Source organism: Opisthocomus hoazin, chromosome 22 (genome assembly GCF_030867145.1).
Source record: "Opisthocomus hoazin isolate bOpiHoa1 chromosome 22, bOpiHoa1.hap1, whole genome shotgun sequence".
Classification (NCBI taxonomy): domain Eukaryota; kingdom Metazoa; phylum Chordata; class Aves; order Opisthocomiformes; family Opisthocomidae; genus Opisthocomus; species Opisthocomus hoazin.
This window is the reverse complement of record NC_134435.1, coordinates 4,351,198-4,495,376: the sequence shown is the minus strand read 5'-3', so window position 1 is coordinate 4,495,376 and position 144,179 is coordinate 4,351,198. Positions and strand designations below refer to the sequence as shown.

The 144,179-nt window shown below is 41.6% G+C and overlaps 1 protein-coding gene across 1 annotated transcript; it reads left to right on the top strand.

Moving 5' to 3' along the window:
• The first annotated feature begins 26,841 nt into the window (after positions 1-26,841).
• Positions 26,842-107,255, top strand: TRPC7 (transient receptor potential cation channel subfamily C member 7). Its single transcript, XM_075441545.1, has 13 exons — positions 26,842-26,911; positions 34,280-35,057; positions 56,875-57,057; positions 74,018-74,182; positions 80,227-80,443; positions 85,888-86,121; positions 88,035-88,299; positions 94,488-94,683; positions 97,486-97,707; positions 100,515-100,595; positions 103,628-103,681; positions 104,919-104,994; positions 105,730-107,255. Coding segments are annotated over exons 1-13 (2,616 nt in total). The 5' UTR covers positions 26,842-26,909; the 3' UTR covers positions 105,873-107,255.
• The last annotated feature ends 36,924 nt before the right edge of the window (positions 107,256-144,179 follow it).

Here is a 144,179-nt window from a genome sequence, read left to right as displayed (position 1 = left end):
CAGGAGCATACTGCTAGCTGTCAAGGCAGGCCCATTGCAGTGGATCTCTCCTCTCTAGAGTGTGCAGGCAAAGATGTGCGACAGAGCAGTTGCAAGAAAAAATGGTCTCAAGCACTTTTTTCCTCCACACACTTTGCAGGGGTTCAGTTTTACAACAGTGTTCAGGACCTCTCTGGTTTTGAGTCAAGAGTTCGATCTGCTCTGAATAGAACATCCGTGATGATAATAAAAAAAAAAAAATCCCTGAGCTTTGGAGCTAAATATTCTACTGTGTGCCATCAAAATCATACATGAGTACTGAGGCATAATGTGATCTTTTTTATTACACTTGCTAGCTCATTCTGGAAAAGTCTGCATGGCAGATGCGACGTAGAAGTGGGAGACAGATAGAAGACCACTGATAGGAGAAATCGAGCATGATGCTACAAAGACCTTCAATTGATAAGCATGCAGAAAATCTTCAATATTCATTGAAACAGTCTAGGGGTAAAATGGTTGGAGAAGTCATACGGAACACCTGTTTTTACTAAATGCAGTATAAGACTTCATAAAATTATAGGCAAGTCTTGAGCAAGTCAGGATTTGTGGACAGCATTTGTTGCTAGCCACTGTCCTCTTCCCCCCACTTCTCGTTACTACAATCTTTTTGATGATATGTGTGAAAAATCAGGCCTCAAGCTGTATTTTTCCCAAGAGTGGCTGCCTTTCTCCTCTTTCCATCCCTTAAAAATCCAAACAAGCATATGTAAAACCTGAACATTACTTTTTTGTAATCTATTCAATATTTTCTCAAAAGAAAAATACAAAAAATACCTCTCTGTATGTAGAGAGGTTGAGAGGACTTCAGTGTATGAAGAACATCTATATTGTTGACAGTAATTATAATGTTCCTTTTTTCCGCCTAATGATTCTATTACTTGTATTATTACTTCTTTTCTTATGAAATGAATTACGTCCCTGGAGTATGTGAAGAGATTCAGATCTACTAACTAGACCTGGGGAGGTGAAGAAAAAAATCTTCTCACTTGAAACGGCTCATAGTAAAGTAAGGAAATAATAACTAGTTGGAAAATTAAAGTGATTTCCATGGTTATTATTTTGTGTGTACTTTTGACTGTAACTACTAAGGGCTTATCTTGGAGACTAATGAGAAATTTATAGTTGTATGTCTGAATCCAAAAGATTAAATATAGGCATTAGAGCTTGCCTGGATGATAGTTCTTGAGTCTCGTCTACTGAGAAAGCCATATTATCAGCACTCAGTTTCAGTAATTCAGTATTGAAGCAGTCTTTCTCTGCTGGACCTTCATGTGAAGAGCATTCTAAACTTTTTAAGGTGCTGGGTTTCTCAGTCTCACAGCTGGAGGTATTGAAGTATTGGATTTGGAAAGAACTGACATCTTTGTGCGTTTGTGTGCTACCTACAACTGCAATGCACCAGCTTAACTCCACGGCCTGTACCTGATGGTGACAAGAAAGCTCTATGCATCTGCAGAGACGGAAAATCCTAGGGGGTTTTAGGAAGGGACTCCTAGGATGTTGTTTCTGCAGGAAGTTCAGCTTTTTATTACACTTTTGGGAATACATATTTGCCTATCTCTTTTAAATTAGGGTTCTTCTTTGTTTTTTCTCACTGTGAATCTTAAATGTAGCATAGCACAGCATATGATACAGCAATCAGAAATAATTAAAAAATACAAGTCATGAATAAAAACATACCTTCAACAAAACCTAGAATTAAAATATGTTTTATCCATTTTATCTAGCCTTCTTATCAAAATGACTATGCTTTGTCTAATTTAAAATGTTAATTCTCTACTATATGTAAGGGATCAAGGGAAACTCTCCATGTGCATGCCAGTATAGCTTCGCAGATGATGCATGACCTGCACTTGCCAGCTGAGCATAACGCCAGGCTGACAAAGCAGCCCACGGGACTGAGATGAGAGTTCCTTGCACAGGAGCAATTCTTGCCCCTCAGCTCGAAACTGGACAAAGTGCTCCCACCCTCTATCTCTTTTGTTTTCTATCTGAGCAAATGTGTTTTGCTTTCTGATGAAAAAATCCAGCTATATTTCATACAAATTATTTTGTGATTTCTCTTGCATTTGATTTACCCTGCTTCTGTAGCCTTCAATTAAGAAAATCCTGCATTAAATCTTTTGGTCTTTTTCCTAGTGAGAGCAGCTAAAGTCAATTTACTTGGGCTACTATGAACTAAAGTTCATAGTAAAGTAAAGGGGAAGAACTAAAGTTTACAGCTCCACTGATCTCTTGAACAGAAAAAGGCAACACCTGCTGAAAAATGTTATAGTCTAAGCACATGAGAGCTGGATAGGATGGATGCTGAAAGACAGGTGAGAGCAAACAAGATAATAAGAAGATGTTTGTCAGCATGATAGGAGATGATTACATGCTGGTAGGCTGACTCCTATAAACACCTTTTAAAAGCCTGGTGAGGAAAAAAAAAGGGGGTTTAGAGAATAAACAATGAGGTTGCCTAGCAAATTTTGGGGGAGTTATGTAAGGAAGAAGAATAGCAAGAAAGATGGTCATGTGTCTTTATATATTTGACTCACTGATGGTGGAGGGAGATTTCATGGATGGTTTAGAGCTGTGTTAACTTCTCAGTGTCAGATGGGTGAGTTTGCCCATGGAGGAGCATGAGAGGGTGGACAATCAGCTAGTGCTAGCAGAGCTTGAAGTGAGGAAAGCAGTATAATATGTGAAAATATAGATGTCACAGCCACCAGGCTGCGAGAGGGAAATGGTCTGTGCAGCAGAGTTCAGAACGGACAAAGAAAAATTTTTGTACTTGAAAAAGAACTTTTAGCCTCAGCAAATCTAGGAAAACCTTTGTTTTTAAGGAAAACCTTTGTTTTTGGAGCTGACATGAATAAAAATCTCTGTGACCTAGAAGGAGAATTGAAGGTATTACCTGGGAAGTAGGGCTGGATGACCGTTATCCACAGTGATGGAAAAACTGAAGATTTTAGGAAGATTATGGAAACTTCTGGTTTTAGGTATAGTGGGCTTGAAACAGTGGATAAAAAACATCAGGGGGAGAATCCATAAAGGACATGATGAGGTTTCAGGTGCATGTGAAAAATGACATTCTTGGAGTGGAGAGATGGTGTCTGGATATGTTGGGGTCAGAGATTAGAAAAGGGACCAGGGTGGAGCTATGTTTGCTTTCCCAGAATAAGCCACAGAAGGTTCCCCAGAAGGTAGTCAGACACGAGTAAACCCCTCTGAAAGGCACTGATTTTCAGACTGCTACTAACTGATTGGGGTACTTCTGTGGAGTTTTCCTATGCTATGTTATGAAAAAAAAATAGCAATTGACTAGCTTAATGTTCCTTTTCTTGGGTACTGAATCAATATTGTGCCTACCAGTGTGTTAGGTCAAAGGCACAGTGTCCTGTCTTGTTTGAAGATCAGGAAAAAATATTTCTAGTCACTGTTTTAGGAATATAACTTAAAAGTTATTTTCAACTTCTGTTATTTTTGATTTACAGAAGCTGACTTTAGTTTGTATAGGTTAACAGAAGTTAACTGTATGTTTGCTTTTTTCTTCTTTCATTCTCCCATTCTCCTGTTCTCTCTTCTTTAATTCCATGGTCATCTCTAGCCCTACTTATGCAGGAGATTTTGCAAAACTGTTCAAATTCTCTAGGACATATAACACTATCGCCTACAAGGCATTCCAATGATGTCTCTCTCTTCTAATGTAAAACAACATGTGTGTGTGGCCATCCCAAAAAAGCCCCACCAAGCTTTGCAGCAGTGATCTCACGGTGTGAAAGAAGTGATGAGAAATGGATAGTAATTTCTTCACAGCTTTTTTTGCACAATGGACTCTTTGCCTCTGGGTTAGGAAGAGTTTCTGTGTCTGCCTTAGAGTGCAGCAAGGTCTACAAGGGCAGATCTGTATAGTGAAACAGTTCTTGCTGAGGACTCGTGCCATATATTTCAGTATGTTGGGTAGCTGAAAGCTTTGGTGTCCTTGAGAAGGACCAGCTCAGTTGGCTATGGAAAACTCTGTTAATGTGAAGGTTATGTGTAAAGTTTGACTTTTATTTCTACCTTTGCCAGAGTCGGGCTGTGAATTGGAGAGTGTCTCTTTGTCCTGTTAGTCTAGCATCAGAAATACTTCAAATAATATATTTTACTAATACAATAATTATTTCTTAAAGAAAGTGGTGTGTGTGTGTGACATCTTCAGTGTTCAGAAATGCATTTAATTGTTGGGGCTACCTAATGTTTTTGGTGTTCTCACATTTGTCATATAGAGCTGTGCTTCTAACATGTACGTTTATGGAATAGTTTGGAAGTCAGTCTTACATTTATCTCACAGGCACTTTTGACCTTTCCTTTTGGATCTGGACTCTGTCATTCAGCAATACATTTTTATAGTGAGGGCTTTGATTTCTATTTTAAGCCAGTATTGATTTCCTTCTTGGCTATATTTAAAGGGAATCTATTACTACAGTCCATTTCCCCAGAGTAACTTGATGGAAATAGCTATTGTAACATTGCATAAATTAGAAATATTTTCTCTTTATTACTTCTGGTAGCTGTTTCATTTATTGACTTGTGTTGGGGAGAAAAAAAAAAACTTTGGATTTTATTCTTTCACTTGCAAGTAATTTACCGTGAGATGCTTTTCTTTATTGGATTCAGAGTTAGCTTCCAATATGGCAAGGGAGAGAATTAACAATTTAGGGAGAAACATGTATTTTGGCATTGCAGAAATGTATTTATGTCTTTACTTGGCTCCTAATTTCAGCTTCAGCTCTTGCTGTTGTTTTTGTATGACAACTAGAACAGTCTTGTTAGAATTTCTTCTGCATTAGAGATCTTGAAAGGGGTAAGGGAATGCTGGTGTATTTCTAAAACTTTAAAGTTCCCTAAAAAGGGTAATCAGGCTAGCCTTGTTTAATCAGAATACAAGCTGTATCCTTGTAGCAGATCTTGAAGGTCATTTGAGAGAATATGAGAGATCTCTTGTGCCTTTACTGCTTCTGATTCCCAGCACTATAGCAGAACAGAAAGCAACACACAGCCCCGCGCTTTACATTAGGTCAACTAATTTTGCACAGCGGCCAATTCCTTCTGAAAATAAGAGAAATAATACTGATACTGGGATATAATAAACAGTATCTTAAAATATCTGAATGTCTAAGTGATCCTGTTTATCTCTTCCTGCCTGGAGTCCCAGCAGTGGGCTGGCAGAGGTAGCCAGCAGCAGCTCTCATCTTTCATCCCTCTACCAGGGTTTCTGTCAGGGCTTGGCTCTTCCACAGACAACTGTTCCTCCTGAGCTCTTTGCAGGACATTTTACTGAGCCAATTTTTGAGGACAGATACTTGGAACAGGATCTCCTGGATTACTGAGGCCTAGAGTCACAAATCCCTAATTTTCTAAAAGCTTAACCAAGTCCTCTGCTTTGGCCAAAGTCCTCAGGCTCCTGCTCCCGGACAGGTGCCCCTCTTCCCATTTTACGAGGACTTGGGCAGGTTTGCGGTGCCAGCTCTGCAGGCCACCATCACTGCCCTCGTCCCAAAGAGGAACGGGGCTCCAGACTCCTGTGCTCTCTGGTCAAGAGCTCTAGGAGCTGCTGGTTGCCAGCGTGCTGCTGGTCCCCTGGGCAGCAAATAGTGGTTGTGGGAGGCACAAATCCTTGCTGCCACCTGCTTCCTCAACTTTCTTGCAGTGATGGATCTTGAACTGAAGTCCAAAGTGAAGTCTGACTTCATTAAGTCAAGAGAAGTCTGTTGCTGGCTTGACTAGAATTTGGACTTAATTTCTCTTTCTGGAGTCAATGGATGGCTGACTGGGCCACACATGCTACCAAGTTTACGTCTTTCTCCTTGGAAAAACTGGCGCAAGAATGGTTAACTTCCGGTTTGAGAGCACTGGCTTGCAAAGGCAAGCAACGTGTTTATTAAAGACCTTAAGGCAGTGCCATATTCTGCGCAATCCCTGTAATCCAGCCTTTGAACAAGATCCCTGCCTCCTTTCATATACAACCTGAACAGCTACTAAGGCAGAAAATTAGGTGTGTTTGGTTTTTTTTTTTTTTTTTTAAAAAAAAAAGGCTTCTCTGAAGGTTCAGTGATTGGGAGTGCTGGGAGTGGAGCCCCAGAAGGGTGTTTCTGTTGCTGGCTGTGTCAGTGCGTCTCTGTGATGCTGAGAGGAGGGAGGAAACCTCTGTGCCTGGAGAGGCTGGAATGAGATTGCAGGAACAGCTTCATTAAACTCTTTTATATGTCTGTCTTTAAATATAGATTTTCTGTATGCAATTTCCTGTATTGGTTTATAATAAAGAACAGTTTTCATGTCTGCTGCACTACAAGCTCCTTCATCTATCAGTGACTCATCTGGCAGCGCAGCACAAAAAACTAGCCTGGATGAAAAATGCTTTTGTATATGGAGCTGACAGAGATTTGTCAATGTTTGAAACTTTCCCATCACGAGAGACTTTTTTTCTCTGGCTGCCACAGGCTTGCATTATCATTCCTAATCTTTTAAGACTCAGAAAAAACTAAAGAACAAAATTAAAGCTTTTTTTGGCATAAGAGGAACGAAGCAAAGTTAAATGTTTTTTCAATTACTGATGCATAGTCGGTTCCCATGTGGCTGCTGGGTTTTCCTGATCTCTGTAAACACCATGAACTGCGCTCATAGTTAGTTTGATTCATTTCCACAACCTTGTTTGTGGCTGTTATCTGTCTCAGAAGGAAAAGCCATCAATCTGGCACCGTTTAATTTACATTTATTGGACTACAATAGTAGAAATGGGTGCTTGTGTGAGGATTTGATTATACAGAAAATTAATCTTTTTTTACACTTTCAATAAATATGAACGGTTGCCTAATACTTCACACTTTATTTTCAGGCTCAGTCAGGCTCCCTTTGAAACTAGTTGAATTTTGCTCTTTATCTCAATGTGACAGATAAGCATGAAAGCCCTTTGTTTTGGTGGGTTTTTTTTGCAGAGGACTATCAGGTGTGTATCTAGCACTAAAATCATGATCCTAAAGATAATTTTTACACAGGTAAAATCCTATTGTGTACACCCAATTACCATGAATATTGAAACCCTGATGCTAGAATCTTCACAGTTCATTTTTCCACTTAACACAATACACCTGAAATGTATGAAACCTTGCTGCGTAAGTATTATTACATGGTCTCTTTAATAATATTATTACTGATCATGTGCTATTATTTATGTGGGTCTTAACCTGGCCATCAGTGAAAATAAGTTTTAAAGTATAAAGTAACTGCTCGCTCGGGAAACAAACATTTTAAACTTCCTACTAAGTGACAGTAATTATAGAGCATGTCTTACAGAATCTCACCCACTGCATACAGGGTATTAAAATGTGTCCTGTTGTATCAGATGTGGACACTTCTATTTGCAAGGGGACGGTTGTCACTCAGCTCTATTCTAATGAAAGGGTGGCAATAAAATCTAAATTGCAAGGTGGTTAATGCATTTAAAAGGAAAAAAATAATATGCTTAGAGGCCATAAACATTTGTTCTCGTTATACTGTGGTTGCTCTGTAAAGAATAGCCAAGGTTACACAATGACTTTCTAGAAACTTTGTTCTAGCGCAGGAAATACCTCTGGTTTTTGCATTGTAACTGGTTTCAGCTGTTGTGACAGCATGAGGATCCTGTAGTTCCACTGCATGGCAGTGTACCTCTGGCAAGCATTAAATGCCTCTATTAGAGACTTTAAATCTACAGGCTGCTTTTCTTGGTATATTTATTTCCACGACTAGACTGACACACACCAGACACCGTGGCTGGGGCATTCTTTTGCTGTCACTGAACAGCAAAATGAATATTCCTTATGTTTTGCATAAAACATGTGGGAGGCAAGAATAGCATAAATGACACATCAGGTGTATTAAAGCAGAGGCTGACGTCAGTGGCAAACTGTAGTTAAATCCTGTCAGGGACAAGATTTGTAAATTGCTATATCAGGTGCTGGTGTCTCTTGCCAGGTTGAGAAGTCCCGTGAATCATGAATTTTGGGCTAGGATTCATCAGGAATCAGGTTGCTTGATTTTTAATATCTTCAGAGACCCCCCCACTAATCAAGAAAGCTCCATAATGATGATGTAGCCTTGTGACATGTAGGTGTCATCTTCTGCCTGCTATCCAGGCAGAGCCTGGAGGATCTCAGCTCACAGAGGTGGAGTCAATGGGGAAGCTGGGATAAAACATCTTACTAAACCCTAAATAACTTATGGACATGATCAATTTTGACATTACTTCACTTGGATAGTTTCTCAAAGCAAGGAGAAGTGGCTAACAATTGCCTGCCATAGTCCACTTAAAGTGTGAGAGATTCAGACATTTGGGGTTGGATTTGTGACCTGATGGACTGCAGGCCCTTGTCCCTTTCCTCAGTAGCCCACTCAAACACCAATGCAGCCCGGCACGAGTCTAACGGGAGATTTCCTCTCCCCTTTTGCACTCCTCAAAAGCTCACTGGAACTGTGTTTGGGGCTGCTGTATGTATGCAGCAAGGAGCCAGGAACAGTGGGAAACCATCCCCAGTTGTTTATGCAAAAGCCAGGGAGATTCCTGGTCTCCTTTCTATCATGTTATTCACTAAAAACTACCCTTCTGCAAGAAAAGTTTTAATAAGGCAATATTTTAAGTCCATGACAGAAATCAAAAAGATTTAGAATTAAACCTTAAGCTAGAAAAGATATAGAATTAAACCTTTCCTAAAGTGTTGGATATGCTACGTAGTATTAACTTGGTAAAACACCACTGTACAAAAAAAACAAAAGAAGCCCAACACCATAAACCTTACCTCAGAAATTGCTATGGTCTTTTTTTTTAAAATAGCAGAACACTGCAGTGGAGTGTTCTTTTGAGCATTCCCGTTGCCCTGGTGGTGCTCAAAATGATGGGGAAATTGCTTGAACAGAAATGAACTAGTAATTATACCTAAAAATGGCAGCATCTGTTCCATCTGCATAACCTAACTTGTATGGCTGTCAATAAAATGTCAAACCTCAAAACAGGCAAGTCTAGTATTTATGAAAAGAAACTTGCCCTAAAATCGTAAACAGAGCAAAACTCTTCTAGCTCTGAATAGTGATTTCATCTTTGAGAAGCTGATCCCTTTGCTGGGAACCAGAAGAGCAGTGGAGCAGGCACTGCTTAAATGAGACTGGGAAAGAAAAAACTTTGGTAGTCACTAAGGAGCTGGTATTGCATTGGAAACTGTTATGGACTTGTCTAACTTCATTTTACGTGATTGGTATTGTCAATTATAGGTAATACTTGGTAATGAAGTATTGATCTCCTTTGCTTCTTATGTATGGCAGCAGGAAAACAAACCTGCAAGGGTGACTGAGCACTGGCATAGGTAGCTCAGGGAAGCTGTGGAGTCTCCATCCTTGGAGATATTGAAGAGCCGACTGGACATGCTCCTGGGCAACCGGCTCTAGGTGGTCCTGCTTGAGTAGGAGATTGGACCATATGACCTGCAGAGGTCCCTTCCAACCTTGACCAGTCTTTTATTCCATGAATTCAGAATGTGTGACCCAAAATGAACATAGAAATCTTTCTAAAAATTTCTTTTTTTAGTTGCATAGTGGTTGTGACTAGTCTTTCTTGTCTTCATCTCTTGCCTCATTTTTTCGTTCAGCCAAGAAATTCCTTTGCTTTTCATCCAGGCTGGTGCTGATTTGTTAGAGTGTTTTGCCCTGAGCTGCCTCAGGGTTTTCCTACCTGGAGCCTGCTTATTTCTGTCCTCACTGTAACTTGCTGGACTCGTATGCTTCTGACTGCCTCCAGATCAGACTGTGGGGTAGTCTGTCCTATAAAAAAATCCTCTTGTCACTGTAATCAAAGTTTAAGAGGAATCTGAATTTCATATTCTTTCCAATCTCTGCATGTTTTCAAAGTGATATTTTAAAAAGTATGTTTTGTTGTTATTTTTTTTTCTTTTAGTTTCAAGTGCCATTAAGAAGCTTCCTGCTGTTTTGCCTCATCTCCCCATGTAGATACTGCGGTTAGTTTATAGGAACCACTGTGTCCTCCTATGAGCGTTGTATTTATCTTTTGAAACGTGATTGGGAAGCTCTAGGCTGCATTTTTTTCCTTAAAAGCACTTAATTTTTTCCCTTAAGGAGGAGAAAACCATCGAATTGCATGTATCCATCTTTTGATAAGCATGCTGCCTTCTCTTTTACTAGAGAACTACTTCACCTTCTCCAAAATATCCATGTTTCAACAGGCAAAGCTACATTCATTTGCAGCATTTGCTTACTCCTGTATGCAGATGTCTTGTGTAGCTTCTCCTGACCGTTTTCCTTTGTTCCACTCATTTTGCACTGATAAAAATTCACGAGCAGCACTTAAGTTAAAAAAAAAATAGCTCTAGGAGGGAACAGTGTTCTTTCTCTTAGGCAACACATAATTATCCACTTCTCATTTCATATGAAACTTATTTTCCCATTAGGCTTACAAGGGGCTGCAGCTGTATCTTTCCCTTCAATCTTTCAAAAAATACTCCAGTGTTGGATTTGCTCTCTGGTCATTTTAGCAAACCAATTTAAAGCAAAAAATCACCAAATTCCCATATTTGGAAACTGGATCCCTCTGTTTATCTGCACACACAGGGATGCTCACTCTACTGGCGCTGGGTTTTCTTTTTACTTACTATAGTCGAAGAGCTGGTTCTATGCCCAACACAGCAGGTACTGAAGCACATTGATGTGGGCTTCAGGAAGTAGCAAGGCTGTAGTAGTAATGTTTTGGATTCCTCTTGCTGCGTAACAAGGTGAAGTACGCAGACAAGCTCCTATGAAGGTTTCATGTTTACTCAGAATTTCTGCTTACAGACAGGAACTGGCATGGCAGCTACCTTTACACTAGCAGACTCAAATCTGATGAAACAAGGATTTTTCCAATGCTGCAAAAACATTTTTCTTTGCATCCCATTTATTTTCGGTTTGGACGTGCTGGAACAATCTTGTAATCTCAGCATCTTTATGGAGAAAAATTACTCTTTTTGTTGTTTCTTTCTGCAGCCTAAACAGAACAGTTTAAAAGACTTACTTTGATCAAAACCATGAAATCTTCCTTGTTTAATTCAGTATTCAAAGTGAGTAGGGACAAAAGATTCTCACCCTTCTCAGAGTTAAAGCAGCAGGCTGGAGAAGTAGAAGCATATAACAAGCTCACTTTCCAAATACTGAAAGAAATGTTAGTGTCAAGTTACCACAGTGACCTCTGTCTATACAAATTACTTGGGTTTGGTTTAGGTAGAATCACTCTCTCTTTCTGAAAGAAAAATATTCTAAAGGCTTGAGGTGGCTTATTTCCTTGATGTGAGCCCGAGCAAGGCCCTCAGTGCTACCTTCTAAAGCTTTGCATGGAAGCCTTTTAGCAGAGGAAGCATTAGACTCTTTGACTATGCTTAGCCTCTTCCAAAATCAGTGGGAAAAAAACATAAAAAATTTTGCACTGGTCAGAAATGGGAATCAAAATACATAAATCTGTCTCCAGTTTTCAACTCAGCATCTATCTTTGTGAGAAAAAGATGGACAGGAAAGTTCCAGGAGGGTCATCATTCACAGTCTTGAGATGCCATGGATAATCAGCCTCAAGGGAAGCCCTGTAAACTCAGTGGTCTTTCTACCCACTGGGTTTAGATTTATTTTAGACCTTTGGTCATATCCAGGTGCCGTACTGCTAAGTATGTCAGTCACCTGGGCTTCCTATGTACTGTATGTACTGCAACAGATAGACAAACCCACACATTATCCCTTGAGTATTCTCCTAAAATTCTGAATTGGTGGAGGAAATAATGTTAGATTTCCATTGGAACTTTGAAAAAGAAAGATTTCTCTCCAGTCCCATTATCACCTTGATAAATCTCTTTAAGATGCACCTTCTCGCCCTTCCAAGTTTCTCAGAAGTACAGTATAAGATAAATGACTTTCATGAATCATCTCTTCTTGACAGTACTGTCTATCTGTGTTTTGGGGAGATAAGATCTTTTTATCTGGCTTTCAATATTGGCTGTGGACTGAATGCATATAGCAGAAATTTACAGAATGTAATTTTTCTGCTGCTTTAAGGTATACATATACAAATAAATAAAACTAACCATAGAAAGATGATTTATTGAGTGCTATAATTTACAGATCTCAGCCACAGACTTTGTCTTAATAGCACGAATCCTGGGATGAGTCCCAGTTGCCTCATCCAAATGGTACCACTGATAAAATCAGCCTTTTTACAGCAATGCTGCTAATGTGGTTGATATTGTTTTCAAAGTGAGGGTTCAGTCCAGGCCTATGAGCAAGACTCCAAGAGCAGGACAGACAGGTCTGTTTTGTTTCCTCTGGAAAACGTTGGCACCTGTTTGCACACGGGCCATGCTAGAGTTTGCTGAGCTGACAGCTGTGTTATACTGTCAGGTTAATCTGTGCCACTCACACAATGCTCGGTTGTTTCGTATATATGAGAAGATACAAAAAAACTAATCTGGTTTAATTTGAAAGTTTACTGATTCTTGGAGACTTTGTCATAGAATTTATCTTTATCCCAGTCACCACTGTGAAGCCATAATAACAGATAAAACAGCAACAAGCATGTGCTACTTATTAAGCAATGCAAACCCACAGTCCACTGCTAACCGCAAGTGCAGAATCTATAGTAATATAGATTTGGGTGATTTTTTCCAGGAAATACTTCTGCACTGCAGAGGTCTACCCAGGCAGTAGTTTTTCAAAATACTAACTTGACACTCCTTGGGATAAAAGCAGAGTTAGAATAACAAGGTTTTCTGCTCATACAATTAGTCGGGTATCACTTTTCTAGAACTGAGACAGCAGTTTTTCTGGCTCACATTGAAATGGGAACTTAAAAGTGATGGGTCATTGACTGTTGAATTTAACAGGAAGGACTGAAAGCAGTTTGAGATTTAAAGTTCAGTATCAGGACAGATAAAGATTTAGGATGAGATTATGATTACTGTATTTCAGGGAAAGGCTTCTAAACTCATCTGAAGCTCTGGAACAAAAATCAAGACAAAAATGAGCTGTCAGCCTTAATTTGGGGCAAGAAGACAATAGGATGGGTAGACTATGAATTATCGTGTGCTTATTGTGAAAGAAATTTGGGAATTATCCATACCTTCTAAATATTGGGTTCTGGAGTTACAGAAGATGAAGGGTATATCTACGTCTGGTGAATAAATTTGTTTCTGATTAATATTAGGCAATTATTAGATCTCCAAATTCAGGAACATTTTGCTGGATGGATGTATGCAGGACAACCATCTTGTGACAAATGTTCAGGCTGAGCATCATCTATCAGGGGTTTAGATAATTTGTAAATAATAGCTTGAGTCCCCGCAAGTGAGATTGGTCCTTTCAGACTCAGATGTCTATAACTATACCTGAAATCAATGTCTACATCACTTTCTTGTCAGGAGAAGAGGTATGCAGAGAACAGATTGGAGTCATTTAAGCAAAGCATATCCAACCTGAGGAGTGATTGTTTCTGTCCTTTGACTTCAAAGAGAGACTGCCCATCCCACTGAAAGTGTAACTACATCCTCTGCTCTGTAAAACCCTAAAGTTAGGCAAGATGAATCCCATCCCTAAAAGACACAGAAAGCAGGTAGATACTTGCTCTAGCAGCAAGCTTTTCATGCAAAGCTCAAACTGAGTTGTGAGGGATCAATGGAAGCTCCTTTCTCTAGGTGGGAAAGACAGAAGGAAGGATGACTGCTGTGGGTGAATGATGGCTGGGTAATTCCTGGAAGATCTCAGTTAATGGAGTTGCAGCTCAATTAAATCTCTTAATTCATAGCTTGTCTTGCTTGTTTGTCTTGAACAGTAAATAGAGGAGAAAGGCAAACAGTACAAACTCTAAAAGGCAAGTGGTCTGTTCACATTAATGAGCGTGAACTGTGCAGTAAGACGGTCAGCAGTGGGGTCAGGCTGATGAGGAAAGGAGGATTCTTATCAAGGCTGTTGTCCCCAAGGAATAGGAATGGGCTGGTCAGGAAAACATTTGTTTATAAGTACAAAGAAAAGAGCCAAAATGTGCTTAAAATGCAATCTGAAGGTTTTTGAAAAGGATAGGTATTGTGGGAATGCTCCCAGATGAGCATACTGAGGCAGGTTTGGGTGAAGCCCTGTGAGTATAGAGTACGTGTGACACCACAAATTTTACTCTCTGGGCTCATTTCCTTGATTTGGGAAGAAACTAAAACCTGGGGTCTAACGAGAATGCTCATATATAGTCAAAACAATGCAGATTAGAGGACTACCACCAAACTGGGTAAAAGCAATGACCAATATTTTTAAAACTGCCATTTTAAAAGTTTGCACGAGAAAACCAATGCGTACTTTGTCAGACTATCGTCTATCTGGCCTGTGTTTGAGTAAAAGGAAGCTTCTTTTGCTTTTTCCTGCTCTTGCCACATATGCATCAGTCCGCTAACCCACTTGTATAGTTCTGGCACTATTTGAAGAATAAATAGTGTATCTGATCTGTGAGTCCAAGCTGAACGGCGTGAGAAAGGAAAGTAAGTAGGGACACAGAGAACCTGCTTTTCACCACTGTTTCAGTGATAACATTTTTTTCCCCCAAATAAAAGCCTAGTTAGAAGAAAATATTCTCCTATCTGTGTCATCTAGCTGGTACCATGCCTTTCTGAAGGGCAGGGAAGGCTATAAGTAACAGAGATATTAAATAAGGACAGATGTGTTCTGGAACTGATTACTGTTCCAGGTTCAGTGTGTAATATTTTATATTGCCTCATACTCAGCATGCAATACACTTTGGTAATGATGTTTGAAAACATTCTTAGTGTGATAGTCAACCCTCTTTTGCTCAAAATATTTACATATTTTTTCACGTATCAACAATGGAGACAAAGTTACTCAAAGCTCAGTCATCTTATGCAGGATTCTCAAATGTCACAGTTGATTATTACATAGATTAGACAAGAGTATAAGCATGAAGTACTTTTCATACCAGCTAGGTTCACAAAAGATATGGTATGAAATAGATCCAGAATGTGAAAGGCCAGAGAGATTTCCAAACCTTTCAGCATTGTTTGAAATGTGTGTAATGTTTTTTACCATTTCCTTGTGATAATGTAACATGAATGGTCTGTCTCTAGTGTTTATAAATCTGATTTTCTTGCATCCTTACTTGCAAGACAGGATCATGCCAAGTATAACTTCAAGTGAATTACAGTTGTACTTGACATAGTCGAATGAAAGACTTATTTTCTCTGACTCTCAAAGGTGACAGTATTGACATTTTGTTTTTATCATGAAAAAAATCCTGCAGTTTCAAGGATGCTCAAATGCTGCTGCCTTTAAAATAAAGTGCATTTCAAATGCTCTGAGGGTGTCATTCACAAAGCTCATTTTCCAGAATAGTAAACAGCAAGAAATATGTGCTCTAGGCACATGAAGAAGACAAAGTACATCAGGGGTAGTAAATGAAATGGAATAGAAACTTATTTGAAGTCAATTGACATACACAGTGATTTACTGCAATGCATGCCCTGGCCCAGCGATATCAGTTGGATTACATTGGTCCCCTGTTCAACTGATGTTGGAGGAATTTGCACAGTATTTAACCCCTTCATCCCCAGGTTGCTAAATAGATGCTAAGAGGCTGTTTTGTCTCTGATTTGCTTCGGTACAAAGTAAGAACCCCAGTGATACCAATGCGTGGCTGATTACTAACCATCATGACTTTTTAGAAGTATAAAATTTCATACCTACTACTCCTGAGTGGAGGTATGCAACGTAGTTTCTGAACTGTTATGTTATGGTAGAGATAAATATCTCCCTGTGCCGAATCTGATGCGTCTCATCTCTGACAGTATCCTGCGGCATATTGGGATATGTTCTTCAAGTTCATTCTGCACATTGCCTTTACTGAACCTGTGATGAAGCCACGAATGATCAGAAATAGAGATGGTAATATCAGTACTGTAGGGCATGGCATTGGTGGGTTCAGTCCTGGTTTGCAATAGGTAGGGGAAAGGTTCTCTGATTAAGACTGCAACTTCTTAATCCAAATATTGAAACTCATTGAGAGCTTAAAACTCCTACGTCTGAGTTCTGTTCGGTTAGCAGGGATGCACTGAGGTTGATAAGAGACATCTTATATAATTTAAGTATTGGTGTACAGCACAAAAGATGAGTGAGGTAAAGGAAGAAAAACTCTATTCCTCTCTTGAGTTTCTCTTATTCAAGACTAAGGAAGCAGAGGCAGTAGCCGAACTATAAATAGGTGCTTAAGAAGAGCAAGTAATTGACTGATAGCCTTCAAAAAGAGATCTGAGGTGAATTTATTATCTGTAATATTTCACTCACAGCATATAATACAATTTAATGTTGGAAGTCAGGTGTTGTGTATCTGATACTGACAACTATTTAAATTAGTCTCTAGATTAATGTTTATTTAATACCTTTGTTGTGTGGATGTTTTTCAGGCAGATGTGAGGTTATCTTACCAGACAAACAAGCTTGTCATTGGAAGAAAAATACACTTTGCTGAATTAGGAAATACACCTAGAAATGTATCGGTTGATGCAGTGTCTCTAGGGTTGATTCCCCCCCCCCCCCCCCCCCCGAAATTAAGGACTTTACAGGCACAACTGAAGCTCACAGTCTACCTGTCATGACGTGGATATTCTTTATTAAAGTATTTCAGAAGGCCTAGCAATTGTCTATGTTCTGCAGTTTCTGACCATTGCCCAATGAAGATACCCAAACACTTGCCCTTTAGAGGATAAATGTTGCATGAATTAAATCCTCAGCCTATGAGTCATGCCAAATACATTTCGACATATCTCATTCATTCTCACACTGCCATATTTTACTGAAGTATTTCAGGCATTTTGAAATTATTGTTTCAATGAAAGAGTGAGGTCCTCGGCTCCCCTCTCACAACCACCTTGATACACTCATGAATGAAGGTTTTCAGAAGCAAACACTCTTTGTAACACGGATCTGTCTGAATTTTCTCAAGTTTTAGAAAATGTTTTATTCACTCAGTTTGTCCTGGGTTTTGTTTCAGGTTCTGCCCTCAATATCACATACAGTCTATTAATTCCTTTCTAGCACTGAGGGGTAGGCAAGCTAATAGTGTGGAGGACAAAGTGATCTACCCTCTTTGTAGAGAGGATACTTGGAGGAAATGGGGCCCTCCCACAAATTTCACTGTTGTATTTACCAGGAGCAGGATATTTCCCAGCTTTGCTGTCGTTCAACTACTGTCAGGCTTCACTCTGGCACAGATGTTTACTCCTATCATGTTCATTTTATTCAAGTATTAAATTGGGGGACACTTTCCAATACTGTTCGGAGCTATGGGTTTTTCTGAGGTTCTGGTACACAAATCACATTTCATAGTACAAAAATTATGACATTAACACAGAACTTGCGAAAAGGAGCCAAGTTGCATTATTTGTGTGTGTGTTTCTGAGTAACAAAAGCTGAGTAGGATGCCTGTGAGAAACTTCATTATAACCCCTGGAGGAAGCTGATGAAGCTACTGCAGGGTGGTGATGCTTTTCTTGTCTACTGTTCTCACAGCATTCACGTGTGAACTTGACAAAGAAGAAGGACATTGGCAGAGTCTCACCAGAAGGGCTGTGTTGTTTCATATTTTCTTTCTTCATCTTTTCTTCTGCTCTGAAAATGCAGAATACGATGATGGATCCACCCACTTAAGCTGCATGCTGAACATGACAGTTTTATATGGAATAGCCCTCCTTTTGTGGATTTTTGTTGTAAGGGAAGAAAAATTATTAGACAGGAAAGCATTTGGGATGGAACATCAAAGATGGAAGGAACGAATTAAATAAATACAGTGCCTGGAGCCTGTTGACTTCATTCAACATACTGTGGTTAAGGAATTTACTAATGTTTTTGTGAACAGAGCTGGCATCTTTGCTAATTTTCTCTTTTGTTCAATCAATGAGTAGATATACTATGTCAACCACTTCAGAAAATGCATGGGACTTCTCCAGGCTATATTTGATGCATTTAATAAAATTTTCTGTCATCAGCTTTCAGTGGTGTATTTGCCTACCCAAGGTCTGAACCTCTTTACCTCATCCTGTTGACTCTAGGTGCTGTTGGGGAGGACTTCAGTCTTCTGTATGTAATTGTTAGTTATTCTGGGACTTGTTACCTTCGGATAGAGAGATTGATGTGTGTACATATGGATCTTTCATCATTGTCACTGTTTTAAAGCCAAAAAAGGCCATTGCATGGCCTTGCTCTCAGACACTACTGATCACATTGTGCCATTTCCAAGACTGCTTTTGACCGGTTACTGACAGTCCTGAAAAAGTTTCTGACAACTTTCTTTTTTTCCAGAAGATCTTAAATGTCTATTTCTGATTTTTATTTTCTTTGAGATTAGAAGTTCACCTTCAGCTAGCTAGCTTTAGCTGATAAATCCAAGAGCACTGGCATCACATCAGCATCCATAAGCGGATGTGCTTTAGACAAGCTTGGTCTGGTGATAACACTGTTTACAATAATGCTCCCAAGAGGAAGAAAGGCCCAAACCAAGACAGACTCAGAACCATATTTTCAGATGTTGTTTTTTAGGCCCAGGACACAGAGTAGAGTGCTTTAGGACAGACAGGCTGCTAACCATAAAAGTTCACAGCATTGGTGCTAAATAGTACTAACTCAGCTGTCACCAGTGCAGTCTGACCCCTCTGTGTTTGCAAGTCCTGAAGTTAAAATTTAACAGAAAACTGACTTCAAGGGCTAAGCTTTTTCATTTTTTAGCTTGGGGTATTACCTAAGGCTCTTCTGAATTAGAGTAAGATTGAATGAAGTAGATCATCATCTGTCCTACATTGTGTATGGTTTCCAGCGCACAAATATTTAGATGGAAAAACTTCTTTTAGACAAACACAGTTAATCTTGGTTCTGTTTCTTGGCTTCTTCAAATGCTTGAAGAAATTGAAAAGCTATCCCAAAGTGTTATTTAATTTCCCCTGTGAAAGAAAGGAATTGTGAAGTGTATCTGTCTCTGGGCACTCAGGACTGTCTCTGCACAAGAGGCTCAGCAGGACCACATTGGCCATAAGGACTTGTGTCCTCTTGCTTTTGGGCCTTGGTCATAGTCCCTGTGGGAGCTCAGAGCTACTCTTAATTACTCTACAGCATTCAGCTACTCCAGATTACCCCTGATGAAAGGCAGAGGAGGACAAAACCAGCTTTGATATCATGCCTGTTTAACCTCTGGTTGTTTCAGATACCTAGAGAATAAGCATGGCATAGCTGAGGGTTTGAACTGTCATTGGTAGAGTTTGGGTTCATCTCTGAAGGGGCATCAAAAATACAGTGTTTTAAAAGGGCTAGGAACAGTGCTAATTTCAGGGGGTCGGGAGGGGGGAATGGGGGGATAGGGATGAAAAATCATTGAACATTTTTGTGCTAAAAATTTGAACCAGAACTGAAAACTAAAAACTGACACAACTTTTTTCCGTGGAGTGGCCTTTTCTTTAAAATGTGTTTAAACATTAGTTTAAAATACTTATTATAACATCATTATTTTGCATTTTTCCTCTTTAAAATCATGTCATATTTACAGATCACTCTCTAGAATGAGATAGTGAAAGTAGGTATAAAGTATCTTGCTATCACAGAAGTGAAAATGTCTGTTTTGACTGATAATTAATGCCATGCAAAGAAAGAGTTGTGATTTTGAATTATCTATTTTTGTTTTTTAAGAAAACAATTTCTGAAAAGAGAATTTCCTATTAAGTTCTGATTCTTACATGAAATATCTAGTTTTATGTATTTTTTTCACTCTTCAATATTCAGTATATAGAGATATTTTACTCCAAACAAAAAACGTCTTCTTTTTTAAGGCTCTGATTTCAGCTGTTCATTTTGAGCATTGGTTCTCATGAAAATGAAGTAGCAATAAGTCTTATGTTGATTTTTCCTGTATGTACAATGTTTTAGGGAAGAGTCTCATCAATAATCTTGTCCATTGAAATACTTATAAGGAATTAAAAATAGGGGAAAATCCTATGATTACTGTGAATTCTCTCTGCAGTAATCACAGCAATTTTGTACATTGTGAAGTTCTTTTCCTGTAGGTAGTTATTTCATTTCACAGAGTAGAGAAAGATTTGGCACTAACAGATGTGAAAGCTCTTGACTATGCAATTAGAATAGAACCCCTTTTCCTTGAAATTATGCCAATATACAATGCTATGAACAGAGGAACACTAAATTCTGTTTATAGCAGAGAATGCTATAAAAAAAACTGAGAAGGTCTGAGCTGGAAATAAAGTGTAATCCAGAAAAAGAAGGAAGGTATCATGGGGAAAATACGGCCATGGGGTTTGTACCCAAATATATTTGGGAAGTATGCAGGAAGTGTTGCATAAAATCTGATTAAAAAAGACAACAGAGGAAAAGGATTCAGAAGGGAAATATGAAGAGTTCAAGGCTGAATTAATATATGTCCAAGTGTAAGAGTGGCCATCTGGCAGCTCATCCCTAACCCGTACCCTCAGGAGAAAGGAAGCAATGGTTTAGATGCAGAAGAGATGAACAAAAATAATAAAAAACTTAACAAACAGAAATAGAATAAAGAAAATTAGAAAGGTTCTAGAAAGCTTTGGTAAAGTTTGGGAAGAAGCAATGAAACTGGAGGAGAACAGAAAGGCTATTGTAGAGGGTAAGGGTTATCATAGAATAGTTGGAGAAGGAAGGGGCTTTTAAAGGTCACCTAGTCCAACCCCTCTACAGTGAGCAGGGACATCAACCACTAGATCAGGTTACTCAGTGTCCCATCCAGCGCGACCTTGAATGTTTTCAGGGAAGGCATCTATCACCTCTCTGGGCAACCTGTGCCAGTGTTTCACCACCTTCATTGTAAAAAAAAAAGTTCTTCTTTCTATTCAGTCTAAACTCTTTTAGCTTAAAACCATTACCCCTTGTCCTATCACTACAAGATTTACTAAAAAGCCTGTCCCCACATTTCTTATAATGTGTTTGTAAGCATGTAGCCTTTCACAGACTTCTGTCCAGAAACCTTTAACAAAGCTGCAGGGCAATCTCTCCACCTGATGTAGCATGAAAAGAAAATGAAGGAAAGGTGTTGTACAGTGGAGATCCCAGACCACGATAGGATCCTGACCTGCAGAATCACCAGGCATTCAGGGTGTAAAAAATTGGTGTCAGTACAGAGGACGGCTCTGTTCTTCAGGTTTGTGTTAGTCATATGCATGTGTCTGTGAAGCTTTGAACAGGAGCTCAAGGTGGCATAGGGGATGAGTTACCGGTTCAGGCAGGCACTTAAAATTAAGCATGCATTCAGTGATGCTGAATGAGAGTCTAAGCAAACATGGAGAAATTTAAACTTTTTTTTCTGGTAAAGAGACGTCCAAGGTTTGCAGAGGTTCAGCGTCACACTGTTTGGTGGCAAACAGCAGCAACAGATCTAATATGTGCATATGCACTCCTTTAAGCAGTGAAGAATATACAGGAGGCAATGCTTCTCACAGAAAATAAAGAACAGTCACTACTGTTAAAAGTAACATCAAAAAAATAAAAGCACAATGCTCTCTGCAGCCATATCTACCAAGATATGTATAGAAATATCACTGTCTATGATATGACCTTGACAAAACCTAGTAATAACTTTTAGGAGAAAATGAGTCTGTAATATAAGGAAGGACATAGGCTATGTTTATTAAAAGAAAGGAATAGAATTTCTATCTTTCCAGCTTAAATTTCCCTAGCTTTTGAACTTGTAAATAAATATTTTTTCAATATTTATAACTTTAATCTTTAATGGGAATGAGGTTCTATAAGAAATTAAATACATTTATTTGTATTCCAGAGTTTCTTCTGATTCAAATGTTAACTGTCTAACTTCTTAATAGAAGATTTCTTTTTTGACATATTAAGGATCATTTAATTTTAATGGGAAAAAATTGCATGAGATCTGATTATCATACAAATTGCTCTTGAAATAAAATGGGTTAAAAGAAATAGGCACTTGTCAGACCAATCCTATTGCTGTTAATATCTTAAATCAACCCATCACTTTACTTCCCCTGCTGCTTCTCTTACCTGAGGGATATCATTTACTTATGATCAAATTTATCTTTGTTGGGGGTAGATTGCTGCTAGTCTTAGTGAAGTTATCCTGAAGTAGTTAGATCAGTAAGACAAGTAGTTAGAAGAGCAAAAAATGTCACTGAAGTGAATAAAACCATCTTAAATATAATGGTGCACAGCTAGACAGTGAGCTGTACATCAAAATATATCGTGTATTCCGCTTATTATGTTTTCTAATGTGAGGACACTTTGACATTTATTTCACTTTTTTAATATGGAAGGATATTAGATGAGTTTGTACAGCCAATGGGGTTACTATTCATAGATAAGCTTGTAAGCTGCCAGTCATCACCACCAATAGCTCTGGAGAATGGAAAATTCATAAAATGGTGAAAGTGATATAAATCAGAGAAGCAGAGAAATATTTTACCTGGGCTCAGGTGGGTACCATTCCAGAAATAATTGCAAAGACACACTATATATGTTGTAATTATTTTCTTGAATTTTTAAAGTTTATGCAAGACAGACCTACATGCTGAAACCTAGTTATGAGTAGTGGGATGTTGGAACAACCGGTTCTCTGTGGGCTTGGTAAGAAATGATAGATGCTTTTGGTTGCCCAAGTCTCTCACAAGTTCTAAGTGCTGGCTGGTTTCAGCCCTTCCTCCTTCCCCACCTTTCTGGCATTGCCTTCTTCAAAAGCATGGGAAACTCTGCTTGTTTTCTCCTGATCCTTTGGTTGTTATTTCAGGTCTGGGGAACAGAAGGAGGGAGCAGTGCAAAGAAGTGAAAAAAGTGGAACCCTACCAAGCTTGCTCGTACTGCTGATGCTTTTGCTTTATTGTTTATATTTTAGCTGAAATGGTTAGTTTGAGAAGCTGGCGGTTAACACATGCGTGTGTTTGAAGCAAGGATCAAGTCAAGCTTATCAGTGACTAAATGAAACAGTAGTCTCTGGAGAAAAAGGTTTTCTAATGAAAAAACTCTTTATCAATGGAAGCAAAAATTCTTCTCACAAATCATTGCTGAACTTCCACTTGTATTCTGGTCTGTTCTGATTGTGACAGCAGTAAAGGGGTTGAACAGTGGAAATGATTAAGAGGGAGCAGAGAGGACTCTGCTGAATAACTGGAGCATTAACTACTCTGAAGATGAATTAGAAGTTTAATACTATGATTTCTGAGTCTTTTTGCTCTATTTCATTTAAGCTTTTCCCCCAAGAAAATATTTCTTTGGTATTTTCTGGAAGCATGTGGATAACTGTCTGAAACGTCAGACCTGAGCAAATAAAAGGAGAACTTTACATTAATTTTAAGACCTTCTCATGCATTTCTATTTCTGTAATATGCCTGGGAATACAACAATATTTGAAGATAAACAATAATGAACTCAATAAGAACTCAAAAGCTTTCAAAACTGCAGACCTTGAGAGGAGTTTGAAGTCTCCATATTTCATTCATTCAATGTCGTAACTATACGATTCCAAGTCTCCTAAAATTTCTTAAATGTTTCCACATTTTTGTTCCTGCAGAGAAGTATGTGCTTGCTTGGTTTTGGTAGGATGCAGCATTCATTATGTGTTTTATTTAATTGTAAAAATACAAGTGAGAAGAAGCAAATAAGAACTTGATTCTGTCATATAAGAGTTGTTCTTGCCCCTAATGAGGTAAGGACATTTTTTGGTGCAGTGTACAACAATGCAAATATTGACGATGTGCAGGAAAAAAAACATTTTTTCTTTAATTCTTTCGCTAGTAAGACTTCAGTCAGAAGGATTTTGTATAATGTGAGAAACAGATTTCTCAGCACACTTTTTGTGTGAAACTGTTGCAATAGCAAAATTCTAAGCTAATCAAGATGAAAGGCAACTTGTAGAAGTTCAGAAACTCACAATAAATGCCTTTTAAGAGAGCCAGGTGTAAGATTTCTTGGTTCTGTAGCAGGGGGTTTCAGCTAATTCTGAGATGTGCCTTATAAGAAACCTACAACAGTAGTTTGAATATTTTTAATGTGCCTTGATAATAACAGCCTATACACTTCCTGTCCCCTTTTTCCCCTCCCACTTTTTCACTTCATATATGCTAATCTGACTTAATTAATTGCAGTTGGGAGTACTATCAGTATTTTATCAGCTGTAGATATATGGAGTGGGTAAGATGTTGATTATTATGCAGGTCCTCCTAATAACTCTGAGTGCTAGACATTGCTGGGGCTTGAGTATTTATTTTAGAAAAAAAGATGTGCATGAAAATGTAAGTGGTGAACATTTTCCAGTGGAGTTAAAACTGAGAAGTTGCAGGAGACATAACTGCAGATGTACAGACACATTGAGCAGTAACTCAGTACACTGATTCTGTACCTGGGTTTTTTGGGGATATATATGGTAGAAAGATTACCTATGTTTAGTCAAATCAATAGCATGTTCACCCTAGAATGAATGTTTTTCAGATAACATGGCACTACTGTCTATGAATAAAATAAATGAAAAAAAAGCTGGTTTTGTCTAATCTCCACTTCCCATCTACTCTATTTAAAATAAAAATGTTAATAAATTGACCTTTTGCAAGTAATCCCAAGCCTTAGAAAGGAAATGTAAATAAATACTTCTAATGTGAGAGCCTGTCAAAATATTTGATTTTTAATCGGTTTGTTCTGGTGGTAGACAAGTATTGAATCGCAGAAAGTAAAACCCTGAAGGAGGAAGGGCCGGACAAATACCAAGATACTTGGGGAGCTATTTTTTTTGCTTAGAGAAAAAGTTATCCAAAAGCAAAAGAGAGAGGTTGCTCTTACCCCTAAGCTGTGTTAGCTACCTAAAGCAGCGATTTGTGTCTGTGCAGCAATGTATCATTTCAAGATTATTTCAACAGCATAATGAGTGTATAGCATAATGAGTGTATAGCTGTGGAGTGTCTGTTTGTTGTTGGTTTGTTGGTGTTTTTTTTCTTTTCACAGGATGTCTTTCCACACAGAATGCTTGTGTCCCCTGAGCCTGGTAACATCCACGTCCTTCTCACTCGTTTACCCATTTGGGCCCTTCTGTCTTTCTCAGTGAACTCCAAGGATCCATAAATGGGGGTGAGAACAAAGCATTCGGTGCATTTTAGAGGGCAGGAGGGATCAGCAGAGGAAGATGGTGTCAAAACAGAGTGGAGTGAATCTTGCAGGTATGGGTGCCTCCTACAATAGTTAAAGGTTAATACATTTTGCCTTTTATTCATGCCATAAAACCCCTTAGGAAAAGGCTCACACCCCCCTCACGATTGTGAGTACAGCTCAGGCTGGTGAAGGTAACTTAGCTGCCTGGGAATGTGGGGTGAAATTCCTGCACGAGCTGTCTTTAAGGATTTCTGAAAGGCGTGGTCTGGGATGCTCTTATGGTGCCACTATGGAAGCCACAACAAGCTTTCAGTGGTCCCTGATAAAATGGCCAGCGCCTGCACCCATCACTTCCTTCAGATGTTTGCATCAAAGAAGGTCTTCAGCTGAGTTGATTACACAGATTTGAGACAGAAGGTTGGTGAAAAGTCTCCTCTTCATCAGTGCCCTCACTTCACCCAGTGTTGTGAGGGGGTGAGAGAAGGAGAACTTGGGGGCAAAGCAACATCCTGCTATGCCCTCATGTGTGCTGCTCAGAGACTTGAACAGCCTCCCACGAACATCTCTCCAAGCAGAGGGTTTCCTCCAGGCTTAAGCTTCCAGAGACACCAGGTGAGGCTGGCTGGCATTATCTGGTAATTGCAATGGGCTGAGGAATGAGGTGGGGATCCCTGAGCCCAGGTAAGGAGGAGTGGGTGGACAGAGGAATTACACAGATGGGGAAGGACAGGGAAGGTCATGGGCTTGGAGAGGCCTGTGTGACTGGAGCTGTGAGGGAGGTGGTAGGAGAATCCTGGGGGGATTATTCTAGGAAGAACACCTGCGCTTACAGCTTGGAATAGAGTGCAGAAGGGTCCACCAGTGCTCCCAGGTGCAGTTTGAAGTTGGTGTTCTGGCAGCTCTCCTCTGCCAAGCAAGAGAGGGGATGGATTGCATTGACTGATTATTTCCCATGTTGGTTTCATTCCTCTCCCCCACACCCTACACACACATATGACCCTCTCCTCGGCCACCCCCAAAGAGACAAGCTCTCCTAGGGAAGGCAGAAACCGATCTCAACCTGGGTACAGCAGAAGGGGAGAAGCGGCACTAACCCCTCCCAGAGGAGGGGCGGCACAGGCGGATGAGGCAGACGTGCGGCGTGTGAGGGGGAGAGCCCTCGACGGAGCCCCCCGCCCCGCTGGGCAGCCTGCAGGCAGCCCTGCCCTCCCTAGCAAGGCGCTCTCGCCTCGTCTGCTCTGGGGCAGCCCTTGGGAAGGCGCAGGGGCACTCTCCCAGCTCCGACAGAGGAGGGGGCTTGCTGGAAAAAAAACCAGCAAATCCACACCTGCAGGAAAAGAACGGCGTGGGAAAAGGGGGAGGGAAGACCGGGAGGACAGCATAACTCACTTGCCAACCTCGTCGCAGGCTCTTCCTCCAGGAAGCGAATCCCCGGCTCTCCCGGGGAGCTCTGCCCCAGCGGCGCCGAGGGGAGAAGGATGCGACGCCGCCTCGACCGCGCCGCTGGCGGCTGCAGCACCGAGGACAGCGCCCGCCCCGTCCGGCCGCGCTGACCGGCGTTTCAGCACCGGGGACAGCGGCACTTCAGCACAGCGGGCAGCGGCAGCGCCATGGGGGGCCGCGCCGCGCCGCGCCCCGCGCCTCTGGAGTGAAGCGGACCCTACCCCGACGCGCACATGTAAGCTTCTGTCCCTCCCTGCAGCCGCGGGGCTCTGCCTCTTCCACAGCCAGCTCGCCTTCCAGCTCCTCTGAGAAGTGCCCTGGCTCTAATGCCTGTTCCCAGTCACGCACTGGGAAGTTTTGTTGGGGTTGGAGGTGTCTCGGTGCGACCGGTCTCCTGCAAGCTTGAGTATGGGCTGGCGTGAGTGAGATGGGTGGCTGCATGTGGAATTGGTTTGGATTTCTAGCCTTGGAATTTGTGCAAACCTGCTTGGCTCGGTGTACCTCGCAGGGCTCGTTGTTTGTTGCCAGCCACATGGTTTGGAGCCACGCTGTTGTATTCTCTTGTAGCTGGGTGAATTTTTAAAGGGTTTGTTTTTCTTGGTAAAAGAGTAGCCTAGGCAAAAAGAGGAAAAAATGAGAGGTGTAAATATGAGACACTGTATCATGCCTGTTGCAGCTTGCTGGGTCTAATGGTTGTCAGGAGTCCTCTCCACGTTTTTTCTTGTCTTGAAAGGACTATGAAGTGAGCAATGAAAAGGGTGCAGCAATAGGGGAAAATGAAATACAGCCAGAACAGAGATTACCAGTTCTTTTCAGAGCTTTTTCTCTCTTTTTAGTAAAACTCTTTGTTGAAAATCAGCATTACACTGCCCCCTGCTTGCACAGTTAGAAATACTTTTTGTTGCTCTCGTCAGTAGTAAAAATTTATGAATGAACAGGTATTCATCTGTTGTGTTCTCAATATGATCTGAGCTTGAGTTTTGAAGTGCTTTAGCAGTGAAGGTAAATTATTCTTAGATCCCAAAGCCAGACTAAAATAAAAAAAGTAGGACTGATTCTTGTCATGGCATTTCATATGCTGGCCAGACACATTCATGAATGGACAATAGGAGAGTGTGTAAAAATAGTCTTGATTTTGTTATATCTATCTCAAATGTGTTCCATGATACCTTTGTAATAATGTCATCTTCACAACCATACATTATGGGAAAGCAAGGAAGGAAGGAAAAAAGAAAAAAAAAAAAAAAGGAAAAAGGGAAGGAAGGAAAAAAAACCCCAGTACATGTATTCAATTTCTTTTTGCTTTTTAATACAAGAACCAAGGTGATTGTTTTACTGTCTCTTCTGCTGTAAAAGTCTTTTATTGGTGCATGACATTGCTTTGGAATGGGAAGAAAACACTGATGCTTAGTTTAGAAGAAGGGGGAGGGTGAGACAACAGAGAAGCAGTGGATGGGTTTTTGTGAAAGATAGCTGGTAGAATGCCAAATTTCATTTCCTTTTTTCAAACCACAGGGCAGTGCTGCCTCCTTTCTAATAGAGATCAGGGATGATATGAAAATTTAGATGCTAGTAAAGATTTGGCGGTCTGTCCTCAATCTTTCTCAGTTATTGGCTTCAGACCTTATGCTTCATGACAAGCAGACAATGGGAGTGTTAGTGTGTATCATTCATCTGCATCCTTTAATGAAAAGCCTGAGATACGTTCCTGAATCTATATCTCACCCTGCCATTTCTTAAAGGTATTTGAGAAGGTGTGGTTTTGCCGTCTACTCCTGTAGTTCCACAAGGAGAGAGGACTCTTTTTGAAGCTTGACCTTGAAATATAATTTTCTCTTATCTATATGAGCAGAGGGAATGGTGGGGAGAGGATATTACTTCCTGCAACTGCTTTATAGGACTACTCTTCAAGGAAAGAATATCTGTCTGAATAGAGCTAAAAAATACTATTAATTGTCCTTAGATACGTAAGCAACTTGTTATATGGCAGATGGACAGTGTTTCTTATGATATTGAGTTTGTGTTTTGGACATCTCAAGATTAAAGAAAATCACACTTCAGCATTTCAAATCATATCAAGCTTTGGAATAAGCTGGTGTTAATCAAAAGCAACCATTCCAGAAGATACTGAGTCTGTATAAGTAGTAAGTCAGCAGTATGTGAAAAATTATACTTAAAACTTATGTGTTAAAGGAAAACATCTTGACTTATGGTAAGATTCCGCACATTGTTTAAGATATTGGAGCAAAAAAGAGTATCAGAGACCTCTGGTAATATAAACCTTTACAGTATTTGGAATGCTGGAGTAGCTTATTGCATACAGGACAATAAATATGTGGTGTTGTGTTTAGTCTGTGCTCCTGACCTAAAGCCTGGAGTGTCCTACAAGAGAAATTGCAAATTTTTTAACAAAAAGATGCAACTTCTTACTATTTTCACTCTGAACAATGTCACTTACTCTTTCAAATTAATTCAGTTCTGTATCAATTTTTTGTCTGCTTGTAGAAATTAATTTCCATAATTTTTGTTCATGTTCATAGCATACCTTGGATGATCAGGTTTTATGTGTAGAAGCAAGGGTTAACAGAGGAAAATGGTCCATTTGATAAAAGCTGTGGCTATTCCAAAGAGGCCATGGGCAGTCTGCAGCCTTTGTGTGCCCTGATTCTTTTTAGAAATATTGGTGTAAGTAGAAAGAAAAATCATAAGTTAAGTGTCAATCTGACAGTTTCTGAGGCTCTGCAGGGACCAAGAGTAATGCTTTCAAAATGACTTTCAGAAATTTAAATTTTCTTTTCAATAACACAGAGTCAATGCCTCATCAAAGCCTACTCTGACGGTTGCTTTATCCAACATGGGGCACAGTAATGGTTACTTATTCAAAGTTTCTTCTGTAGTTTCTAAACAAAGGGGGCTGTTGAAAGGGCACAGGGAGACTCCTGCCAACCTCTCTCCTCTGAGTGGAAGCAAACCCAAAGCACGGTCAGAGACCATAAGTTCTTAAAACTGTCTTTGTAAATGACTTGCTCAATTCTTAGTCTTTAAGACAAGTAAAGGCTGACATCACCTGAGAATTCAAGAATCGCTGCAGTACTTAATACCCATTGATTTCGATACTTATTCAGATTTCAGAGGTTTTAGAAACTCAAGCAGATACTATTCAGCCTGTCCTAGACACTTTTAAAGTTCTGGTTCAAAGCCAAGTGTAAAAATTCCAATTTAGCTTCCTAAGGCATTTAGGCCTTTGAACATATTCTCCAAGCCTTAGTTCTGGGTGGTAGCCCTGCCCCTCCATAGGTTCTTGTGTGGGATTAGAGAGGCAATAGAAGGTCCTGCGTGGCATGTCTGGAGCAATGTGGAAAGGAAGATCAGGGAGAAAGGACATTTGCTGTGGCAGGCTCAATATAAAGCAGCCCAGTTTCCTTCCTATGTCTCCCTTGTCCTACATGTCAGGCACTCAGAGCAGCTAAGAGAGTGTGGCTGCAAAACAGAGAGCTCCAGCTTCAACAGTATTTTCAGTGACACCACAGTAAGAACAAATCGCATTTTACGCCATGTTCCCTTTTCAGATGCTGAGTGTCTCATCACCTCGTACCGCCAGTGCATGGCAAGGATCTACTCTTAGCCACTTTGATTAGAAGCTGAGATGCTCCCAGAGGATGGTTTGTTAAGAGCTATTTCACCTTTCAGAAATTGCTGCTATTCTCCACTCACTACAGGAGTCCAGGCACCTTGTGGCTCCCTCAGCTGTGTAAAGCTGGATGCGCTTTGCTGCAAGCAGCACTTAGGCCCTGAAATTTTTGGTTTTCTTTTCCCAGAACATTTTCTTTCCAACAACACTGCATACATTGGCATTCTTTCCTAGAAAAACATAATACTTAATTGCAGTGCCTGATGAGTTTGATCACTAGCTGTCTCAATAAAATATGCAAATTGAGTCATTTCAATGCAAAGCACCTTTAAACAAAAATGGTAAGTTAAATGCAATCAAGTTACAATTACATTTTTTAAGGTGGCATATCACACACGCTCAGTAAATATGATTAGTTCTAAAACTGCCTGCACGTAAATGAAAAGCAGAATAGAAAAAGGTGCTGAATACAGTCATGACATTACAGTAGGGTCCAGTCTCCAAGAACTTCAGCTACTGCATACATTGTTCTTTGCACTACCACTTTTCTATCACGATTCAATGCTCAGGTTAAACATAATTATAACTTTCTTTTCAGAACAGGAGTTCATAGCTGAGTGTTTCTCATGAAATTATTCAAAGTTAAAAGTATAATTTTTTATTCATCTCCTGTTCTCTATGAAGATGATGAAGTGCAATAGCTGAGATATGGATCTTCTCTACTCATCAGCAAGACTCGGGGTCATAATTCACCCGAGGTGAAGCCCTCTGAATTATGGTGCTCTTGTCCTTACCTGCAGGGAGTGGAGATTGACTCTGTGCTGTAGGGACATCCCTGCAGAACATTTATTGTAAGATGAATGTTGTATAGTAATTATCTCTTCAGAGGGCAGGTGTGCTTTTCTGTTTCCTCTTTTTCTGATGCAATTTTAATTGCTAGAAACAGTGTATGAAATCAGTGCTCTCACTGAATTGAAGAAGGGGAAATCAAGGTCCTTTTTTTGGCATGTTACTGCATATACAACAAAACAGTGTGAATTAGCTCTAGGCCAAACTCTAACCTCCTTTCTCAGGTGAAAATCTTAGAACTGGAGCAATGGTAATATTTTATGTAGTTTTATGTTTACTTTGGGTGTGACTATAAGATTATCTGTCCCACCTATCTGGGTTGTCCTTTAAACATAATAACATACCAGGAGAGAAAAGCTTTCCAAGAAAAGAAAACTGAAGTATCAAGATTTATACTTGGACATGAGGCAAAATATTTAATAGATTCCTCACTGCTGGAAATGATCCATATTTCTGAGTTGCTTCCAGTACTGACCACTAAATATAACAACAGATACAATGTTGCCAAATATCTTACCATATGTGGTTCTTGAACATCAGAAGAGCCCAGTGGAATTCCTCCAGCTTGAGGTAGTTACTGCAATTAAGTTCCCTAAAATATTTAAGCATGTGCTATCCTGCCGTGCTCATGGTTCACCACGGAGCAGCTACAGGAGCTGGATTGGTTTCCACTTGATCCCAGCGACAGTTGCTTAAGCCAACACCAGCTCATCCTTTTGAGTTGTTTATCATTATAAGAGGCTTAATTTAACAACCAGGAATTCCCAAGACTACAAATGTGTAAAGTGCTTTCTGGTACTATAAGTCCCCATTTAAGAAAGTCACAGTTCAGAAGTGTTTATTTGTACGTATAGTCCTTGCTTGAACTCAATAAGACTTCAGTGCAGTTTTAAAACTTAAATACTGTCCTGAATAGCTAAGTACATGAGCTCTAGTGTAGATAAGCACTTTGGCATGTGGTTAAATTCTTCATTTTAAGCACATGTTAGTCCTCTTGGCCTCACTGGGATTGCTGCTGAGATGAAAGCTAATTGCTGAGGGCATTGTGTGTGTGTGCACATGCATACCTGTTTGCAAAATTTGGGCTCCACTGAAATCAATGGAACTTGCATTGTTGATTTCAAAGAGTCCCCAATTTTAGCCCAGGCATTTTGCTGTTCCATAATTCTTATGTCACTCATCTCTCTGTACTTCTCCAACTTTCAACCACGCTGGAAGGGATTAGCTTTAAGATTCATATAGCACTTTATCTCTCAGGGGAGCAAGGGCTGATATGTTCAGTTTCTTGCAGTTTTTATTAAGTTGTTATACTGATGCATCAAATCTTAGGGGGGAGAGGTTCTTGATTATGAACCTTGCTTTCAACTTTGCACGGTCACAAAATTTATTTCTTAGGATTGGTTTAAGTTTTGCTGTAGCTGCTAAAAATTTGCTATAAAATTTGTTTGAAACTCTTCAGTAATAGCGTTCTGTTCTGTGTCAGTAAACAAGTGGTGAACGGAAATTATAGATGCATATATATTGATGTCAGCTCTGTAAGATCAGCTACCTTGAGAATTTCCATGTCCTGGCACTTCAGGTATTTTGGGTTTCCAACACGCCTTGTTTTCCTGTTATTTTTCTGAGTTCCTTTACTCTCTTCTTACATATTATGGAATGCAATGTAACTATTTCACCTTGTCTTCTGGTAGCTTTCTCTCTCATCATTCCAGACAACACTTTCAAACTCCAGTAGTATTTTTTCCAAGCAACACATGAACTTTTCATTGACTGAAGGTCAAAACTGACTTGGAGAACAGATGGCACGTAGAAAGATGAACCTTTGCCACCCGCTGAGCATTAGCACCTGCTTATTTGTTACATCTGCCCACCACAGCTTTGAGGGTCCTATAAATTTTACCCAAGTGATCTGGGACTTGATATTGGACTGAGTGCAAGTGCTTTTGTAAAAGAGGTGTTGGTTTTACCTTTTTACTCAGTCTTCACATTCTGTGGGGTTAGGATGGCGATTAACTCCATGTGCTTAGACTCTAAAAGAAGGACTGTGATTTTGTTGAGATGCTGCTGCAATAAAATGAAAAAAGAGAAACATCAAGATGTCACTGAATGCAAAGTGTGATTGTTTCAAAAAGAGAGATAGCTATAGGATTTCAGTTAACTTCATACAATGGGTTATTTACTTCCCTGAGCCTGGCTGCACATAGCATAGTTTTCTTTGGGGGCTCCAGAGAAAGTAGAATAAGAATTGCTTGTCTCCATCCCACCAACTCCAAGTGATGGCATTTCAGACCTGTAATCAGTGCGGAAACTAACAGCCCTTTTGGATCTGCCCTCTGTGGTCAGTTACCTGTGTTCTTCTCTTTCTGCTGTAGCTCTCTGAAAGATGCTTACTGAGGCACTAAATCAGGAATTATCTCTGTGTTTTATAAGACTGGGACATGGATTTGAGTACTTGTATTTAGAGTATCTACCAACTGTATTTCAGTGAGGAATTTAGACTGTCATTCATTAAACTGCTCTAGATTAGGAAATGGTGTTATGTAGCATTAAAAAAGCAGTGAATAGATAGGTGGTTTGCTTGTACCAGCTGAATCTTAACAGAATATGCAATATATTTATCTTTGTTTCTGTGTGTTTAAAATTGGAAGCGTGCTTTTTAACTTTATGGAACATAGTTTATTGGCCAGATCCAAGGCCTGTTGACGCAGGGAGTCCTGCAAACTTTCTTTAGCTTGCCTTGTGCCCTCAAGGAGAAAACTCCAGAAGAGTAATTAGGAGAACAATTGTGTTGTGGATATCATTCCTAAACACTGTGTAATGAAGTTCTAAACAACAAAAATGGAAAACACCGCGTTCACACATTTCTTTTTTGTCTCTTTCTCAAGTTAAGAATGTGCTGAATGTCCTTGTTGAAGTCCAGAATGGTGTACAAGTCAGAAGACAACTTGTCTGCTGTTCAGAAAATTAATTTTATTTATTCCATGTGTATCCTGAATGACTTTAAACTGGTCCAGGTCATAAAAAGCTAACAAGATATGATCATCATTTCTAACCTGATTTCAGGTTATGTGAGGTTATGAATCTCCAAGAATGTAACCAACTTTCCTTTCCGGTTTTCTGCAGGTTGAGAAACAGCAATTATAAAAACATGCATCGAAGGCACACCACCCTTCGGGAGAAGGGCCGGAGGCAGGCCATCCGGGGCCCAGCCTACATGTTCAATGAGAAAGGCACCAGCCTGACTGCAGAAGAGGAACGCTTTCTCGATTCTGCAGAATATGGCAACATTCCTGTTGTGCGAAAAATGCTGGAGGAATCCAAAACCTTGAACTTTAATTGCGTCGATTATATGGGACAAAATGCCCTACAGTTAGCTGTAGGGAATGAGCATCTGGAAGTGACAGAGCTCCTCCTCAAGAAGGAGAATCTTGCTCGAGTTGGAGATGCACTTTTGCTAGCCATCAGTAAAGGATATGTGCGCATTGTAGAAGCAATATTGAACCATCCAGCCTTTGCCCAAGGACAGCGTCTAACTCTCAGCCCCCTTGAGCAGGAACTGAGAGACGATGATTTTTATGCTTACGATGAAGATGGAACTCGGTTTTCGCATGATATTACCCCTATCATACTTGCTGCCCACTGCCAGGAGTATGAAATTGTTCACATCTTACTTCTAAAAGGTGCAAGGATTGAAAGGCCACATGACTATTTTTGCAAGTGCAATGAATGTATTGAGAAGCAGAGAAAAGATTCCTTTAGTCACTCTCGATCAAGAATGAATGCCTACAAAGGATTAGCCAGTGCTGCTTATTTGTCTCTTTCCAGTGAAGACCCTGTTCTTACCGCTTTAGAGCTAAGCAATGAATTGGCCAGACTAGCCAACATTGAAACTGAGTTTAAGGTAATTTACCACAGTGCCTTTTTCCTTGGGTTGAATGTGTTCAGGGTACTGTATATTTTACATGTTCTACCAAGTCTTGGTTTGCTGTTTGAGCAGGTGGGAAAGGAAACAGAAGCTATAGAAACTGCCATATGTGTTGACTACACGTAGATTTGGATCACTGTGCATTCTCCAGTTATTGAATATTCTGTTCCAAATATTTATTATTATAGTAGAGCCATCCTTAGTTGGAGTTTTTATGTTGCACACTGTGATTCCTTAGAATCTCTAGTTTGCAATAGGAATAAAAATCAGATTATTACAAAGATGGAGACTCATTTTTTGTAAGAAAGGTAAGTCTTTGTAATTGAGCAATCTATTTTAGAGGCAGAGCTCTAGAGGTTGGCTTAACGTATTAAGAATCCAGTACATCTAGTTCTGTTGCAATGATTAGGGGTATGAATTAAGCAATTTTGGTTCTCGGTGAAATAATTGAAATTGCTTTGCATCTTAATGGTTTGGTACTGCATTTGTATATGACTAATTTCATGAAAAAGGAGGAGAGAAATGATCAAGAGATTGTTATGAAGTTTATTATCACACCAAACATAACAGTGGAACTTGCAGAACTCTCTTACAAGTTATTCAAGATTTCCATTATCATAATGAGTTTGTAAATGTCCAATGTCATTTGTATTATTTCGCTAAGTTATTTAAATGACATAATAGCATTGTCTCCCTTTCTAAAATAAATTAGTCATGAAAAAGCTAATTTTCAGTCACTCAATCATCAACATAAGACGTTTTTCTAACTTATGACTATTGTGCAGCTACAATCACGATCAGTGACACTGGGGTAATAAAATTTATGTTGTGAGTAAACGAGGGTAGGATGCCTGCCAGGAATCCATTATTTTTAATTTAGAAAACTATTCAAGTGTTAAAGAATCCATTTCAGGATTTTTAGCTATACACTCTCCAAACTAATAATAAGAAGCAAGCACGTTCTCAAGCTGCTGCCTTTGAAAGTCTGTAGTAAGCCTCTAACTGAGAAAAAATAACCAAACCACCGAGCACTTTTGGCAATAAAACTAGGGCAAAATCTTGCAAAGTCTTTATACCCATATGAACCAGAATTGGAAGGACACAACAGTTTAAGATGGGGTTTTTACTTGCATGGCATTCCGTCCTAGTGAAGCAACGTCATCGGGTTCAGTGATTCTGGCTGCCTGAGTGAGGGTTACTCCAATGTGAAAGTGCTGTGGGCTCACACCCACAGTTAACAACACGAATATCTCATTAGTGTTACAGCTCCTTTTCAGCAGAAAAATATGCTTTGTGTGGAGCATGAGCAGCCTTAGTATTGCATGCCTGTCATTTCTGATAAGCGTCTTCCTGCAGAAAAGTAAATCTATTTTTATCAGAATCCCTTCTTTTGTTCACAGAGCTGCCAGCAAGGTCTAGACTGGCACTGGCAGGTAACCGAGTGCTCCAGGAGCAAACAAGCAATCAAACATTAAATAATCTCATGCTGGATCTGTCTCTCCAACTTGGGCAAACGGATGCAAATAAATCAATACCAGAGAAATCATTAGAAAGCCTTTGCCAAGTTATTATATTTCCAGAAAGACTTCCCAATTTCATTGCCTTGTTGGAAGGTTCTGTGCAAGACATATCTCTGTGTATTAGTGAAGTACCTCAGAAGTACCCGTACGACTAGTTCACTTCAATATTGTCACTTTCTTTTATTATATTAATGCTTCCAGAAATAAGAAACTTTTCAACATTAGAAAGTATTCTCACTGTAGAAAAAAAATCAGACGTATGTATTTATGCAAGAGTACCTATTAACGTAGTCAATGTGATGTGGAATAAGGTATTAATAAAACAGTAGGTTTTTTTCACAGAACATGACATTTCAAGAACTTATTGCTAGAAAAGAATGTGATTACTGAAAATGTATTTAAGAAGCCCACAAATGATGAAAATTTGTGACGTCAGACAAGCTCCAGAGGACATTTTTTGTGCCTTAAAATAATACTTTCCAAGACTTTTTAATTTTTATTGCTAAAGTTCTGTGATTACAATTGGTGCTGAACAGATTTACAGAATTATCACTTGGGATTATTTCAGAGTAGTTATTTGTCTGCAATCTTCAAAATACAGTTTTCAACAGGTACAAAATGTCCTTGAAACGGAAGGACACAAGTAAGATTTTAATAACATAGGTGGACAAATGGTAATTAAGGGTTAGATAACCTACCTCTGAAGAAACTCCTAGCAAGAGTAAATTAAAATATAATTGCAGTGCTTCTCACCTGCTGCTTGCTACCCTAAACCTCTTCTGCAACAGAGCTGTTCAGCACATCAGACTGAGGAGCCAGTACATGCACAATGTTTTTAGAGAACATGAAATTTTTTAGGTAAGTTGCCCCTTTGTACAGATACTAAAGGTGAAACAAACAGCCATGTGAACCACTTCAAGGAGAGCAGTTGCACTAGCTGTGGTTGGCCACAGTTTGAGAGACAGCAATGAAGATTACCAGGTGAAAATAATTTTATCCATTCTTTTTTACAGCGACAGAAGCTGAATAGATTTTTCTCATCCTAAATTGCTAAGATCCAGTCATACACTGCAGTTCTTACAAAATGTCTTTGCATAAGCATCGCACATCACAAAGTAGTATGGGAGTGTTATTGTTATTAAGGTGAAAATGGCAGTCTGGACATATGCTAGATCACACTGCTGGGCTCCAACAGCTTTTCTGTTGACTGATCAATAGGTCTTCAATAACAAGAGTAGATATTCTGGCAATCAAGTCCGGAGTGGCTATACTGCCCTTTTGAACTCCTTTCTTGTTGATTTTGGCTCAAAAAAAAGGTCAAGGCCGCTACTATATGGCTTCCCACATGCTGAAAAGAATAAGAACAGTGAAGGCTTGGAGCTGGAAGAAAGAGGGAAGCTGTCAGAGCCGATCAATGCCAATAGTTTTACTGGAGCAGATACTCTCTTGGGGTAAATCAGTGCTTTTTCACTGAAGCTTAAATGAGGATCTGTCCCTGCATTTAGAACAAATGTATAGTTTGGATCAATGTTACTGTGCCATTGTTTCAGGCAAATGTCAGCTTTTGCAATACTTATTGCAGAGGAGGGGGAAAAGTAGTGGAATAATGCTATGGTCACATAGAAGCAATTTCGGTTTTTCCCTTAAATTCTCTAAAGTCACTCTTGCAAAAATGTTTTCTTATTAATGGGAGAAAACAAATTGCTTTGAGAGATGTAGTCCACAAGTCTAGAAATAAATAATGTCCCCTCAAATAAGATGAAAAATATTGAACTGATTGTTTCTACTGACAATACTAGCAATGTCATTGTGTTAAATGTCCTGGTAATTAGCCCAGAAATGGGGTGGATAGGAAAACCCTCAGAGGTGGATTCTTGAAATTTCAGAAGAGAGAGGAATAAATGTCAGAGTGACTCTGTAGGTTTACAGGTCTTTATGCAATAATGCCTTTCTGTAGAGGAGGCAGCCCAAGTTGAAAAAATCCACCTTAATTTAGGGCTTTGCCATTTTTGTATATCCCATTTGAAAGCTTAAAATTAAGAACCGTTTCATGACTTTCTTATTCTTTCCAGTTTTCATTTTGTGTTTAAAAAAAAAAAAATCAACATCCACTGGAGAAGGGCAATACAGATTGGGGGCCTGATTTAGTCCACTGGATTAGTCCATTGGCTGTATTACCCTTGGAAAGAGACAGACAGAGGGGAGCCTTCCTCCCTGTGTGGACTAGAGGGATTGTAGCTCTACTAGGCTGACATTATGTGTTTTTTCCCTCAAAACAGCGTTATATTTTAATCACTGGCCTAATGGCTGTTTTCTACCCTTCATGGAAAACTACAAAGCACATTAACTTTGTCCCGTATTTCTGTCTTAATTTTACTTTTGATTTTTAATTGACATAAGCCCCTCAGTTTCCCACCCATTTGTACCTATAACCTGCAGAAGCATGGTCGCTAACGAAATGTAGTCTTGGAATTTAGGCTATCTATACCTTAATACCTCCCAATCAGTTTGTCTATATCATATTGTGTTAAAGTATTGTACAGCTTCTAAATAGAGCTGAGTGTTAAACACAGCTGACTTTAAAAGGAGACATTACGTATCTGCAGTTACTGGGCTATACTGTGCTTGTACTCAAATTGAAAAACTTCTGTGTACGCTCCCATTTCTTTCAAAGTTGGCAAACCCAGGGCCTCAGTCATAAAGCAAATCCTTCTCTCATCTACCAGTGTATTCTGTTTATTTTGTTCATGTAAGTAAGTTTGATGTTACTTCCAGTGGGAATAACATAGCCAGGATTTGTCCATATGAACAAGTCATCACCCGTGAGCCAGGTTGGTGAGAATTCCTCTCCTCTTTGGTTCAGAGACATCGATCTTCCTCATGTCACTTTGGCATGAAACCATATGCAGATGTCTTCACAGTTACCAGCTGTCCACAGCCAGGTGACTCATTTCTTAGACTGCAATATTAAAAGCAGAATCAACAGAATTGTTTTTACATGTCCATCGAACCCCTGAGGAGATTACCTTTGTAGCAAACCATCTGCAAGAAATGCCCTTGCCACAGTCTTTAACAGCAGCATTAGGCTTTCCCTACACATCCTGGAAACAGTGGGTGGAACAGAATAATAGCTCTGTTTACTCTTTTTTAAAGCTGCAGCTGTGCACTCCTGTGGCTGGTGAGATCCCACTCTACACCCAGGTCTGTTTTACAGCCTTGCACGCTCTCGTATTAGGCTTCACGCTTGTGTATGCCAGGAAAAGTCCTTGTGATGAAGACAACCAATCAATTCATTCTGTTTAGCAATCCAGACAAATTAAATTGCAGAACTGTAAAGGAGGCTATGAAAAGATCTCACCAACCGTAAGTGGTAAATAAGGTCTCAGCTCCTGTTGATTAAAATGTTACTGAAGGCATGACCGAAACTACCACCTGGACAACATATGGTGCGTGGTCTTTGTTTACAACCCTACCGACACTGTCAGTTCATTTACTACAGCATAAGATGTTTTATTTCTAAACTACATGTCTCTTGCTGTCACTTTTAAATGTTGTTCTTTCTTTAAAAAACCATTGGGATCCAAAGGCAGACCCTAGCTGTGAGCCTGCTCTCATGTGCAGGTGAACATTGTGTCCAGGCTCAGCTGGCTGATGGACTGCAAGTGGCTGCTGTGCATTTTGCGGCTTGCGTGGTGGCAAGCCAAGTGCGTGGATGCCTACGGGGATGTGCCTGCTAGGAACTGTTTGCTGTTTCGCTGGTGCTGCAGTAATGTCAAACAGCTGAGACTCAAATCCCTAAACTCTCCTGATGCTGAAAGAGTGGCAAAACAGCTCTGGAGTCTCAATGGCTTTTATCTTTAGGGATGATCTGGCGTTCCTGCAGCACAGCTCTTGATTCAGTAAGTCCACCCCACCTTTTATTCTACCTAAATATATATACTTATCTTCACAGAATGTGCTTGGCCTAAACTTTTTAAGAGAAATGACCTTATAAATAATCTCAGTATTTCTGGCTTTATCTCTGCAAATGAAGAATTGGGACCAGATCCTGCACTTTGAGGATTACACTGTACTGCTGTTGCAAAGTGATAAGCCCCGGCATATCTGGTTACAGCTTGATGAGAAGCTGCAGCTTATTAGGGTTTGTGGCTCTGCAGAGTTGAAGGAGACTTCACAACCTCTCCATTTCTCAGGCCATCTGCAAATCGTGGGCATTGCTGAGGATGTATACATCAGAGATGGTAAACTGCTTCCTTTCCCCATATTGATTGTTAACAAAATTTGATTTAATGAAAGAAGTATAGCCCTTCAAATACAAAATAAATAGGGGGGGGTATTTTAAAATTTGTAATAAAATAAGAAGGGATGGTAACAAATATAGAGAAAATAAGATATAAATATTATGTGAAGGCCTAGGAAAACCTGTAAAAAAGAGCTGACTGCAAATGTTGAACTCTGTGGTACTGACTGGGAAGCATTTTGACATGAAAAATGTATGCAGAATGGAGTTAAAACCTTTATTAGACCATTGCTTTTTGAAAAGAGTGGTTAAAAAAAAAAAGGCATAAAACATTGGGAAACAAAATAGTAGGAAGGGGAAATATTTTGTGAGAATGGAAGATAGCAGTGGCCTTGGAAAGAGAAAAATTATTGAAAACCATCAGGATATAAACCAGCAAGGCTGCACTTAGAAACTCTGCTTTCTACACAAACTTAAACTTTTAGACTTCTTTGCTCAGGACTGACTAATTGGACATAGCCCCTGAAACTCATCTCCCATAAAAAAAGAGATTGTCGTGGGAACCTCCCTAATTAGCCTCATGAACACTCTTGTAAATCAATCACTTCATTTTTCTGCTCTGACCCACTCTTCCTGGAGTGATCCTTTTATCCCTTCATAATCTCTCACCTCAACATACACTCTGGCCAGTGTCTTGCTTCCGCTATGTTTGAGAACACCTTTTATGAGTCATATTTACTATTTCAGCAAGATGCTCTTTGAGGCTTTAGAGTTTTTATCTGGTCTTACTTCAGGTTTTAATTTAGTATGCCAGAATTTCTGTTCTTTTCTATTTTTTCTTCCAGACAGAACATATATTTTTTAAAAAGATGATTTTTTTACTTGTGCAACATCCTTTTTTCTGCTGATTCACTTTGCTGGAATTTAGGAAGGGAAGACAGAAAGGAATTTCAGAAATCTGGCCTGGCAGGCAGAATATATTGACTCCCTTTTACTACTATTTTTATTTTCCCCTGCACTGGTATCATCAATCTTACCTAATTCCTCTTTTGAAAATTAAGCATCACCATTATAAATACTTTTTAGTATATGAAAGGTGACTTCTCCCAAGCGATTGGCTCTTGCGCCAGGTCCTGTACACAGCTGTGAAGCAACCACTGTTTCTCCTCCTGAGTTTTCTGACAACCACTTCAAAAAGCAGCCACTTGGGAGCGAAAACCACCTCTTCCCGTTGCATCACTTTCCTCTGCTACCTCTTGTGTCCCTGATTGCTAAAGATCTAATTAAGAAAGCAGGCCACTGGGTTATTCGGCTTTATTCCAAATCAATACCTGATGACACCAGGCTTTGATGTGGCTGGGCCAGAACATTCCTTTCAGAGCTTTTTTGTGCTGCTATTTATGTTCTATTTAGCTTTTCTGTTTCTCCTGTTGGCTCTACGTTACTTCAGTGTCTTTGGCTTCTCTAAGGGAAATCCCTGCTGCCTTGGCAGCCAGCTTGGAACTGAAAGTGAAAAGGATGAGACACTTTTTGATTCTTTTTTTTTTTTTAATCTAAATATGCATGATCCTTGAGAAAGGACAAAATGTGTACATTGCTAAATGCATTTACGCTGCTAGTGCTAAGTTAAGACTTTTACCCTTCAGTAGATATCATGAAAACTGCTATCTCTAAAGATAGGTAGTAATCTATAACCTTTCTTTTAAGTTTTTTGGGTATGAATTTTTCCAGGTCAGTCTTTAGTGAGAACATTATTTTTTCTTAGAGACAGTGTCAGGGAGATGGTTTGATGTTTTTTTAGCATTAAAAAAAGAACTGCTGGTTCTTTTTTTTTTTTTCAACTCTCACCCAAAAGACAATTTTCACTACTGGCTTGCAAACGTGTGTTTAGAAGATGTGGTTCTTTTTTTCAATTTTCATTTGTGCAAAGCAAATGCATAAGCAGGTACAACCAATTATCCAACTCATAATAAAGAAAAGAATCAAGTCTCAGTAAAGCAGGAAATGAAATTTCCCATTATTAAAATTTGAACTTCTTGTTGGAACAAATTAGGAACTAAAATAAGAGAGGAAATTAAAAACTAGCATGGAGATAGCTGGAGAGAAGAATATATTTAAGACCTGTAGTGAAATTTCTGTTTGGCTCACTGAGTGGGACTCAGTCTGCACATGAGGAACTCATTCTCTATGCTGTTCTTTTTCAAAGACAAATTCACTAATAATAGATGCTACTTTGGATTTGTCTCGAGAGTTAATTAATTGAAGATATGTTTCGTGTGGATGTGTAGCGGAGACTATGGAAAATGGATGTAGAGAAAACTCCTGACCTTAAAAATATCCCAAAATCGTGGCTCTTGCATTGTTATCTTTAAATATTTATAAATTAAGAAGTATCCTACGTATTTGGAGAGCTGTTATTGCAAGTGCTCTTTCTATGTCTGTTCTGTGATTAAACTAATTTCTGGCTGGCACATTGCCTAAGTAAAATGGTTTTAAAATTTTGCATGAGAATAAAATCTCCAAAGCTTTTCAGAGTGGCTTAGAACTGATGCCAAAGCTGTGATGCCTGGAGCTGTCTTGAAAAAAAAATGTATTTGTATCTGCTAATGTGAAGGTATGTTAACATCTGTCTGTATCTATTCACAGTAAAGCAGAGTAGTAGAAGCTGTGATTCATAGTGAAAGGTAGAACTCAGCCATCTACAGCCCACATCTGCACCTGTAAAAAAATAAGGCAATTATTCATGAAAGTTGTAACTAGTGACAGCATGCCACAACTGGATCCTGGCGGCTGCCTACGAGGTCATTTAACCTACTTTATGGGTGATTGACTGACATTGTTGTTAAAATCTCCCAGCTAACTTGAGTCAAAAAAGAAAAAAAAAAACTCTTTAAGAATTGGCAAAATACTTTCTGCAGGAAAATGTTCTCTTTGCTTTCCCATAGGAATAAGGCCATGTCCTTCTTTTGAAAGAGTGCAGGGGAAAAAAGATTCTCTCAGCACATCAAATCAGAGACAATGCGTCAGTGTAAGAAAGACTAGTATTTTCGCTAATGCCTTAAGGGTTTTATTCCCCTTAAAAAAATGTTTGGAGGAAGCCTTTGGCATTTGGAGATGGCAAGACAGAAGCAACCCTGGAAATATATGAACTTCCCAGAGAGTACAGCTGGGACACTTCCGTTTCCTGCGGTGCTACTGGAAGTGGGACTTTTGGCAATGTCAGGTTGCACACTCTCAGGGCAATGTTTATTACCCTTTACAGCTCCTTGGGAAGTAATTTCTAGTCCTGCTCAGTTAAGGATGAACAGCATTGCAATTGCGGCACTTACAGCTTACTGTTTCCAGTTAGGTTGCACATAACTGCCCTAATACTAGAGCAGGATTCAAGTTCTGGTGAGCAACAGCCATCTTCATCAAAATATAAAATAGTATGGAATCCCCTTATAATCATTACTGGGAGACAACAGGCAGATTCATGAAATGGGTGGGAAGAGGAGGGCAATGCAAATGGTTCACATAACAAAGGCCAAGTGGCAACCAGTTTTACTGAGACATGATTTTCAGGAAATGTATTTGTGTGTGTGACATCTTATGTAGAGTAACCTGGAGCATATCGAATATATTTAGAAGAAAGGGGTTTAGAGATCTCCTTTTCATGTTTCTTGAACCTGAAGTTTTGATAGTGAATAGAAGAGGACGGTTATTTACCTTTGACACAGACAATCTCTGAATATTTTTTAGTCAGGGTGAAGCATAATAAAGCTTGTAACGTTAATCAGAAAAGTATAATGTTTTGACTAAGTAGAAGGAAAAAAAAACAGCTGACATTTTGAGATAATTTGTTGTGCATGAAAGTGATTTGTATGAAGGCAAGGTTAAATACAAGGTTATATTTAATTGAAGTTACTGTGATATAAAAGCAAGTGAAATAAGGTCAAATTAAATTAATATAGTGCCAATGTGTGTTGTGGAGTCATATACGCCCCGTACAGGTGAGTAAAGGTCAGTAGCTAGCTGGTGTGAAGAATTAAGTTGCATTTAACTGGTTTTGGGAGCTCTTTTAGCAAAAGTGATGCTGTGAATACCTGTTCCTTGCTCTGCTTTTGCTTTCAGAGGCAAGGAGTTAAGAAAATTATTTGGGTTTAGAGATGACCAATTTTACGAATGAAGATGGTTTGCCTGCATTGTGTTGGTCTTTTGTGTGCAAGCACTGCTCCTCTACAACAGCTTTTTGAGTGCAGATGCTTAGAAGGATGAATCCAGCAGTTATAATGACTGTCACAAAACCAGCAGACAGGCAACAAATATTTTAGAAATACTTTCAAAATGTATTTAAACGTAAGAACTTCAGCCTACCTCATTATTACTTTCACACTTTGTGTTTTATAACAGCTTTAACATGGGAGAAAAGCTCCAGAAGTTGGCAAAATCATGGCTCATCTGGCCATCATACACTCTTTGGAGTTGTAGAAATTATTATTTCATCCTCACTCTTTGAAAGCAATTTGTAAAGTGAAGCTGGTGGACTGACTGGTGGGTCTGATCCAAGGCTGACCACTGCTCTTGGATTCCTCTCTTTTGACAAATAAGAAATAACGGATTGCATCTTGAATTAAGAGATCCATCACAACAGTTGTATCAGTAGGTAGGGTGTATGCTCTACCACAACCTCTCCTAGTGATCTGGCCTATCCCACAGAAATCTACCTTTGTCTCTCCAGTCTTTCAGCAGTTAAGGGGAGACAAACTCCTCCATGCTGCCTCTCGCTGTTCTGCCGGTGTCCCAGCCCAGGTGCCAGGAGATTTTCTGTTCATGCCCACAGACGGAGGCTGCTGCCGCAGAGCCGAACCGCCTGGGACTGCGCTCAGCCGTGGACCTCTCATTTCTCTGCCAGGTTTGCTGCCATCTTCTTAGTAGCACTGTGATAAATAGCGGGAACAATTTGGCCAGTGGCCTGTGTTTAGTTAACAGTGACAGAGTGTTTTTCTTTCTTACACATTGAGCGTGCAAGACAAAATGAGTCTTGGTAATCAGACTGGTGCACCTACTTGATGGTAATGCAGAGAGGGCTCCTGCTGCTGTGACTGGCTGTTTTGAAAGGAAAGACGTGTTGAGCCTTTCCATCCTAGTCACTGGATCCTCTGCAATGAGTATAGAACTTGTATGACTCTGAGCTTGCCCTTACTAGCACACTGAACAGTCAGTTCCAAGAGTTTTCTCAGAGCCCTTACTGCTATAACTTTATGTAGTAACACAATTACCCTGCCTTGTGCCCTTGGCGATAAATGGTACCCAGAGGGGCTATAATCTAGAGCGCCAAAGATGAAGACAGTTTTCAGAAAGACAAAATAAAACTGTTGGTGAGTAAAACAGATGGAAAATCATGCTATCACTATAGGACTATCAGTCCAATATAATATTGGTAAGCTTTATAATTAATTAGTAACACCAAATTCCCAGGCATTCAGCTAATGACAGCATTGGTTATTAGGTAATAGTTAGGAGCTGGGTGGTTTATTCTGAGCAAGATGACTGGTTTCCAAAGACTGCTGCTCATTATTCGTGTTGGGCAAGGATATCTACTGGAACTAAAAATAAGCATAATTAGGACTATTGATCTGAATAGAATAGTAATGCTAGATCAGCAGATGGGAGAATTGAGTCAGGTACATTTATCCAAGGCACTGAGGGGAATTAATATCATATTAATGAATATAAACAAAGTAACACATTCTGAGGATCTCAAGTCCAACATTAAAGAGGATGCAGATGGGAAGTGATACAGTTTATCCCTCATTGTGTTGTTAATTGTTGTTATTGTAGATAATTACAATGAACTCGTCCTCACTGAGTCTAAGCAGACTATCCACTGGATTGTGGATAAACAGGAATGGTATACAAACAATTTCACAATGCCACAAAATGGTGCTAGGTACATTAGTGTCTATGGGTTTTTTGCATTTCCATGAAAAAAAATGGCAATTTCCTGCAATATGATTTGTTGCAGGGAACATTATACTAGAGCAGCATGGAAATTGCTCATTGCCAAGTGTGTCATTTCATTATCACTGTCCAACCCCTGGATCTGGACTCATTTCAGAACAGAGAAATGTAATTAGACACTTTTTTTATTCATATTTCTGATTAAAGAAGTGCTGCAGCATCACTAAATCTGCTGTTCTTAGACAGAGGATGATGTCCATACAGTCAAGAGTGCTCTGTGTCAGTAGTCTGCAGCTGGGATCACATATATCCCAAGTGCTCACTTGCTGCTTACGTGCTGTGAGGACCAGAATTTCATCCACTCTAATGCCTGTGACCAGTTTTCCTAGGAGCTGTTGCTGCTGGCCATTCAGAACTGTGGTATTGGCTGTTTGAGATCTGGAAGACACACGTTTGTTTTTGTTATTAATGTAAGTCGCATCATGGCTCTCAGTTAAGCCAGCTTTCACTTGCAGGCTGGATTTAGAAGGAATCTTTCTCCTGATATGCAGGTGCCATTTGTAGCCAAAATTCTCACAAGAGATGGGACTCATAGTGCCTTTGAACATATAAATGTGTTCCTCAAGCAAGCTGAAAGTGCCAAATTTAGCTCAGCTTAAGGGGTAAATGTAGCTGTGTTAAGCAAAAAATTGCTTTAAATTTAAATCCATTGTTTTCTCCCTATTTTTCCCATCTGGTTTTCAGGAAATGTAGGGGAATCAAGCAGCTGAGCTGATAAGAGCCACATAGTTGAAGGAGAGCAGCTAATGCGTTTAGTGCGAGTAAACTATCTGTTCAGTCTCAAATAGCGTAGAAAATGTGGATCTTCCCCAGTGGAGCTTGTAACAGAGAGTGTAATAAACACGGGAAAATGCCAGAGAAAGAGTACGGGTGGCATGTGGAATGAGGAGCTTGGCCCAGAGGTGACTTGTGTGCTTCGTAACCCGTCACATCAGAGCTGCAGATTCGCTGTCTGTTGTTTTGTGTGTCAGTGCTCTGTTGTAAGCAGAATGGGTGACAAACAAAAGCAGGTAACCCCAACGCTGCATTGGACTCCTGCCCTTGTGAAAAGCATCTAGGGGTAAAAGAGCAAGGCTTTCTGCATGACAATAAAAGTCAGGCTGAGATAAATTGGCATTTTTAAAAATGAGAAACGCCATTTCTCAGTGTTGTGTTCTCACCCAAGAAGCAAGTAAATATCTGAAAATAATGGAGAGGGACTGGGAGTCTTGCACTGCATCATCATGAGCGTGATTTTACTGTTGACCTTAGCAGATCCTAAACTCTTCTTCACCAAGTGAATTTGCAGAATATTATTTTGAAATATGTAGTTTGTGTTTAGTAAAGAGAAGCTGTTGACAGGAGTGAGGGAGACAGACCCTCTCCTTCACTGAATGTGTGTATTTCTTGCATTTTGCATGTCAAAGCATTTGGTTAATACCTCCGTATTGCCTGTCCTGTGCATGTGACATCCAGGGACTTGAAAGTTTATCTTCTGAAAACAGGTGTTTCTACAGAAACATTTAAATGCTCTTGAGAAAATCTGCAAGAAGGTGGAAAAAAAACACCTTTTAATTAGTTGAGGAATCAAAAGCACTTGGCTTACTTGTGACATGGGTTTGAAAACCAGCTGAGATCATATGAAAGAAAAATACATCAAACATCAAATGCCATCTTATGCTGAAAAGCTGCTATGCCAACCTTGCGATATTAAATACTCTAATTTCAGAAATTTTTCAACCAACATGATTTCTATTCTAAGTGTATTGAAATATCTTCAGAGACTTGGAATAGGGTGTTAGTTCTACTCTGAATAGCACTGATGTTTCTGCACACATGCATGCTACAGAGAAGCTCAGTAATGGTACTTGTCAGGGAGAAGGAGACGTGCGAAAGGAATGGAGGAGATGGAGGTGTTCTTATGGCAACTTCTTAGATGCATATAAAAAAAAAGATTGTATTCTGTTCAGGGTGAGAACTTTAAATAAGTCAAGCAATCCACTAATTTCAGTGTAGAGAGAGTTCACATGTACAGGAAACTTATTTTAAATATGACATTGAAAAAAATTCCATAGAAGTAGTACAAAAGTTGAGAGTGGACTGCTTCTAAGATTTGTTATGCTGGGAGATCTAAAACTTTGACTAAAGAGTCAGGAGTTGTGTTCAATCTCAGTTCTTAGCTTCCTCCTAGGATTATATGAATGGATTCCTCAGTTTACTTCCTCAAATATTCCATCCATAAATTTTAGATTTAAAAAGAAAAAAGAACCTTTTTAAAGAACTTTTTTTTTTAAAAGCAAAGTTGTAAGGGGCTGTCAAAGCGAAGTGTTTTGCATTTTCCAATGTTTTTGTTGATGGAAAGAGCTTACAAAATTTATTCATTGATTTTGGTTCCAAAGAAGCTGTTTTTTATCACAAAAAAGAACAATTTCCCAGAAGCAATTATGGGTAGAGTAGGTAGATACTTAACAGCTACAGCGCAAAAATGTGGAAACAAAACAGAGAGGTGCAAACCTATGCTTTCTGCTGCTTTTGACAGACTCCATTTTAAAGCTCTTGGAAAGTTATTTTTGAAGGTTACACATATGCCTGGACCGGTGAAGGATGCAGGAACAAGTTATAAGGGATTTTCTGACTCCACCAGAGAAATCATCACCATTATCTTGGCTTGCTTCTTTAAGGATTTGATGTATCTATCAGTCAATAGGCATAAGGTGAAATCAAAGTCAGTGGTTTGATTGATTTCTTACATCTCTATTCCCTTGTTGAAGGGATATGCTGTCTCAGAGATCAGATTCTGCGGTGTGTGCAAAGAGATGAATTGCAGCTAGAAGCCTGACCTATTGAGGAGAAAAAAGAGGCTCCAAAAAAAATTTCTTATGGTAAATCAGTCTATGCAACTGCCATTGAAATCCTTGTAATGATGCAAGGGATGTCATTTTCGTGGCTCATTGTAAGCCACAAAATTTTTGGTCCTCGGTCAAAGCGTACTGTTGTTTTCTGGACTTCTTTGGCCAGAATCAATGTCAACACAGACAGCGCTGTCTGCTTTGTCCTTGGGCTCTTTCATGCTTTCATTGGACACCTCTTTTGGTGCCTCCTGACACTCCCTCAAGGGATTTCAACCCATCCTCTGCCTGGAGGCACTGCTACTCTGTTCCACCATACTGCAGCCTGGCACTCGTCAGAGAGGAAACAGTTGCCATGTTTAACTTGGCTTCATTTAGAAAGGTCCAAATTGCTTGGAAAGCAAGAGAGACACGCTTTTGAAATGTCAGACTCTTGTTTTTGAACAGATTGCTTATTATATTACTCTCGCTGGAGGTGACGAAGTCAAGGTCTGGATCACTGAAAAAATGAACCAGAGGCATCTGTTGCTACCTCCAGACATACTTAGCAACATGCACCTGAGCAGGGAAATGTTTTAAATGATCACTTGGCTTTAATTTCAGAGATCCGTCCACTGAATATGATATAGTACACTCAAAGCTCAAAAAAATCACTGGTGTGCTGCCACTTAAGAAGCAAGAGAACATAAACCAACTGGATGCTATGCTTTGTCGAAAATGAGCTACAGTTAGCTACAGGCTGTACACAGTCTTGGCATAGTCTGTGCATGAAGGCATTTCATCTGGAAACAATAGAAATGCACTCAGCTGTACTCAAACGTGTCAACAGGCATGTGCACCCTCAATAGAGCTCTTTGGAAGGTGCTCAGTGCACTTCAGATGATAATGTGGTTACATGAGCAGGATCAGCGCAGGGCCCTCTCTTAGCATCTCTTCTTATCTCTTTCCCTCCCATAGGCCTTGTGCTTTTTTTCATTCCTAAGCATATGGCCAGTCACAGACAGTGTAAATACTCAGAAGGAAATTTGTCCAACAGCTTCGAAACTGGCTTGTGCGTATTTCATGTGAAATCTAATTGGTAAATATTTATAAGCACTTTGATATTTGATATGATGGTTTGTTTATAAGTATGGTTTAAAATCTAGCATGTAATATTACTGGCTTTCTGCCCCTCTCCTTTCTCTCACCTCTGTGTTCTTTCTACAAGCCTTTTTATGTAGGGGAGTTTTCTGTTCATTTTTACAGAATCACTTCTCCATTTTATTTCTTTTCTACTGCTTCTCCTCAAAATGATAATTTAAGCAATGCAGGTTTTTTTGTCATGATATATGTGTATGAGTGATGTAGATTAAATACAAAGAGCCAAGAGCCTCAAGAAAACATAAAGTGAGGCTCTGTGCAGCGTGCCTACAGCTTTCATTTGTGCAGCAAATCTAACGGTATCCAGAAATGCCAGATTTACTGTGGAGTACCAGCTCCTGCATTGCTCACAGACAGGAGGTGGAATTCAGCAGATTTATGCCATGCAGTTAATCTGTGAACACGCTGACAGTAAGCAGAGGTTTTCTGGTGCTACAATAGCCCCAGCCACAGACGCTGGATGTTCATGTCCATTAGTTCTGGAAGTCTTGGATTTGTGTGGGAACCCTCAAATTCCAGTGGAGTGGATGTATAAGATGGACAATGTACCATGGGCAGAGCCCTAGAGAAATGGTAGCTTTAATATTTAGTCACTGTGCTGTGTCTGCTTCACTTTTCCTCCTTTTATGTGGAGAAAAAAAAAAAAAGGTATATTGGTATGCAGCAGTCAGTTGCTTTTTTTTCTAAAAAAATGTATATAGATTAAATAATTCTGAGCCAGATATGTTGTCATAGAATCACAGAATGGTTTGGGGTGGAAGGGACCTTACTGACCATTCAGTTCCCACCCCTCTGCCATGGGCAGGGACCCCTTCCACTAGACCAGATTGCTGAAAACCCCTTCTAACCTGGCTTTGAACACTTCCAGAGAGGGGGCATATATTCAAACGGAAACTTATCTGTGGTACTAGCTTTTCCGATCAAAAGTCTGACCCTGAAGCTTTAGTATAGGCTAACAGAAGAATTAGTTGTATACAGGATAGCAGTAAAAACTGTGATACTTGCAATTGTCTCTGTTAGAATATGTATTGATGGGTTGTGGTTCCTGTCCTGCTCATTATGGATGTTATTTGGAAGCAATTATTAGAATGAATTGAATTAAATATCCTAAATTGTGATATATGGAGTGATATTCATGAATAGTACACTTGTACAGATGGTTCCGTATTTGTGTATCATGCACAATCCTGTGGGTCTGTGGCCCTGTTTCTGGTAACAACCATGCAACGAACGATGTACAACAGTTACAACCAAAAATCTGCAAGCTGATTGACAAACATTGCACTTGAAATTCCTGAAGCACCAAAGATTGCTTCAGTGCACTGAAACATACGTTTGCAAGTGTTTTATAGGCATCAGCGGGACTTAAACGTAAACCCAAGTGTGTTGCTGAATCTGGGACTGGGAAGGCAGAAGGCTCAAAAGCAATTTGGAGGGAGCTGGAGGATGTTTGTAATTGCATATAAAGTGGTTTGATGCTCTTCGTTTCTGAACCATTGGCCCCACTTCTGTTTCTGATGAAAGCTCATCTTCACTGAGGGGTCCAGCAAATCTCAGACCCGCTCGCTGTGTTTTGCAGCATCGAGGCCAGACTTCTCTGCGTGCCATCCAAAATGCACCTGCAATGCTGGAGTTTCAGAGGTAGGCTCCCCTGGATGAAGAAGTTCTTTTCAATCCTTGATTGAGATTGCTTTTGAAATAGTTACTTTTTTCATTAACAAGCCAAGATAGGTTGCTGGGCTTACTTTTTCTCATTTCATTTAACTTTTTACTCAGACTGTATGCCTCTGACCTGAAACAGATCTTTTCTGAAGAAATCTGAGTGGTTTTGAACAGATGTGGAGACATGACAGAGTTCATTTAGAACATAATCATCAGATAATAATAGGGTACTCAGAGAAATTGCAGTGAATGACAAGTACCCTCAGCCTTTTCAAAACAGGAAAATTAGACATTTTTAACTCCGCATGCACAACAGTGTTGGAAGAAGCAGGAAATGACTAATTTGGAATCCTTTTATTATGTTCTAGTTGTTAAAAAATGATATTGTAACATTCTCAAGCATTATCCTGATCCTTCTCTGCTCACTGTCTCTATAGGAAATAAAGCACTGTTCCATGTGTTATCTGAAGCAGACTGGCTCTCCTGAGTACTTAGTTGTATCCTTCATCTTCCTCCCTCAGGCTTGATAGCACTCAGCTTGTCAGGATGAGGCCCCAGCATCCCTCATGTATGATTTGCGGTTTTCATTACTGTAGAGATCCGTCTGTTTTATGAAACTCGTACTCCTCAGACTTCTACAGTGTGGTAGCTATCGGAGTACTCGGGAAGGTTTGGGTTATCGTTGTTGCCTATGTCTGGTTTTGCAATGCTGTTGAGAGGACTGAGGTGGATTTCGTGTCTCCAGCCATGAGATTCTTGTCATGGTGGAAGCCCACTTCTTGGCCAGACTTGCAGCCAGGATGGTTCCCCCAGGAAAGTGTTTAGTCTAGGAGGACCATGAAGTGCCTGGTTAGAGGGTTGAACCTGGCTGACAGAGGCAGTGGTGAAGTGGGAACTGGCCATTTGCACCCAAAGATGCCGTGGCCATCTGCCCGTCTGTCTCCTGGCAGAGTCACCAGGAGTCCTCAGGGCCTTGATCTTCAGAAGCCTTGGTGTAACAAAAAATAACTGGAAATGCATTCCGGTTCTCCTTCACCTCTTTCTTCCTGACTCTTCCTCCTCTTGCCAACCCTTGCCCTGGGGCTGCAGCCATCTGTCCTACGCAAGTGAGCCCCACTACTGTCACAGCACTCCTTTGTGTGGGGTACGCAGGATCTCAGATGCTTCCAGATGTGTGAAATACAGGCAATTTATACTGCACTGGCACATACACCAGAACAGCTTGCATGCCACTTGTAAATCTTCTTAGCTTCCCTGATTTTTTTACCATGTGTCATGACTTGCAATTCGGTATTTTATATGCAGGTAGGTCACTTCTGCATGCGTCATCGAAGCTACACTATGCAAGCCAGGGTCAGGAGCAGCTTGGCTGTCAGTCCCCTGCTAATCTGCTTTTTTAGTAAAGATACTTTCAATAACCTGTGCTTGCAAGGGGAAAAGATACTGACATTAGGAGAGCTACTGAGTGGCTGTGTTCTCACCGTCAGACTGAATAGGATTTTCTGTGCTGACTGAGCATTGAGGAAGCCAGAACAGAGAATACAAATATTTTTGTAAAAGGGATTGTCAGAAGATACAACAGATTCAGTGATCACTGAGGCTTGTCTTAATACGAGCAAAGTCTCCTGAGAGCAGTAAGCTGCTCTCCTGACAGCTGCAGATAGGCTGGAAGGCTCTTCACTTTGTTTTGTTTTATTATTTTATTTTATTTTATTTTATTTTATTTTATTTTATTTTATTTTATTTTATTTTATTTTATTTTATTCTTTATACAGCCTATATCTTGGAGAGCTTGTGTTGCTGCTTGTATCTACCTAAAACCTGGAGTAAATAATTTTCAACAGAAAAATCATTCATAGCTGCTGCAAATGCACAGAACCAGTATAAACATTCGGCTTGGAGACGTGGATAAAGTTGGGTCTTGATAGAGTTTCCCAGCTGGGAGCCTGCCTTTTACAGTTGCTTTAGAAGCACTTTCCTAGTTGCTAACTAAACTGCTTTCCTTAAAGAAAGCAAAAAAGGAAAAGTAATCAGAGCTAATACATACTAGTTGTTCAGATGCTGTGGCAGTGGTGATGAGAATTACCTAAAATGTGCTGGCTAAGAGATAAGCTTGTGAACTTTGTAAACAGTACACAGAGAATGGTATTAAAGCTTAACAGCATTCTCACCCTTGGTTTTTTTAAACCTGCTGGGCTAATTATGTGTCTCCATTACCTGTGGCAGCTAGATATTTCATTCCCAGCCTATATCTATTTTCAGATCTATCTTTATTTGCTGTCCTTCACAATTCCTGCAGTTCTTTCCAGGCTGATGTTTTTGTTTGGGCATCCAGTCTTTCCGGGAACAGGAAAGCTTTCTATTTATTGAAATTCATCTTGGTATAGTGAAGATTAAAGCAAGGAATTGATTAGAGAGGAGCACTTTGAATCCATAAAGTGCAATCTGTCTTTCATCTACATATCAGGATTTATTTCACCCCATATTTGAGAACATTCACTCTACAAACCCTATCTCTGCAAAATACCTGGGTACTAGATTTAGATGGAAATGCACCATCATTTTCTGCCTGAACCTTGAAAATATCTTAAATCTTAGTGCACTATCTTGGTATGTTTATAGCAATCCCCACCCCCCAGTTTCTGCAATGGGACATGCACCTGCTCTACCAGAGATAAATATCTGCTTGTTGTTATATTATGTTTCCTTTTAATGAAGATTTGAAGTTCTTTCTGATCTCCACTTAAGAACACCCCAATAAGAACAAGTGGTCTGATTACAGCACTCAAGGAGGAAAAGGGAAATTCAGATTTCAACCTTTTTGACAGATAAGAGGATATAAATGTGCAAGTTCCACCTTGCAGAAGGTCTCACCACTAAAACACAGGCTACACCCCAGCTCTCCTCCTCAGCATCTTCTCCTAAACACCTATCTGAAGTGGAATCTCTCAATTTCTGTGAGAATGCTCTAATCCCAGCCTTGAAAGGCTTTCTGGTTCCCTGCAACTGTTGAATTTTTCTGTGCTGAGTGAAACAGCCCTTCATAGCCCTCAGCACACAGGACAGCATAGTAAGCAAAGTTGGGACATACACACATTAGAAGCAACCTCAAACCTATGACAAGTCAGTAAACCAACTTATTCTAAAAATATTAATTATCAAGAGCATCTTGGTTCTGAAGGGGACAAAACAGCTGCCTCTAATAACACCATATTTTAGACAGTGCAATTCTACCTAATGAGTGTTTGCACAGTGCTTTGAGATCTTTGCCTGACAAGGAAGGCTAATATGTTGCTATGTGTAAATGTTAGAATGAGTAATTTAGAAAATATAGGAGTATAAAGCCAGGTTACTCCTATCATTTCATCAAAGCCAGGTTTAACTATCTTCTTTTTCTGGCTGCTTGCTTAATTAGATAAGCTGCTGAATTTAATTAACTAATCAAACCTAATTTGAAAAAATCTCTCAAGTCAGTAAGAGCTTGTCTTCAGCTTATTATTTCTATTTGTTGCATGGTGTCTTTAATATCACCATTTTGTTAGGATATTAATGGTAAACTTAATTGTGTTTGAATTTACTGCATTTACTTGAATGGTGGCATTTTCCTCATTTTTAAAGTGTCCGTGTGTGAAAATCAATCACAACTTAATTTAAGGTGGTGAAATTGCTCTTCTAGCCCTCCATCAAGCCAGCTACATACTTTCTCTTTTCCCATAAGTGTAATTTGGGTTTGCAAGGTGAAATTATTTCACAGGAAATCATGTTGAGTTTCAGAAATCCCATTTCCAGGAGAAGTGTTATGACAAAAATTAACCTCTGGATGCTCTTTTGGGACTGTTTAACCAAATTGTTAGGCAATAAATTTGAAACTGAAATTGGTATTACAACCATATAATTCATTTGAACACATCTCTGTGTGATGTTACAGCTTGTCATACCAGATGGAAACTCCTTGAAGGTTACTGAAGAAAGAACTACCAGTGAAGAATTTAAATTGTAAAAGTTGCTGTAAATTCTAACCCATTAGCAGGACCTTTGTTTAGCCATCTTTTCACACTTCTAGAAGACGTGCCATGCAGAGAGGAGAGGTCAAGTGATTGCTTAAAATCAGAATTTCCCTATAAATTATTTACGTGTTCTGTAAAGCATGTTCTATAGTAATGTAAACTATGCTGCTGATTAGACGTTGCTAATTCATTCTGGAGTAGTTAATGCATATTTGTGAATAGATCGCTACATCCTGAGTGAAATCAAGTGCTTTCTTACTACTCCAGTCAGTTTTGCAGAAGTAACCTTGCTCACAATTGTTCTTTCCTGTCTTATTTGAGGGTTTGTTTTTTTTTTGAGATGCACTTTGAAGTCCACAGTTAAACAACTCGTGTTTCTCTGTTTTACCTTAGAATGACTATAGGAAGCTATCTATGCAATGCAAGGACTTTGTTGTGGGGGTGCTGGACCTGTGCAGAGACACCGAAGAAGTAGAGGCGATTCTCAACGGAGACGTGAACATACATCTGTGCCCTGAGCACCACCGGCCAAGTCTGAGCAGGATTAAACTTGCTATTAAATACGAGGTCAAAAAGGTAAGCTCTTTCTTTGGGTCTCTGGTGGATACAGCTTCACATCTAAATTGTGCTTCCTTGGTGTCACGTGGAAAATAATAAATGAAAGATGGATTTCAGTGGGACCAGAAATCTTAGTGTTTTATGACATGATTTGCATTTTCTCACATACTTTAGTGTTGAGAAAGATATTTGCAAGAACGCATTACAGCAGGTACGGCCTTTATTTTTTAAGTGATAGGCATGCATGTACAGATGGCACAAGAGATTGCACAGTGCCTCTTATGCAGGTCATGACTATGTATCTGTGAAGACTTCAGCAGGGACCAAAAGTTGTTACCATACCAGAGGGTGTCCTTTCCTTCACTGGGATTTACGTGAAGGTAAGGGATAAACCTAGCAGAAGCTGTGGCATCTTTGACCACAAATAGTAAAAGCAGAGAATTTAACCCAGCTCCTCACTGTTCCCCAACCCTCTACCTTTCCTAGATCTTCTGCTTAGACAGAGGAAATAGCTGGACTCTGCAGCCTGACTGAAGTCAGCAGACCAAGTCTTCAGTCTCACCTGTCTGCTTTCAAATGCTTCCTGACCACTCAGCTCTGATTCACATCTCGGTTTAATCTCCAAAGCCATGTGTAATCATCAAAAATATTATATTTTCTGTAATGTTGCAAAAAAACTTACACAAAAAGCATCAATTTTGTCATAGTCAAGACCCTTTACTGCAGAGTGATGGAAAGTTGAAATTTTTTTAAAATCTTGTAATTTTTTTTTAAATTAGATCAAAACCTCCAAAAAGCAACTTCCAATTTACTTGAAATCTTGATTTTTTGAAAGCATGTGAAAGTAGATAAACACTGATAAAACATGATCGATTCCCAGCATCCACCCTCGTAAAGCTCCAGATCCATATTCTAAGAGTTCAGATTTCTACCAGATCTACAGAACAGAAGACATATGTATATTTTAAGGAAAAAGATGAAGACTGAATGACTTTTAGAAGTATTTTAAACAAACACTTAGCTTTACGGAAGCATGTTCTATGAATGGAAAATTTGATTCTGGCAAATCCTAGGCCTGGGTGGTCTCAATTAATTGCTCCTACAATATGCATTGATGGAAACTGGGCTTCTGCTACAGGAATTGGAGAGTGTTCCAAATTTTCAAGCTAACATCTGCTCTCCCTTTCCCCTCCCAAACGCACCACCTGCTTCGGTTTGCCTTTTGAGTGTGTTGCTGTGCTGGCCAGAGAAGGTCTTTTCCTGTTATGAAAGCCATTAATTAAAGTGAATCTTAAAACTCTTATTTGAAATGAATTGCTTTCATGCAGGAGCACATGGTATGGAGCCAAATATTTCCTCACAGCACATTGTGTCTCTGCATTGTTCCATCACCAAAACTGAGCGTAACATCTCAGTTCACTCCTACTTAGACGACTTTCAACAAACTGGGTCAAGTTTAGTTGTTGAAGCTGTTGCTTTGGTAACAGAAGGCCAAACTTGCATTGGTGCTCTTTCAGAAAATGAGCTCATCTAGAAGACACTGATAACATGTCATCAGCGAATAGTCCCCAGCGACCTATGGTCTGAGAATTGTCATGAAGTTGGTCAGAACCTCAAGCCTTTTCAATGCATGAAGTCTGCTGTATTATTTTGCTTGTTTATTCTTCTAAATATTTGTCTGTTAGACACCAAGACCACTAGCCAATGCTGAATTGCTGCGAGTTATTGTGCTGCTTTGAGCACATCCAACCTAGCTTAGTCGGTTTCAGAGGAACATTTCCTCCATGTCTTGCATTTTATATATGTGCATCTTTTCCTAGTGCAGAAACACTGACTTAAAACCTCTGTGGCAGGTCATATACAGTTAACCTTTTTACTTATAAATATTTTCCTATGCCCAGGAAAGCTGAGCATGTTTTCTGGATCACAGCAGCCTGTTGCTCACTGATGATAACTGTTAAACTAATTACAGAACATAAACATGAGTATTTGCCAATCTGATGCTGACTGTCAGGTTAGCACTTTTCAGAATATTCTTTTCAGCAGGCAATATGTGTCTCTGTGTAAAATGAGCACTTAACTGCTAACTTGAATGTAAGATGGTTTCATTTGTAGGAGGCAGAGACACATTCAGATAAATGTCTTTAGTTGTTGGCAGTGACTTATGATAACAGACTGATATTTATCACTCTTGCTGAACAAAGAGATTGTGTTGTGGTAACACAGTCATGATTTCCTTAACAGGCAATAGATTTTAGGTACAAGTTTTTTATCCAGCTGAGAGATATTTAGGCATGTGTATAGAATCATAGAGTAGTTTGGGTTGGAAGGGACCCCTAGAGGTCATCTAGTCCAACCCCCCTGCAGTGAGCAGGAACATCTACCACTAGATCAGGCTGCTCAGAGTCCTGTCCAACCTGACCTTGAATGTTTCCAGGGATGGGGCATCCATCACCTATCTGGGAAACCTGTGCCACTGTTTCACCACCCTCACTGTAAAAAAATTTCTTCCTTCTGTGTAGTCTAAATCTACCTTCTTTTAGTTTAAAACCTTTCCCCCTTGTCCTTTGACAACAGGCCCTGCTAAAATGTTTGTCCCTATCTTTCTTAATAAATCAATTCTTGGACAGATTCTGTAAATTTCAAATCACTTTTTCAAAGCTAGTGCAATGACTCATAGGCGTAAGAGAGATCGCACGTGGCCCTCCAAGTGTGAAAGGCAGACCGAGGCAGGCACACCGAGTGACTTCCCACCTACAACACCCAAAGCCCCAAGACCCATCGCATGGTCTGACAGTGTTGCCTGCCCATGCCAAGCCCGGGTGCTGAGACGTGGGTGACTGTAACTTACCCAGAAACAGTCCCAGGGACCTGGAGAACTTTCCATTTTTTAAACTGCGCTCTAGAACTGAAATGACACAGAAATAGTCGTGTTTGCCATTTTTTTTCTGTCCTGGAAGTTTAGTTGGCAAGGTAGGACTAATGAAAAGACTACAGCTGTGCCTGCCACCTCTGCTACTAAAAACTCCCCCTCTTTACCACTAGCATCAAGATTCAAGTGGTCAGTTTTGTATTATCCAGATTAGCGAGCTCTAGATGAGCCAAAGAAATAATGATTGTGGTTGTTCAAATGAGTATAAAGCTCCCGAAGTGTTTTATGTTTGTTCTTTCCCATGAACAGCAAGCAAAATCTTAGACAAGACAGCTTTAGGGGCTTCATAATTGTCTGAGAAAATAAAATAAGAGATGTTAGTTGTTATAGGGTTTTAAAAACTGAGTTAGTATCCAGACTAAGTATTAGCATTTATATCTGAAATTTTAAGAAATATTTAATTTTTTAAAAAAATCTGTTTCTACCATTAGCTTCTTAATTCACATTTCTATATTAGTACCGTAAGTGCCTACAGTAGGCTTTTTTTGATGAAAATCTGCAGAGAACAATTTATGTTGAAAATTATTATTAAATATCCATGATTTTGCTTTTACAGCTGCTGATGTAGTCTGCATTTTATCACACTTTTATTTCCAGAGTCTGGGAAAGATGTGAAGGGCTCCCATCCTTAGGCAGGAGAGCAACTCCATCTGCAGAACTTCATCAGGCCTTTGCACAAACTTCTAAATCCTGTTCTTTTAAATTTCTCTGTTATGCCATCATCCTCACACAGTGCAATCACCACAGCCACAGTGTCTAAGAATGGTATTTTTCTTTAATAATAGCAGCCGGTCTACCAGCTTCTCCAATCCCCTGCCCAGCTCACAGCTCTCGTGGACTTGTCCCCCCTGGAGGCCAGGAGAAGGCACAGATAGCAGAAATTCAAAACTGAGAGCTGTCACATTCCATTTTATGGGTGTAAATCAACCTTACCATCTTTTGTCTTTTTCTTCCTACGTGCCCATCTGAAAATTTTAGAGATGCAATTAATGCTACGTATACGGTTTAAATTGTGGGTGGTAATTTTGATTCTAACACAGTAACTCCTTGATCTTGATTTCAGCAATTGTGTTCCCCATTAAGTCACACTTCGTTGAGGCAGAGGCTGCAGCCCCCTTGTATGTACAGTGCATGTCATGCCTGCACAGCAGGAACTCAGCCATCAACCTTTTCACCCAAAACACTGTGCTTCTTGTGTCTTTGTTTCTCAAGGGCAAATTCCTACTTGAAAATCCCCAAGTCCATGGGCAACCTGGTCTTGAGCTGAATGGGAGGTCTGTTTGCTGACTACACTCTGTTGGTGCAGGAAAAGCTTGACTGCACACCAGGGCTGAAAAGGGGACTGAAGCCTGCTTACCTCCTCTGTGCTGTAAGCCTGCAACTGGTACATTCAACAGGCTTTTGTCCAGGCCTTAAAACGATTTTTCTCTGCACTTTTTCCTTTGTGCTTCCCATTAGAGTTCCCTGTTACCTCTCCCTTTTGATGCTGAAAAAAAGCAGTTGACCATTCAACTAAAAGGACACAGTTGTATTGTTTTCTTTTTTCCTAATTTACAAAATATGAGAGGAATCTTGGAAAGTCATTCATGAAAGCATCAGAAGTTCCAGATTCACTTGTCTATCTCTTTTTTTCCTTTTGTTCTGTAAAGCATGCTACTAGCGCATAGGAGATGCTGGCAAGAGAGCAAGTTTAAGGCTCTAATGTCATTGAAGGACTAAGAAACTCTTCTTGTACTTCTTTTGCAGCAAAGAGAAAGCTAAAATTACAGTAGTTTACAAAGTGGTCTTTAAAAATGCTGTGTTACTCAAATTCTCTGCCCTTCCTGAAAGAACTAAATAATCACTCTGTATGCCAGGATTCTTGCAAAACTCCACTCAAATGTCCTCCATTCAAATTTTCCAGAGTCATTTTTCCCTTCAAATAAGCTCTGTTAATGATTCCCAATTCCTCAAAAATTGTTACAACGGGAGCAGTTTGTCAAGAGCAAAACAAACAATTTGCAAACATTTGAGCATTTACTGAGTCCTGGATTCTTTCCAAGAAACAGACTTTTAGCCCATGTTATGGGATTGTTACTATTGTCTCCCCTGATATTATTTAGCTGCTCTTTGCACTTGCGTGCTCCAGTCAGGAATTTATTTCTTTTTCCTCCAGCTGTGCAGGGCCTTGGGCAATGGGAGGAGAAAGGCTGGGTGCCAAAAGAGAAGCAAAGCACCCTGCTGATACTGCAGTAGGGCTGCCTATGTGGTTTCTCTGGAGATTGTAGGAAAGGGCCGGGGAACCATCGCAGTGTGAGAGCAAACATCGTGGTGAAATCCAGCAGCTGCTCACAGAAACGGCAAAATTTAAAGCAGCATGAGGGTGAGACAGGAATTATTTAGGTTGGGTGTTTCTGCTGGATTATAGCTGAAAGTGGCTCAGGTTGTTAAATTGGAGGTCTGGTCCCAAGGAAAGAAACTAAAATAGATCTTGAGCTTCTTGAGCCCAGGCCACTCTTAGCTGTTCTTCATCCCAGCTTACAACGTCGCAGCGAGAGTTTACTTCATATTCTTGACTGGAAATGGAAGAATAATGATTTTTCTTTTCTTGAAACAATTAAACAATTTAGTTTCCAAACAGATACTGGAAATATAAGGGTAACACAGGTTTTTCCTGTGTGTGAATTCATTTCCAATGAAGTCAGGGTGTGATTTCTGCCAGTGAGAGGCATAGGGACAGAGGCTGAGACAACTCTGTCTTAGACGCTTCCCTTGGACAGTCAGTAGTGAGAAAATGCAGTTTTTGATGTACCACAACAAAATAATTTTACTGGTGTATATCAGCTTTTAAAGAGCCCTTCACATTTTCTGTTCTCATTTTTGTCTGTGCTGCTGTGCTCCTTTCTTGTCATCTTTTAATGCTGGCAGGGAGCTTGTATGTCAACATTTACCTTTAGGTCTAAAGCTGTTGCTTCTCTGTAGGAGGTGACATTCATTCTCCTTCTTTCCCAATGTCAGAATTATCTTTGCTGTATTCTTTTAATTGCAAATGTTGAGTGCCCACCTCTGTTTTCTCATCAGCTCAGTTCATAGCCATCACAAAGCCGAAGAACCTTTCTCTTTCATGAGCTTTAATTTAATTAACAGTAAGACACACAAATTGGTTTTGAAAAAAAAATTAATAAGAATTAAACAGAACACCAGATGGCTGTGTAAATCCTATTTAATAGCAAACTGGAACAGGAACTTTTCTCATAACTGTATTATTAATAATTAACATATGGATGATGCGCCGAACAGAATACTCATGGCTGCATTAGATTATAATTTTTCGCTGCATTGGTCACACGACTCAGTTACTCAAGAGCATGAGAAGTCCCAGCTCTCGTCATCCGCTGCAACAACCTGTGCTCCCCTTTCATTTAACCAGAAGATAAGGTTTTACCGTGCACAACATCTTGTGCACCAAATGCCTTCCAGGTGCTTCTCACCATTGAATGGGGCTCCAGCTGCAGCATTTCCACCCCGCATGGGAGCTAGAGAAGGGTTAGTCCCTGAATGGGCAAAAGAATCAGCCGTGCTCCTGCTGAGGAGACAGGTCTGCCCCTCGAAACGGGCAATAAGAAATACTGCCCTGAACACAGGCTGGGGCAGAGCTCAGCTAGCACAGCCTTAGGAATCTGAACTGGAAAAGCCTGGCATTTGCAAGTGAAGCACAAGAAAATACATTGGAGAACAGAGGGCAAGGAGAAGGCCAGGGATGACAAGAAGCTCTGAAACTCTCCATTTGGTGAGCAAGGAGTGGATCTGTGCCACATGCCGTGGTGGGTAGCTATGGCTCTGCCAGCTCTGTGCTTTCAGTTTGCAGCTATCCTGCAAATCCCTGCGATGCCATGACCTGGGGTGGGACTGCTGCAGGGGAAAGGCGGAGAGGGCACACCGGGGAACACCGCCCACCGCCACCCACCCAGCCTGCACATTGGCCTGAACAGAAAAGGAAAGCCACATTTTGGTAACCCATATGAAATGGTTCAGCTGCACAGCTTTCAGACCTGTGGAGGTCACAGAAAATCTCTGTCATGTCTGTATGTCCTTCTTTGGAACAAAATGAAGTTTAGGAAATTCTCATGGGATGAACATTGATCTTTCTGTACCCCAATGGCTGTAACAGGCATAGATATGGCTTGAAGCAGGACAGAGCTATGTTTTACCATCTAAATGAAAAGCCTCAAGGAGCAGAACTCCTCAAGAAGAAAGGCTTTCAGGAATCTGGCTTTTTGATTTCATTTCTATAATCCGTGGTCATTTTTTTTTCCCACTGTTTAGCTTCAGGAATATTTAACTAAGGTCTTGTGGAGTTGTTGATGGCTTGGGCTGTGGTGGTAGGAAGACAAGTCTGTTTTGTCTCCATCACTTGAGAAACAGTTGATACTGTACAAATGTAATTTAATTTCTATGTGAACAGTAGAAACACTGTGGTCATTCTGGACTCTTCAACATATCCATGTAATTTTTCTTTTTACATTTTTAATTGCATATTACAGACATTTTGTCAGAGATTGGAAAGGGAAGGAGTTACTTGCCTTCTTCACAGAAAGTCTTTCTATGTCTCTGAGCATTTCATTAGCAAGGTTCCTTCCTCCCACTAAAATCTGTGGTTCTGATGATTTCCTTTTGCCCAGATGTTTGAATTTCTTTTATTTTCCAAGTTGAATCTCATTTTGGTTATTTCCTGCCCATATACCCATCATCTCAAGGCTTGAATGAATCAGTTCTCCATCCTAAGTGGTGCTTGCAATATTGCCAATTTAATGTAATATGCAGACTTCACTATTTTCATTTGCAAAGTGCCGTAGGGTCTTAGATGTCCATCAAGACATTGACAAGAGGGCATGGAAACACATGTAACCCATTGCATGGATGCCCGTCACAGATAAAAGGACTTAAAATTACCTTTATTAATAATAAAATTCTCTTAGAAAAGAGCAATTAATATGACTTGCTGACCTTAGTTGCTCCCAATTTTATCTACATCTATCTCCCCAGGGACAGTAGACCTGCTAATGTGCATTTTGAATGGAAAGTCAGATGGGGATAAGTACCACCCCTCAAAAACATAGTAAGATTTGGTATTTTAAGCTACTGATTGATTTTTCCTAAGTGCTGTTCACATCTGGGTGTGTGCATGGGTACTGACCCCGTGTGCAGCTTTCCTTTCTGTAGAGGTCTATGTTTGAGTATGGTTTTGGATCTCTGTACCTCGTGGTGAGAGGATTCTCACCCTATGAGTGAGCATTTCTCTCCACTAGCTCTGCTGGTAGTGAAGACATCTAAATTGGATGCATCTGAGTTTGAGTACCAGCCCAGCCTTTCCTCACCACGTAGCCGAGCAAAAGTAGTTTACTGACTCTCCCAAGGGTGGAAGAGGCTCTAGAATTTTAAATTTCTCCTTCTGTGCCCACTGTGTTTGGTTTTTTATAGATACCAAAGGGAGCTTGTCATTTGGTAGCTTTTTATTGTGGCATGTTTTTAGATGAATAATTAAATAATAAGGATTTACAAGTGGCTTTGATACTGTAGATATGAAAACCCTGGATGTTACAGGCTGGGACTTCCAATTAATTTACTTGTTTTCACATAAATAATTCAGTGATAAGATTTATTCAGACATCTAGAAAGGGGAGAAACTAGACTTTAGCAACTATCTCTTCAGAATACATGCAGCCCACTAGAATATGAAACTGAAGTTTGCTCACGAGCCAATCATTCAGTGCCCTATAGAAGAACGCTTAGCACAAAAAAAAAGCCTTTATCCTTGCCTCAGGGAAGTGAAATTATAAAGAAACTTTAGGTAGAACAAGGTTTAAACTGAACCAATTAAAGAATTTGCATAAACTCTATGTTTTCTAGTTATAGACCTCAAATATATCAGAAATACATTGAAAATGTAACAGAACAACAACAAAATCCCCCTCCATTCCCTCCACTCCTAAGAGGATTATTAATTTTGTGTTTTCACTCAGCACTGGCGAGCATTTCTGTCAACAGGTGAATTGCATTTGAAATGGTCCTGGCAGTTTTATTTAGCCTATTATTTTGGGGGTTTATTAGACTAATTTGTTTTTATTGGGTTTGATTTTGTGCCTGTTCACCATTCTGGTGCCTGGTCAAATCCTGTTTCCACCCACACTGCTCATGCTACAGGGACCACTATGTCTCCTTTACAGATCTGCAGCGCATGGGTGATGTGGGGCAATTATGTAAGCATTGGGATGCTGGGATGACCTTCATTTGGTTCTGGTTCTGCCTTGGATCTGCCTTCTTGTCACCTCTGCAAAGTGAGCTCCTGATCCTGTTAATGTACTCACTGATTTAGCAGAGAGCAGAAGAACTATCCCAAACAACACGCTGGCTTTTATAGAGCAGACTGAGTCACAGGAAAGATATGTGGTTGTAAACTGTAGTTATGCTAAGATTTCAAGAGTTCAAAATCAGAATTATGGATTAGATAACTCAGGTCAACCAGCAAGTGGATCCAGATATTGGATTTCCATAAAACTGGGGAATAAGTGGGTATCTCAGGATTTGAGGCAAGCATTTCCCTACTGCAAAGTGGCTCTAATGAGAAAGATTTTTAGGTTGAGAAAGGTGCGTGTCAAAGGTTTTACAAAGATGTGATTTATTACTAAAACTATAACAAATCCTTCTAGCTTCATTCCTTAAAATTAGCTCAGAGATGGAGGTTGCATTATTTGTTTTTATTTTGTCCTGCTAATCCAGCTGTTTTGGGCTCTGCCTACAAATACAAACCTTTTCCCTTTGCTACCAGGTTTATAAACGCTGATGTTAGACTCCAGATATCAGGTCTGAATATTCTCCAGGACTGTCACAAGGATCATCTACAGGATGAGCAAGAACCTCATGAATATGTGTGTGATGCCATTAGGCAGTCAAATGAACCCCAGGGACAGAGGGAAATCTGCAGAAATCCTCAGGACAGGGACGTTTCCTTTCTTCATGTTCTCTGTGCGTGCCTGCAGCAACTGCAGTATCTCAGAGGACCTTTTCTCATGCAGTATTTATTTTTATGCTATAGTCAGACTCCACTGAAACGTGTCTTGATCAGTGGAATTTTCTTTCATCCAAGTTGAACAAGGGTCCATGAAATTCTTTTCTTCTGGATGAAGGAATTTGGACCCGCGGATTTACTCTCCTTTACTCTGGTGCAAAGTGTTTTAAAAACTGGGCCTGTGGCCATGGATAGAATTTAGCTATAATTAGAGCAGGTCTCTTTTGTGAAAAGGTCACAGTCTTACAGCATGGGTACTTGGATTGTAACTTGACTTCTTATTTTTGTTTCATAAATAATAGGGAAGTAGTTTTCTATTTCATTCTTAAACTTTCTACAGTTTTACTTGCACCTCTTATCAAGCATAATAGTGAACAACGAGCCAAGTTCCCACCGTATTTACCTTCTGACAGCCTCATTTGTCATAGTTTAATAGCACTAGAACTTGCTTAAGGCTGATTTTTTTCTGCACTCCGTATCATGAAATAAATGTAGTATATCCCACCTGCGTCTCTTAAGGTGTCTCAGAGCAGTTTTTTCAAAAAAAGGGCCCTTTGTTCACTTGGGGGCTCACAGAACAGAGTACAAGGTGAAGAGAAGACAAGGCGTATGCATATATTGGCTTTTTCCTGTACTGTGTATTTCCTAGCAAGCTTCAGTAATTTCCAACGAGCTCTGTGTCTCCTGCTCTGCTTTGAGTGAAATGACTCTGCAAGTAGGTGGGTCTTTTACCAGATCAAAAAACTGTTCTGACACATTCTTCAATTTTTTCAGGGTTTTGATGTAGTTTTTTTGGTTTTTTTTTTTCAAAGAAAGTATGTTTCACTTTGAGCAAATTGTTTTCTTCAGTATAAAACCAGAATCTTTGTTTAGGCTTTGAGACTTAAAAATGCTTAAAATATCAAAGGAATCTTCAAAAATGAAAAGTGGTTTAAAAGCAAAGTAATTATATTTTTTAATATTTTCATTGCCTCTTTCTTCTGTTGTGTGCATGTGGGCATGAGTTTACCCATTAATTCCTCTGACCGTCTTTGGTGAAATGGCAGTACAGTTTTTACCCTTCGGGGAGTAGCAGTAACATCCTGCTTCTGCTTTTTGCTGAGTTGCTTCCATCTCTGGCAATGTTTACTGTTACTCCCAAAGCATCTTCAGCAACCCTCTGAAAATGAATGATTTCATATAGCCTTTGATGAGGGTTTCAGTGGGAGAAATGCGACATTGCCTACACAGAAGTGGAGAGGGGCAAGCCCAGCTCTCCAGCTCTCCCTGCCTCTGGTTTTGCTCAAGCACAGAACTTCTGCTGAGCAAATGGCAACTCACCCTCCAGACTGGGGCTGGCGTTGGTCCTGCTGGAAACACCAGCCCAGAGAGCTCAGCTCGGGCTGTGTTTGTCTGGGAGGTGTGTCATGTAGTCGTCTTAGGAATACTTATGTACTTTCACCTTTTCAGAGCACACAGTGTGTGGGGTTCAGATCCCACATGGATTTTTCTCTGTGTGGCTCGCTGCGAGCCACACGTACAATTCACAGAGTCACAGAATAACAGAATGGTAGGGGTTGGAAGGGCCCTCTGTGGGTCACCCAGTCCAACCCCCTTCCAAAGCAGGGTCACCTACAGCAGGCTGCACAAGATGTTGTCCGGGTGGGTCTTGATTATCTCCAGAGAAGGAGACTCCACAACCTCCCTAGGCAGCCTGGGCCAGTGCTCCATCATCCTCAGAGGGAAGAAGTTCTTCCTCATGTTCAGCTGGAACTTCCTCTGCTTCAGTTTGTGCCCATTGCCCCTTGTCCTGTCGCTGGGCACCGCTGAAAAGAGTCTGGCCCCATCCTCCTAACACCCACCCTTGAGGTATTTATAAGCATTTCTAAGGTCCCCTCTCAGCCTTCTCTTCTCCGGGCTAAACAAGCCCAGCTCCCTCAGCCTTTCCTCGTAGGAGAGATGCTCCAATCCCCTCACCATCCCCATAGCCCTCCACTGGACTCTCTCCAGCAGATCCTCATCTTCCTTGAACTGAGGAGCCCAGAACTGGACAGAGTACTCCAGATGGGGCCTCACTATGGCAGAGCAGAGGGGGAGGAGAACCTCCCTCCCGCTGCTGGCCACACTCCTCTGAATGCACCCCAGGAGACCATTGGCCTTTTTGGCAATCAGGGCACACTTGATGCACCCCTCATTTTCCCTTGTAATTCAGTCACAGGGTGACGACTGACTCCTTTGAGTCATCAAAACCGTTTTAGCTTTTTTGCTGGGATCTCCGGCATTGGAAGCACTACGTGCCCAACCACGGGTTCCTGTGAGCAGGTGCGGCAGCTTGAAATGTGCTAATCAATGTAGGCTTGCAGAAGCGATCAGCTACATCAAAAGACAAATGCTTAATAACGAACCCAGAAAGGTTGTTCAAAGGGCATAAATGCAGCTACACGATGGGAAGAAAAATGGCTCTTCCTTGCCCCTGCCAGTGTCTTTTAACATTACCAATGTTCTCCTGAAAATCTATTTATGCAGCTCCTTTTCTGGCTCTACTCGCTGATTAAACACACCGCTGCTCATCTGAATTGCAGTTTTTGTTTGCTGAGGTTTGCCAGCATTTGTTACAAGGCTTACAGCAAAGGGACGAGCTGGAAAGGACACGACAGGAGATTCTCTGTGAAAACAGGAAAGTCAAAGTCACAAGTTTGCGTTGTTGGTTCTGACCTGCAGGTGTTTAAAGTGTGTTCACTGGTTCACTGATGAGCAAATCGCCCCTGGCTATTTAGCATAGGGTGTATTACAAAGCAAGATGATCCTGCCTGAGTGGTTCATTCTTGAGCCTTGATGGTAGATTTCTGCACTCATGAGGGAATTAGAATGATTTCAGTAATAAAAAAAATACTGGTGTTTTTCTGCATGATTAATTCTGGTCATCCGAGGATGACCTCTGCCTTTTACCTGTCTTGCCATAAATTTCCTTATTTCTGCTGATAGCATTTTTCTGCCCAAGATAGATATCTTTTTTCTTTTTTTTTTTCCTCTGATATCTGAGCATTGTCTGACACTCTCGAGAATTCAATTTTTTTCACCTGGCTGTAGCTGATTTGTTAAGTGCCACAGAATAAGAGAGATGCCCTTCAGGTAGGGACTGTGGGGTGTTTTGTATAGGGGATTTAAATCCCGCCTAACCACTGACAGCTTAGGCAACCGCAGTGCTAATACTGAACAGCACCAGTAACCGGGGTCCTCATCACAGACTCTTTCTCTGTCCAATATAATAGAAAACACAAAAATGAAAGTTTCTGTACAGTGGTGTTTTCTATCAGAAGTAACTTCCTATACGGTTATAGAGCTATAAAGGTACTTTACTCTCTGTGTAGTGACACTCCTGTATTTTTGAGCAACTATGCTGAGCAGAAAAATCTCACTCTGTCCTGAGACCTGTAAAGTGCTTTCCCACAATGCGTAGACATGATAAGCTAGGAGAAAGAGCTGTCATACATCAAATTAGATAGCAATGTGGAAAAGTTATTGTTCAATGTGGTATGCACAGCGGCCACTACACCATTCTCTTTCTTTCTATGTATATAACAGTTTATTTGGGCCCTTTGAATTCCCACGGTAGGCTTTGAGATATTTTTTCCGTATTCTAGGCAAATATTCATCTCTTTCTATCCCCCTGTAGCACAGAACAGTGGCTTTCAGAGGTGTCAATACTTTCCAGTGTCTTTCAGTGGCTCTCAAAAACGCCACTTTGGCAGCTCCATTATTTGAGCAGGCTCTTCAGATTGATCAGTGATTTCTTCTATTTTTTTTAGCGTTTTTTTTTAGCTTAAAAAAATGTGTAACTGATAGGCTGGAGTTTTCTTCCTAAATCAGAGCGCTATGCATGGTATAAGGAAAAAACCAGTGCCATCTACTGGGGTCCCTGGGCCATAGGAGCAGAAAAGCTCCCACTGTGGTTTCTGAATGCAGAAGCGCTGGAATGCATTTTGCTTGAGCTCCCGGATCCTGATGCATTACCTGTATCAGCTTGGAAGGGACTCCTTCTGCCCGTGTGATAAAGTACTTAATACTTTTAAATGGCTCTTTCTGGACCCATGCAATCACCTCCACTGCCAGTGCTTCCATTTTAATCAGCAATATCTTGCCCTTCTGCGCAGCCCTGGCCACACCAATCTCGCTGCAATGATTTCTGCCTTTTGCTTCTTCTGGGACAGAGCACAGGAGCAGCCACAGTTCATCCCTAAAAGCCTCCTAGCCTCATTTTCTAGTGCTGAAGAAAGGGAAATAGCATTTAATGGGAACTTTGAAAAAGCATTGCAGCATTTAGGCCTCTGAAATTCAATATGCTTTATCACCATTTTTCATTTCATTCAAAGCATTCTGCTTTGAAGCTTTTGTCTCAAACTCTGTTCTTTTCCGTGCCTATGACACTAAGCAAAGCATTAGTGTAATCTTGAAGTTGGTGTCAGTGCCCATTCCCTGAGAAGAGAGAAACTTCAATGGCTCTGTAATGTCTTTGATGAGATCTAAGATCAATTTCTGAAATTTTGACAGAGACAGGGTTGGCATTATCCAAGGGTCACTGTGTATTTCGTTAATATCTGATGGAGCAAACATGATGAAAAACTGTACTGCTTGCTGTAAGCAAATAACAGATCAAAACTCATTCCTGCTCTTATCTTTCTTATTCTGATCTTATTTTTCCCTCATTTTTGTAATAATCAGAGTAAGATGAACACCATCAAGGCTCTATGGCATGCTGCCAGTCTTTATTGCCTTGCACAAAATAAATTGTTCCAATGAACTGGGTTTCATGGCAGTTCCTTCACAACTTTTCTATATTTGTATTTTCATTGTAACTGTTCCCAGACAGAGTGAAACAATGAACAGATTAAAATGTCTGATAAATTCTCTGAAATGCCAACCAGCGAAAGTCTTTGACTGTCTCACTGGCAAGGACAACTGAATTTCTTTGTCTGAATCAATTCTCAGAATGCAGCGAACAATTATAAGCGCAGGAGGAAGCCTGGCTTTTGCTTTGGCCTCTCATCTCAGAAGGCTGCACATCTACCGGTGTAATTTTCCTTTCCATGAGTTGCTACAATTGCTGTTGAATTCATCATATCCGAAAATAAAATTTACGAAGGGAATCAATTCTCTGTCTAGCTTCCTTCCACTCCATCTTTCTGTCCATTTGCCAGGAAGATAATAAGCCCTAGCAGCATCAGCACAAACACAAACACTGGGCATTAGGAAATGCCTCCTTGCAATGCTGCTATCATCAACCTAACCTTAAACTTCAAATGCTCAGAATGACTAGGACCGACAGTTTATTTATTGTCTTTTTTGAAAGCATCCTCTTCTTGAAAACAGCTTAAAAGAAAACATATTATAATGTTAATATTTCCAGGAAGAAATTCTAACAACAGAAGAGGTTAAAAGCACATATTAAATTTTGTCACTCTGATTGATTTATTCCATGGAAGGGGTAAAGTTCTATTTTCTACTTTTTCTTTTTGAGAAATTCAGGCCCCAAAGCCTAATTCATCTGAAGAAGCACATTTTAAATAGCTGCTAAGGTACTGTCAAAGAAGGAAATGCGCTATTCCACGGCAATACTAATTACTGTGCAACTGTATTTCATTCTGCACTAGCAATGAAGCGATCATTTAAACTCACAGTAATGGTTTCGTTATTATGCAAACATCTAGAAAAGGGTCTGTTAAATTCCCGACTACATCGTCTTTTCGTAGATAGTGAAGATGAAAACACAGTTAGGGTTTCCTCCGCTTTTCAGTCCCAGTGAAACTACAGACTGCAACTGAAATCCACCCAGCTGTTTGCAGCTGTAAGGGCTGAAGCAGAGCAATGGGGCGGCAGCCAGATGTGGTCCATGTCCACCCTGCCTGGCCATGAAGCCTCCTGGCTGCTCTGCTTTCCTACTCTCTTTCCCTCTCTACCCCCTTCATCCCCCCCTCACCTCACCTGAAATAGTGGAATGTTTTATATTTCCCTCCTAAGAACATTTATTCACCCACAAAACTCATAAATTTAACACTCAGTTCTGTTAATGCAATCAACTACCTTAGCAACATATTTATTTCCCATCTTTTCTTTCAGTTACTTTGCCTTTTAATTATCTTTATTTATGATGAAAAATAGTCACATTCTAAATTCAATCACCCTGAAGAACAATATTAAAGTGTTTTAATCTTTTATTATAAAACTCTTCTGTGGGATCTGTACAGTGGTGTTGTAATTTTACCGTTAAGAAATTGCCCTTTTCAGTTGTCTGCTGCTCACCTTTTCTTTTCCTCTGAACAATAAACTGAAGAAGATTCTCAGTTGCAGGATACAAAACACGTACTTTCTGTACCAGAGCAGCACAGCTTTTCCTTCTGCTTTTAAATTTGTCTTTTTGTCTGATCAGTAAAGAATGAGCTGTTGTTTTTGAAAGGTAGTCTGAGATACAGCATTTAAAGTAGCAAATTACCAGTCAGACCTCTTGTAGTTTACAGGAGAAGGAGAACCGTGCAGAATGGTTCACTTTGAGTCCGTACGCAGTGAGTAGATCAAGGTAATATTAGTGCTGTATTGAGCTATTCTTTCACTGGCCTATGTCTTTAGCAAGTTATCAGAGTTTTTTTCCAGCTTGACATCAAAGTGCCTCTCTGTGTCTTTTCTGAATCTTGATGTAGTCTGTCTCAGATGTAAATGTTGACCCCACAGAGGCATTTTGTCAGTGCTGGCCACTGATGAATGTTGGGTTTTGGCCTAGATGGTCAGCTGTCTAACCAAACCTTTATCCAAAGAAGACAAGAAGCACAAGTGAAACATGTTCTGCTGGCACCTGGGGATTTTGATACCTGGTTTGCAGTTTTCTGTTTGTGACAGCAGAAGCTATGTTGGGCAACGAATACGTGCCTTGACTTGTTCCACTAGCCAGTTCACCAGGTTATTCACTGAAATCTCATCCTCTTCAGACAATGCTATTGATACTTCTATTTCTGTTTCTTTTACAGTTTGTTGCTCACCCCAACTGCCAGCAGCAATTGCTCACCATGTGGTATGAAAACCTCTCAGGCTTACGGCAGCAGTCTATAGCTGTGAAGTTCTTGGCTGTCTTTGGGGTCTCCATTGGCCTGCCCTTCCTTGCCATAGCCTACTGGATTGCTCCCTGCAGCAAGGTACAAACTCAGTAAGGTGCATGTTTCTTATGGTCATTTTTATCCAGGGCCTGGAATGAAGTCACATATTTTTCTGTAACGCCATTGGGAAGGGATACATTCTATCCTTTAAGATTTCCCCAGAGGAGAGCAAGCGTGAGGTGGTATACACGATATACACGAATGGAGCTACTAGGCATGGCTTGAGGTTTGTCTTTACAGCTAATAAAAGCGGAAAGGTGAGGGAAGGAAACATTGAGACAGTGGGTGACAACAAAGCAATAGGAACAAGAAATGGATAGGAGTTAAAGACATGGGAGGAGGGTGAAGAAAGGACAATTATGAAAATGGGAAATAACTAAAGGAGGAGACCTTTGCTGCCCTTTTAGCTAACTCTGATGTTTAAACTCTCGCTCCTTTTATGTACTTTTTGTTGCAGGTTCCTCCCTTCATCTGGGGTCCTCTCTTCCCTTTCCTTCTTCTTTCTGATCTTGTATTTTTAGTTAGTGGAGCATTATTATGGCACTTGTGCCTGAAACTCTGGCAGGCCCCAGGGGACTTCTTAGTGCTGCAGCAAAAACTAGACTTCATCATACAATCTTTATGGTTTTAAAGGAAAAGATGATGAAACTTGGGAAACTGCCATGTACCTAAATACGTCTGTACTATGTCTCACAGCATCAGATGGAGCAGGATAGTTTTGCCGAGACCTAGAGGTCAAAGGACCAGAGCCAACCATTAGCTGAGTAAAAGCATGAGTTGCCTGTGGTATGAAATCTGTAGCGAGGTTTCCATCCTGAAAGAGTCCGCTCAAGCAAGTGGAGATAAATAGGTGTGTAGCTGAGTGATAAATAGCTTTTTCTCTACTCTTGCCACAGAAGAAAGGGGTGGCGGGGAAGAAGATAATTTCGCATTCAGCAATAGCCAGAAATATCATCCATTACAAGGTAGAGGTCTTCAACAGGAGGCTTATCAGAGGTGCTTAAATTTGATAAAATGACCCCTGGCGCTGGTAATTTATTCAGTCTTGAAAGCATCTTCTCCCATTTCCTTGAAAAGCCAGTGAGGAATCCTTTCTAAATTTGTCAAGCCCCAGAAATTATAGATCCGTGGATGGGTATTAAGGGAAGACTATAATTTGAAAAGATTTATGATGGTGCAATCAGACAAACCTTTTGCAAACTGTCTTCTGGAACACCTGAACTAGTAAAACATGTTTAAGGCTTGGTGTCTTCCAAAATATTGCCAAGTACTTTCTCTGAGAATAACTGAGAATGTAACTTCATTTTCTCAAGGCTTGTATCAACACAAAATGCCACAGCTTTGATGAATACTGGACAGGACTCCAGAGTTTCACACAGAGAAGTGCATGTGAAAGCCGGGCTGTGTTGTGGGTGGTTTTGATTAGGTGGTAGAGGGAACTGATGTGTGGAATTACCACTTTGATTCTGTTACATCAGACTTCAGTCTAGAGGGTATTTATGAAGCTGTTTAATTTCCTCCACCTCTGTTGAATGTGCTGGGAGTCAGCACACCAGCCAACAGCAACATTTGTGGTGTATTCTAAGACTTACAGAGGTTGCATTTGAATATAGCAATAGGTGGGGAGAACAATTCGACTAGAAATAAAGGGAGAATGTAAGTGAAAAGCATAAAAACTAAGGGGGAAAAATGAGGAAAAAATTCAGAAGAAATCAGTTTTACAGCAAAAATAAATGATTGAGAATGTTACTTCATTTTAATTTCTTGAGGTAGTGTATTTAAATTAAAACAAAATGGAGGCAGGGAGACTTAACTTTTCATCAACTGTGGTTTCATTACACTAAACTTCTTGTGCATTCTCATTTTCGGAGTTCCTTTCTTTTCACTCCACTTTAGACTGTGAAAAGCCATACGGAACCTTGTGTCATAAAGTTAGATTGGAAGTTCTTTCAGGCAGGAATTGTATTTTAATGCATGGCTTTGCACTGATCAGAACAATGTAGTCTTGATTTTTGATTGGGGTCTGTGACAGAAATAACTGAATAATGAAGGCATTTTTCCCCCATGAATTGGTACCTCACCCAAAATAGTCATTACTATGTTCAAGGGCTGAGGGTTGATGCAGGAGCCTTGTATCCTCTCATAGTGTTATTGCAGACAATTTTCTGTTGGCAGCATATTCACTGAAAGGATGGTGATGCCCCTCCCTGGCAGTGCTCAACGCCAGGCTGGACAGGGCTTTGAGAAATCTGGTCTGGTGGGAGGTGTCCCTGCCCATGGCGAGGGGTTAGAACTGGATGATCTGTAAGGTCTCTTCCAACCCAAAGTATTCTAAGATTCTATGTTAACAGAAGATTTGCATGAGATTCTCTGAGCAGCCCAGTTTTGTCCTGGTCAATTTTACAAGTGTTTTGTTTGGCTTCAATTCATGGAAACAAGCTTGATGTTACACAACTGGGTAGTGAAATAATTTTTCCATAGGAACAACCAGCTAAGATATTTCATTTAAATCAGTTCATGCCTGACTTAAAAGACACACAGATGCCCAGGCATGAATGAGGGACTATTTTCTGGGCTAAGACAGTGAGAAATGGGAAGGAAATCTCTGTAATGTGGAATACCGCTTATAGAAGCTGTCCCCGTCAATACTACTGTGTGTCACATTCTTAAGATGTATTGGTCAAATTCTGCAATTGCACATAGGGTAATAGTGTAATTCATATCTCAAAATAATTCCATCACTGATGTATCTTAGCAAGGAATAAGTTTCCAAGCCTTTACTCCCTAGCAGAAAACTTCCTTTGGTAAAGCTCTGAGGGGTTAGAGTATACCATACCAAATACCATCCTTGAAAATTTAATAAATATTATTATGTGGAATTTGCAACTGAACTCTTAAGTGTTCTTTTGCATTCAATTGCACAGAGCTGTCTTTATTAAAATTGATTTTAGTGTCAGTCATTCATTCCCCTCTGAATGCATAAACTGTTGACAAGACCTGTGGAGTGTAAGCCTACCCTATCCTGAAACAGCTGTGCTGACTCATCCATCTCATGGAGGGTATGACTCTGAAATGAACTGTTGCTTTATATGCTGGTGTCCAAAACTTGTTTCGCTGGTGATCAAAAGAGAAGAGAAGAGATAGAATGGAAAAACTGCATAGTCTGCTGCCCAAAAATGTAATGACAAGAGCAAGCAGGACTGTTTGGACTGTCTTCAGAACCTCAGGAAGAATTTTCTTTCTTCTCTGGGTGGTTGAAGTGCACATTCAAATATTACAACACTAACAGAGGTCATTTATACACAGCTCTCCATGCCTGGGCTGTTCTCTGGCTTTCATGTAGCCGTACCGGGGACTTATTGACTGTTGCTCCTGCTGGGACAGAGCCAGCATCATTTAAGCACTAGAGCTTTAACGGTTCACTCCACTTAAAGCTAGACCTGTACCTTTTTACTCTGGGTATTTTCCTCCCTAGTTGAGGTACACACAATTTCTACAACAATGTTTTTCATGCTCCTACTATGAGCATAGTACTGAAAATAGTAGTGGTTTGTTTTCTTTATTATATTTCTAATCTTTGTTTGTTGCTGTCTCTCGAAATTGAGATTAATTTGCATTTGGAAACTTTCATCATCTCATTCGTCATTTTTCACTATCACATGTTATGTATTTTCTTCTTGACATGCCTGTATGCTTCATTATGTTCCTGTAACACAAATAGGATACTAAGTCATGAAATGAGCTGTTCTCTTAAGAATGAACCTTTGTATTCACACACTGTCAGCATTTCTGTCTTAACAGTGACAGTCAAGTGCTTTCCTGCAGTCTTGGTTTGATGAAAGGTGATCTTTTGATTTTAAAAATTAATTGAGAAATTGATACATCCAAGTATTTACACACCTTGAGTTTAACTGTATCATGTTGCTTGAAAAAAATATCTTATTGTCATAAAGCATTAGGCTGACTGGAGGAATTGATGCTTCATTAATTTTTTACAGAATATTCTAGTCAACACTTTCACCTCCTGCAGCTTTTAGCTAAAAATCAGATTTCCGAGAAGTTATGAAAAGCATCAGCTTAAGAAAAAAATTGTAAGCTTTCCACAGTAATAAAGGGGATAAAATTCTCATGTAACACTGACTAAATGCAGACTTTTGTTAAATCAGGAGACAACAAAGTGAAATTACCCACAGAATTCATTTGGTTCTATAACACACGTGATTATTTCTCTGATAGCCAAGGCTGTGCTACTTTACTCTCAGGTCTCTTTTTCTAAAGTTTCTGCAGACAGCAGAAAATGTCTAATTGTCTGGAGAGAATTCATGATTCAATAGGAAGTGACTTTTCTCTTTTAGTGAATTCAGGGTAGAAATGAGTCTAGTACAGATTGCAAATATACTTCCTTAAAACTTTGTTGGTAAGGCTCCGTATGTCCATAGTTGTTGTTCTGCTTTACTCTTGCAATTTGAGATCTCTCAAACAGGTCATATAAGGGAAACATCTAAGATTATTTCTATATGGGACATTGCTCAAACATATCCCATCACCCCATGAGCTCTGTACTGGAAATATAAATTCTGCTGTAAAACATAAATCTACCCAACACCAACCATTAAAGGCTATTGAGAACTAACACTGTACCAAGGTCTACAGCAGAGGAGTGAACCAGCATCACAAGTGTTGGGATGGGTTTTAACACATTTCTTTGCTCCTACATCTGTCACAACATTCCCAGACAAGAGTAAGGAAAGTTGCAGTTTGAATCAGTGCAATATCTACCCTCTTAAACACATCCTTATTGACCTGAGAAAGAAGAAAACAAGTTAATAAGGACTAGGGGATAGAGCAGATTTTTCTCATTTTCTTTATTGTAAAGTCTCTCTGGTATTTACAAACATGCAAATTTTCCAGTAGGATTTACTATTCTGTCAACTTCATAAAAGATTTATTTGACATTTCAAAAATTCAGAGAAGAAAAATAAATAAGAACCAGAATCATAAAGCTTCCTTTAAATTTCTGGTAGACCTAAGGAGTCTTCTTTCAAAATATTTCCTGCCCTGCAATAACCATAGACCTGGGCTCCTTTGAAGAAAGCTGTTCTTGGCAGTAAGTAAGAAAACATAGAATTTCCCTTTTCAGTCTTTTTTTTTATATTTCCTATGAAGTTTTATGATGAAGTCACTAAATATTACAAAAATTTTGAGGATACCTTGTAATCAAGGGAAGCTAACCAGTGAGTAATATACTGTAAAATAAATCCTTTTTGCTTTGAGAGGGTTTTGGAAAGGGCACTTGCATTGCTGTCTATTGTGTCCAATGCCACAGGCCTTGCAGTCCTCAAAATGCTGCTACTCTGACATGTTTCTGGAGTAATGTTTTCTTAGATCACAGAAAATGTAAAATGAAAAGAGTGTTATTTAAACCAATTGACAAACAAAGCTTTTCAAGAAGAATGGAATAAATATTAGCTATAGTGAATAGATCTGCTGCTCTGAGTCTTGGCTTAATGTTTTGAAACAAATCCGTGTGTTCCGAGGAGTGAATCTTCAGCTTTTGTAGTAGTTATGAGAGAGGACTATCACACCAAAGCGTATTAAAAGCATTACTAAGGAATCTTTAAAGAGAAGGCTATTTCCTACTCATTGTTAATGAACCAAGAATTCATCATTAATAAAAGATTCTAATAAATAACAATGTAAGGATGAGAAGTGGGCCCATCATTAGGATTTATTTTGATGCATATGAGTACATTCATATAACACCTATACACACAAACATGTCTCTCATATGAATGTCCTGTCTCTTCATTTTCTACTTACCATATGGCCAGGACAATTAGATATTATATGTGGGTATAAAGGAGCAATATAAGATATTGCCATGCATAGAAAATTATCCAAAGGACATGATTTGAACTGCAATGCAGAACGTCTAGCAATGACAAAGAACAACCTGAACAAATCTAAATCCTATTTAGTTCATGATCTAGAATTCATTTCTGAATCCTCACCTTGGGCAAATGGTTCAAAGTTTTATAGGAAATAAACTTCCAATCTGATGTCTTGTGTATGTTTCGTTGCAGTTGGGTCGGACCCTCCGAAGTCCTTTCATGAAGTTTGTGGCACATGCAGTTTCTTTCACAATCTTCCTTGGACTGTTAGTAGTGAACGCTTCAGATCGGTTTGAAGGAGTGAAAAATCTCCCCAACGAGACCATCACGGATCATCCAAGACAAATATTTAGAGTCAAAACAACTCAGTTCTCATGGACAGAATTGCTGATCATGAAGTGGGTATTGGGTAAGCAAAACCAAAATGTCTACTAGTCCTCCAGGGAAATTCAACACGACTAGGAATAGCATGATAGACACTGACAAGACAAAGGAAAAAAAATCCCGACCAAGCAAAAAAAACCCCAACCTGCCCCCAAACCCAAAAAAACCCACCGTGAGACTAAGTTGAGGCTGATGGCAGTATTTTGATTAAACCAGGATCAATGAAGACTTTGATCTCGGTCACTGCTTTTGAAAATATTGAGTGATGCTTGGCAGATTCTCACTTTACTCATTTTCCACTTTCCATGGTGAATGCTATAGATGTTGCCTGTTTGCCTCTGTTGGTTTAATCATTGCATCTTAAAGAAGGTAATATAGTCACAGAACCTTCAGTTTCACTGTAGGACATTGCTCTATCTAAAGTGAGCAGAAAGAAATGTGTCCACCGGGACGTGGTTGACCACCAGCCTGTTTTACTACCCTGCCATGAGTTCCTATTATAATTTTCTGAACCTCAGCTTCTTCATCTGCGAAATTGATATATTGTTATTTATTTTTTTGTCATGCACTCTGAGATATAGTGATGAGAAAACTGCTAGGTAATTAAGGGTTGGATTTTATGAAATTCATAGTACAGAACTGTTACCGGCAAGAGGACCACACATAAATCTTTCAAAAGAAATTAAGTTATCCAACAATTATAAAACGGGGATTCATGTGGATGAACTCTTCGAGTGCAAAAGTATATCATGTGCACAAGTTAAATTTCCAGGGAGTTTTAGGCAAATTTAGACGTATTAATTTTTCTATAGGCACAATTTATTCCTTGTAGGTCAGCTACCTTGAACCACTGATCTAAACAAGTTCAGAAGGATTTATTGGGAAATTGATCTTATCAACTCTGCAGAATCTTTGTCTACCTCTTCCATATCTATTTTTACTCACCACCATGATTGTGATTCTTTTCTTGCAGCAAATAATTCCACTGTTCCAAAAGTACTGATGGCATTATACCCCCCTGAAAAATAGGATAAGGTTGCTCTATCTGATGACTTCCTGGCCACCATTTCTTAGTTCCCTGTTCCCATAATAATCAGAATCCCATACAGGATATTAGGCTAGAAAATGCTGAATAGATGCCAGACTGGATATAGTAAGACTGTAAGATATAGTTTTAAAATTATATTAAAGCAGTTGGACAAGATGATTAGATTTAGACTAGGCATTCTTTTCTTATAGGCAGTAGGTATCTATCTGCTTGGTGAGTTCCTGAGAGATGAAGAAGAAAACATTTCATTTAAAGTGAAGGTTTTCACTTTTCTGTGAGAAGAAATGTGATTCATTGTGCAGACTTCTGACTATAATGAGATTTTTCTAATGACTGCCTACATCAGCTCTGACAGTCTTCTCTGGCCATTTTACCTGTCTGCCTACATAAAGCTTCAAATAATGTTTCAGCAATACTAAGGTGCAAGTTTGATACAAGTGGCCTGCAGACAGCTGGCATGGGGGCTTGGGCACTTGCCAAACCCTGTATGTGACCCTGAACTTTAAGGACTGTAAAAGCACTGAGGGTGGCAGACTGCCCAGCCTTTTGGTGGAAAAATCTTCTAGATATTGTAAATATGTAGGTGTAAGTAGAAATATAATTAAATAAAAGTAAATGCTACAGATAAATACCACAGATAAATTTGCCAAGACATGCTTTTTGAAAGAGGCAAATATAAGTAGACAGTAAGTATATGCTAAAGTAAAATAAGTCTAACTCTTGTGTACTAAATATACATGGCTATATTTAATCCTGCTTGACAACACCTGCAGTCACTCCCTTCAGACTCAACAGTGTGGGTGTGCTACCTACATTTCAATTCATAGCGTAATCAAAAAGTATAATTTTTTTTTCTCAGCTTGTAAATCCCTTCCTTCTGTTTCTGTTCCTTCTCTTTTCTCCTTCATACAGTGGCAGCAATGATGCAAGCTGATGACAGATTACTTATTCCAACCATAGCAGACCATTATTGAGAAATTAGTTTACAGATCTCTGATCCTGGTTCCTTTTTGGGGAGAAAATTTTCTGAGTTATCTGACAGTCAACCATAAAATTAAGATGCATGTTCAAAATATCATTATCTGAGGATAATGTGCTGTATTAGCATACCATAGTGTGGTCATGAGTGAGTACAACTTGTGATAGTACTCCCTGCAATTACTCTTGCTGGAGATATGAAAATTGACCCACCTGTATATATTTTAAGGGAAAACTACCAGTAAGAGGATTTTGGACTGGAGTTACGCCAAATGATACCATTGCCATCTCCTACTCCCATTTTGTAATGCAGGTGAGTAATGGAATAAACCGAGCAGAGGCAGTGACTTTCAGCCAGGCAAGCATTTAATCCTGCTCCAAAAATCTGTATCAGAGGCTTTACTTTCCATTAGCCTGCAAGTCTGAAATGGCTGTAAGACCATCGTTGGATCAGCCAGGTAACATTAGCCACACTTTTAACATCCCCACGAGCAGCCAGACAGCATTTAGGTGGTAGAACACCGTTTTGGTCTCACCTCTCTTTGTTATGAACGAACATGCAAGGGCTGTAGATGATGAACCTGTCAGCGCAGAGAAGAACTGCAATGCTTTGAAAGGAGAACTTGCCCGTTCACAAGTGGGGAACAGCAATTTTGGCTCATGCATCTGTGGCTTGTTGTACGCCTTCGCTACTTCTTCCCCTGTGGCCAGGTCTTCCCATCTCTTGCCTTCAATGAGGAAGGCTAGGATTTTCCTCGGGAGCAATATGGACAAAAATGTGCACTGGAAGCAGGGAGATTTCATTTAGAAAGACAAAATCCCCACTGCAAAAGCAGCTGAGGTAGCAGTTAAGCTCTGGGTAGACGCAAGCTGAGCACAACTGTCTCTCTTAATCCAACAGCCTTTGGCTGATCCAGCAAGGCTCAAAGGCAGCTCTCCAACATCAGCTGCTCATGATGTATGTACCAGGCCAGTGGATATAAAAATCTGACAAACTGTTCCTTCTTGTGCACAGGTGGTAAACAGCACTTCTTGCACACTTCTATTTTTCTTCCAGATGGGCTGTGCCTGTAGCTTGACTATCCCCTGCTGAAACCAGAAATTACCATCAAGGTGACATTTCTGATTATCTCTGCTGTGGAGGACAGCCACAAGGGACCTGCAGAAGTTGGAAAGCAGAAGGTGCTCATATGCCACCTCTCTGTGCATCACACTCAGGGAAACGGCTTCTCCCAGAGCTGTTGGGGGCTTCAGAAACACATGTTGAAATGCAATCTCCTCCTGGATAATCTGATTTACCTAGTTGCCTTCCCTTATTTCTGTTCTTACATCCCACCTTATGTCCCATCCCCTGAATTTTAGCTGTTTTTTCTCTTCTCAGTATTGTCACTTAAGAAGAAGCTTTGAATTACTCCCTCACAATGTATACGCAACTACTCAGCAGTAGTGACCGAATAATTAGTATAACTTTTCTACTTGTTCTGAATAGATATTTTTCCATATGTACAGATAAAAAATGATTGCCACACAGTTGGCAAAAAGAATGATGTAAAATAAAGGCCAATAGCGTGATACTTTCACAGAGTGATTCTAATTTTAGTCAGTCTGCTCAGTTTCAGATGTTCCTTATTTCATTAATCTGCAACTTAGGTATATTAAGTCCCCAAGATTAGGAACAAATTTGGATGGGAGAGTTAATATTTAAACCAGAAAAGAAATTTCTGGGTGTCAGTGAACAAGTACTCTGGTCAGCAATGTTACCACACATGTGATATTTCCTGAAGTGCTTTAGCACTTTTATACAACACACGTAAGTAATGCGTAGGGCTAGTGTCTCCTATCTATCACTTCTGGGATACATTTTTTTTTGGCTAGAAATTTTCCTTAAATATTTCATCCTAGCTCTGGGACATTTCCTGAGAAACCAATTCTTCTCTCTTCTCCCTTAGGCTATTTATTACTAAATCTTCATAATGATCAGTGACAGCTTGGGATAAAGTTCCTGCTTTTACTTTACCGAGCACCTCTGGACTTGAGAAGAGCTGGGAGGCTCCTCTCCTGCCCTCCCTCTGGCTCTGCTCAGCAGTCAGCAGACCTTAGGCTTTCTCCCAAGACAGATGTCTATGGGGCATAACCTATACCAGGATACGGATACAAGTATCTGCCTGAAAATTGCAGGGCTATGGAGGTGACAGGCTAGTGTTGCCTTGGCCACAGGTTATATCGATAGCTAAACTTTCCTTTTTCTCTCAAATCCTTCCCTGTGCATAAGGACTGACAGTGGCAGTGCTTCATTCCTCCAGCCTCCGGCTAGATTCACACTGACTCATTTCCTTCCATATAACCCAGCCTTCGACTGGGCCTATTGGGACGCCATGTGCTTCCAGGAGTCTCTGAAGCAGCTGAGCAAATGCATCGACATGCCACTCCACAACGGCTTCCAGCAAAGAGGATGAAGAGTTCACAAAAAGGGCAAGGTTGCAGGAGGCCACGTGGAAATTGGCAGGCACTGCTCCTGCTTGATTAAAAGTGAATTATGCTGCTGCGATGGAAACAGCATTGGGTAGATTGTAGGAAATATTTATCAGTGGGTTAAATATTCCAATATTTTAGTGATTCAGAAGAAAGATTTTGTACCTGGGGCCCTGCTTTGATTGAAAGTGAGGCAAGCTGGTGTATTCAACCTGAGCTCTTGGCTCCAGTTTGCCCACTGAACTCACCTCTCCTCCCCAGCACTTCCCAGTAGAACACGAATGTCAAAATGTTTGAATTTTCTGGGTTTGGTATTTAGTTTTATTTGTAATTCTCTCCTCAGAATGATCCTAAATTCAGACTAAACTCAGGGTTTTCCAAGTGATAGATCAGACTTTAATGTATGGAAACTCATCATTATTTCATACATAAAACTTTATGGGAAGTTCTAAGGGCAGAAGTTCTGTCTTTACTGTTTACTCCTGGATCAGATTTTCTTTCACAAAGATCTGTTTCCATTCTCAAAGCAGATACACCCACTGTTCTGGGAATGAGGAAAACATCAGCAGAGCAAATGATACCATCTTCCGTGGCACAATTTAGCAAGTAGATTCTGGGGGCAAGAGAGGAACTCTACATTTTTTCTGAATAGAACCGCAGTAGGATTTTCTGATGTCTTCAGTACTTCTGAACCATACTTTCTCTGATGTCACCAGAAATCTACTTTACCATCGACTCATACAGTGAAATTTTGAGAATTCTACCTCACCTGCACAAAAGGAGATATAAGTTTAAAATTTTTAATAATTTTAAAGAAAAGATTACATGAAGCATCCTCAAGAAAATTGTTTTAACTGGAAAGTTATTTGCTTCAATCTTAGAAGCCACTGTTAGCCAGGAAATGGGTCTAACTAAACACAAAAAAATACCTTCTGTGTTTGCCTATTAAACACACTCTGGCCTTTCTGCAGGCATGATATGGTCAGAGTGCAAGGAGATCTGGGAAGAGGGTCCACGCGAATACGTGGTGCATCTCTGGAACCTGCTGGATTTTGGGATGCTGTCCATCTTCGTGGCTTCTTTCACCGCCAGGTTCATGGCTTTTCTCAAAGCGACTGAAGCACAACAGTACGTAGATCAGTACGTTCAAGATGATGACCTCAGTAATGTCACCCTTCCCCCCGAAGTTGCTTACTTTACTTATGGTAAGATGCTTTTTGCTATGTAATGCTTCCTGTTCTTTGGCTAATATATGGCAGTGCTGAAAGCAGCTTTCTTTTTGTGATATTTATGTACTTTTCTTTTAATTAAACCAAATTATTCTTCTTAGATCTACCCATTCCAGCCATATTCCTAAACAGTAAGAAAGGAATTGAAATCTGAGCCTCATTCAGTCTCTGATCTTGTGCTAAGGCTACATTCAGGTTAATCACATCCTGACAAAATAGCTTGAACAACAAATAATCAGGAACGGGGAGTGAGCAGAATATAATTTAAATTACAGATGGAAGAACCTGCTTGGTGTTCCAAACATGAGAGGGGGGAGATGTGTGAGCATATGTAAGCTCTGGAGCCGCATTTCTGACTGTTGCTGTGCTCTGCACCTCTGTCACATCCAACACCCAAATAATGGAAACACAAACACAAATCACACGCATAAGCTGCTGCTTCTCCAAGGGGAAATCCTTTATTTGGGAGAGTCTATATCATCTAGAAGTGCTAACATTTAGAAATGTAAGCAGTAGCATAGCCTTGACAACCTTATTTTTGATGGCTGAAATGGTTCTTCTTTGATATTGACAAATTAATAGAGCTTTCCACCCTAGTGTGAGGACTGGATTCATTGTATTCCTCTGCAAGATTTAGATGTAACCCTGAGCAACATCGTTGGGGTTTTTGCTCACAGAGGGGCTGTAGGAGATAGACAGCGGAGCACAAAGGGGGACCATTCACTCTGTAAGGTTGCAAGGCAGTTATTCTAGCAATGTGCTTGGGCTGGAGAGGAAGATCTGGGGCAGCAGACCTCATTCACTGTGGACGTGCACCATGCAGCACCAGAGACACGTACCATGACCCCACACCAGGGTGCACAGCCACAGGCTTGCTGGCGGGTCCATGAGCTGGTCACTCCAGCTCAATCTCTTGCTTGATGTGTCCCCTCTGAAGGTAAGCTTCCCTCTCCCTGTCCAGGCAAGCAAGCGGCCTCTGAGATGATGCTGTGGTTCTCCTCTCTCTGGTTTGCCACTGACCTATTTCAAGTGAGTTCATGATACAAAGGTGCAAAGGGTCCGGAACAGAATGTCACAACCAGATCCTGTGAATTCTTCCATCTGCTGCTTTGCCTTTGGTTCACATTACTGCAAATAATGCCTTTACTGCTGTGTCCTTTGAGATGTCCCATATTTTAGCTCTGAGTCACAATCTTTTCATCAAGAAGCTCAGCTGATGCTAGGACACTTATAAGGTATATTAATATAAATGTTCAAATTTTCAGTAGATTAAATAAATGATGCATATCTGGTATCAACAAGAAGCTTATTAAAGTAAAAATGTTAGAGTGACTAGGCTGTAAGAACTGGTTTTAATTTAAAAATAACATAAAGATGATACATTTGATGGTTATATCTGCTTTATCCAAACAGATCTCAGCTTTCTTATCTGATGGTAGGGATAGGGATCTCAGTCTCCCTAACGCTTCCCTTCCAAATATTGACACAGTGCCACGTATCCAAATCTATAGCCAAACTCCACTGCATTGTGGTTTTGCTTCTCCATCACAAGAGCTTCAGATGGAAAAGGCACAGCACAGTTGATGTTCAGCTAGGAAACAGAAAACATCAAATTTGTTTAAAGCCATGTTGTTTATTTGTTGTGTGACTTCGGTAAATCCCACTGACTTGCTCATTTCTCATCTTTACCATGTGAAAAATACAACTAATTCTTCTCACCCATATTTGTACAGCATGCTGAGGACTTCAACAACTAGTTGTTCCAAAACTTTTTTTTCTTTAACTCCTGTCCAAAACCAAGATTCTGTCTTGAAAAGGGGTCATTTATCATCATAACTTCCATCTAACACTTTTTGTTACTAATACTTAGTGTACATGTATTGTTTTAGCCAGGAACAAGTGGCTTCCCTCGGATCCTCAGATCATTTCAGAAGGACTGTATGCAATAGCTGTGGTACTCAGCTTCTCCCGCATTGCTTACATTCTTCCAGCCAACGAAAGCTTCGGCCCCCTGCAGATCTCTCTGGGGAGGACTGTGAAGGATATTTTCAAGTTCATGGTCATCTTCATCATGGTGTTCCTGGCCTTCATGATTGGAATGTTCAACCTTTACTCTTACTACCTTGGTGCAAAATACAACCCCGCTTTTACAACGTGAGTACCTGTAGAAAAGTGGCTTCTCTGGAGGAGTTTAGTTCATCCTGGTCCATTGCTGCTGAAAGGTCTGCTCAAATAGTTTCTGCTCCAGCTGTGTGGGGAAGTCACATTCAGCTTTTGCCAGGGAAACTTGTACCACAGCCTCCAGCCCTGGCAGCCAGCTCAAGGTCTGAACGTAGGGACACGTGTAGATCAGAAATTGTTATTTCTGGAAATCAAAATAACAGATCAAGAAAATGTTTTCTGAGATGTTCATTTTAACGAGTCAAGAGAAGCAGTGGAGAGGAGGTTAGACCTAGATTGTTGTTCTTGAAACTTCAAGCCAAAAAATAGGTAAAATAAGGGAGGATTTTACTTATGTGAGGATTGTTTCAGGATACCACCTGAGGGCAGCTGTGATTATTAGGTGCACATGTGCAGAGTCAGCTGCTAGTCGTGTTGCTCTAAAAAGCAAAACCAGGACACCTGGGCTGTGTTTCTTAAATCCTGGCTGGGTACTTTCCAGCAGAGGCCATGCGAAAGCTGCACAGAGCATCATGACATGTTACTGGCCACGCAGAACATTAGGTCTACCTGGGTTAGGCTGGCAAATGCTTCTGGAACAAGGTTCAGGCTGAGGCTGCTTTTGAAAAGGGAAAGTCTACAACCCTTCGGGGGTAACACAAAATGCAAACTTGATTCTCTGGGACCCCAGGAACCCAAGCCCCAGTGCTGGGTGGGACAACTGAGGTCCTGCAGGAGCTTTCAGAGGAGGGGACAGCCTGGTGTCCTGCTGTGTCTGAGGGACATGTCCCATGCATCCACATCCTTCTCCCTTGCACTGCAATGTGGCACCAGCATAGCACCATGGCAGTCAGCTTTGTGTCTCACAAAACCACCATGACTTGCCTTAGGGACATGTTGGGGACTTTCCTTCGCACACACCTGTCTGTGAGGGAAGAGGAAACCTCGGCATAGTGTTTTCCCCTCGCTGTGATCTGACTTCCAGGCACCATGCCACGCTTGTAATGCCTGAGCCCATGGTGTTCACCAGATGCAAAGCAGACAGCAGCTGGCATTTGATGTGTCATTTCTCTAGCATGTCACACGGCGAGCTGGAGGCTTAACTTGTAGCTCCTACAGGAGAAATGACCTTTCCAGCATCATAGCTGTCCTGTGAGTGGCTGTTTCCTTCCAAATGCACAGGAGCCTTTTTTACCACACCACCCTCTTGTGCGACATGTATCATGTAACATAATATTTACTTTCTCTAAATGAGCCAAACGTGCCTTCTCTCCTGTAACCTCAGGATACAGTTTCATGGAAAGATTTACAAGGCCAGATGCCGTCACATTTATATGTGCTTGGTAGTAAGGTAGAAGAAAATTGAGTGTATGGGATGTGACTTACTTTTTACTTGCAGAGAAGGAGATGCCCTTGAACCACAAGGCTTAATGAGAAGTTGAGTCAATACCGTCCTTGATCGCCTGGTGGCACTCAGTTACAGCAGCCCTCAGGCACGTCTCTAGAACACTTTGCTGACAAATTCCAATCTCTGATGCAATGCTGTGCAGTAACTCTCTCATTAGCACTCATTACCTAAGTGGATCTTACTGTAGTTACTATCATTTGATGGAAATAATGAGCAAACATTGACTAAAATCATGTGCTCACTGGAGTAAAGATTGCTTAAATGCCCGAGGGATGTTTGGATTGGGGAGTCTTGTCAAAAGGCAGTGCTCTTCCTCCTTAACTTTAGCCTGGTGACTACTTATCCTGGAGGGACTTCATGCAGTTATGAAGTGAATTTTCCATGAGCATGAATTTTCCTTTTAAGAATTTGGAAGAGATTTAAAATAGGCTTACTTTCTTCTGATTATTTAAACACACAGGAGTGTCAAATGATGATCACTGAAAATGAGCCCTTTCATCATATGAAACAAAGAGAATAGATTAACATTCAATCTGAAAATCCTTCTCAGACATCTTATTCAACAAGCTAGAAACCCTGAGGTATACAGTCTCAAACAATCTTAATAAGCTAACGACAAGATTATATCGGCAGATGGGCAGCTACCAGCTCTAGCAATGTTTCCCTCCCTATTTTTCGTGAGCTGCCTGTGGGCCTTGTTGAATGTGGCAGTCTTCTGCTGCCATTAACTTATTCATGAAAAGAAGGAAAATTTCCACATTAGAGCTGAATAAGTAGCTCCACTGTTGTGGAAACTCACTGGGGCAAAGAAAAATAAAGCTTACTCTGGTGTCCTCATAAGCATTCTGTGACTTCAGTGACTTGACTGGATGCAATTCCTGGTGGGCATGTTTGTGACTTCTAATGAGGATGGGTGAAATTTTGCAGAAAGCAAGTTCCATACTCAGAAATGTGACTATTTGACTATGGGGCCTGATTCTCAGAGATCACTTGGCTAGTCATGACAGAAAAAGACCCATTGGATTTGTGCAGTAATCTATTGTGGCAACTTTCAAAGGGTGTTGAATTGACAGCTCACTGGATAGGCTCAGTGAGAAGTCTCACAGACAAAGAGCTACTTACTGAAAGAACTTTGAATTACACATTTAAGAAAACCATAAATTGCCAGGACAGTACATAGGCAGAAAAAAAGAGCATACATCTGTCCACATAACACTCAGAGGGAATTGCTTGCTTCATTCTAATGATGATAATCAGTGAATATTTGGAGTAATTTAGCTTTCACCTTCCCTTGCTATTGCACTTTTGAGATCCATGTGCTCAGTTTTGCTTGTGTTGTCATCTACAGAGCAAGCACGTAGCACCCCTGTGGCCTCTGGACCGAGTTATCGCGCAAAGTTTCTGTCATTTCTTCCATTTCAATGTTCTGGATGCAAAGGAAATAAAGGTGCAGCGGACCTCACGTCACGCTGTTAAATACAGAGATTATTTAGTTAACCATGGTATAATTTCAAGTATTTATTCAAGTTCTTCAATGCTGAAAAGTAGACCATTTCCATGACAGTTGCAACCGACTCCAGCTATGTTTATCTGTTTATTGTATGCTGTGTACAGAACACAGCTCTTGAAACCACCCGTAATTAAGAACATGCTATGCAAACAAAATTGAAATGGAGGCAAGACTGATTGCGTTCATCTTGCTTTCCGCATCACAAATCAGGCTGAAGGCTACAATGCGAGGTTTTCTGTCTCCCTCTCCCTGAAGGGAAAGGTGACTCACTGCTCAGTGCCAGTGTTACTTTGAGATTTGATGGCTTTCTTCTTCCCATTTCGCTTTCTCAAAATGTGATATTTCTGTAGATTGTATTGACTGCTTTGCTTTTTTGGCAGTGTTAAACCTCTGCCAACCAATTTAAGGAAATAACTCAGTCTGAAAGGATGCCTCAGGCTTTCCTAAAGAGGAGAACACAAGACTGACACAAAATCACAGCCTTGCCATGATCTTTTTTGATGAACAGCACACTGCTGTTTACAAAAGCAAGGAAAATCTGCAACTACTTGATTGCTTATGGTCTGTTTTCTTCCTTGATGCAAAATCTTTAACTTTCACAGGACTATGTGTACTAAAACAAAAAAAATCTCTCCGCTCTCTTCCCATTGCAAGTCAGCTCTACCAGAGTAGAGAGAGAGACTGTAGGGTACCCATCTCCGCTAGGAGCATCAGTCAGTTCTGCCACTGCCAGATCCTCCTGCTGCCAGGAGCTGTCAGTCTGGGCAGGACTCCTGACTTCCTCTGTTCCTTCATTTGTCTGCTTTGAGAGGATAAAACACCCGCTGACCTTGCAAGAAGGGGGTAAATTGCTTAGCTGGCATGCAGACACATCAGCATCTTGGAATCTTTGAGAACTTGGCTCAGATATCCTTCTCTTGTGTTTCAGTGTAATGTTCTCAAAAAAAACCACCTAACTGATGGTCCCTGTGGCCTGTGCCAAATCTCGTTCAATTTGGCAGTAAATGAAAAGGGAGAAAGAGCCATCCAGCCTTTTTGGATGGTAGAGATAGCCTGGTACAAGGTCTCCTTAGAATTTTTCCTCTACGAGAGGGAGACCTGCAACTGCCTGGGGGCATTGCTAAGCGCTATTTTGGCATGCTACAGGTCAAGCCCACCTCTCACACCTCCTTCCCAGTCCCACTACCACCAGCACTGGTCCCCCAGCTGACATGGAGAATAGGGACTACCACAGCCCAGTGCCCTGTCCCTTACCCGCCTCCTCTGCAGTGCTCAGGGAGGTCAGGGCCCCTTGCAGTCCTTAATTAACTTTTCAAGGAGAATCTGGCACTGCTCCAGAGCAAAGGTTAATGCTTGAGATGTGGAAAAGGAGCGGAGTTGACACGTGTATTAAAATCTGCCGGCAGGGTAGAAAACTAAGGGAACCTTTCCAAATTAAAAAGGGAAGGTTAATAGCAGAGTGCAGCTGGGATCAAGGCTGGGTGTTACGGTTTTCATTAGTTTGATAAGTGACTTAGATGGTGGGTTTCCACGTCCAAGATTTTTGGTGTTATGTGCTCTTTAACTGTGTAGTACAACATTTGATACAATAAGCACTGGACAGATCTCCGCCATAAGAGTGAAGAGTATCTGACATATTAATGCCAGCTACCCTGTGCTGCAGACGAGGGCGGGAGACAAGAGCAGTGTTACAAGAAAGGAAACGTCCAGCAAGTGGAAAAGTGATGGCACTTGCTTGGAGCACAATCATAGCTCATCCCACAAATGTATCTTTGCATGAAGCAACAAGCGGGAGTGAACAGGATACCAGTGACTCTGAGTATCGTGGACACTCAATAGAAAGCCACATTTTAAATGAAGTTGTGCAGCATGTATTTCAAACACTGCTCAGGCCTACTCCCGACAAGTCAATACAGTTATACTGGCTGAGAATGATATCTAAATACACACTGCAATCTTACTACTACTTGCAAATGGAATAAGGAATACCATAAGTTATAATGGGAGATAAAGATCAGTTTGCTGTGGCAGAAAAGAATTGCCCAATGCTCTGCACTAGCCTTTCAAAGGGTTGAAATTAATTTCACTTGCTTTTATGCATAGTGTAATTGATGCTGGAGTTGATGTAAAGCTTATTGTTCCCTCAGGATATATTGTAATTTATGTCTATAATCTGCTTTTATGAACAGATTTAGCAGCATTAGGCTGCCACCCTGGTAAAAAATAATTCATCAAAATAATTTGTCCATGGCATTGTCTTCTTAGAAGCCATTTACCTCCTGGCAGGCAGGGGGAGAAGAGACATAACTAGTTGTTGACATGCTAAGGATTATTCAGTGAAGGCAAAAGAGTTTCTAAATCAGAAGCTAACCAAACTGCTTCCAAAATGTACCAGCATCCCTCCTCCTCCTTCCTTCCTGCCTTTTCAGCTGTGTCTGCTCCCCTTCTGCCTGTTACGGCTTGGACTCCTCTGCGTCAGCCTCTCCTTTTGGCCTGTCAGTCCAGCTGCATCCTTTCCAGCCTCACTATGTCATTGGCTTATCACCCTCTTTTTTTCCTATCTTTCAACCTTTTTATTTTCCTCTGGTTCCTTTCTGCTTTCAAGCAAGGATAATAATCAAACTAAAAAGCCTCCCGCAATATCTTCTACCACTCCTTAATTTCAAATCTTTGCTACAAATGCCTGATTTGTTTGCAGCCCCAAAGCAGGATGGGGAAAAAATTGGACTATGATCTGACTGTATTTGCACTCTGTGTTCTTCGTATTAATGCCATGAATCAGAACTTTTCAGTCACTTCTCCTGGGTAAAAAGTAATGCTTCTCTTCTGCCCTGGAAACCACATCTAAGAAGGTCAAACTCAGTTCCTTCTTCCCTTTGTCAGATAATGTCTGCTTGTCTTCACTGGATGAGAAAACGGTGAGTGAGTAGAAGTAAAAGGCCCTACACAATAAGTTTCAAACTGTAAGTTGCCAGAGAAGTTGTCCTTAATAGGGACACAAAATCCAAGTGAAGAATAAGACACCTGAGAAGAACAGATGGAGCAATAAGGGGACACTGTAACTTTATACTATTAATCAGAAATCATATTTCTTTATAAAATAAGGAAATAGGATTTGGCACATCCCTGGGTGATGGATAATGGCTTACAATGACTGTGCCAAGGCATCATTATTATATTGGTGGATTGCCGCTTTTATTATTAGCATTTGGCCTGGCTAACCTGGTGTCAACTCTATAAAGTGATTATTTGCTTTATTTTTAGGGTAGAAGAAAGTTTTAAAACCTTATTCTGGTCAATATTTGGCTTATCTGAAGTGATATCTGTGGTGCTGAAGTACGATCATAAATTCATTGAGAATATTGGATATGTACTTTATGGAGTATATAACGTGACTATGGTGGTGGTGCTGCTTAATATGCTAATAGCCATGATCAACAACTCCTATCAGGAAATTGAGGTAAGACAAGAAATTTGATTACAAACCCAATGTACTTAATTATCACTGATAATGAATATGTTAAAAAAACAAGGAAGCTGTAGCTTATGCTGTATGCAAGATTAGAGTGTTGTTGGACACAGATCTTACACTACGTAAGAGTTAAGGCTGTGCTCGTCCCCAGATTACAACTCAATAATTAAATAATTTCTACAACAACTTCAGCTTTCCTGTTTTTAATGACCATCTGTGAGCAAACTCCATTTCCTTTACAAGTATTTAATGAAAGCAGTTTGTGGTATTTTTGCTCCTTGTGTTGGTTATGTTAATGTATCCATGTGTGTTACCTTAGCTGCATTGTTTGGTTACAGCGGATCAAGTAATGTTTCATCTGGCTTTTTCCCCGGTTCTCTACTGGTTAAATGCCCAAGCCCATCTAGGTCTGAAACTCATGTATGCATATTTTAAAATTCCATGCTTTCCAAACAGCAGGTATACAACCCTGAGGTAGATTTTTTTTGAGGAGAGTCTAGGTCTGAAAAACAGAACTGTGTGCACATTCACAAAAAAGAAGCTTTGAAAGGATGTGAACACAGACCTCAAGAAATACAAACAGGTTTCTGCAGAGAGGCGTTTGCAGGGTTTACCCAACTTTGTTCAGCAATATTGCTATTAGCAGACTGGATTTGCTAAATGCCTTAGACATAAACAACTCCCTGCTAATTTAAATAAAGGCAGAAAAAAAATTATTTGCATAATGTTAACGCTGAGTCACCTCTTTCTTCTGATTTGTTAAATGTCAAGATTCAGTAGTTCGGTTTGTATTAATGAGTTGTTCTAATCTCCCCTCAGAACATGACACTGCAAAAGGCCAGAGCTGAAAATATTTGCTCACTGTAATGTCTGATTCATCCATGTACTGTAGTGCAAATATAACTCTATTTTGTGCTTGTTTTAACGAAGTCTAAATGTCAGAGAGACCCGACATATGTTCTCTGCCCCAGAAGCTTTCCTGTATGCAGACGACAAAGTCGCTTCCTCAAGGGTTTCTAATCACTTAAGATCAAGCATCTTCCTGAATCCTCTTCTGCTGAAACAAGATTTACTTCTGAACTGGTCTCAGCCTCTTACTGCATTTTCTAGTTTATTGTAGCAGGTAGAGAAGCTCTTGAAAGTTTCTGAAGAAAACTCTCTAAAAATACCTGAATAGGTGGCCTATATTAACTTTCTAGTCTAAACTTTGTGATGACCGTTTTCCTGGAAAAATGCTGTATCATCCTTCCTGATTGCATGGAAATTCTCAAAACCTTGTTAAAGACTACTTGTAACTATCAGCAAGCAAAACGAGTGTGAACTATTTGTCCCAGATCCTCCTCCTTGAGAACTGGGAAAAAACTAGCAAATCTCATACTAGTTCCTGTCAATCCTCAGCAGCGGGGAGATGCAAGACAGAGTCATCCTACTGACTGCAGAAAAAGTCCCTTTTCTGTTTATCTGATGACAGCAATGTCAATAAGGACAGAGGATGGTCATTACTTAGGAATTAAGTTCCGTTACAGTCGGTGGGGACATGCTTTACTGTTAGGTGGAGTGACAAGAGCAGATTCTTACGCTTTCCATTGAACATCCCTCTTCAGCTACTTCTGTTTTTCTGCTGTTTATGCCTCCAGTATTAGTGCTTTCTGCCAACTTTGCATTTATGGAAAGAAAACATCCTCTTACCAGTTGGAAATCAGAACCACTTCCATTAGTAGCTTCCTAACAGCTTAACAGAAAAGCATTAAAACAGCAGTGATTTCTACTACAATTGAGCTTAAGGCTTCTGTGAGGTGCAACCCCAAACAATGAGAAGACCAAATGGCAGAAGTGAATGCTGCTCCACTGACAAAAAGCTATTGCTGTAACTGTGACAGAATTAATCTCAGTTGTGTTATACCAGTTTCTGACTGGGTTTCAGAGCTATGATGTAATCAAATGTTATTAATTTCAGCAGAACACGGATGTACATGAGTATGGGGTATTGCTGGCCTCCATATAAATCACGATTAAAACAGCTGTAGAGCAGCTCTGTCTTATGGCTTCTTTTGCCGGATAAATGGTACTGATACATGACCCTGACCATCCTCTTATATAAATGCCAAGGAGATCCATAAAGTATGTGCTAACCTCGCCCTTGTGCTTGGAAGTGATCCTGACCCACCTTGACAGTTCATAAAGGAGATTCGCAGGCACTGAATGATGGACTTTTTCTCCACCTTCATCCACTGAGGCAAACAGTAAGAGAAAGAAGGTGTATTGATCTGGGGATATGTGATGGTGAATGCAAACAGGATCCCTGAGGAAACCAGCTAATGATAGAAGAAATCAGCGACCTAGCCTCTCTTGGCCCATGCAATGAGAATGGTTAGCTGACAGTTAGATAGCATTGCAGTTAAGCAGAGACAGGCTGTGTTGTTGTTGTGCACATAAAAGTTTCTTCTGCTCTCCATGACTCTGTGTATGTTCTGACACATTCATTTATCAGCATAGCACAAGCACCAGATTGTTACTGAAAGACAACCCCTTTGATATCCAAGGAAATAGTCTAGTATTTGGCAGACATGTACTCTCTGTTTATCCATTGTGTTGTTCAAATTTTCCTTATTTTGAAATCACCACAGGGAAGCTTACAAAGACAGGCTGTGTGCAGGGGTCTTGGTTTGGCAAACAGAAATCTGATTATAGTGAAATCTTACCTGTATGTTTGTCCTTGTCATATCTAAATTCCTATTTACTAATTATATTTTTGGGTGTCGTGATTTTTTTCTTTCTTCCCTTCCCAAGGAGGATGCGGATGTGGAGTGGAAGTTTGCACGTGCCAAACTCTGGTTATCCTACTTTGATGAAGGAAGGACTTTACCTGCTCCTTTTAACCTAGTGCCAAGCCCTAAATCATTTTATTATCTCATACTGAGAATAAAAATGTGCCTCATAAAACTCTGCAAATCCAAGGCCAAAAACTGTGAAAATGATCTTGAGATGGGGATGCTGAATTCCAAACAACGGGTATGTTGTATCTTCACTTTTCACCTTCTTTGTAGAAAGGATTCACGCCAGGGACCTTCTGGAGGGGGTTGCATGGTTACACAAGTAGGTCAAGGACAGCACAGCCTCGGCATTGCATATTAGTAGTTATATTACATTGCACCTAGAGGGTTGTCCCAGACTTGTGCCCTCACTTTTTTAGGCACTGTCTGGACACCAGGGAAAGAGCAACCTTCATAAAAGCAGGCACTTTTAAAAGGGAGTTTCCCAAGGTCAAAGACCAAGGGCAGAAGCAGAGGCACAGATAGACTCCCAGCTTGTCTGGCTCCTCATCTACCCAGCAGGCCTTCAAGCTTCTTCAAAACATCCACCTTCCTTTAACTAATGTCCAAAGTAATTTTAGTCTCATTACTACATTTACTGCCATTGCAGGTTTGGGAACAAGTTTCCAAGCAGGGCTTAATAACACCTCCTAAATACCTAAAGCTGTAATTAACAACCTCTCTACTTACGTCTGCCTAGTGATGTGTAGCCACTAATGGGTGGATCCTACCTCAGCCACCTCCCATTTGATCATCTGAAGCAGAAATTTGCTTTGGAAACAGTGGCTGTACACAGCAGCATGCTTCCCTCAGCACTAGCGAGTGCCTGCATGACAAAGCGAGAGAGATGCGAGGTACGGTTAGCATCCAGACCCTTCCCAACAGAATCAGCTTTGCAGTCCCATGGGAAAATGCTAGAGAAATTAAAGAAAATTATATTGCCCATAGAAATTATTGTCTCCAACACTGTATAAAGCATTACTAGTATGAAGTGTTCCCAGCACATAAATTTACAACAAACAGAATCCCACTCACAAGGCAAGTCCACCTCCTTTACACTGGAGAAGAAAACACCCAGAACATTCACAGGAACTCAGCCGCAGCTGCTTGGATGTTGTTCAGTGGATTCAAGATGCGAGGCAGCTTCGCTTGTAAGTGTCCTGGCCTTAATTTTCTCATCTCAAGCTGGATTTGAAACAAGAGAATAACACTTGGAACCCATTCCTAGGGGAAAAGGAAAGCCTTCTGAACGGTGTTGTGAGAGGCTGACGCAGCTCCTCGACAGGCTTGGCCAGCCTTTCTAGGCCGGCGGAGATGTGGGCAGCCTACTCCCAGTTTTACGCTTGCAGGAGGGAAGAGGTGTAATAACAGACACCGAGGAGAAGGAAAGGAAAGTTGGAGGAGGCTTTGCAGAGTTTGCCTTTGTAATTTTCAGCCTGCTTTTGGGCTTTGTCTGGATCTCATGGCTCTCCTTAAAGGAGCAAACAGCTGAGCAATATGAAAACTCATGGTGAGCCATCCATCTCCAGGCAAAGCCCACAGCCTTGGAGGAGATCATGCTCCCATGAATTTAAGAGACCTGCTCAGCTCTGATGTTCATTCAGTCTCTGCCATCGCCTAAATTTGAGGGAGAAGTATATCCATGGGGCTCCTCCATGTTTTCTATTAGTCTATCGGACATGGTGAGCATTGCCATGATAGACAAGCATTTGGGGGCATTGTACTCTACAAACTTATTTAACACTACTGTTGATCACTAAAAGACTCACTAGAACAGTGGAGTCTTGAAACAAAAGAAGTGTTTGTCCTTTAGCTATCTCAAATAATGATTAAAAAAGAAAATATTTTTAAAACATTATTTGAATTTATGCACATGAAGCTTGCTGTGTTTTGAAATTTAATTACTGCTTTAAAGAATAAACCAAAGAAAATTTTCTTTAAGCCTCTCCTTCCCCAATCCACATGAGTAAAAGTGTCTAGCTTGCCCTTTTTCATGGAACTTATGCAAAATTCATAGTTTACATGGCTTTGACACAAACGATCAAGAGCATCATTCATCTCTTTCTTGCCTGTTGATTTTGTTCAGTTTTGTTACTGTCTCTGTAAGACCACAACTGATGAGTGAGAATTTTTTTTTTTAATTACATGGTTATTTCAGACTTATACTCCAATCATTATCAGTATCCTGATCTGAAAAAAAAAAAAATCACCTATTTCTCAGGGTCTCTGGTCCAGTCAGGGGAGAGAAGCCCTTACCCAGGGCCTTCCCTGCACATGCACTTGCATATAGGTGCAGAGGTCTAGGATATGTATTGGCTCCTCCGGGTCTGTGATATGAATTAATTCCTTTGAATAAGTGATTTCTCTTTTATTGGAACTTGGATCAAAAAGTTCAGAGGTGGAAAACAGAGTCAAAGAAATATCTTACAAATATTGTGTGTAGTCTTCAGAAGAGCGTCCTTCAAAGTTTCTGGAGTACAAAATCCGTAGCTGTGATGTCTGCTGATAAAAAGTACTGCTTTGTCTAAAAATAAAGCATATCTTTGCTGAGCTAAAAAAGTAACAAATGGTACTACTGTTCTAAAAGGACTGATGAAAATCAATTCTGTTTCAGAATTTGTTTTTGTACCACCTCCATTTGTTCTCTTTAAACACTGGTATTTCTTTTTTTCCCTTTCTTAAAATGTGTTCTAAATTGACAATCACCAATCTATTTGAGATTAACCTATTTCGTGCCTTTTAACACCTGCTTGTCTAACACTTGTATGAGAATACCATTTTTGTCCAGACAATTTAGAATCCAAATTTTTTTCAGTAATCTGTGGGTTTTGACTCTTTAGTGTCTTTCAAAAGTTTACTTTTTTAGACCTGAGTGTGCTGGCTTTTATTCTACTCATACATTGAATTATTTCCTACTGTTCTCATAAATCTCTCTTTAGTTTGGGTCTGTCTGGGTATGAGAAGCTATCATTGATTTAATTATATCATGATGTTTTATAATTTCAGAAAGTTCGTTTTCACTCTAGCACTCGAAATACAGAAAATTTTTCTGGGAAGAATGCTTATAACAAGCCCACAAGATATCAGGTAATCACAGCATGAAAGCAGGGAAGAGATCTGTCAGTGAACAGCTCTTACCTGCAAGGGTCACGTTTGCTTTCTTCCAGTCGATGCCATCCTGTGACGTGCCAGGCTGTGGCTTAGCACGGGCACAGGACAGGGCTGGGGCACTTCAGAGACAAGTGCAGCCTATCACCCATGGAAATACACATGGTGTTAGCGTTTGTCATGCTAGCTAATTCCTCTCAAGGATATTTAATTTAATACAAGAAATATCATTCAAGCTTTAATCCTCCAGTCTTGCATCAATAGCATTTCATTTGTCATGACACAGCATCATCTCTCCTGCCTTTGCATTAACATTTGCATGTGCTTTCTCTGACAGTGACTTGTCCTACCAAGCTAAACCTGCAATGTGGTATGGCTCAAAAATACCCGGGGCTGCAGAGGCGGCACGGGGTACCCCAGGCATGGCAGGAACTAACACAACCATCTGTTTTGGCTGGAGTGCCAGCAGATGTCTTGCTTCTTGTGTAAACGTGTGTAGTAGGGTAATACAATAAGCAAAATGTGCCCCACAGGAGGTTTTCCTTATTTTTTAACATACAGGGAAAAGGAATCTGATGGGAAGCAACAAGCCTGAGGGAACCAACATTAGCGAGAGTTGAGGAAAGTAAAAATTAAGTTGGATAAACGTGCAATGGTAATTCTAGAATTGGTTTGGCTTGTGTTGGTACAAAGTCCAGTACAATGGGCTCCTAGGCTGTACAGCAGACCAGTAACAAATTGCTACTGGTTTTAAAAGTTGTCCAGGCTTTTGTGCCAGAGTAGGAGATGTGTCTAAAAATTGAAATTGGAAATGGGATACATTCACTCTGGCATCTGGAGTTAGTTGGCTTGATACCAACAAAGGCAAAAGGAAGAGGTGATTGTGTCCTGCTCAAAACGGCATTTCAGCATTTCTGATGTTTTCCCATCCGTTCAAACCCACAGGTAATGGAAAGATGTGTCAGCCTCTGCTGGACTCATTCTCTTCCTGTAGCTATTATTTCTAAATGAGACTGCCTAATGTTTGTGGTAAATTAGACCCTTATTTCCAAAGCTGAAAAAGCCAAAGACAGCTGTGAAAAATAGATAGAAAAAGACAACTACCTGCTACTTTGTTTTAATAGTGCTCCTACTAAGTTCGTCTGCAAATTATCTTAGAAAGTTTCAGTTACTCTGGGAAGAAATTGCCGAAATAATACAAGTAGAGTGTAGTATTCTTGAGTATATAAACATAAAGAAGAACAAACAGTTTGATAATCTGGCCAGCAAGCTTTCCTCTACAGTGAGGAGAACCTTTGAAGCAATATCTTCTTGCTGAACTCTTTTCTTTAGTGTTATTTATCAAGTGATGCATCTGCAGGCTGTGTGCTTGGAGTACATAGAGACAGTGCTCTTGAGAGATAATAAAAATACACAGAATCTAAACAAAATAATTTGAAAAGTAGGCAGAAGAAGTCAACATGATCTGCCATGATCTGGGAATAAACTAGTCTAGGCAAGGTGCTGCCTTTATCAAACCCTTTTGAGCTGAGACTTTGAGATGGAGCATTGCTAAAATGCTGTGCTAAGCTCACAAGTTTTTCCCACTTTCTGCACTGGCAGTCTGTTATGCTGTCCACATCTTCACCTACAAAACTCAGGAAAGAATTTGTCAGGTAGAAAGTAGAAGAAATAGTTTGTACTTTTAAAGGCTCAGCTGTATATTTCTTTGCTGTTTGGGAAAACAATATAGCAAAGAGATGAGAAATGAGCAAATTCCTCTGCTCACTTCACTCTTGAGCTCTTCTACTGCCTAACTGATAACAAGTGCATTTGAGATCACCGGGTTTGACATCTGATGCCCCAGTGAGTAGTTGTCCCCTCCAATCACTACGGACTTGTGTCTGATTTTGACCAGGGACATGAAGGTGCAAAGCGTTGCCTCCCATCAGTGCTCCCACATTCACGCCAAATGGCATCTGCAGTGTCCACATCAAGAAGAAACCTGTGAATTAAACAGCAGTATTCAGGCCTGTAACAGTGTGGTCTTCAATGGCACATGTAAGTGAAGTCCAAAATAAAAGACTACAAATAGTGAAGGGGGAAGACTTCATGGCCTTCACATTAAAGACAAGGATCTGAGGTCCGGCAGGACTTCTCAGGCCCAGAAAGCTTACAGTTGAACCAGAAACGGAGCTCCGAATCTCATGAGTCCTATTTCAATGCCTTGACCACAAATCTGTCCATTTCTTCTCATTTCCCTCTGTGCTGGAAGGTACAGGTGTTTAGATAGCTGATGGCAAATGCAGAGCTTGAGGGTTGGGCCAATAAACACATAAAAAAGATCTAATCAGCACAGATTTATAATTTATAAATGTCTGACCTGTTCCTAGAACCTATTCTCCTAAGACCATCTTAAGACCAACACGCACTAGTTGGGTGTTACATGACATAAAAGATCTCTAAGACTTGAAGAATTTCAATAAACTTTTAGACAATGGGGGGAACAGTACTTTATAGAAATCAGACTCATATGAATTGTTTCAAGTTTAGCATTCATTACCAAGAGGCTGTCTGGAAGCTTTGTTCATCAAGGCTTAGAAGCCACAGTGCAATATCGAGGCAAAAATTAATTATTTTCCTAAAGCTATTGGCAGAATATCTACTAAGTGGATAAGTAGACTCTTGTTAAAAAGTGGTCACATTTCTAATATTCAATTCCTGTAGACAAATCTCACTGCAAACATGTGTTTGATAGACTAGGCAGCTTTCAGCTTATGACTTCTGTCACACATAGTGGTTAACATAGCGTAGCACTTGAGCAGTGTCCATCAAAAATACAAGCTACATGGGAACTGGGGTAGGTAGATGTTACGTTATCATATTTTTCCAGGTAACAAGAGCATTCATTGTGTGCTGATTCCTTGTTTTAGTCTAAATTTCCTCTGTCATCTGTTCTTAAAAAAACATTTCTTTTTGGATCCAGGATATCCCTACTTTCCCCAAACATTACTTCATTTATGTTTTCTCAGGTGACAACCCTACCTCCCTCTGGATTCTACTACCTTGGCCATCTTCAACACACCGTACGTGCACTGTGCCTCATCTCTCTTGCCTTAATGACTCACCCGGTTAGCCAGATGCCTCTTTGATACAAGGACAGTCTTAGACATCCCATATTCCGTGACTGCATGACCAGTATACAAATGACTGCGTCCTTCTTTGTTGTTCACACGTCTTTTGCACTGCTATAATCCATATTTGGTTACTAAGAAAAAAGAGCAGGTGTATTGATTTTGTAATTCATACTTCATGCTCTTTGCAGCACTGATAGTGGCCATCTGGTCAACAAAAGACATTTGTGTATCTGTTCTCGGATGGTCACTGAGCTCTCCTCTGTTTGCAGAGGATGCACCTACATCATTGTCTGTGACAGGGCAATCCTTTTTGTCTTTATCGTAGTAGAGATTTATTTTCCCCATTGATGAACATCTTTTCTGTAGTGAAGAACTGGCAATGATGCAGGCCTGCAGATGCAACCCAGTGCATAGCCCAAGACCGTCAAAGTTGCTTTCCTTCTAGATAAATGTAACTTACACATTTTTGGAACAATATCACATTGCAAGCTCACATCCATGGCCATCTCATACTATTTCCATACACACTGTTCTTTACTAACAATCATCTCCCATTTTATAACTCCACATGGATCTATTTTTCCCCCGTACATGTCCCTTAAAATCTGCGTTTTCCCTAAGAAACTTCTCTCATTTAAGCCAAGTTCTCCACTTCTGTTCAAACTCTCTTTTCTCTGTCCTTCACTAAATTTATTTTCTCTCCTAAAACCCCAATTGCAAGGCAAACAGAGTCTTTCTATTAACCTCAGGTCAGACTCTTAGTTCATCATCGTGAGTGAGTTTGCTAACAGCATTAATTAACCAAGTATTTCTTCCTGTAAGGTATTTTTTATTGATACATTAAATAGCAACATGCTAAAGGAAGGCTCTGGATCCCATTTCTTAGCTTGCTATTGGATCACTAGTGTTTTCCTTCTGTCTATGGGATATACTCTACATTTATGTGGATTCCACTAAATAGCCCAAAGTGTGGACTCATTGTGGAATGTCTGTCAATCAACTACTGTAGTACAAAGTTCATAACATAGAGTATAAAATCAACGGGATATCAACAAAAAATTCTCTTTGCATCCTCTGAAGCCAGGTTTTATCCATAGTGAAATCAGATGTTTGAATTGCTCATAGTAAGTCTAGACTTTAAGCAATGTGGATAAGCTCATGTTAAGTGTTTCTCTTCTCTTTTCAGAAAATAATGAAACGTCTGATTAAGCGGTATGTACTGAAGGCTCAGGTTGACCGAGAAAATGATGAGGTCAATGAAGGCAAGTGGATTTTTATAATTGACACAGATTAGAGCATGTAATGTTATTGCGATTGCTATGGGCAGAAAGAGGGTTGAGCTTAGGCAACATTCTCTGTAGAGAGAGAGCATGCTCGTGCTCTCACTAAGGTGAGCAGCAGTGACTCTGAGCCACCTTTATGCTCTTGGAATTCCATGTCTTTATTTTTCCTTAGCAAAACACATATATCATAGGATCTGTCTTTACATAGTCCTACTCTGCCCCATAGCTCTACGTCTCCTTGCTTTAAAACACCCATGATGTCGCCAGCACCTAACCTTGCTTTGGGGTCAAAGTAGAGGAATTTCTGACTGTACTGCCTATGCATGTCCCAAGGACTTTTTTTGAACTGAATAAGGATATTTATGGCCATGGATTTGTATGCAGATGGTAAAGAACCTCCTTCTAACATGTCCTAACATCTGCCCTCCTGCAAACATCCGATGTAGGTGGAGATCAGTATGTGGGGAGAGAATAGACTTCAGAAAAAAGCTGAACTTTCCATACATACTTGCTATTGCTGTCAGTACCACTAACACAAGTACAGGTTATTTTGTAAAAGTTAAGTATTAAGTGCATAAATGCAGGGACATCACATGGAGCTCCACACACATTCATGACCAAGCGCACTGAAATTAATGCTTTCTCAGGTCTTAAAAGCATAGGGGTTACTTTTTTGGTTCAATATTGCTAACAAGAATATTTTACTCCTTTTAGGAGAACTTAAAGAGATTAAGCAAGATATTTCTAGTCTCCGCTATGAACTCTTAGAGGAAAAGTCACAAGCTACTGGAGAACTGGCAAGACTAATACAGCAGCTGAGCGACAAATTTGGGAAGAACTTAAACAAGGACATTTGACGGTGAACACAGAGAAGGCAACTGGGTTTCTAAACGTTATTCAGTCTCAACCAGCATCTTAGGAGGGCAAAAACCATGCAAAAGATGGGTACCGCAACACTCAACTTTTGCCAACTGGCAAGTATTAGTAGGAGCACTTTGCATTACTCCTGTGTTTGGTGAGCTACCAGTTAAATCTTTTATGATACGGAAGCGACATACTGGTAAAAATATATGCCCTTTGACATCAGAAATAGATGCACAATAGGGAAGGCTCCCCTAGTTAAAGGCAAAAAAGCCAGATTTTCACCTATCTGACTCTAGTGAAGATGATGCAACTGTGCTCATTTATACCAGCTGAGACTGTACTGATCAGAATTGGGAAGTCTGAAGAAAAAATGTGCCAAGCATATTCCTTGAAAAATTTTAAGAATACCTGTCCTTGGGTGTGTACTCTCCTTTTATGTTTACATGGGCATCCATGTAGATAACTTTGAACAGCACTGTGGTTAAGGAGTTAATAAGCAAATGAGAAATCATGCACTGAAATGACCAAGGCAAAGTATGGCAGGTAGACGTCATCTACCTGTTACACTGGATGACAGCGTTGGAAAACATGGACCAAGCTTGTTGGGTGAAGCATCCTTTCACCCTTTTGCTAGAACCTGATAAAGGGATTCCCAGACACAAACTCCTCTCCATCTTTTATATTAGCTACTCCACTAATGGGTATGGTCTCTTTGTACACACCTAGTATCTCTTTTATCCTTAGATGATCCCAGCTTCAACAACAGTGTACTGAAATATGCATAATGATGTGAAACTCACTTCCCAGCAACACCCAGAAATAACTTACATTGTGCTAATGTGTTCAGTTCAAGGAACAACATTAATCCAGCGACAACGATGCGACTGAGCTCAGCTTTTGGATTCCAGAGGTCAAGCAGCAAGCCATAGGGTGAGACAAATCACGAAGAACTTAGCCCAGTAGTTTCAACCTTTAAATCAATATGAAAAGGTTTCAATTCGACCGAGAACATTCCGAAAAAAATAAAAGAAATGAAGCAAAAATCATTGCAGAAATTATTATGTGTTTGGCTCTTACAGAGGATGAGGAAGGGATTAAAACTGTTTTAAAGGCTGCAGTAATACAAGTACTCGGATCGCACTTTACAACTGGAAGGTGATGAGTCTGTGCAACCCAACTGCAGACTTAGATTGCTTTTTTTACATATAGCTACACGATTTCAACTACTTAAAGCACACCTTACTACTTGGGAACCGCTGAACCGTACTGTTTGTTTACAAGAGACACCTGTAAGATGAACATTACATTTAGGTATCGGCTGAGAAAGATGAGCAGAACCAGAAGGTGACCTGTGATCAGTTCTTAAGTGCCAGATGAGAACACAGATAGCCTAATAGAATAATAGTTATATTTGTACAAAAAAAAAAAAAGAAAACAAAATAAAAAAGTGTACTGTATGTAGATCTGTTTAGAGAAAAAACAAAATACTGTATTTTTACCTTTAATAAGATTATCTTGTATACTGTAATATTTTTACCTAAAAATGGAAAAAAAAAATAAAATTACCTCATAATATTTTGTTGTACATTGAGTGAAATATTTGCCTGATCTTTTGACTATCCAATACATGGACATTTTGTTGCTCTTCTGCAATGTATGAACAATTAAATCATTATACGAGGCAATTTTCCCATAGGAATTCTAAAGCCCGAAAGAGTCAAGAAGCAAAACTTTAACTAAAATACATTTAAAAGGAATAAAACTAGGAAATTAAAGATTCTGTGACCAGCTATGGTTTGCAAAAATGACTCCTTATTTGTGGTGCTTAATTTCAAATTATTGTATCCTTATTGATATGTTTGTAAAATTACCTTCTAAGAACAGAAACTCAGCGCAGCTAGCTTCAGACAAGCATAGTGCTGGTGCTGAGTGTGCAATCAAAAGCCAAACAAGTAACATTGAGGTTTACAGCTATTAGCTGGTAAAACAACTGAAACGGTATTTACTCCTGGATTACCCAGTCTGGGTAAGTGGCACTTTACAGCACTCCAGCACAGGGCAGCGTTTCCCACAGCTGTTATTTCCAAAAGTGGGAAATCTGTTGCTTTTGCACAATAGCTCTTGCAATGGAGTGTCATGAAGAAATGCTTAAATGTCAACGTTCAGCAGAGTACCAAGTGCCCGTGTAAGACAGACACTGCAAGGAAGAATATTAGCAGGAATAACTCATTGTTTTGGGCTGTCTTCTGCTACTTAAACCAGAAAATGTTGCCAATTTAAAATATTCAGTATTCCCAATAAGAAGAAGGAATAGCTTTTCCCCATTTCCAGCCACTCTGTAAAACTTTTTTCAGTTTTGGAAAATCAACCCTGTTGCCACAGCACTGTCTTAAAAATTAATTTCATTACAGCTCTCTAGCCGGCTCCTGATCAAAGCATTGCTTTACCCTTCCCATGTGGTGTTTTAGCATCCTCGTAGAATTTAAGCAGAATTACTCTAGGTAGAACATACAATAACCACCATAGTTTCCATTTCTCGTGATATTGCACGCCAAGTCACATGAGAAAGTTAAGTGGAAACGCTATGATGCACTTACATTTCGTACATTTAAATGCAACTCAACAAAAAGGCTGCAGTGCCAACAGCAATGTCCTCCTGCTGCTGAATATTGCAGCCAATGCATGTTCTGGTCAGCACAGACAGCACTGTACTGTGAATGGCTTTGCCGAATACTGTGGGCCCAGGCGGAGGTAGAGCTGTGCCCCGTCAGCTACCGCCTGCTGCCCTGCTAGCATCCGTATAAGCGAAGGAGTGCAGCCCTGCCACAGCTGGTTAGCATGCTGCTCTGAGTTCAGGAGTTTGCAATGAAAAAGCACAGTATTTTCTAGGACTTTGAAAGCAGACTAAAAGATGTTTAAAAACTGCTGTTAAAAAAATCTGCTTCCTCCCCTTCTGCATTTACATTCCAGCAACTGTCATGGCACTGAGACTTCTTATATAAATATTCATGACAAGCAAAATCCCACTTCATCAGAGCGCTTTTCTCATCTGGTCCCAGGAACACACACAAGGAAGCTGCACACTATGTATTAATGTGCTACCAGCAGAAACGATGTTAAATTCACGGTTTATTCTCCAAGCTTTGTTTGTAAGAAATTAAAATTAAGCAGCCTCACTAAAAGAGCCCTGAGAGAACTTCGAGAGCTTGAAGAGGAAAAACCAAAGTAAGTGGGTCCCAGATTGGATTAGACCTGAGACATGCAGGTCCCCTGTCCCATCTCCTATCACGGGTGGGACGTCATGGCAGGCCGGTGTCACATCAACCTCCATGCTCAGTTAAATTCCATCCAGTCTGTAACAGCTCTTACTTTTTGGCTTTGAAATATAGGATTTAATGTTCCTTGGGCTAATTCGTACTGCAAAGGAGTGAAACTTTGCCCAAACTCTTCGTAGATAGAGAATTACGACATTTTTATGGGAAATACGTTAGAGGAAAATGAAACTAACCTGAAGTCTTCCACACTAGGGTGAATATTCTCCAAGAGGTCTTCCTAATTCTGCAAATCCCACAGGCCAATCAAACTGGAATTTAAACAGACACCCTGAGGAAGATCAGAGCAAAGCCATTGACTAGCCAATATTGATTTGTTGACTGCCCGAGTCTTCAGACAATTGTTTCACGCCTTGCAAAGACCAAACCAGCCAGCTGCTGCTCACAGAAAGGGAACAAACCGCAGAAACCATTAACTTGCCTTTCAATAGCTGAACTGCCAGGTTTTAAGCCAGGAACCCCTGCTGATCAGAGGTGCAAATCCTGAAACAAAGGAGCTGCCCGAAGGCATCTGGCTTCATGCCACTGCTTCCAGCAGCATGAGCTGGGCTTTGCAGCCCACAGGGTGGAGGTGATGTTTCAGAGACCGCTTTGCTCTCACAGCTGGGCTAATTCTGCCCATAACTTTACAGAGAGCGACTAACGACTGCTGTGCTCAGTTCCCACAAAACACGGTTTAAAAGTAAGCAAGAAGCAAGAACAGTGTCATGAATAATGGTTTAGAAGACTGCCTGCATCCTGACCAGAGCTCACAGCACATTAAATTGTCAGAGGTAGGCTTTATTTTTAATTAATCTACATGAGAAAAGCATTTCCAGCAGGCCAACAGAAATTGCCTTAATTAAAAGATGTAAGAGATTAAGGATCACTGAGCAAGGACAGTCCATCACCACAAACGCAGGATGGCCAAGGAGCGTGGACAGGCCTTCAAATACATCTCCAGCTGACAGTGGACTTCTGCCCGCACCACGGCCAGGTCTGTGCTGCAGCCCTGGGCTGCAGGAGGGGAGGGAGGAGGCAGCATCGGTCCAGCATCGTGGGCAGCACCGCATCCCGGAGCTCCTCTGCTGAGACTCCTGCCCCGAGCAGGAATCTGGCAAATAGGTCTTTCATTCCTAATTTGGTCTGCATTTGCCTTTCTTACGAACCAACACTCAGGGAAATGAAAGCTACGACTTCATAGCCAAGGTGCCCAGGACTGTCCTGCAAGTTGGCTTTCAGATGAGTAGGATAGATTTCCTCTAACCAGACATTCTAATCACTTTCCTTGTGACCTAGCCTGACCCCTAAAAGCAGCTCTGCCCTTGCTTTGGCCAGAAAATTCTCACCACTGCAGAGTTAGAGATGCTACAGTGAGTAGGTCCTGTAGTGCCCTTTTTCACCCCCTTGGTTCACGCCCATCGTTTTACCTTGCCAGTGACTGGGCTGTAAACCCTGCAGGTGGGAGACCTGATGCTGGACACCAGGCTGCACAGACTACAGCCTGGAGGAACTTACTTACATGTTTAGTAAAAAAAAGGATAGAGAAGGCACAGGAGAAATAGCCCTAACTTCCAGCGAGAGAGGGAGGTGCAGAGATATTCAGGGATTTTCCTTAACGAGATGGAAATCAGGGGCCAAAAATGCAACTGTGGCTCTGAATCTAATTTGGGGCTATATAGACCCATTGGCTTTGCTCTCACTTGTTTCCTGTTCTCCATCTTTGCAGGGGATGTACTCTGGTGTGAGGGATAAGATCTGCCAATTCCCGATGCAAGAAGCACAAGAGCAACAACAGGAAAAAAAACCCATTGCCTCAGATATCGTTTTGGGAAGTGATTCCCTCAGTCTCTGGGAGGTTTTAACAGCTCCATACCAACACTGAGCTAAGCCTTCACTATAGTTAAATTTAAATAAAGCCAAATAGAAAGGGAGATAATAACCAAAGGGGCAAAATAACAAATCTGGTTCTGGAATTTGTAATGCCTTTAACAGCAAGAAAAAGGGCACTCGCTTAAGGTCACTTGAGACAGATATTTAACACAAACCTGCAGTGGGATACAGGGGATTTGGAAGGGTTTAAAAGGTTAATGACTAGCTAACGAGCTCGTTAATATATAACTAATGTTTACTATAACAGACTAATATTTAATTCCCTTACTAATGATTAATTATTCTGCTGCAAGGGTTTAATTAGGTCTTACACAGCAGGTGTGCAGGGGAAGATGGTGCTGAGCTGAGTTTCTGTGCCGCAGCCGCTGGCCCCGACTCCGGGCTCCCCTCCGGCACCTACCCCTGCGGCGGACACAGCTTTCGGTGTCGCAGCGTGCACGGGTGTCGAGGAAGCAGGAGACCGACAGCTGAGATCTTCCTTAGCACGAAGGTTATTCTCTTGCACATCCAAATGAGCGGCACAAGTTGCTTTTGAAACAGAGCAAACAAATCCTGAAAGGAAACCTCTCCCCGTACCCCAGTGGCTGACAGCATTGTGCACTGCAGCCATGCTCTCCCCGTCTCGTTATACAGGTACCCAGCACCACTTCCGATCACCAGGACTGCGGAATAGGGATTGCGATGACTCACTCCAAGGTTTTAATTAGAAAATGAGAGCTTCTACCAAATTAAAAAGCTGATTTTATGCAGAAATGTTTTCCGTACGAAAATGTCCTTTGGGCCAATGATGATTCCCAAACACAAAGAACAGCAAAGCAAAAAAGTAAAGCAGGTCGTTGGGCACATGCATTTAGAAACAGCACTGTCTGATTTGATCAGTCATCCCTGTAGCCAGCCAGGACAGACAGACAGACTTCAGCAAGCTACTCAGGAGACCACCCTGAACCTCCCAGCTCTGCATCTGCAGCCAGCCAAGTGAGCTCACAGCTTTGTGACTTTTATTTTCATCTTTTTTTTCCCCCAAACTCCACAGTGACACCATACCCGTGTCACAGCTCTTAGGGCCATCAAACCTGAGGCCTGTGGAAGTAACAGTTAGGCAAGTCTTTGGCTAAAGAGAGGCCACCAATTTCATGCGAGGGGCAGCCAGTGAGCACAGCTAAGAACAGTTACTCCAGCTCATGGCTTTCTGGCAGTATCTGCTTTCTGCAAAGCAATGTAATTGTGATTGAAGTATGACAGTGAGCAAACAAGAGATACCTCATCAGCAGCAATATTCTCTGCAGAGTAACAAGACACAACTTGAGGGAGACTTCTGTAGTTATTAAACACTCTTAATCAGGTGTGCCAAATAACACCTAACTTGGTCCCTGCTACCATCTAGCCATTACACCAGAACACATTTTTCATGATGCTCCACAGTCACCATTTCTGCTGTAACAGGTATCATCGTGGGAAATCCGGTGTCGAGAGGATTGGGGTACTGGAGCAAACCAGGTGTCCTACAGGGGAGGATGGACGAGATGATGTTGTAGACCCGAATCACAAACCTTCAGCAGGTTTTGCATTCAGAGCAGAGCAGGGTGGGAGCAGGAGCCTGGATGGAGGAAAACAGGAAAATGGCAGGAGATTTGCACCGACGGCAGCTCAGCAGCAGCATGGAGACTGCGGTGTACATCACCTGGCTGTGCCTGATCCCTCTTTTGCATAAATTATAGCCCGTGCACTCTGGGTTTTGGTGGTTTAGAGGTTTTTTTAACCTTTAACAAAATCTTTGTGGGGTTCATGTTCTGCAGCCTTCCCAAGGGGAAAAGGATGAGCAGGGATAGGTGCAACTAAAACTACAACGAATGAGAGGAAAAATTATTACAGATGGGTGCCAGCAGGCATAACTTAAAATAACAGGCCTTCCTTGACTGGAGTTACATCGTCACAGCACGACCTGCTGCCTCTGCACACCTTTCCCCGTAAGCTGTGCTGACACATTAGCTGGCTCAGAGATAACTCAGGGGTTTATATGTGGCCGAGACAAACCTAGAGTCTGCTAAAAGCCAGCCCTGAGCCTTAACCTTATAAATGCTTACAAATATCTGAAGGGTGGGTGTTAGGAGGATGGGGCCAGACTCTGTTCAGTGGTGCCCAGCGACAGGACAAGGGGCAATGGGCACAAACTGAAGCAGAGGAAGCTCCAGCTGAACCCGAGGAAGAACTTCTTCCCTCTGAGGGTGACGGAGCCCTGGCCCAGGCTGCCCAGGGAGGCTGTGGAGTCTCCTTCTCTGGAGATATTCCAGACCCGCCTGGACGTGGTGCTGTGCAGCCTGCTCTGGGTGACCCTGCTTCGGCAGTGGGGTTGGACTGGGTGACCCCCAGAGGTCCCTTCCAGCCCCTACCATTCTGTGCTTCTGTGATTCTGTAAACGCTGGACATAGCCCAGAGATAACAGCACCAGGTAATGGGAATAATGGTGCCTGGTAATATCAATTGATGCCACAGCCTGCAGTAACCCCACAACCCCTCATATCCCCAAGTAGCCTGGCAGTCTGAGGGGAGAGAAATTATTTATCTTCCACTGTTTCAGGAGGGTTTTTTTCTGGCTTTTAATGGTAAAAATTCAAACCTCTTGTCCCTGCAGCGAGCTGCGAGGTGTTTCCCTTCTCTATTCTCCATGCTTTGGAGTAAAGGCCGTGGGTGTCTCAGAGGGAAAACCAAGGGGTTTCCTTCCCGAGGGGAAAAGGCAAAGCGCCGGGCTGCCAGTCCCGAAGGCGGACTGGTGCGGGTGGCGCGGCGGGAGGAGGCGGGAGGAGAGGCGGGAGCTGCCGGGCGCTGCGGGGCCGGCAGGCTGCGCTCCCGGCCAAGGCATCCGCCGCGCTGCGCGGGAGGGAGCCCGGAGCTGCGGGGGGAATCCTCCCTCTGCGGGGCTGTTCTTCAGCTCCTTGTAGCAACCTGCCTACGTGCTTCAACAAGGCGTCAAGCCACGAGAAGCTGGCTCTTATTAAACTGTGTTATTAAAGCAAAGGTGTGTTGAGCTGCTGCTTTCTTCTTAGAAGGAAAGACAATATTTCTTCCGCTGACGGGTACAGAGATAGGTTTTCTTCTTTGTGCTATCTTACTCTTTTTTTCTTTGGTAAATGTCTGCCTTACTCCCAGGGGACAGCATCTTTCAGTGTCCCACACTCCTTCACACCTGCACAAAATGAAGATAAAAAGCTCCGTAAGCAATATTTTCCCTTCAGCTGAATTTCGTGCTTAGGACCTGCTGTGGCCAAATCACCACCTGCTGCTTCCCCAAAGCAGAGATTCAGCTATTTACACTTCTTTGAAAAACAGGAAGATTAGGGTCTCTGCCAATCCATACTTACCTAAGTCAAAACCAAACTGCTTTAAACTTGAAAACAAAATCACGTTTCTGCTACCATCTCACATAATAAGCAGGGTTATCTTCATACATGCTTCAAATTTTAGTAGTGTTTCTAACAAAATGTGGAAAATGCTTATAAATGCTTATAAATATCTCAAGGGTGGGTGTTAGGAGGATGGGGCCAGACTCTGTTCAGTGGTGCCCAGCGACAGGACAAGGGGCAATGGGCACAAACTGAAGCAGAGGAAGTTCCAGCTGAACATGAAGAAGAACTTCTTCCCTCTGAGGGTGACAGAGCCCTGGCACAGGCTGCCCAGGGAGGTTGTGGAGTCTCTTTTTCTGGAGATATTCAAACCCTGCCTGGACGTGGTCCTGTGCAGCCTGCTGTAGGTGACCCTGCTTTGGAAGGGGGTTGGACTGGGTGACCCCCAGAGGTCCCTTCCAACCCCGAACATTCTGTTATTCTGTGAAAATACCTAGAACTGAGGTACCAAGACACTTGTGGTAGCAAGGTGAGTGACAGCTCTTTTCAAATTCAATAGGGAATCCCTCCAGCATGCATCCCCTTTGAAGCTGGAATTTAGCTTTTAGCCTTTACTCTTCCTAGGATAAACTCTGTCCTTGATTAAACATAGCGCTTCAGTCATATCCTAAACTTCCAGAAGTACAGTAGTTTATTTCTTGCTATTCTTTCTGCAGTGGTGAGTCAGAAATCTTTGTATGATGACAGCTTGATGCTCCCAGATGCAATTAAGAGACAGGCGAAAGCTCAAGAGTCAAGCACTCCTCCCCTGTGCCGAAGCCAGTGTAACCTCATTCCTGACGTTTAGGTCTCCAGCGATAGCAAGATGCGTTGTCAGTAGCAGGGAACTCCTCTGAGGGCTGGATGAAAGACAGCAGTGATACAGAACCATTGGGATGACACATCCACCACGCTCTTCAATATTAATTGGGGTTCCACACAAAAAAACCCTGAGCTGTCCCAAATAAGGAAGTTCAACTTTTTCTCAAAAAAAAGAATGAAGACACGCAAAGAGCATGCCACAACTGAGTTAGTGAATGTCAGAAAAATCAAAACTAGCCCATCAGCAGCTCTGTGTGTCAGTCCCACTGCTTCACGTGCTCCCCACAGCCCTCCTGCTCTCCAGCGCCAGAATTGCAGGGACCCGGAGCCACCCCTGCGCCACGGGAACAACCTTGTGTCGGTGACATCCACAGCACAAACCACAGCCTGCAGCTTGCTCAGGCAGAGGACTGCTGTTCAGAAACGTATAGTTATCATCTAAGTCAATCCTTTAAGTCAACCAATTCCAGCAACTCTCTTTGAAAATACCAACCACGTTCTATAAAAGTTCAGGTTTGAGATGCAGCCCACAGAGATTAATGAGGGTTTGAATTTATTCCTCAAGAGCTTCTAATAGTTTTCTTTTTCTGCTATACCACTATAATCTTTCTATAGATGAAGGTTGCTTACATACTTCCGGCTAGGGAAAGGGCTTGATTTCACAGGTAACAAAAATTGCATTCAGGAAAAAAAAAAAAAAAATTAATTGCAATTACTCAGGCTGTATTTTAGCACAAAGTTTAGTTATATGAATTGGCATGTAGTGGGCAAACAGAGCTTCAGGTGATATCTTTCTCAGCTGAAGCCTCTGTGGCGTACGGGTGGGCTCCATGCAAGGCACACAGTGGGAATGCGCAGCCCTCCCGTCTGCCCTGGCGCGGGGGGACACTTTGCAGCAGCCCCCATAACGCTGGGCACGATGCGAGGGTGCTCCCTGCGGAATGCTTTTTGCTCAGGGTTGGAGGAGTGAAGTCAGGAAACATAAAGCACTGTCGGTAGCCAACAAGACCCTTCCAGCGCTCCTCAGCTGGACAGACCTTGTGAGCACGCCTCGCCACTCGGGCAGTGAACGCTGCTGAAAGCCATCCCACTGAGTGTGCCCATTAAAAGCAATCAAGCACACTTCTCTGCACCCGCCAGGCATTTCGGAATGAGCACTAAACAAACGTGTTAGTTTGAGCGAAGCGGGCTGGAAAACATCTCTGTGAGTTTATATTCTACCCTATTACACTGTGGACATAGGCGGCCATAGCAGAGCACCCGGGGTTTGCCTTCCTCTGATAGCCTTGCTTTACAAATTTCTTTTTTTCCAAGTTTGAATTGGACATCCTGGGGGAAAGGAGGGGAAAAAAACCCAGTATTGCCTGAAAAGCCAAATAATCTTGTTCTTACAAATGAGAAAATCTGTCCTCTCCACCTCCTCTCAAAAAGAGAATAGAGAACGTTTATCTTCACTTAGTACTGAGTATCTCCAGTTACATATTTCTGAGTGATTCCAGTACCTATAAAACCATAGGAGAGGAAAGACATTTCTCCTCTCTACACACTACATGTTAGAGACCCTTAAATAACTCTCAGGACTGTCCCGTAGACTGGGACCGGAACGACAGTGTGAACACTGCTGTCTGACACTTGTGGTACTCCTACTTCTGCGTGTGCATCTGTTTGAGCTGCATTGTGCATAATTCAGCACAATCGTACACATTTCTTGGTTACTGTACCCAAAATAAGCATTACTCAGCTTGATGACTAGGCCTACGTTCACAGCCATCTGGATGGTTTATTTTAAAAAGTGATTTGGAAGAACAGTCCTTTATTCACAACTATTACGAGGGCTCCGAGAGAACACGAGAGCTGCAGGGGTCCAGCTCCTTGGCTTGTCTTACCTTTCTCTTGTTAGCTCCCCTATTTTTTGAAGGAGGAATATAGCATTTATCATTAACCACCATACACTCCTATCATCAAACTTTGAACAGCAACACCACGAAGGGCACCTGGCTCCAGAAATGACCATAAACCCACTGACAGGGACTCACCCCTTACACACCACCAGCACGCGTCAACTTGCTCTGGGCTGCAGCCAGATAATAGAGCTATGCTTAACATTAATGCCAACTAATATTCAAATGACTCACTCAGACCTTTTTTGGAAGTGACACCTTTCGGTGCACCTCTTGCTGCGGCTGGAGCTGTGCCTGGCAATGGCAGGGTCAGATTGCTGCCTCCGTAGGTCTGAGAGGCTGCAGGTCTGCTGCAAGGCAAACAGGGAGAGGAACAGTAAATTTAGGAGGGGTTCAATCCTCCTCAGCCAAACCTCGCACTACCCAAATGATTTACTGCACATTTGCTGCATTATTTATTATGTCCATTTTACCCACACATGCAAGGAACATGAGCCAGTGGCTCTGCTGTAGATTGCATGCATTATCCTAGCTCCAATGGTTTCTTCCAATTTTCCTCCAAGTGACAGATTACCATGCAATTTTCGAAGTAAATGTGTTTTCCCTTGGGTGCATAGGTCCCCTTGGATGAAAAGGTCTCAATCAACCTCTGGAGAGGCAGGAACATGCCCAGCAGCTATGGTAGAACAAGCTGAAATTATCACAAATGATCACTGAGAAAGATTTTATTATAAACATGGTTCTGGTCACTGTGAATAAGCAGCTGTCTTGCTAACCACAGGGTATTTACATGCCCAGAGAGTAACCACAGGGCATTTACATGCCCCGGAGCATGTTGCTGGACCTTCCTGCAGCAGCTTTCTCCTTGGAAGAGGCCATCGTGACTGTGGCACGTTTCCCATCTCTGCACCACTGAAGGCTTTGGGAGCTGGCTTTGCTTTCCCGTGCCAGCTCCTGCCGTGTCAGGGCAAAGCCTCCGCGCTGCTCGTTTCCCCCGAGCCAACGCTGCTGTTTAGCAAACGTTTCCATCTGTAATTACTGCACAATGGGACGAAGCGAGGGTGCTTTGATCGCGTATTCATTATATCTCCCCTGCTTTGAAGATAACTTGGCAGAGTGACAGCATCTGTTTTAATCCCCAGGTGGTGCCAATAAATACAGGAACTCCGAGTTCAACTCAACGCTATCTGTAGTCTCATATTCCTTTAATAGCTAATAATAGAACAAAACTGCAAAATATAGCAATGATCCCACAGCTGCAAACTACCCATTAAACCAACACAAGACGTGTAAGGGATGGCTGTTAGCACCCTCAAAGCCAGTGAATCATCTCATGCCCTCCCATCTGCACAAAGGATTGCAGATTCCGTTTATTTTTCCAATATCTGTCAGAGCAGGAAACAAAGTGTGTTTTAAAAGGGTGTCAAAAATCATCACTGTCAAGATGAGGATGGAACCTCTGAAAGTGTCAGATTTCACAGCAGCGACTGTATGTCACTTCTGCAGGTCTTTCATAATCCTGCCACATCAAAAAGTTATAGGGCTGCTTGCAATTTGATCTGTAAAGCAATTGCTAGTTGGGAAAAATAAGCCAGGCCACCCATTATATTTCACAAAGCACAAAACAAAACAAAAAATAACAAGACAGAGGACAGATTTGACTTGCTGAAACAGATGGATATTCCCTCAACTACACTGCAAGCATCAGGAAGACGCACCAGTTTCTTTCCCACTGTGGATTTTTAATGAAAGAAACAGAAGCGAACAAGGTGGGTTGATACCATGAGTCTGCAAAGGCGTCTGTGATCTCAAGCGAGGCAATTTTGTCTGTAGATCTCGCCGTGTGGTCTCCAGGGACGTGTTCTTTGCTGTCATTAATTGGCATGGAAAATCAATGCAGCCATGTGTATAAGCCCAGGTTGTTGCTTCGGTCTTACTTTTGCTTCCCCTTTGCTTGCGTAGAGGTGTTGTGTCCTGACAGATTGCTTCTTAGGATGATATGTGCTAACTCCACAGTCCCTCCAGTAAACTCATTTTGCTTTAAACCCCTCTGGTGCAGAGGCTTATGAAGGCAGTTGCGATTCCTGGATCTCTGCCTTTGGCTACACCTGTGATTAACACCATTCCCGGAGTCTTATAAACTTCGGATTTTAAGAATATGGTGAGAAAAAACTTGAATTTGCCAGGCCCCCATGAGTCTAAATTATTTTGAGTGCCACATCTTTCCTGTGTGGCATTAGATTATCCTCACTGATACATTATTTCATCCAGACTTTGCATTTCAAATAATAATTCTTTAGGGGTCCCTTGTATCCATTTTTGTTAAAAAAGGAGAAAAACCAAAATTTTTTCTGCTGTTTCCCTTGACACTCCATCCCTTTTTGTCTTTACCCTGCTGCTGATTCTTCTCTAAACCTGAACAGTTTCCTGTTTTCCTTTTTTATTTATACTCTGATTTTTGCTGGTTTCTTATCGGTCTTTGCATTTTCTGGTGGTGGTGAGAGCATCCCAGAGAGGGCGGGGTGGAAGTCGTGCAGTCCCAGCAGAGTGGTCTGATCTTGTAGGACCTGCGGGATCGATACCATTCCTTGCTCTTTACTGGACATCTACTAAAGGCTGAAACAACAAACACGCTGATGTGCAACACGCACTCAGAAAACAGCTGAAGGAGTGGAGCTGGTAGGAGCCGTGGGCATAGAAATGCTGAGTCAGCAGGTCCCAGCGCAGCTCAACCAGGGGCCAGACACCCATCAGCTCACCCTGTCCCAGCCAAGTGCCCTACAGCAGCAAGCATCACACCTTCTGCTGGAAACCAGAGGAGTGCAATAAGCACAAGCTTAGAATACTCCTTGCAGAAATCATTTTGCTCCCTGTATTCTGCAGGACTTTATGTGCTGAGAACTGACTATTACCACTGCAGGATAAAAGGGAAGACAGAAAATTTCCAAGAACAAATGGACGCTCAACAGCAGATATTGGATAGATCTAGAAGGTACGTTACATGGATCTCAGTGAATCTGCAGCATAAATCAGAATTGTGACCATCCTGTATGCGGCTGAGAAGGAGCTAAACTTACCTCTGTCTTCCTTCTCAGTAGCTTCTTCTCCAGTCCAGCGTCACAGAGATTTGCTTGACAACAGCAGAAGCAGATAGGAACCTAATGTTCAGGTAAACGATATAAACAGGGAAACAATAAGGTCATCACATGGATTATACTTAAATGGGAATGAGCAGTAATGGTAGTGTAGCCAGGATGGTGCAGCTCCACATGCAAGAGCTTGTAAGTGTTCCGAGGAAGGGACTTTCTACTCAAAATCTTGTGTTTTCCCAGCATTATCACCTGGTCTAACAAAAGGCTGTGCCTTTCCCTATGGATTTGACATCGGTTGTGGGCAACACTTGATACCAGTTTAAGCAAGTGTTGATCCTCAGCTCTTGCTGCATGAAGAGGTGTCCTCGTTGGATGCTGCTGCAGCCATGGGGCAGAGGAGGAACATGTCCAACCTTGGCTCTCTGACACTGCAAAACAAAGGACGAAACAAATCTGCCTTAATGGTACTATCCAAATAGAAAGTGTTCATATATCTGAGGATTTAAATTATTCTATCAGACGTTGCTCCTGGCATGAACTGTTGGCATGGAGACTGATGTGGAATGTAATACAACTTAAATAAAATATTAATGACAGGAGGAACCAGTAGCGATTTAAAGAGATACTGAACTGCCAACCAAGCTACAGTTTGGACTTCATTGTACAAACAACAGGGAAAACCATGATTAAAGTTATAAAGGTCAATGAGGAGCAGTCCTACCCTGCCAAAGTCTTCTGGCTATCAAAAACACTCAGAAATGGTTGGTTTGGCAGAGGGGTGAAGTGAAGAACTTCCTGAAAATGTTCCTCATTTTTCCCAAACAGAAATGAAGGGAAGGCCCCTGCATCATGAGCAGCAGGGCCAGGCCAGCAGGTGCTGGGACATGGCTTAGAAGTGCACCAGGTACATCACAGCACGCAGAGATCAGAAAAATGCTATCACAGCTCCTGCCTCACTGTTTTGGGTTGCAAGAAACCCAGTACCCAGAGAGGAGGAAAAAGGACGTTGCTGAGGTGGGGTGCTCGGAGCCGGGAGGCATTGCTGGTTTTAATAGACAAATGTAAACTGGGAGGTTCAGGGTCAAGTCCCTACTCCAATAAGAAAATTGTTCCAACAGGTTCAGCTGAGTGAGAACTGAACACCAGATTAGCAAAAGCAGTGTTAGGGTGTTCACCGAAGGGAGGAAAAGGCAGCATGAAGAATGTATCCTGGACTCCCCCACCCTGAGCCATCACCTTTCCCAGTGGAAATGTTACTTTTAGTGATGCACTCCCAGTTCAGGAAAATTTTTCTTCTGCAAAGCTATTTCACTGAACAATTCCCAACAATCCCTATTTCTGAATTCTCACACTAAATAATATTTGAAGTCTCACACTTCCAAAACATGCAAAGATAATGAGCATTTAGTACGACCTAGAGCCTGGTCCAAAATACTAAGTGAAATCTGATTCTTACTTCAGCTTTTCACAGGCTCAGATAATTACACAGTTGTTGATTAACAGTCAGGGATAATCAGCAGAGGGGCAGAAATGAGCAGAACTGTTCCTGAGCTGGTGCAACCAACACAGAGCTCAGAGTCGGACCAACTTTATTGAAACAGCTGGCCTCAGCAGATTTACATCATTGGACATGGAGGCAGAATTTCATCCCAAATTAGCACATTTCTTATTTATTAATGTCTAAAAGAGTGGAACGTAAGTCTTCTGACATCATTTTCTCTTTGCAAGGCTTTGTAATCCACATCCCTTGCTTTAGATCCGCTTACTGATTGTGTGTAAACAATACGAAAAAGTAAATGTATTTTCTGAAGCCTGATACTTTGCTATTTACATAAATCATATAAATTTCTCTTGTCTGAACTGGAAGAGAAAGACTGAGTGGTTTGGGAATAACATGAGTCTATGTGGACTAAATATGTGAGAGACAGCTGGAGATGAAAGGCTCCCAGATACAACGCAAAGTATTAGTCATAATTTAAAAGCCCAGTCTCCAGGAGATAAAATTGACCCAAGCAACTACTATAAATGCTGAATTTCTGGTACAGAACTTACAGCACTTCTTACTGAATGCTCCGTGTATCACAGAGCAACATCACAAAGTGCTACGGGAGGAGGACATTGTGTTGGGTGACAATGGAAACCGAAGCATAATCTCTGATGATTTGCGTACTGTCATTAACTCGCTGTTCAAAATGAACCAGAGACAACTGGGAGATACGCATCCTCCAGGGACACAGGGCAACAGATCCAAGGGTCTTTTTCTGTTTGCAGGTGCAGATAAATCCACTGTGTATTTGTGCGTGTGCAAAATTTGTCACAGTGCCTTTTGCACAAATTTGTATAACTGCATCCAGAATATTTTAAGCACACTCTCATTGTAGAAAGCTTACGCATGCAAAGCAATTACTAGGAATATTATATCGAGACAATATATACGGAACAAAATACGTTGACATTTCCATCAGTGATTGACTGAATGAGAGCTAATGTTTGGGCTAGTCCACAGCTGTATCAGTTTATTATGCACAATCTCGAAAGCGGCATGAGGTGCTTATTGACTCATGGGGATGTGGGGAAATACAGGAGAATGGTGTGGAAGTGCTCATTAAAGTGTTTAGCACATGCACCTATTGTACTTGTTTTCCTTCTATTGTCTCTCAGGCAAACCAGGAGGCTGAGCCGTTCTCGACGAGAGGATGTCTGAAGTCAACATCAAAAATATTTTCCTGGGAAGTGGATGCTGACTTTATAAACAAAAGTACTCTTAGCCGGAGGCCAAGTGTCCTCATGGCCTGGCTGAGGTCACCTCTGCACCTTCCAACGTCCCTCTGAATTCATCCTGCAGAATATAAACCTCCCGCCTTACCTGCTGCGGATGGGCATCTGCAAAGGGCTTTGCTTTGCAGTAGTGATGCCGAATACCTCTTCCTCTGTACCTTCTCCATATAACTCCTCTCTAAGGACTCTATATTCTAGACTGAAACTGTCTGTATTCAGAAATAACTACTCTACAATTCTCATGTCTTTGTAGAAGAAAAAGACAAAGAAAACCAGGATGTCTTATTCAGAGCACCTGTAACTGTAAAAAAAGAAAAGGATAGAAAAAAAATAAAGAATACCTCTCCATGGAAAGCAAATGCTCACTCCTCATTTCCTTCTGACCATGCCCATGACCCCTAGCCTGACCATGCTTCTGAAAACGGATCCTTATTCTCCTGGTGCCCTGCCTTCTCCTCTTCTCTACAATTTCCCTACGATATTCCTTCTCCCTGTGCCGGTTGCCTGTTCACACTCTTTAGAGCAGCTCCCTGTACTGTAAGCTCCTCCTTGACCTAACTACCCATCTAAAACTGGGATCCTGAGACACTAATCCAACTCATATCAGTCTTGTTGGTGTTGTTACCACGCTATTGTGTTACATTATATTTCCATTACTATCACTTCAGCTGTTACTTTAGTTCCATTAAGTGCTAACAAAATCTTCTGTGAAGGCACTTACAATTAGGTAAATAATGATAAACACATTTATACTAATTCACCTAGGATGCAGAGCATCATGCTGCTCAGGAAAAGCTCATTTCCAGGCAGGTGGGTCTCAACAGCACTAGTGCCTTCTCACTGCAGAAGATGAGGGTGATTAGAGATGCATACCTGGGAGGAATGATCCCAGCTGTACTCCCAGTCTGACCTGTTTTCCTCCAACCTCATCAAACGCTGAAGACAGCCAGCACAGAGAGCAGCCCCTCCACTGCTGACCTTGGGGACTTGTACAGCTCTGTGAAGATTTTTTTGGAGCAGGGCCCCACACGAATGTATTTTCCTAGCTACCATTTGCTGTGTTGGGCAGAGCATCAATGCCATTCATTGGAGCGATTGTTGGTAAAAACCATATGCATGGAAGCACTAAGATATAATATTAGCACGGGAAAAGAAAACAAGCAAATATTACAGTTTTGAACAGCAGCAGCAAGGCAAGAGTGTATGAAATGCAATAAGCAGGCTCAGCAGCGTTTCCAATTTTTCTCAACTGCTTTGTAACATCATGCAGAAGTGAGATCTTTCAGCAACCCTACCAAAAACTATTTCCTGAGCTGCCTGCTGAGAAAACCAGACACACACCAGCACCGGGATCCCCAGTGGGGTCAGCTGCCCTCTGCTTCCCCAAGAGCATCGCGTACCACTCACTTCAGGCATAGCAGCAGTGTGCCATTTTTAAACGACGGCTCACACACCTTAAAAGCACCCTCGTTTCATCAGACTTCTCCACAGGAGACTTGCCTGGAGGAATTTCAGAAGTTATTTGCATCCCCCTGCTCCATCCCAGCCCTAGGGCTGTTTGCCGTCACCTGGAGATGCAGACACGACCAGCACACCTCTCCTGCCCTCCGTGCTAGCTCAGCTCACAGGGTATCAGTCACTCATTGTACCAACGACAGTTGTTACAGTAAGACAGCTGACTTTGTGCAGAAATAGCAGCCCTTATGTAGTTTTTTGACATCTTTGGCTATGACAGCGGTTATCCTGAGATGAGGAGTTGCAGCAAGCATCAAGTGGAGATGGTTTCTGCAGCTGTTTCAGCAAATCCCAGGAGACCTCCTGGCTCTGCCCTTTAAATGTTTCTCTCATTGAACATCCAAAAGCTGAAGGGCTCAGACACTTCGTCTGCCTCATTTCATCTCAGCTGACCCAATAACATACAAAGGGAACTGATTTGCCTTTTGAATGCCAGATTTTGCAACCACGGTAATACGCAAATGCGTTTCCTTTCCCCCTTCTCAGGGAAACAAACTGAAATACAACACCACAAGAAGAAAAGAAAACTTTGCATGCTTAGTGAATCTGGTGGTGAGCAAGAAATATCAGCTGGAAGGAGTCACCAGAAGTGTCCAAAAGTGCCTAATACAAATTGTCTGCAAGGGATTGACAGCTTCGAAGATTCATACAAGTTAATCTACTTAGCTGAGTTGCTGTAAGCTTGGCTCAGCCTTTAAGACTTGCTATAAGCTACCAAGCAACCCTGCCTGATTAGTTTTAGTCATTCCAGCACAACCTTTTGAGTCAGAAGAATTTAGTTTTTCTATTGCAGAAAATGATAGTTCCGCTTTGTAGGAGTAATGCTTGTATGGAAGGAAAAGTCTCAGAACCTGAGATGAACCTCAATGTATTTTCACGTCATGCACACTCTGAGCTACATGGGTTTGTTTTCTGTACTGAGAAAACACTGACACTTTATAGATACAAGCTTTATCACAGCAGAACAAAATGTTCACATCTTTAATGAACATGTTATATCATCTGTGGCTCACTTTGGATGCTCATCTCACTGGTGATTCCCACTCTAGCCTTTTCACACACCATTTCTCCGGGTGATAGCAGCCTGTTTTCCAAAGGAAATGTAAAAGTCTCCTTGGGACTTGCAGCAAAATTCCTCCAGATAAATAGGAAAAAACTTTCACTACTGCTCTGTGACTGCTCTCTGGTGAAAGCTGTGCCTTTCCTTTTTGCTGGTCTGTTTGCACCGCAAACAAAAGCGCAGAGCTGCTCTTCACTGAAACTGCTCTTGCTTTGCAGCGTTTCACCCTCCCACATCCAGTCTCTCTTCAGCGTGTATTTCCCTGCTAGTGATGCAAGGCGGCAGACGTGCGGATGCCCGGGAAAGCAGAGCAGACGCTGCTCTTCATCCCCCACCCCACCGGAGCGAATGAGCGCTTTGGCTTCAGTCCCACTCCAGCTCACCCACAGACTTTGAGCCCGGCACTTTTTACAGTGAAAGGTAAAGACAACGGCTCTTCGTCCACTGCTTTAGTCATCGCGGCAGGAATCATTTCCGTCTCCGTGTACCTACCGGGAATAGCTACAGGAACACACTGGCAGCATCCTGTTGTTTCGAAAAGAGAACTGCCCCACAAGAGCTTTCCCATGTTACCTCACTCCTTTGCTATCCAAAGCATCTGTCTGTCCTCGCTGGCTGAGAGAAGCTTTCTGGACATAGAGCAGGGCCCTGGGCTTTCCTGGTGGCAGCGGGGCACAGTGCTCAGCCACGCATACTTCTGCTCCTCGCAGATCGCCAGGCTTATCCCTGGCTTTCAAACCACTGTGTTTTATAAGAGGTGTCTGTGTGGGTTCAGAGAGGATGCCCAGCTCTTACCCGGGGTGAATGTAGGAATCGTGCTCTCTCCTCTCCTGCCTCCCCCACTGCCTGTCCCAGAGACAGGAACCCGCTCACCTGAGGCAGCTCCTTGCTCACCACGTAGCCCCCAAACTTGCAACAGCCCACAAACAAACAGAATTCAATAACGAGGAGCTGAAACGCGCTAACACACACTTAAATGCAGAAGCTGCTGTTGCTAATAGAAACAGATGCTCCATTTCCATAGAGGCAGTTTCCTCAGTAACTGATGCCAGCACTGGTCCTCATCCTGCACGGTGCTGACTGCTTAGTAGGAACAGAGAACCACCTAGGAGGTGCTGAGCATCTTTCCATAAATGCCCTATTAAAACAGGCAGTGCCTGTAGCTGTTTTGAAAGTGGATTTTGGTTTCTCTATAGCGTGAAATAGTTGGCGGGAGGAAAACATTCCCCCATCAACAAGACAATTGAGCAAATGCTCTAATATGAGAACAGTCACTAGTTTGCCAGACACAAGTGATGTCAGGCCTTCAGTCTCAGATTTGAATACATCGCGGTGACTCTTTGCAACTGTTGGCCATTAGCTTCAACTTCAAAGAGTAGAAACCCCACAGCAGTGAATTAATATTAAGGAATTTATCTCAGCATTTATCACATGGCACTTGGGCCACACAGCTCAGGCCCTCCCTGTGTCCGTACTCACCTGGGAATCCCAAGGGATCCCTGAGGGCTTTTCTGCAGCAGTGGAAAATTGTGGAATCTCAGTCAGCTGTGACACGGATGCATTCGTAACACGGGATTCCCTGGGCACAAAGGTCCCAGGGGTTACTAGAACAAGAATGAGCAGGTGGAAGCTGGATGGCGAGAAATATCCTGCCATTTTGAGGCTGATGTGCACCTGGTTACAGGTTCTCCAGCCATCCAACCACTGCAGCCACCTGACCCTGTTGAGCCCCATGTGCTCCTGGCACATCTCCTGCCCACCTCCCGGAGCAGGCAGCTGCCCACACTGCCTCGGGCTGGCAGCCACAGCCTGCACCCAGCGGGTCAGGCAATGCATGGTCCCGTGCCCATCCAATGAACTGGAATGTCCTGCTCTGGGGTAGCCCACCTGTCCAGAGACAGCTGAGGTTCAGGAGAAATCAAGGCTCATGCCCGAGTCCTTGACTGGCCCTCCCAGCCAGCACCAGGCACAAAGGTTGCAGGAGTCTGAGGCCCATCCAGAAAAACACGCAAAACTTGGAGCCTTCGACGAAGGAGGTTGTCTCTCTAACTGCTCATGAGTACTACACCCGCTATTTTTCCTCCCATCATGGTCTAAGGGGTACGCATCCAGATAAGCTCTTAACAACTCTTCTCAACTCCTATTTAGTTTTGAAGGCTGCTGTTCCTATTCACAAGCACTTGGATGCTGAAAAGCTCTCCTACTTTTCAGCGATATCAGATTAACTGAAAAAAAGATTTTATCTCTGCCTACAGACCTTGCACTGCCTGAATAAGGTCTAGTCTTGATGATACTTGACAGGTTATTGGACAATATAAAATCCAAAATTATGATATCAGCACTTGATCTAGTTTGTATGGTAGATTATTCTCTGATTTCTATAGGTGCAGCACCAAGCAGTAAGAGAAATTGTGATTTTACAGAGTTGATTTTTTTCCTCTCTCTCTCTATAGAGATAGTTAGTGCAAAGAGCTATTACATTTTTCTCCCTCTGCCCTCAGACCTGCCGGATGCCTCCCATAAAAGAGCAGTCACTCTTCATCCTGCTGGTAACCAAACAGCGAGCAGAAACTATAGCTAAATAGAGGCTTGCCTCTCCTGCAGCCATGGGAGAAGACAGAAGGTCCCTGCAGGACAAAGCCACCACGAAAGCTCATCTGCTTGGCAATGGAAGGAAGAACCTGAGGGCTGTGGGTTTGAGGTCAGAGCACTCCCCTGATGTCCCCGCACACAGATGTTGTATGGACAGCTGTTTAGCTGTATTCACCGTGGAGTTACTGAGGAGTTCCTCCCAGTTCCCAGAGGAAAGATGCGTTTAGCCGGTTATCTGCTGCCAGACAACAACAGTGAGATAAGAGTGGCATGTGCTACAGCTGGCCCTGGGCTCTCTGTGTGTGCTTAGTATGTACAAGCTGTTGGCCAGTTTGCTGGCCAGGCAGAAGTCTCCAAGCCTGTACCTCAGCTGGTTACCTCCTATGTTGACTGGCAAGCAAACCAAGAGGAGATCTTACCTGTAAAGTCTTTACCTGCAGTCCCTCTGGGATGAAAGCTGCTGCAGAATGCAGGTAGCCAGTGGGGACCATGGGATGCCTGACCACAACCAGAGTCGGAGGAGACTTCCCGGGGTCATCTCCCCCATCTACACCCCAAAGAGCAACAACCACAGCAACGTTGCTCCTGGCAGATGCTTCTCCAGCTTACCCTTAAAGATCCCAGCGACAACGTCTCCAGACCCAGTTCCCCAGGGTTCATATCTATGCCGTTACCCCCACCAGTCACTCAGCTGTCTTTTGCCACCCTCCCTCCCAATCAATCATGTTTTGTCTGTCTTTTTCAGTTTTGTTCTGCTTCTTTTTCTGTTCTCTCCCTCCCTGTTCTTTCTCTGATTCCTGACATTGATTTGTTTCTCTTCCAGCTTTGAGACTCAACTGAGCTTTTCAACACCTTTTGTTTCTCCCCATCCTTCTCTTCCTCTCCCTCTCCTAGATTGTCCTCGTGTCGGTCTCAAGCACAGGCTGTGGAAAGCAATCAGCTCTGAAAGCCTTTCCAAACTATATTTTCCTTCTTGGAAAGAATCCCAAAAATAAATAATAAATGTTTATTTTAATTAGTGAGAGACCACTGGCCTAGTATTAAAATCACCTTCTGCTGACAGGATGCACTTAACTGACTGCCGATTTGCTCAGTCAATGGGGCTGCTGGATCCTTTCATTAATTCCAGCTGAGAAAAAAAGTCACACAGCAGACTTGGCTCCGCACACAAACGGCACCCGTAATTACAGCAGCACATCTGTAGTTAAGGTTAAGCCAGTCTGCTTCTGCAACCCATGATTTTCCAGGCTAATAACCTGGCAGTAATGGGACCTGCTGAACCAAAACTTCTGCACTTTGCTCCTCAGTGAGACTCTCTCATCTGCAGCAGCACTCCAGAGAGACAGGAATGCACTTTTAAGCCAAATAAATCAGCAGTTAAGGTAACTTCCCACCCATCATGTTAGTCTTCCCATTAGATAACTGCAGTGAAGCAGGGAGCTTGACCTCCCCCCAGCCCTGCATGCAGAAACATTGCTGGGACTGACAGAAGTTCTGCGATCTCTGGATGCGATGTCTACGGCAGGGTCCTTCTCAGACTTCCCCAATGGACAAAAATCATCTAGGACCTAACCTGCAGTTTCTCTGACTCCCTAGGGCAGGACAACTCACTTGTTTAATCTCTGCAAGCATCTTCTTGTAGTACCAGTAATTCCTTGGTTTCCCTATGAAGGTTTTTAGATTGTTTGGAAGGGGATTCTTTTTGGCTAGCAATGGAAGTATTCTCTGACACTGAGAATCCAGTTAATGCCTGGAAATATCAGCACACTGCATTTCCCCACTTCCTGGGCTAATATAATATCCCAGTGGTTGGTAAGTAGATGGGGTGTCTCACTTTTACCACCACCATGCAGTATACCCATTGGTGACCTTTGTCATGTCATGGTACCTGCATCTTTGTGTCGTCCGAGCAACAGGTAGGCTTCAAGGAGAGGCGCTGAGCAATTATAAATGCAAATTCCTGGTGTTCCTCAGGAGATATCCATCCATCCCTTCAATGCCTCTGTCTCTGAGGGGATGGGGGAAACAGCGTTCATTGACTGAATCTGATCCAAGAGGAGAGACAGCCCTGAGTTTGGGAAAGCAGACAGACTTGCTTCGCTGCAAGGCACCATGTGATATGGTTGCCAAAATCCCCCAGGAGAGATCACCCCTGGAGACCCCTTACCTTCAAGCCTGGCACAACCCAGGTGTGGGGAGGTGCTGGTGTGAGCGTTGGTAGCAGGGCCAACCTGCCCCGGGCGGTGGGGACTCATGTGTTCCTTGCAGCCACCTTAGGGATGAACACAGCAAACGAGCTGGGTTGCTTCGTGATTCGTAGCTGAACATGCGCAGCGTTACCCCAGGTAGTCATCCTGGCCAAAACACCTCCAAAGGATATCCCTCAGAAGAGTTTTTCCAGACAGTGTTTGTCATACGCCCACTCGTTAAACAGGTGATGCTGCTTCTCCTGGGACCGCTGCAAGCCTGCATCACGCTCCAGCAAACCTGCTCAAAGGTAGAAATGCCCAAAGGTACTGATTTGTTGAAGGCAGACTTAAACAAATACCTCTTTTTTCTTTCTAACTTTCTCTTCAATGACAAACTCCTTGTCTCCTGAATTCACGGTTAATATATCTCCTTGTTTAAGGGAAGAAGCCTGGATCTGAGACATCAGTCAGCCTTTTGCTGGCTGACACATCCCTATGGACTGAGACAGGCTCGCTTGCGAAAGTCCTGCTGCCACACAGTTCTTTTGTTTTTTGTTCAGAAGTCGCATCTGAGTAATGAGGCTACTGAAGGAGAGCAAGGGTCTTCAGTGCAATAATTACTGTAAGAAGTATGCAGGTTTGTCACCACGGGCTGTTCTCAAAATCCACATGATGGCACCCAGTGCCAAACTTCTATTAAAAATTAATCTTTAAAACAAACCCCAATAATGTCACCTCCATTTGCTGGGGAAACCTAGCAGCCAGCCAGTGCATAAATAACCGTACATTCAAAAGAAACAGCCACATTTTGTCACCCTCAAGCATCAACAGAGAAAAGTTCGTAGCCACTCTGCTACACACCCCCGGAATAAGGAGGAGGATCTCCAAGGGCTGCGCTTGCAGCTTGCCTTTCTCCCAGCCAGTCACCAGGTAACGCCTCAGAGCCAGCAACCATCAAGCTGAAACCTCTGCTCTGACAAGCTGCTCAGTAAAGGTCAGCCACTTAGTAATGAAGCCATATACATCACCGGCACAAAGAGAATACAAATGACAGGCAGTTCTGGGAAATAGCAGTCCCCGCGCTGCACACGCCACAGTATCTGTCAGCAGTGGCCCCTATTTTTAATTTGCCCCATGCCCCCAGTGAAGAGAATCAGAATAAATCAAGCAGTCAGGACGGGAAGTTATCCGTCCATGTTTCTTCTGCTCGATATCAGACCAAAACTCTATTTGAGGCTTTCTAAGAAGAGTTTCAGACTGGAATTCACTGGCTTCGTGTGCCACTTCAAACACTGGCCACGCAGCCTCGCATGCTCCCTATGCCACACTAACACTGCAGGGGCTGAGCCACCTTGCCCTGGGCACAGGGACACACACCCAGGGCTGTCCCTTTCCCTCGCCACGGTGGTGTTTCTGGTGTCTGACTTCAGTCACTTCTCCTCCGCTGCTTTTCAGGAAGAGAGCATCTGTTCCTTTCTTACGAGCCAGAGGAAAGCCTCTCAGAAGCAAATGCCATGATGCCACTGTCCCGAAGGTGCCACACGCTGTCCCGTAGGGCTGGTGCCATGTGTCACCTTGCAGCGGGTGCAGCTGGGATGGCTGTCCGTGGCTCTGATGGGCCTGCGAAGATCTGAGCTGGATCAAGCATCACTTGAATTTTCTTTCTCCCAATAAACACATATATATATGTACATATATCTTATATGTACATATATCTTATATGTGCATATATATATACACACACACGGATCTGTGAAGATCTGAGCTGGATCAAGCATCACTTGAATTTTCTTTCTCCCAGTAAACACATATTTATATATACATATATATTATATGTGTATATATACACACACACATACATATACACATCATACAAAGATACAGATATGTTGTATAAAATAAATTATAACATTGGCCCTGAGGATGTGTTACCAATTACCTGGAATAATGAAAGAAGGTGGCAATTTATTTTTTCCTGCAGGATAAAGGTATTTAACAAAATTACATTTTGTACATTATTTATAGGATAACTTTGTCTCCAAAACCTCTTGCAGTGGAAATAAATTAGGGCTCATCCATCATGAGCAAATGCTGCTGTTCCAGCCTCCCCCAGCGCAGTTTCATACCAGACTAGGCAATTTCCAAGGATTTCACCAAGCACCTGGAGCTGATCCGATCTCGGCTGCCTTTGGCCACGCTCGGCTGCGTGGTTAATGTGCCCTGCCTGCACGAGCAGTCCTGACGAAGGCAGCACGGCATTAAGGTAATCTGGAGCTACCTGCTTCAGATAATCAAAGTCAGATCCCCAGGGCTCGTCTCCACTGAGAAATCAGTGCAAAACATCCAGGATGTGAATTCTCAGTGCTACATGCATTCGCATTAAGTCCTCCTGCTCCCCACTAAAATTCATTCCTCCCAGTTCAGCCTAACCCAGTTCCCAGACTGCAACGAACTCAGCGACACGAAGGTAATTTTGGAGAGGAGTGAAGGTGTTGCAGTGGAAATTAGGGCAAAAAGCTGCAACTCAGCAGTATCGGCTCTGCCTGCTCTTTCAGATATTCCAGATGGGTCTTTGGACATATTTCCATTTGAAGGTAGGAGAGTCATCTTCCCTCACTTCCTACCCACTATCTTATTTTAAGTAATGAATCACATGTTTTACTTTTTCATCTTTTCCCTGATGAAACTGAAAATACAGATCAAGATTTTCTAGTTCTTCAAAACTCCAGACTTCTGCAACTTCATCAGCAAATAACCTCTGCGGCTATTCAACATCACTTTATCACTGCTAAATGTCATTTGTCATAGAGGAATGACACTGTTCTGATTTCTTAAAATATTCCCCGTAGTGATAGACGTCGGTTTTTCTCTAGTTAGCAAACTCACTTCTGATATTTAGAAATAAGGGAAGTATTCTACTCTGAAATTTCAGGATTAATTAGAGGTTGCTTCCAGGATGCCTGTGAACGTCCTGAACCATGGAGGAGGTGTTTGGTGCTTTTTTGTCAGAAAAAGATGATTTTATATACTTTTATAACAGAACATGAGACCTTGGAAATTATTTCTGTGTGAAAAAAGACAGGGAAAAGCAAAGCAGCAAACAAAATTGCTCCAGAGCTGATGGCATGTCACCAGAGCAGCATGCATGATGTCCTTCAGCTGACAGCAGTTCCATTAGCAGCCGAGCATGCCACATTTGCCCCAGGGTGCCTGAAACACGCCAGGCTGACATCTCCTTGGTTGCTTTATTGACCCTGTTAGAGATAGTAGCAGGGAATCAATTAGCAGTCAGAATATTTAAGTTGTGTGTAACTGGGTGGACAAACACCCCGGAGCAACTCAGCCCACTGCAGAGGTGCCACCAGCGTATCGGCACCCCCAGGCTGCAGACGATCGAAGCGAGGAGTCAGAGACAATGATAAACAGGGACAATTTGGGCAAATTGTGCGAGAAGTTGCTCCGTCATGCAGATGGGGCCATCAAATGTGGTCCATCCCCCAGAAGAGGGATGTGCCGTGGGGCAGCTCGATCCTCACCCAGCTGCCAGGAGCCAGGTTACCCCCCAGACCTCACATTTGTTAAAGTTCTTCCTTGGTGTGGAAAACCTTTCTGGACTTGGGGGGAGAGAGTTTTCTGGCTAGAGCCAGTCAGTCAAGTGCCTTTTACAGGCAGCAAATTAATTTCCAACATAAAAGCAGAAAAATATGAAAACTCAAGAGGAAGCAGAAGGTAGGAAATCTAGGAAAACCATTGCCCACTTGGCCAGACTGAAAGCAGCAGATTGCTTTGCAAGCTAATTCAGATCGTATGCGAATATCCAAGACTTTTCTCTTACAACTGGTAAAATAATCAATACCTACCCACTTGTGAAGCTGTGAACTGGCGAATATTTATAGCAAAAGCCATGGCACATTAGATATTCCAAAGGACTTATGTAAGCGCCACTTTCTTTAATACAGCTTTAGAAGAAATGCTTTAAGAAGCTTTATCAGCATAAAACATATTCTGAAATTCATGAAAATTAATAATTGGCATAGCAAAGTAAAAGCCATCTAAGTGGAATGACTTAACTTCGCTGGACAGTATTTTTCACTAACTATAATGGTTAACCTGGCAGTTGAGAGAGGAAAATTCTCTTCTATTGTCAAATGCAATGAAACAAAGGAGGAAACTTCTCCAGCTGGTGGGGACTTTATGGAAATAAGTGGAATATGGCAAGTTCTATAGAATAAGGCCCACTCTTCTAAACAAAACCAATTAATCCCGACTAAGTTGAGGAAATTGAGTCAGAGCAATTTCCTTGTGACTGAACGAAGCGCTGGGTTTTAGTCTGGCCTCAGCCTCCATCTCCTGAGCTGGTATTTTCTCTGGACCAGGCCCTGTGAGGCTGACATGAATTTTCCATCAAAGTCCTTTACTCTGACATATTTGCACTGTTTTCACACCCATTCAGTGTGTAACTCCAGCACATATTTTAGCATACAAATGGCAGAGCCTAAAGCTTGGATTTTCCTCCAGGAGGCTGTAGCAGGGAGTCCCTGCAGGGGCCAGAGCTGCATAGTCCTGCCTTGCTATGCATTCCTGAATTTTCTCAATTAAATGTATGCATGAAACATACATTTATGTATGGAGAAGTCTGACAAGTCTTTCTGCAGTTTTATTTATACCCTGAAACTTGTTGAGCTTCATATCTTACCCTGCCATTCTTGCAAAGAGTACCCAAACCCCATTTACCACAGTAGATGAATTTGGAAGAAACTTCCTCTCCTTTGGGTCCCAGGATAATTTTGTGCATTACAGACTTGTCTGGGGTAGTTAAGGGCATCTCAGGCTTGGGACGCTTCGTTCTGTAGCTCAGAGCCAGCTCCTGGTAGCAATCATTCCTTCACGGAGAATTCACTTTCCTGCTATCATTAAATAGAACCCTATGAACAACCCGCAAATGATGTTCCCTGCCAGCTGAACCAAACAATTTTTGCTTAAAATCAACTACATATCTTCAAGCTTTCCCCTACAAAGGGCTGCAAAAAAAAGTCTTTTATATATCCTAAATTCAGTTAACCTCTCTGTGGCTAGTTTCTTGCATATTCTCCATTCTTTGCTGAAATTCTTTGCCAAGACCAGGGACATCGGCTGTTTACCCTGTCATATTGAATGGGTCCTTCTTGGTTCCCTATTTAGAGAAATCCACAAGTGCCACTGGCGGGTATGCCGGGACAGGATGGGCTGACCACAGCCTCCTCCTGGCCAGGCCATCCCTTCTTGCTGACTTCTGCTCCTCCCTTGATCTCCTGCTGCCATTGTGTTCTGCAGACTTCCCGGGGCTATTTAAACAGAGACCATTTTGAATCACAAGCCTTTGCCTGAATCCTTCTCTTTTCTGCCATTTATCACCTGCTGAATTTTTCATTTCTTCGCTGGAAGAGGCCAGTGTCAAAGCAAGAGTGGTGGCCAAGGCTTGTCGAGTTTCAAATTAAAGCCACAAATACCAGCAAACCACACAGGATTTGGCTTTTTGAGTTAGAACAGGTGAAGATTTGTAACCTACTAAAATCTAAGATCAAATTAAATCTCCAGCCCCTTTATACAACTAAAATGAATCATTCCCCCTCAACAAATTGAAACTGCTATACCTCCCAAGGTTCTCTTTGTAATCTACTCAGCCAACAGTCATTTCTACTTTATATATATAATTTGCTTTTGTTACAAAACTGTGAACTCTGAGGAAAACCCTGCCCACCCATCACTATCTTCTACAGCCTCCAACACAGAACTGATGATGCAATTTTTCATAGAAATACTCCTTACTCTCCATCATGAGCTCCTTGGGGCAAGGAAAGAATTTTTTTCTCTTTTTGCGTGTTGTTCCTGACACAGCAGGGGCCAGATTTACATGAAGCAGCATATAATAGGATCTACAGCATAATGCAGTATAATGAGTGATAACAAGCAGAGTGGTAAATGATGTCATTTAGTGAATACTGTCCCTGTGGTTCCCTACCATCAGCTTTTTACTGAACAGGCTTTTCCCTCACAGCTTCTCACTGATCTAAAAGTTTGCCTCCGTCATTATGCCTGTCTGGGTGTCTATTTAACGCCTTTTTGAGGCAGCTCCTCTTCTTCCGTCCCTCTTTCTCAGCCTGCTCCAGGCAGTTGGGGACTATGTTTCTGTGTATCCCTTGTTTTCTTTTTTCTCTTTTTTTTTTTTTTTTTTGCTTTACTTTCCTTTGTTGCTTGACGTCCCAGCTTTGTAAGCGACGTGGACAGTCAAGTGCTTCTGCAGGCCAACATGTGATGTGCAACCACAGAGAGGCAGATTGGCCCCAAAACCAGAGATGATCCTCGCAACACCCCTTCTGCTTCCTCCACTGTTTAAGAAACCAAAACCAAACACTTCTGTGAGCACATTGCTGCCAGCTCTTCCTCGGCTCTCCTTAGCATCTACTCAGGTTCCATTTGCAGTTCTCCTTCCAGACCAAAACAAGCAAAATGAGAAGGCAGCTCTGACCTGCACCCTCCAGCTGATGCCTCTGCCACGGACCTGCCTCTCATCAGACCCGACAGCGAAGGGGCTGAGGACTTTCATATCCCATGATTGTTATCACATCGCTCAGTCCTCTTCCCATCTGCGCCACCTCCTGCTGCTTCCATCTTCAGTCCACACATTTCAAAACACGCAGCAGGAGCTAATACAAGGCTGCTTGTTTCTATTTCTAGTAATCATCTTCCCCTCGCCCCATCTGCCACCCCTCTTTTTCAGTCTGGCCCACCCAGCTCCCGAATTTACAGCACTCACAATGCAGAAGAGTTAATCGAATCCAATCTCTCATGAAAAACTCCGGCATCTGCTGTTCCATATTTGGTTCCCAGCAAGGGCTGCTCAGTCCCAGCCTCATCTCCCTTGTTTGTACCACGGTTCCTATTAGACCAAACGAAGACCATAATTAATTAATTGGTACCCAAACTTGAGAGCTCCATATGTATTGTTAGAAATTATCAAAATAGGTCTGCTGTATGTCTAAATATCTTTTGACTGTGTCTTCTCATTTGCTGTTTGCACGGCAGCAGGAGCTAGCAGCCCCCGCTCACCCGAGAATCTCCTCACTGCAGGTCAGAAGTAGGCAAGAGCTGCAGAGAAACAAATGGAGGGAAGGGAGCACAAAACAGGGCAAGACAGGCAAAACTTCTCCATGGTCTATGCCATGTGTTCACTTGTCATATGAGTGTGGTTTTCTTACAGAAGGTATTAAAAAAACCCAACAATAATCAGAAGCAGTATGTTAACCTTTACCAGGCTTACCTATGTTTTTAAACAAAATTTCTCAACAGTTCGTAGCTTTCAAAGAAGAGATTTTTTAAAATTATAACCAGAACGTTTGATTTATCACAGATACTGAGGCCAGGGTATTTTCTGGCACAATAACAACCAGGGCTGGAGACCAGGGCAGGTGAAGGCAGGGCCAGGGCCGGGCAGCTCTGAGCACTGTCCGATGCGGAGGGCGAAGTCCCAACAGCCCCAGACTGCCCTTTTGTACCATTCGCAGCTGTATTTCGAGTTCCTTCCACTTGTCCCTCCTTGTCCTGCAAGGCCTCTCGTTGCATTTACCACTCCTGGATGTCAGCAGACAGCGGTGCACAGCCCATCTCTCAAGGAGACGTTATAGTCCTTTTCTTACCGGCATCGTGGGTCTGCCAACACCAGCTCAGCGAAGCGGTGGGCCTGGGGACACCAATGGAAAACCTATTACCTGCCAGCCCAATCCCACTCCTGCTTTCTTTTGGAGGATGATACCTCAGGCGTTCACTTATTAGACATTCATTTCTTTTTCTGCAGCCCAGTTGCTTTAGCTCTACTCCTCTTTTTTTTTTTCTTTGCAGCGCAAATCATTTAGATGCGTGCATAGCTCTGAAACAAAGCAGCCATTGCTTCCTGCACAGCAAAGCCTGCTGCCTTCTGCTAAAGATAATTCATGCGCCGACTGTTCTCGGCAGCGGGGATGTAAAGGGAAAGGGTTGGGGTATGTTTAATAAAAATATATCTTACACTGTTTACTGACCGGGAGTTATTCAACAGATGCTCCATCCTCAGCTATGTTTAAATTATTCCCTAAGCAAACAATACAAACTGCACACTTCATCTTACCCAATACAAAAAATAAACAGAACATGCAAAATATATGGTCCTGGTACAAGATCCCATACAAAGAACACTGATTTCTCCTTTGCTTAAATATTTTCTGCACGATGTTTGCTCGGTAATTCATTCTTCCACTGGCTACACAAATTAAAAGTCCAGACCTGTTTATCTTATGAATTTTCGAGACTAACAGCAAGCCTCTTCTTTCAGCTTAAATAATGTTGGTGAGATACCTCTTGATGCATTGTATAAATAAAGCCAGATACAGAGATTAAAAAAACCCAAGAGCTGGAGTTTTTTCCCATTTTTCTTAGTTTACTAAAGGGCCATGGGAATACTGTGATCATTTCTATTTTCCCTAAAACTTCTGAGGTGTTTGGGTCCTTTCTAGAGGAAAGCAAAATCACTACCTGAACTGGATTATGGAAGAGTAGCTTTGCTGCTCTCAGGTCCTTCCCACAGCATTCCCCCGCATCCAGCCTCAGCTGTGGGGCAGGAGGGGACTGGGCAAGGCTGGGACCAAGGGGTCCCAGGGCACCAGGCACCCCGGCATGACCTGAGCTCCCACGGTACTGGGCGAGTCGCCTGCAAGTGTTCCCTGTGGAAGCACTGGGCTGGATGGGGCCAGCGAGGCCAGCCCGAGCCACAGAGACCCCCTCCAGCTGGGGCCACCCCACAACCGAGCCCGGCAATCCTTGAACAAGCCAAAACATGCAATTTGGACATCAGCCCAGCCTTGCAGGTCATTCCTGTAGAGCAGTGCAGATGTTGCCGTAAAGACTGATAAAAATCACTTTTCACCTTGACCTTTGAAATCTGGAGCTATGTCAGACACACCAGACACCAGATTAGGGAGCAGGAGCCAGCGTATCTGAGGAAGGATCTGTTCACCGTGACCCTTCATCCCATGTCAGCCCAAGATGGGGTCCCCAGCTATCATCAAGCCTGGATTAAGATCCTAGCTAAGAACTTTGCATGCACTGAGTGTAACTATTTCCCACTAATTAAATTATTTGCTCACAATTTGTAAATGGACTAAGCCTGACAAAGAACTTTCATATCTCTATAGCCACATTATGTTAATTCACAAACAAATTATACCAATTTATTTCTCATGAGACTTAAAAGGCAGAGGGAGGAAGAGTCATGGCACTGCTGGCAGGAGCTTCCTATCTTTTTCACTGCAAAAGCAGAAGTTGGGCTGTTCTTTTGCTTTCTCGAAGCTCAAAAACAAAGCAACGTTTAATGTAACTCTCCATAGCCTGAGAGCCACCATTCACCCGCTGCTAGCAGTTCCTTCTGATTGTCATGTGCTTAGAGCCCACCCAGGACAAAACCACGAATTTTTATATTGAGACTTTTGTAACAGGGCCAGGGATGAGTTCCTGCCTTGCTTTCACTCCTGGCAGGCTTAAAATTGTCATCAGCAAGCAGCAGAGGGGCAGATGGATGCCTGTTTCCTGCTGTGTACATAATTCTCATTTCAAATGTATGTATGTAGTACTGTGTGTGTATAATTCACGCAATTCAAATTGCTTCACCAGGGCTTTAGCTGGGGAAGTTTCGATATTGACTTTTTTGGATCTCTCACCATGTCACTTCCCACCAAACACATTTAAAGAGAAGCTGAAAAATAGAATCATCAGGGAGCTAATGGGTCTGATTCATGGTGGTGTTTCTCCAGATATAGGTAATTCCTCTCAAAACTCTGCCTCAGAAATGCAGAAAAACTGAATGCAGAGACCAGCAGCAGGAGGAGAGCGACTTCTGTGAAGAGTGATGCAGGAACAGTGCAGCCCTTGCGGGAAAGGAAGAATGCGAGTGGAGAGGGAAGAAAGGAGATGGCCTCAATTTATCAATTACTAACTCTGCAAACAGATTAGCAATATGAGGAGGGCCCGGGGGTACATAAATAACGCTTTGGTTGCTGCTTAGCTCTGCTGTTTCTGCTGGAGGAGGCAAGCTGCAGGCACTGCGGGTCAGGCAGAGCTGCTGGGCTTTCAGCACGGGGCACAGGAGGGTGTGAGGGATGAGCTGGCTGAAGAGGAGAAGAGATGCCCTTGAAGAGGGATCAAAAGTGCAGCTATTCAGAGAACTGGGATGTTCCTCTGGCTTTCGGTGCATAAAAACTAGTGTGGTGAGTGTGGACCAGCGATAGACGCTGCAGTATATGGACCTTTATGTTTTCTGCCTGAAAAAAAAATGCATCTTTGAAGAGCAAAGGGACAGGAGGGATGGCACTGACACCTTCGAGAGGAAGAAGAGCACAATACAGCAACTGTTTTATCACATTAAGAGAGGCAGAGAATTATCAAACTGAAGAACTCCATTGTACCTGTGGGTGTTTCCAAAGCAGCTGAAGAAATGAGGCCTGATTTCTCCCCACAGCCAGGGGATTACTTGTCCTGACTTTGCAGCAGAGTTCAAACATCTGTGCACAGAGGTGGTTGTTTCTGTTTGTCCAAGTGTCCTTGATAAATCACATCTCTACCATACCTGGAGGGCTGCGTGCTGACACCTCCAGGTACAACATGTCCAAGAGGGGGTGTTGGAGATAGTCACAAAGCTGGCGGGATCCAGGCTGGCATCTCATGAGCCTTCTGATCAATGTTTCTAGAAGAGGTTAGATGAACGCTGTGTTCAACACTGAGCATAGCTTACCCGGAGCAGGAGCTGGGAAGGGACAGGAGCGCAGGGAGATACAGGAGGATCCCTGTTTGACACCAGTCAGGGAGAGCTCACAGGGACTCTTGTGCCAGCAGACTTGTAGGGGAAAACATTTGGCTGTAAAAACACCAAAGCAAAGCAAAAACTCAAGAGTGTGTTTTTACCTGAACTGACTCCTCAGGGGTATCTTTGATAAGAGCTTTACAGTAAAGAAGCCCTCTCTTTCTTAAGAAGTTGAAGAGAAGGAATTTAGCAAGAATATGTGGTAAACAGAAAACAGTAACCTGCTTGGAGTTAAGTACATTAACCACGATCCAAATAACAACACTGAAATTAAGGTAAGAAAAGCATGACTGCTCCTACATGACCAGTGGGAGCTGCATGTGTAAAATGGTGCCTTCGTTTACAAAACAGCTTTACCAAAGTTTATTTCTCACTCGGCAGCAATGCTAAGAGGGAGAGAGCATCCCTTGCAGCTTCTTCTCACTAAAAAAATTCCAGACTCAAAAGAAAATACCTGTAACTGAGAGAAAGAGGATTTACTTCAGTTTTCTTTGCATCCACTTTCGTTGCTGAGTCTCGTCCCAGCGAATTACAATCACTCAGTCCGGGACCTCTTTACAGTCTTCTGGAATTAGCTCCATTAACAAGTTGTGGAAATATTCCTTTCAGGCAAAGGATTAGGAAAAGACACACACTGTTGGCATGAAAATCAGCAGCACATCCGAACGTATTTATGAGCTTCCCCTCCCTCTGCCCGGATGCCAAAGGCTGCAGCCAGCAGCGGGCTCAGCCTGGCTGGCCCAGCTGCAGTAAAGGCTGTTTTGTGCTTTACGACCACTGAAGCAGACGCCCGCTCTGCCTCCCATCCGCAGGGAGTCAGATGGAGACCTGCAGGCACGCGTAGGAGCTGGGAGACCACCGGAGAAGCAGCTACAGACCACGGGAAGGAGCTGGCCAGACCACTGGTCCAACCTCCTCCATCGGAGTGGCCAGTTCTGCCGTGACCGCCCTGACACCACGCACAGTTAATGGTCTAAGAAAACAGCGTGTGCTCGCAGCAATGGTCTATTAAACCTCTCAGGTGCTGCAAGGGGAAAGTCAAACACAACTACTGGTCACTCAACGCACTTTCCTGTTCCTGTGAATTGGTCATATCACGAGGAATTGCTGTGATTCTGCCTTCCACCGATCGACAGCAGCTACACGATTTCAACTGCCAAACACTGCTTGGGAGTTCACTGTCGAGGAAACACGATCCTTGAGGTCCCTTCCCTTGATCCCTAAGGTCCCTTCCAGCCTGGTTTTCTATGATTCTGTGATTGATTCTGTAAACAAGCATACACAAGGCTGGCTCATTAGGGCTCACGAGCTGGAAAATACCTTCAAAATGTACTGAATAGAAATACAGATTAGGAGAAGAAATACATCTTAAAATGGCTCTTTGAACATTACTGTCAACGAACCCAGTAGTACAAAGGCTTCTATGGACACTGTGAAATTCATTATTCTTAGAATATTGGTATCTTTTCTTCTGCAAGATGGTATTGCACAAAGATATCAATACAGGCCCCAAAGTAAGAGCAACCCAGATTATCTTGAATATCAAAATGTACAATTATGCATTGCCTGCAAAGAAAATAAGGATAACTTGGTATTGCATAACTACAGCCTCATTATCATCGTGACTCACATATTATTTTTACTGCATAGCTTTTTCCAGTGTCAGACCCACAGTGATCTCTAAATGAGTGGTTTGCACTCCCCCTTCTTGCAAATCAAACTCTGAACAAAGAAAATTTTGGAAAATGCATTTTGCTGACCTTTTGCCACTGCCTTCGTGTTAGTCTGTCCCAGCCAAATCCCTGCGTGTCCCTTTGGGCAAAGACTTAAACCCCTTCCACCAAAATTACACGCTGGTTTCGCAGACCGCTTGTTTTTCACTGTTCCATGAGAGGGCAGAAACAGCAGCTTAAGGCTTATCTAAGCAGTGACCCCAAAGCATGAGAAACTTGCAACCTCTGCACAGACAGTCGATGAACTGAAAAAGGGTTCAGTTAACTTGGCTAACAGAAATATTTACCCAGCTCTAAGGAAAATACTCAGCCACAGACTTTTAGCTAACAACATCTCCGGTGAGTTTAATATGGAATTGGACTTAAATGGGTAACTGAACTTCAACAAGTTTTTCCTACACAGAACACTGAAAATGGCACTTACTTCTAGCTGATGGATACTTCCATTGTTTATGGTATAATATTCTCTTAGCCTATAGGAGATTACTCAAATTTTATGCCTTTACAGATGTAGGTCCAAACACATACACAGGTATTGTGCATACTGCTGAGATGTTGCAAAGAAAAAATGCTGACATTTTCACATCTTGGGAGAGGTTTTAACCAGCTCTCAAATGTCACATGGCAGTTAAAATGGAACTATACTCCTGTTTTTATTCAAATAACTACTCTAAAATTACAAAAGATAAGTACCACCTTTCAGAATGAATAAACTTGAATACATACTAAAAATAATTCTGCATTAACTCCTGAAGTTACTGCCTTCTGGAAGGTGTAAATGGGTAGAGTTTGCTATTAGATGCTTTACATAACCATATGTCAAAAAACTCTGGAGAATCAAAATTACATATCCAAAAAGTGAATCTGGAGCATTTTGAGAGGTAGTTTTACAATTTAATGAAAAAAAAAAAAAACCTCAAGTCTTTTTTTTTTCTTTAGCTAAGCCCAAGACCTTTGATACAATTCACTTTTCACTCTGACTCGATAGCATCAAAACTTTAGGGGATGGACAAAGAGGTCTGAAACAGTTTAGGGATCAGGGTACGATTTTCTCTCCCTGAAGAGCCTGAGTAGCCCCGGTGAAATCAATGAACTTGACTGCAGAGTAAGGAATAAATTGAAATGAGGAAGGCAAGCAGTGTCTGACCCACTGCTGATGAATGAACT

Excerpts from the sequence above, each read along its gene's own strand:
- TRPC7 (XM_075441545.1), top strand. Across the intron at positions 74,183-80,226 it reads GGATTGCTCCCTGCAGCAAG|TTGGGTCGGACCCTCCGAAG; the intron begins GTACAAACTCAG and ends GTTTCGTTGCAG. Across the intron at positions 97,708-100,514 it reads TGCTGAATTCCAAACAACGG|AAAGTTCGTTTTCACTCTAG; the intron begins GTATGTTGTATC and ends TTATAATTTCAG.